The 107571-nt window shown below is 37.4% G+C and overlaps 2 protein-coding genes across 6 annotated transcripts; one reads left to right on the top strand and one right to left on the bottom strand.

Moving 5' to 3' along the window:
* Positions 1 to 4622: 4622 nt before the first annotated feature.
* On the bottom strand, positions 4623 to 8484 carry LOC115215678 (peptidyl-prolyl cis-trans isomerase FKBP62-like). The gene is made up of 2 exons (XM_029784944.2): positions 8060 to 8484; positions 4623 to 6007 (listed from the first exon to the last, which is right to left on the bottom strand). The coding sequence occupies exon 2, from the start codon at positions 5993 to 5995 to the stop codon at positions 5138 to 5140; it is 858 nt and encodes a 285-aa protein (XP_029640804.1). The 5' UTR covers positions 5996 to 6007; positions 8060 to 8484; the 3' UTR covers positions 4623 to 5137.
* Positions 8485 to 8761: 277 nt separating this feature from the next.
* LOC115215737 (golgin subfamily A member 1) lies at positions 8762 to 92966 on the top strand. 5 transcript variants are annotated; one of them, XM_036506058.1, is made up of 23 exons: positions 8762 to 8926; positions 38748 to 38865; positions 42567 to 42691; positions 45349 to 45464; positions 46842 to 46929; positions 53327 to 53386; positions 55832 to 55896; positions 59088 to 59216; positions 60656 to 60804; positions 63164 to 63275; positions 66573 to 66668; positions 67470 to 67598; positions 68704 to 68799; positions 69406 to 69501; positions 73522 to 73617; positions 76879 to 77031; positions 80364 to 80459; positions 81435 to 81524; positions 82743 to 82845; positions 84796 to 84977; positions 87409 to 87519; positions 89791 to 90144; positions 92242 to 92966. In XM_036506058.1, the coding sequence occupies exons 3-23, from the start codon at positions 42571 to 42573 to the stop codon at positions 92398 to 92400; spliced, it is 2601 nt and encodes an 866-aa protein (XP_036361951.1). In that variant the 5' UTR covers positions 8762 to 8926; positions 38748 to 38865; positions 42567 to 42570; the 3' UTR covers positions 92401 to 92966. The 5 variants fall into 5 exon arrangements, with proteins under 5 accessions (XP_036361951.1, XP_036361953.1, XP_036361952.1 ...); XM_029785029.2 differs by having other exon boundaries at positions 8765 to 8926; positions 45349 to 45458; XM_036506060.1 differs by lacking the exon at positions 69406 to 69501.
* Positions 92967 to 107571: the final 14605 nt, after the last annotated feature.

Here is a 107571-nt window from a genome sequence, read left to right as displayed (position 1 = left end):
TTCTTCTAGTTTCTCTAAAGTTAACTGAATATCAACTTGGTCAAAATTACAATTCTTTACTTACCGAGTCTGTATGATTTCTCTAAGGGTTGGAAATATTTTCATATATTAGAAAATTCCTAAATTCTCCGATATGTTGTAATTTTTTTTGCAACATCTATAAATACCTGATGGTTTATTTTGGACTTTGGTTTGATACATAAATAATCTGAAAGAGTGAATATGGGTCAGCTTGAAGGAGATGCTAGGTCAAAATCAAAATTTTTCTGGTTGTCAGAGCCATGTGCTCTCTCTAGAGGTTGCAAAACCAAAATTATATCAAGGTAGAAAAAAATATGTGTTATATATATACTTGAAATGAAGAGCAGAAAGACAACCAACAACTGATGAAGGATCATTCCCTGTGTTTACTTGTCCTGTTTTCAATTTTTTTTTCTCTCATCTGCGTATTTAACTCTTTTACTTGTTTCAGTCATTTGACTGCGGCCATGCTGGAGCACCGCCTTTAGTCGAGCAAATCGACCCCGGGACTTATTCTTTGTAAGCCCAGTACTTATTCTATCGGTCTCTTTTGCCGAACCACTAAGTGACGGGGACGTAAACACACCAGCATCGGTTGTCAAGCAATGCTAGGGGGACAAACACACACACATATATATATACATATATACGACAGGCTTCTTTCAGTTTCCGTCTACCAAATCCACTCACAAGGTATTGGTCGGCCCAGGGCTATAGCAGAAGACACTTGCCCAAGATGCCACGCAGTGGGACTGAACCCAGAACCATGTGGTTGGTTAGCAAGCTACTTACCACATAGCCACTCCTGCGCCTCATTTGTTTTTGTATTTCATGTTGTTCACACAGTTGGTGACATCCTGTACCCATATATGCACACACACATATCAGGTCATTCCAGAAGTTCTGTCTGATTTTGCCTTTTTTAATATTGAATGAAATTTAATATTATTTAATTAAATATTATTTTACAGAATAATAGAATTAAGATTTCTTTGATTAAAACTCTTTCTAACATGTAAGTATCCAAAGAGCATTTGAGGCACATAATGCTTTATGAGTACAAAAAAAGGAAACTCTGCAGCCGAAGTAACTTGAAACATACACTCAGTTTATGGCAAAGAATGCTTGAATGAAAGAACATGCAGAAGATGGTTTGCAAAATTCAGAAGTGGAGATTTCAGCCGTGAAGATGAAGATCACACAGGACATCCAGTTGAGTTTGATAAGCTCCTTGAGGCATTACTTGAAGAAAATCCTGCATTATCAGTTGAAGAATTGGCAATAAAGTTTAGTTCAAACCATACAACTGTTCATCGTCATCTTCAACAACTTGGAAAATGGGTGAAAGCAATCGCAAATCCAAAGTTGACATCTGCTCTTCTCTCCATTGTCATGAACTCATTTCATCCTTTTTGTATAAACTTGTGACGAAAAATGGATCTTCTATTGAAATGTTAAATGTCGTAAACAGTGGCTTGGTAAACGGGAAAAAGCTCAACCACAACTGAGAAGGGAACTTCATGGGAAAAAGGTTCTTCTCTCTATCTGGTGGGATTGCAAAGGAGTAATTCATTTTGAATTGTTACCACCTAATGCAACAACCAATGCTCAAGTCTACTGTCATCAATTAGAGCATTTGAACCAAGCTTTGAAGAAAAAAAGATCCTCTTTAGTGAATCGAAAAGGAATGATGTTTCATCAGGACAATGCTCGACACCACACTGCAAAGATCACATCACAGAAGATCGAAGAGCTTGGTTGGGAAAAAATTCCTCATCCACCTTATTCTCCTGATCTTGCTCCTTCAGACTACCATTTGTTTTGTAGTTTACAGAATCATTTGGGGGACATAACTTTCGCAAGCCAGGTGGAGGTCAAAATTGACATTTCAGAGTTCTTCGCTTTGAAACCAAAAGAGTTCTACATTGATGGCATTAAAAAGCTTGTAAATAGATGGAAGGAAGTCATAGATAATCAGGGAAAGTACATTGATGATTAAATTTCAATTAAATATAACATTTGATCACTTGTTTTCTTTATTCAAAATTCGGACAGAACTTATGGGATATCCTGATACACACACACACACATATAGTTGAAGTTTACAGAAAAAACAAAAGATGAGGACAGGTGTATTAGTTTGACACTTGGGAAAGTGAGAAAGTCTTTTCCATTTCGAGCCTATGCTCTTCAACAGAAAGGAATAAGAGAAAATAAACAGAGAGAGAATAAAAAACTTGTGAATTTAGCAATCAAGCATGGTGAATGGGTGGGAAAAAAAGGTTTGACAGGAGAGGTAGAAAAGAGGGGAGATGATAAAGCATTGATGATCCCACTAAGTTCCATCCCTCCTCTATTTCTGACACTGCTCAGCTGCTGTAATCACTTGAGAACAGAATCAGCACATATTATGCACCCTCCCCAGCACCATGTCTATCCCTCATTCTTATCATCCTTTTTCCTCTTGCATTATTTTCACCAATCAACTCCTTTCTGTGCCTTCAGTTATCTCTTCCTCTCCTCTGCCATACTCCACCTTAACACTTCTTATATCTATTTCTTTACTACCCACAAGGGGCTAAACACAGAGGGGACAAACAAGGACAGACATAGGTATTAAGTCGATTATATCGACCCCAGTGCGTAACTGGTACTTAAGTTATCGACCCCGAAAGGATGAAAGGCAAAGTCGACCTCGGCAGAATTTGAACCCAGAACGTAACGGCAGACGAAATACGGCTACGCATTTCGCCCAGCGTGCTAACGTTTCTGCCAGCTCACCGCCTTATATCTGCCAGATATAACACTTCTTATATCTGCCATCACACCTCCCTCACTATGGTCAACCTTATGCATCTCTACATCTCTCTCCTTATTGCTCCTACAGCTTGCATATTATCACCACTTTCTGCTCTGTCCTCCTTCCTAAGCCATTTCTATCTCTCTTACCCTCTCTCCCTACTGGTGTTTCCCATCAACTATACCTCCACCCCTGTTCATCACTCACTACATTCACTCCTACCACCATATTTCTCCCCTCTCATCCACTGTTTGAATCCTTTCTTATGCTTACCTTCATGTACCATAAAAGTTTGCTCTGGCAACCCATCTTTTATAATGTGAAGTAACTATATCTCTCTAACACTTGTGCTTCTCTCAACATCTGGCATAAAGCCACCTCCCCTCTTTAGTTGAGGGACTTTATTCTGTTCTTTTGCTATCTTGCAAGCTACTTGGCAACCTCACTAGTGCCAATGGTGTGAACAAAGTACCCAGTACACTCTGTAAAGCGGTTAGCATTAGGAAGGGCATCAAGTCATTGAAACCATGCCAATGATGACATTGGAGCTTGATGCAACTCTGTGGCTCATGGGATTGTGTCAAATCGTTCAGTCCAAGCTAGCATTGGAAATGGATATCAAGTGATGATGGTATCTATCAGTCATCATTTTAACATCCACTTTTCCATGCTTGCATGGGTCAGACAGAATACACCGAGGCAGATTTTCTATGGCCAGATGCTCCACCTCTCACTAACCCTCAATGATTTTTAAGCAAAGTAAAATTTCTTCTTTGGTAGACATATTTTCATGGAAGACTGGAAACAAACAAGCTGTCTCTATGATAGTGACACTTGCTAACAATTGTAATGTGATGTTACGACAAGGAGACACATAATTACAATGAGCTTCTTTCAGTTCTGTTCACCACTTGCATTTGCAAAGGTTTGATCAGTCTGTGGTTATAGAAGACAACTTGCCCAAGGTGTTATATAACATTTGTATCAATTGTAAACAATATGGTTTAGAGGAAACTATCTCAAGGGAGTGTCCTATATTTTAAGTATAAGTATGATAGGGTCTCAAATTCACATATGTAATATAGTGAGTTGAAAAATTTTGATCGACTAACCAAATAGAAGCTGAAAACTTTTTGAAGATGTTTTTAAACTGGAAAAATAAAAAAGTAAGGAAGACAATGAAAACCGTATCCTCAGTAACTTGTCATACATGAAGAATCACCGTGGATGTTCATTCTCCTTGCATTTATTGGTATCTGATCGTTAGATATAATTAACGAAATTCATTTAACACGGAGTGTTTTATAGATATCTGCCTGAATTTATTAATCTATTTTACTTATGTATATGATGAATAAAAACACAACACAGCAACACAGATTCTTTCAACAATCTGGATGAATGAAATTATCACAGGAGAGAGTTCTGTATATTCAATAGAAATATGGCAAGATCTCATGCAGGTGATACAGGTGTGTTGAAAGTATCTGAAACTAATGACTCTTTCAGTCACATTGTTATAATGATTTTCTTTTAAGGCAAAATTTCTATTTTTGTCCCTTTTAATTTTCATTTAAATTCTTATTAATCTGCATTGTTTTCCACTTCCTGATGAAAAGTCAAAGCTATACAGAAAAAAAATAGAATGTAGTGATTACATCCAAACAATTCTTATCAAGAACTATTCATTTTTAAGTTTAAAAAGCAACTAATTAACAAACAGTGACTGTGGAAAATTTACATGAGAAAGAGAGATAGGGAGATGTAATGCGTTGAGTTAGGTACTCCAGTAACTCTCAAATTAAGTATTTAGTAATTAATAATTAATTTTATTGAAGAAAATAGGCAGAATTTTTAAGCTTGGTGGGATTTAGTAAAACAAGATGTGGTTTATGAAATTGATTCATTTTGAAACAAAGATAAATTTGAATCAACCTTCATCATAGTTTAACCCTTTTGATACCAACCTGCCTTAACTCTCTGGCTTTTTAAACAAACTTCCTGCTTTAAAGTGATCTAAATTAAAATCTTTCAAATTTAATGCTAATTTGTTCCAAACACAAGCTTAATTACAATTAAGTTATTTTATTAAATTTTTCATTATTTAAAAAATTAATTGGTCCAAAGGTAGTGTAGTTCAGCTTAAATACAGTAACAAAAAGATTAAAACAGTTAATCTTTGGTAAAGTAATCCAGTTTTAATAACTATTTTTAACAATTTAAACTTTTGGCCTTCTGACTGCCATAGTTGGATAACAAAAAAATTTTGATGAGAGAGAAATTTAGTGTTGTTTATTTAAACAAGATCCCAAGGATCTAATTCTGCAAGAACATTTTTGTCATGGCCTTCTTCATTTGGTCAGTATGTACTTTCAGTTTGGAATTAACTATTTTTTGTAATTTAAGAAATACTTGGTTATTTGGTTCAAGTTCCAAACCAGCTTTTATATCAGCCAAAGCTCGATCAAGGTCCCTGGTGTTTAGTTGTGCTTGTGCTCGATGATAAAGGGCTTTCACATTATTTTTATCAACAACCAACGCAGACGTACAGTTTGCAATTACAAAGTCATTGCTTTCATATTTACTCTGACAGAGAGAAATATTAACAAACAGAGTAGATTTCAAGTTCTGGTATTCAGTTCTCACATCTTCAGGCATTTCGTCATCTGAGTCTATAGTTATTACATATTTCAATGCTTTTCTATAACGCTTAAAGGCAAACTCTATATTACCTGCCTTGAAAAGCTCAGACCCTTTCTTCCGATGATGCATAGCAACAGCCAGTTTCTCCTCTATGGTCATTTCCCAACTATTTGTTGGATTTTCAAACTTATGTAATTCTAATTGTAATTTATATTTTTCAAGTTGATCACAAGAGTCTTTTGATGACTCTAAAAGTATATGAAATGTTGCTTCACAGCATTCGTCTAGTTTCATAGATTCTAAACATTCATCAATAAGCTCTCCATAAATGGTATCTCCCTCTCCAATTTGTATTTTAACATTTTCTCCTAAGCCATACCCAAGAGAATCTTTGTTTAAAGCAGCCCCACCAATATGGGATATGGAAACAATGCAAATACTTCCATCAGTAGGCCTTGCTAAACCAGATCCAAATTTTAGAATTTCTTTAGAGATAGAATTGTTAGGGGACGTCCAGCACTTATCATCCATTTGCTCTTCTGTCTGAAATTAGAGTTAAAAATAAGGTTGTCTTAGAATAAATATTGCCTGCTGGGTGTATTAAAACAAAAGCATATGAAAAAAAGTTTATTTCAAGCATAATTAAGCCATTGGACTACATTACAACGAAGAGCAAAATATCATGAACAGTTCTTCATAATATTAAGCTTTCCAAATCCTAGGTTAATCCCTACTTAGTGAGCTTATATTATTCAAATAGTCCCTTAAAACATACAAATTAGTGTTAAAATGATTTGTTTATTTGTCAAATTAACATCGTTATATAATAAAAGCACATTTAAAATTTATATGAAAAAATCTTCAGCTGATCAACATGTAAAAATAAAATAATCGCAGTATAATTTTGGGTGGATACAGCAAAACTTTTCAGAGATACGCTTTTGAGGTTGTAGAGTATGATTTGAAAATGTATCTCTGGAAAATTTCATAAGAAAAGCAAAAAATAATAATGCATTAAAAGTATGATCCTCTAAAAGGTAAAAACATGTTTGTACAGCATACAAAATATATCTCTGGAGAATCTTATTAAGAATTGAGAAAAAGTAGGAATTATCCAAAAGTTCTCAAAAAAGATTTTCTTTTCAATTTTCCCCTGATATCCATCTAAAATATATATATATGGAAAATTTCCATTAAAATATGATTTTTTTAAAGAAAGTTATAAGAAAACAGACCTAGGGTGGGTGGGCAACTTTGATTCTCCTATACTCTCTTGGATTAGGTTGAATGGTATAGCACCACAGTTGTGCGCATGAACAGTGTAGAAGGAGGGCATGGTCAACTAATATCACAAAGAACATTGAGAACCATTCATTATCTTTTGTTTTTTTTTTTGTTCTTTTTTCACTCATTGGCATTTGTCATTAAATCCTTCGTTACCATTGGTTTTGTTCAAATTAACTGCTTTTGTTTCAACTAATTTTGACAATAATGAAAAATTTAGTAAAGTAACTTTGTCATCATTAAGCTGGTGCTTGGAACATAAATTAACTGAAATTTTCATGGACGGTTTAATTTAAATCACTTGGTAAACAAAAAAACTGTACCAGAGAACCCAAGCCGGTCTTAGGTAGGTTGGTGTCAAGAGCTTTCTCAAAAGTATATATGTAGTGATTCAAATACATCGATTGGCACAATTTCTTAAGAGATTTGTGTACAAAGGTTACTTCAAAGTTTTTTGTAAAACAATTAAGGACCATAAAAACGAAGATACCCCAATATTTCATAAGAGGGGCCAGAAAATTAGTTTTCCATTACGGTGCACGATTGAATTATAGAATGGACTTAATAGGTATGATGAAGTTAGGATATTTGCTTGGTGTGCAGCCAAGCGTAGCCCTCACGTAGGACACTCGGTAATATATAAACTCCTGGTTGCAAAATTTTTGATCATGTTTGCTCGGTCAGGACTGATCTGGGACCAAATAAGGACAAAGGCATAAAGACAGCTATATTTCCGAATAACAACAGTATAGAAATTATCTTAAAGTATTAATTAAATTGTTAATTTCGTTATTTCAATCAAAATTGTGCATGGTGTTAAGGCTTATGAAGTTAACAAAAATTTAAATAATTTAAAAGTTTATTATATAAAAAAACTGTTTCTTAAAAAATGATAATGTTACTTCAGTTAATTAAAATATACTTCATCAATTGGCTGTGTAATTAATTAGAAGTCTGTTGGCCGGGGGAAGTTTTAAATATTGTATGAAAAAAGTTTAAGGGACTACTGGGGAAGTTTTATACTCTTGGACTTTTAGATCTGAAAAAATATATTAAACAGAAAAAGAGATACAAGGAAATTATAAAATTATTGGAAGAATTTTCCGGAAATTCAAAACAATTTTTGATCCTCAATATAATGTCTTTTTAAACTTAAATTGACAGCATTTAAATTTTTGTTGGTATGATGTTTAAGAATTAGCGTTGAGAACTGAAATAGTTTAAGAAACGACTGTATATCGTTAAGAAAGGCAAACAAGCAGATTATTTATACATTTACGGGGATGATGTCCCACGTTTGTGGCAACTCACCTGGTGTAATTAAAACCATTGATACATCAAAACAATTAGTGAGTCATTTAAATTATTACGAGTGGAGAGAAAAGCTGCTGGACTGGAAGATGATCGCTGTAAGAGAGAAAGAGCGAGGGAGAGATCTGACTGTTTCTTTGATGGTCAGAACCACTGGAAGGTGGCTCTGTGAGTTTACCTATGGTTATAATCCTGCGAGGGGATCGATAGTAAGTAGGTAGCAGTAGAAGTATTTAATTGAGGATCGATGCTATGGGACTCTATATATACATGTCTGTCTCTCTTGCCTTTTGGTCCCAGTATAAAATAATTAAAAAAATCAGTTACAAAAACAAGGATTATAATTACAATAACAATGATAGGAGAACGAGATCAAAATAAAGAATTCACAGGTTAGAGAGATGGAAAGAGAGCGAAAGGGAGAGATAGAAAGAGAGAGAGAGAGGCAACTAGATAAAGAGAGGGATGAAGTAGGAGGAGGAAGAGGGTCACGGAAGTACATGAGGAAAAGGGAGAGAATAAAAAGAAGGGGAGAGAATATAGATGTAGTCGTGGTAGGAGGGAGATTAAGGAGAGAAACGAGGAGAAGAAGAGAATATAGAAGTAATATGCTAGTAATGGTAGTAGTAAGAGGAAGAAAAATTCAGGCGAATGATGAAGAGAAGGGAGAGAATAACGTAGCAAAAGGTGGCCGTGCTAACCGGAAGTCTACTCCCCCGCCCCGTTGACGCCAGCAGCGTGTGACGTCATTTGTCCAAGATGGCCACTGAGATGTTTTCAGTTCAGATCAGCAGCTGTTGTTATTGAATCATGTAACAACACTTTTACTGGAGAGGATTAATATTGAAACGAACTCCTTCCAATAAGGTATGTCATGCTTAGTATTTCATATGATTTATCTGTCCGTTCTGTTTTATTTTTCATCGTTATTCTGTTTTTTTTTTGTCTATTAAAAAGAAGAAAAAAAATCCCATTTGTTCTGGTTTGGCCCCCGTCTCCGACCCGATCAGTCCCATTACAACATCTATATTACCAAAAATGGGTCCAGTCTTCAGTTTACCGTCATTTTTTTTGTACGTTTCTTTTTTTTTCCCAAGTAGCTTATCAAAAGCTACAATAACTAATACATCTCTTTTCTTTTTTTTTAATTCGGTGAAAGATTTGGCTGTTATTTCTAGCTTCAAATGACCACGTATACCCTCCTTCGTTAGCTTACCTGTCATTACAAATATGTAATATATATATATATATTACACGAAAATTTTACCTTAATATTTAGCAGAAGCAACAGAGTGACCCAAGGGCCGAGAGTTTCGTGTGTTTAGCACTTATCAAACTAGTTTGATAAGTGCTAACGCACGAAACTCTCGGATCTCGAGTCACTCTGTTACTTCCACTAAATATTAATAAAAATATTCATATACTCATATTTTGAGTTCTGTTTTACCTATTTGCCTTAATATAACTGAATACATACATATAAGCCATATCACTCATCTTTGATTCTAGATTATATTAATCCAGTTCCTCTTAATTGCTTCACTGTTCGTTGGAAATAGCCACAGATTTTTAATTGAGTTACGTTGATGTAGAAGAGAAACACTGGCATTCCAGGTACCTTCATTTTAGAATATCCTTTTTATATAAAAAGAGGTCCTTCCTGAAACGTTAGCTTTCTTTTCACAGGCTTCCACCCTCATTTAATTGAGTCTTGCCAATTCAAACCACCATTAATTAAACTCCCTGAATTCTAATGTTACACATACGACCTTCGGTTCTAACAGAAGGGATCACATAGACAGCTCCTGAATGTCTACGAAAATTCTAAAGCATTGTGTTTTTTTATCCTTTATAAAATTACCTATAGAACGGTAATTAAGTCACTTTAATTCGTCTTAATTATCACAGACTAGTGAATTATCATTTACGCTATACGTGTGACTGTTAGTCATTTATGTACAATTGATGATTTATTTTGTAAATGAGATGATTAGCATGTTATCTTGTCGCTTTAGTTTTGCACTGGAGGTCGATATTTACGTACAGACTCAACAACTTCTGTATAAAAATGCGTGAGAGAAAAATGTTAGTGGAATTCAGGGAGCCCGTGCTCGTATGTGCCTAAACTTCCAGATGTACCTGTGTGTATATTGCTTGTCTTGTCTGTCCACCTTTCCTAACTGTACACACCTCTTTGGGCTATATTTATGTACATAACTAGCTCTATTTTTATCTCTCTCTATGATATACCCTACCTGACTGCTTCATGTGTCAAACTCTCCCTTCCTGCCTCTTATCGACTGACTACAATATAATCTCGAAATTCGAGTGATTTAAATATGTTCATTACTGTTTGTCTAGTTTGAATGAATTCTATAATTCTGTAATGGTTTATGTTCAGTACCTATGCACACACAAACATCACCCTCTATTATATTATGTTTTAAAACAATTCTCTGGAAAGATTATAATTCGGGTTTAAAACTCTAAATCCATTGTTATTATTGCTTATCTGGTTCGTACTCGAGACCTATTTTATTTTTGCTACCCCCATCATTGCATATTTAAACTCCGAAATAACTCATGACAACACGGTGTTGTCTAACACCCACGTTAACGCTGATCGAACGAATCTATGGTTAAAGGCATTCCAGATGAAACCATCCTGTTGATTTTGAGGGGACAATGTTTCACTACCGTGACATCCAACGTAACCTTCATCAATTGCGATTTGACTGCAATTTCTAGCATGTCGAGCGACCACGTAGTATCTCCTCGTTGACCTGCTTTCGTTGAATTTTTTTTTTGTTCTCTGTTCAATAACTGAAAGAACCTGTCGTATTTAAATTTTGCAGGGATTATCTTATCTTTCAAATGATCCGTATTCGATAAAAATTACCGATCGTGTTTCCTGAAATTCTTTTTTATTCACCACAAACACGAAAAATTTATCTCCCAACGAAGGGCAACTGTATGTAGTCGCTAAACCTACAAGATGGGGCTATTAAATCTCTTAAAACGGAAGACACATTGGATTGTATAGTTTTAGATACACAAAGGGTGGTTAAACCCAGATGTGTTAAACTTTTCTTTGGTGTAAAGTGGGTAACAGATAAATCATTTCCGGGGTAGAATTTAGCTTTTTCGTCTGAATATTCTCTGAATGCCATCGAAATACTTCAACGAAGTAAAGTCGCTATCGATCACACCTATTGATCCAAGACACTTTATCTATAACCACTATACTTTTTTTTTAAATATATATATTTAGAACTACATTATGTAATTTAGTTCCTCTTTATGGTAGGTGTGATCTGAGGTAAATTTGGCTGCTATTTCTTCTGGGTTACCAACCCACGTAGAGGTTTCCAAGTTCAGCAAGGATTAAGTAGCACACACACCTCGAGGAAATTGCCTGCATCCTCTCCCATCCTTCTACTTGTGACAATCTCAAAAATCAATGTTGCGAAACAGTGCAGTCTCTGGAATACTAACTGGTCGATTTAGATAATTATGGCTATGAGGGTAAAAACGCTTGCTTTGCAACCGCGGGGTTTCGGGTTCAGTCCAAATGTGTGTCACATTGTGCAAGTGTTTCCTATAGCCTTTGGCCGACCAATGCCTTGTCAGTGATTTTGGTAGACAGAAGCTCTGTGAAAGTCCACCATGTAGATGTGTCTGTGTTTGTCTCCATGCAGCTTGACAACCAGTGCTAGTTTGTTTATGTCCCTGTAACTCGGCGGTTCAGCAAAAAGAGACCAGTAAAATAAGTATCCGACTTTAATGATTAAAAAAAAAAAAGTGCTGGGGTTGATTTGCTCAACTAAATAAACCCTTCAAGGCAGTGTTCCATCATGTCTGCAGTCCAATGGGGTCACATTTTACACTATCATTTTGGTGTGTTATATACAGCAGACAAACCACACCCTGAAGCTTTTTATAAATAAAACGAAACCTGGCATATATTGGATAATATAGTCTTTGGCAAATCGTGTGTGAAATTGTGAAATAGGTAAATAAAAACTAGTTGTCACAGTTGGGTCAAGGTGAAACAACTGAATACATTAATAGATTTTATTTTTTACTTGTTTCAGTCATTAGAATGTGGCCATGCTGGTGCACTGCCTTGAAGAATTTTAGTCGAACAACTCAACCCTAGTACTTATTTTTTTTAAAACCTGATACTTATTCTGTTGGTGTCTTTTGCCAAAATAAGTTACTAGTTAAGTAGTGATGGGACACGCACATCATCGTCATCGTTTAACGTCCGCTTTCCGTGCTAGCATGGGTTGGACGATTTTGACTGAGGGCTGGCGAACCAGATGGCTGCACCAGGCTCCAAACTTGATTTGGCAGAGTTTCTACAGCTGGATGCCCTTCCTAACGCCAACCACCCCGAGTGTGCGCATATATTTACAATGGGCTTCTTTCAGTTTCTGTCTACCAAATCCACTCACAAGGCTTTGGTTGGCCCAAAGCTATAGTAGAGGACACTTTCCAAGGTGCCATGCAGTGAGACTGAACCTGGAACCATGTAGTTGGGAAGCAAACTTCTTATCTTACAAGGAAATGGTCGACAGTGATTTTGGAGCTTCAACTTGCTTGTCATACTAATGAAAGCAAATCAGAAGGGTCCAAAGTTACTGTCAGCCCTTTCTTTGCAAAATTTTGTTTTCTATTAAAATGTATTGATTCGGTTTAAACTCAAAAACAAACAACATCCTCATCATACGTCTGCTTTCCATGCTGGAATGGGTTAGACGGTTTGACTGGAACTGGTAAGCTGGAGGTTTCAGTCTGATTTGGCATGGTTTCTATAGCAGGATGCCCTCCCTAATGCCAACCACTCTGAGAGTGTAACAGGTGCTTCTTTATATGTGCCACTGGCATAGGTGCCATTTACAAGACACTGGCAATGGCCATGACTATGATTTCTCAAGCACAGCGTCTCGCTGAAGGTCTCAGTCATTTGTCATCACTGTCAAATTTACATTTTGCATTATTTTCAAATTTTGGACTAATTTTTATGAATTTCTTTTGGCAGCCTTAAGCCATTTACATGTTTCTCTTATTCTCTGTCTCTCCCTCTGCTCCATCTTTCTCATACACAGAGGCTTGGCAATTATTTCACTTTTGATGGCAAGTCAATTTTAGAACTGAAATTAACATTTACAGGCCAACAAAGGAGTCTGACTTGCTAGAAACAGTAGCTGAATCTTCAGGGAAATGGGGGCTAGCCTGAAGCTAAACAGCAGGCTGTGGGTGTCTCTCCATCTGCTAGAAGTAGCAGCCATATCTCATTAAAATCATACCTTACAATAAAAAAAAATCATTGGATAATCCTGGATTTGCTTTCTGTAAAGGTAAAAATGATGTGTTGGTCATGACTGTAATGCTTTTGATCAGAAGTAATACTCAGTCAGGACTGACCTATGGCTAAACAGCTATACCATTTAGTAATGAACATCTATTGATTCTCCTACTTGTATCAGCAGCATGTCTGTGTTCTATTTAGTGAAATACCTTATGTTATTTGTGATGGTCAGCCATTGAGAGAGAGAGAGATCCTATCCTGACTATTGAAGTAGTAACAGAACAACTGCACATCTTTGTTATCTGTTTATTCTGATATGACAAGGTTTATTGGTATGTGTTTTTTTTTCTTCTGTTTTTAATTTGTCTATTGATTATGTGACATATGCATGGATTATAGAAAGATCTAGTTAGATATGTAATGAGAAATGAAACATTACAATGTCATGAAAATCATTAAAAAAAAAATTATCCAAACATATTGTTCATGGAATGAGACAATTAGGCTTGGTTATTTAAATGCTGTTGATTTGGCACAGCCGACTGTACTCTTTGGTGGCAGTGCTGTTTGACACTGGAGGCAAAAGTACATGCATGCATGCCAAAACAGTAGCGCCACAATGGTTGTGCCAAAATCTCTATTTTACTGTTTGACCAATCAAGAGAATCACCATATGATCATCTGACTTGCAAGAATTAGCAGCAAAATCTTCCTCTAATTAAACCCCACAGAAAACATTGAGTAATGTAGTCTTAGATACACTTGGTGGTCACAGCTAGAAAGCATTTCATAGGTTTGTTCAATCCTGGGTGTTTTAGGGCTAAATAACTCCAAGTACTGTTATGTTCATTTTTGATTGTTTTGATTTCAACTCCTCTATACTCAGACATGTAGAACAGTGAGCAATCTCTTTAGTGCTGTGCCACAGTAAATTACTCCCAGTACTCTCCATAAAGTGGTTGATGAATGACCAGTGTTAACATAGACAAAGAAAATTTTTAATCTTGTTAAGGACATGACTTCTAGTAGTTGTGTCACAGTAATATGTACTCAGCACAAAGTGATTGGAGCTAAGAAGATAATCCAGCCATAAAAACTGCACTAAAGATAAAACACTTAAGTGGGACATGGCCCACTAACTCACCTAGGACAAGCAACTCTGAATAAGAATTGTCTCAGACTATGAGGACTCAACTAACTCATTGTCATGGAATGCAAAATGTAAAATGATGAGAATCGTCATCATGGACTTGGACTCCTTGAAAAATCCTCAAAAGAACATCTAATTGAGTCATGCCAATCTTGTTTCTGTCAACATTACAAAAAGCACAATCACTACACAAACTAAGAAACCATTGTAGCCCTCCCAAACATGAACAGCATGTCACTAAAACCCTTAAATTCACTTGTTGCAATGGCTGCATCACCACTGAAGAACGTCATTAGTATTGCAAAGCTTGGTTTTCTTCTCCCGAGACAGAAAATTCTTTCACTCCTAACAACTACTCTTTACATGTTCAGTTAACAAAACAGGGTATTACTCCAACACTTGAGATGGTGCTGCTAGCTACCTGGGCATATTCAAAGAAAGGTTAGATGACTGTGATGCTGTTGTTGATATGAACACACAACATGCTCCAAATTCTGCTTTCCCCTCTTTCTGACTTTCCTATTACAATTTCAGTGGCCTCCTCTCCTCAAATTTCGTTGCTCTTATGATGCCCAGCCAAGAACATTCTTGATTCACCTGTCACTCACTCTCATCACACACATTCTGCCTGCCAACCTCTGCATTAACTGTTATGCCCAGTCTTTCCAACCAGGACATTGGCTCCTTGAAATACCTTCCCTGCATGTTTTTTCTGCAATTGTTTCAACTGTTCAAGATAAACATTAATGGCATTAATCTTTTTCTGTCTCGAAAGGTCATGGCTACAGCTTCTCCCCCACCTCTTTCCATAGCAATTAAATGAGAAAAGAAAAAAAATAATATTGCTAAACAATATAATACACCTAATTATAAAATATCTAAATTTTTAACAGGGTCATGAGGCCCAAAGTTTGGGTTAGGAATTTATTACTGATGTTTTCAAACTGATATCAGCCCTATACCAGCATAGAAAAATAGATGTAAAACAAATGATGAAATAAAAATAATTACATCCATTGATACCTGTGTTGTTAAAAAGTTCACAGCTATGTGAGTTTGATCTTTGGTGATATTTTCTACTACAGCTTCAGGTTGACTTACGTCTTTTAAGAGGAATTTGATAGACAGAAACTGCACAGAACCCCATTTTATGTCTATATTATATATTTGTTTGGTTATTGTTTGTTTTCCCATGCAGGCATGGATAAGACAGTGAATTATTTGAGGCAGGATTTTCAACTGGATGCTCTTCCTGTTGTTAACCCTAACCATATATACACACATGGAGGCAATGATCAAGACCTTTGGCATTATGTTGTGCTTGAGAAGACCCATCAAGCCAAGCAAAATTACAGTCATGGCAGATACCGGTGTCACGTAGATGTCACCTGTGCTGGTGATATGTAAAAGCACCCATTACACTCTCGGAGCGGTTGGCTTTAGGAAGAGCATCCTGCTGCAGAAAACCATGCCAAATCAGACTGGAGCCTGGTGCAGCCTTCCAGTGTGACATCCCAGTCAAACCGTCCAACCCATGCCAGCATGGACAACGGGCATTAAATGGATGATGATAGTAGATAACAAATCATATGGTTTATACTTGGTAGCTTACCAATAAAGCACTTTCACTTCCACAGTGTTTGTTGTGTATTTGAGAGACATGGATGATATGAGAATTTTTATTTATCGCTACAATTGTTTTAACCCATCTAGCATCGATCCCTCACGAGTGGGATACTTAATTCGTATCTTCCATCCCTCTCATTAACCAAATGTGTGTGTATATATATATTGTGTGTGTGTAGTCAAGTGTGTGTTTATTGATCTTTGCATTGACACTACTTGGCAACGATGATGATTGTTAATGTCGCACACGAGAAAAAAATATGTTCCATAGCTTGGCAGTTTGTTGTACAAAGGCAAGTGAAATAGAGTACCTTCAATCCAAATAAAGTTTGGCATTAGAAGGACATGTAGCCTGAGAATACTATGTCAAGAAGTCTCATCTAACACATGCCAGCATAGAAAATCTGGATGTAAAAATGATGGCATGTGTATGCATATATGTATGTGTGTATACATGGCCATTTATTCAACCTAGCATGTATTGGACAAATATATTATTGGAGGCGATATTCTGCCACCAGATGTCCTTACAGTTGCTATCCCTTGTTTATTTTTCAAGTAAGTGATCTCTTATCCCATGTGCTTTATGAAGTCAGAAAACCAGCAGGTGATTTGTGGATGAGGGAGATGATAGCATCAATACTTAGCATAGGAATTTTTGGAGGAGCCAAATGTGTACAAATACACACACACGCACACACACACACACGGTAGGATTATTTTAGTTTCCACCTACCAGGACACTTGCCTAATTGCTACATAGGTGAACTGGATCCCACATCACTTGGTTGGGCAGCAGACTTAATCATACAGCCATGCCTGTACTTGCTGTGTGTATGTACACACACACAAACAATCGACATAATCACATAAGCTTGTGAGGTGTGTATGTATGTATGTGTGTGTGTGTGTTTGCACTAACTCATACACTTTACATTTAATATATATATATGGGATGATGACTGTAATGAGTCAATCTGAATTGTCGAATTGTCATTATGTTTGCTCTTTACCAAACATTTAATTTAGTTTTGAAATCATTAAAGGAGGAGTGTAATTTTGTGGGAAATTAAAAAAAAAAAGACATTCCAAATGAATTTTAAAAAAACATTGACCACACAGTTGTTCTCATTTCAGAATTCTACTATTTTCTCAAGTACAAGATGAAACAGCCCTAAAATCCTTTTCCTGTTTTCACCCATCTATTTCATATTTATTTCATAAAGTCACACATGTTATGGCATTTTCTATGAATCATTTATGCTTTGTGATTGTCTCACTCAGTCTGCCTCTCTCTTCCCTTGATTAGCTCTATGAATTCATTGATCTCTTTCAACTGGATAGCTTTTGTATTTAGAAGTGTATTTATGAATCATTTATGGTCTGACCCATGCTAGCATAGAAAATGCAGATGTAAAACTGATGATAATGATAATATTTGATTATTCTCCCCCCCCTCTCTCTCTGATTAGCACTATTAATTCATTGATTTTTTTTTTTTCTTCTTACACATGGTAGATTTTGTACTGTTATGATGTAAAGTTGGATATAATTTATTGAACTAGCCTTGACATTGCACTGGTATTTGTTTTATTGATCCCAACCTGTGTAGAAATTCGAAATCACCATTTCTATGGTTCAATCAACAACAAAAGGGTAGCATTCATAACAATGGTGGGACCCTTGATATTGGGGGGGAGGGGGGTAATGAGGTGGGGAAAATCCACATCCTGCCTGACATTGTTTCTCTGATGGACTTCTTCCTTGTTTCTGTTTGGTTGACTTGAGTTTATTTATAGCAGAAGGCACTTGTCCAATGTACTGGTATGGTAGGATTGAACCTGGCAGCATGTGATTACAAAACCAACTTCTTAAACATAAAGCCATATCCCAAGGAGTGAAACCGAGTTCAGTGTTCTGTTGGCAATAATTAACAAATTCATATATTTTTTTAATTTGGGTTCAGACTCACTGCATATCACCTTACTCTTTTACTCTCTTTTACTTGTTTCAGTCATTTGACTGGGGTCATGCTGGAGCACCGCCTTTAGTCGAGCAAACTGACCACAGGACTTATTCTTTGTAAGTCTAGTACTTACTCTATTGGTGTCTCTTTTGCCGAACTGCTAAGTTACAGGAACGTAAACTCACCAGCATCGGTTGTCAAGCGATGTGGGAACAAATACAGACACACAAAGATATACACACACACACATACATACATATATATATGTATACACACACATACATATATACGACGGGCTTCTTTCAGTTTTCGTCTACCAAATCCACTCGCAAGGCTTTGGTCGGCCCGAGACTATATTAGAAGACACTTGCCCAAGGTGCCACGCAGTGGGACTGAATCCAGAACTATGTGGTTCGTAAGCAAGCTATTTACCACACAACCACTAGAATCTTTAACTATATTCTTTGGGGTGGGGAACCAAATTCTTGTGAGTAGATTTGGTAGATGGAAACAGTAAGAAGCCCGCTTTGTATACATGTATTTGTGTTTCCTTTAATATCACATGATAGTTTTAAATGAATCTCACCATCACATAAGCAGTGTCATTTGTTCCCAATTTTCTCCAAAAACATACCATCCAGCTCTGGGTAAATATTACTTTGCTTGTTAATATTACTTTGCTCTGGGTAAATATTACTTTGCTTGGTAGTAGTTGGTGACAGGAAGAGCATCTGGCTATACATATAGAAAATCTGCCTTGACAGATTTCATCTGACCCATGCAAGTTTGAAAAAAAAATGGATGTTACAGCAATATTGACAATAAAAAATAGTTTTATCACTAGATATAATTTTATGAAGAAATTGTTTTTGTTTTAAATGAAGACTTTCGCAATTCCTGAACAGTCTACTTCGTTTTCTATTTTTCTGTTTCACTAGCATCTTTCAGAAGTTCTTTTGACATAAATGATGCTCAATCTATATTTCTGAATCAGCATTACTATCATCATAAAAATCAGAAGGGTATTCTGGCCCTTAATTCAGAGGTCAACTTTGCTTTTCATCCTTTCGGGGTCGATAAATAAAGTACCAGTTTCGCACTGGGGTCAATGTAATCAACTTAATCCCTTTGTCTGTCCTTGTTTGTCCCCCTCTATGTTTAGCCCCTTGTGGGTAGTAAAGAATTTTAATTCAAAGGTCTAACATTGTCACAGGTGTCACATTGATTTCCTGTAACAATTCTCATTAAGGTCATGCACACACACGTCTTAGAGATACACAGCCATTTCACACAGTGATTCATAGAATAGGTCATTCAGCTGATCGAAACAAACGGAATATTCTTCGTAAAATCAATAGAAGAGATCCATTCTTGAAAATGAATTTTGTTTAACTGATTTCATATTGATTGCTTCTTCAGTAAACGGCGTCCTCACTGTTTCCTGCCGCATATTTTATCGGTCATTACTGCAGCATTGTTTTCTTATCTCACAGCATTACATGATGAGTGAGTAGTGTATTTCAGACACTTACTTCCATCCCTGCCTCCACACCACCACCACTATTACTACCATGAATGGTGATCTCAATGTGTGTTTAAAAAAAAAGAAAAACCCCCAAAGGATACTTATCTGCAACAAACAGTGTACACATGTTGTTATGTGTGGCAATGAGACATTTGTACTTATTAGGTAAGATTAGGTTTACTGTTGTTGGTTGGGGAAGTTATGACTCAGCTCTGAAAACTATGGCAGATGCAAGGGAAGGAACGGAAATGGCAGAGTATTAATGTGTTGTAGGTGTTGGTATTGTTAAGAAGTTTGCTTCCCAACCATGTGGTTTTGGGTTCAGTCTTACTGAATGGCACCTTGGGCATTACTGTAGCCCTGGGTCAACCAAAGGCTTGTGAGTGGATTTGGTAGACAGAAACTGAAAGAAACTTGCTGTGTGTGTGTGTGTACACACACATGCATACATGAACTATGTATAAATGTGTGTTTGTGTCTCCTTGTCTTGATATTGTGTGACAGTTGTAAACAAGCATCACTGTAACACAAGCAGTGTCATCCATTCCCAATCTTCTGTGAAAACCTACCTGGCCATGAGGAAATATTCCCTTGCTTCGAAACAGGAGGGACGTCCAGCTGGAGAAAATCTGCTTCAACTTTGGCCAACCTGTGCAAGCACAGAAAAGGGAACATTAAAACAATGATGACCATGTTGGTTCTTAACTGTGTACATTTTGAGTTAAAATCTCATCAGGTTCATCTTTGCCTTTTATTACTTCTTAAAAACAGAATTAATATTCATAATATATTGGGAGTTAGAAGTAACTTGATTAAGCCTGAAGAATACATTAGAATATCTTTTATCTTGTTTCAGTCATTAGACTGCAGCCATGCTGGGGAGAATTTTTAGTCAAATGAATTCAACCCAGTACTTGTTTTTTAAACCTGGTTCTTATTCTATCAGTGTTTTTTTTTTTTTTGTTTTTTTTTTGCCGAACTGCTAAGTTCTGTGGATGTAAACACACCAGCATCAGTTGTCAAGCAGTGGTGGCAGACACACACACATTCACACAGATATATACATGATGGGCTTCTTTCAGTTTCATCCCCCTTTTTTTTTTTACCATTTAGCTTAGTATAAACAGCAACCTTGTTCAGTCAGTTCTTATATATCTCCATTACATGAATAAATAATCTACTGACATTATAGAATAATAATGTCTATTTATTGCAGTTTCAACTCACAAGGTTGACCCAGTGTCTTAACTCTTCTCTTATTGCACCAATTCCTCTAAGTGTGAGTGAAGCTCTTACTTATTTTGTGTAATTGTCTTCAGCCAATTAATGTACACCACTTGTGTACTGACAAGAGCAATTTCCTCTGTGCAAGAGATCCAGGATCACATTATCTATTCATGCTTTCTTCTAAAACAGTGGAATACAATATGGGAAGTGTGTGTGTGTGATTTGGCTGCTATTTCTTGCAGGTAAAGTGACTACATAGAGGTTACCCCCTCAGTTGGCTTAGTTACTTGTGGTCAGTGGAATATTAGTTGAGAATATAATACAAAAACTGTTAATAATAATAATAAGAAAAGGATAGGCAGATGTTTATGCAACAGAAATGAAATAATTGATTCCATCAGTTACAAGACCACCTGCGCAACACACACACACACATTCATATACATACATATATACATACATGTATGTTCTAAACAGACTGAGTTCAAATTCCTTGCAGTCATCTAATTTTGTTTCTGGGTGGAATACTTCATTCTTAATATAAGTCAATAAGCAAAAGTCGAAGTCCCAATCAACCTGGTCTTCATAATATTCTTAATTTATGTTTATCTTGGTTCAAGTTCATCTGGGAATGTTGCCTGCAAACAGACTGGCGTCCTTTTTATATTTTATCAAATCATTCGCAAAAGGAAATATTCCAAATTTTGTTTGGCATGCAAATTGCATTACTATTGATTATTCTTCAAGCTTTATTAGTATTAGTATTATTATTTGATTATTATTATTAGATATTTCTCGAATGATTTCTTTTTTGTCTTTAAAATATTTGTTATTCTCCTTCACTTAGATTTGCTGCTTCACCAAGCAAATGTAGTTCTGATGATAGTTGTGAAATAATAATAATAAAAAATAAAAGTAATAAAAATAATAATAATAATGATAATAATAATAATAATAATATTGCTCAATAGTGCACCACCATCACTAGCCACCAAAAAATCAATATATTATTTTAGTTGATGAAAGTTTTCCATTGGTAGAAATTAAATTGCTTGAAGTTATTTCAAAGTTAACTGCAAAGATGATGATTAGATTTTTTTCCTTTTTTGCCCCCCCCCCTCCTTAGAGTTTTTTTTTTTTATTAAGTGTCAGGAATCAAAATGGTTTACTTAAGTCAGCATAACAAACTGAAGAATTTGAATTTTTCTTTTAGTTCTGTAAGTTGTTGTGTAACAACAGGTTTCAGTGTAATAATTTCCCAAAATTTTAAGTAACAAAAGCATAATGTAATATTAAAATGTGAAGAAAATTACATGAGAATAAGTAGAAGAGGTTGGGAAAGAAAATTGAGAAATATTTCTATTTTAATTTTTATTTTATTTTATGGATTTCCTATCACTGTTATCACTGTTCTTAAACAGATATTTACCTAAAACAATTTTGTCTTAATTTCTTATTTCACTTTCTCTGCTATTCAATAAAAGACTGTATATTTAACTATACTCAGTTATATTCCCTCAACACCCACCCTATCGAATTATTTTAGGTCACAGAAAATTAGCATTCACCGAGTTTTTTGTTTTGTTTTTTCCTTTTATAGCCTTTCATTTAGTGTATCATATAGTATGACAGACAGGCAGATGTTTTAATTTAATGCTATTTCATTTATGTTAACTCATCTTATTTTTAAAGTCCTGCAAGCTTTCTGTAATCTCAGTGAATGTATTATTCACTAAGCACAGCATTGATGAACCCCAACTAGGATGAAATGCAGCTGTTCTCTTGAGTTATTGTTGAGGCAGTGTTCACCTTGCTCTGATATACAATCCTGTGTTTTTAACAAAAGCATATTAAAACATTTTCTCTCAGACAAAATCCACAGCATCATGTGTCTTTCAACAGTATATATACTTTTAGTATGATGCACAGATGGCAATTTTATGTAATTTCCATATTTTATATGAATTGGCTCTTTTTAGAATTTTTTTATGTATGGTTGGAAGATGCTGTATTTAATTTTGTTGGAGGCTCTGGACCAGCTGTCACGTGGTACACTTCATCATCCAATGAATGAGAAGGGTGCATAATTTTGACAAGAAGTGTCCTGGAGCCGACTTTTTCACTTGAATGACAGGATTGTGTGGTAGGCTTCAGCAGCCACTGCCTGCTACTGCATATTTATTGATCTGGTTTTGGATCATGGAATGTACCACATGACAGCTGGCTGGCTGTGGCTGCTGGAGCCTACCTGTTAGTATCTAAGAGTGAAAAAAAAAAAACGTCATTTCTTCGCTGCCACTTGTTGACACTTTAGAAAGAAGCAGCTGAAACTGGATTTATTAAGCGATGGTTTAGATTTATAAAATGGGAGATTTTATGTGTAAAAATTCCATCCCAACCCATTTTGGATACATTAAGCGGGAGGATTTATTATCAGTGGATTTATAAAGTGGGATCTACTGTATATATATATATATAATGGGTCCTCTTGTCGTGAATGACAAATGAGAGTTCAGTAAAATAAAGCATTGATCATGTTGTATGGACGTGTCTCTTGAGGTCTGCTGGTACCTTGCAAAGCTTTTGGTAAATGGAACAAGTTGAGGACTCAGTTTGCTTGAGTGCTTGTTGATTATTTACTATGTTTTCTTGAGTGGATGGCTGGGCCTGCTTTGCTTCATGCCACAAAACCACAATGACAGGTAAGGTTTCCATTTAGAGGAGCAAGCATCACATATGAAAAGCATCAAGCTGATTGATGTGCTTGCAGTACCATAAAGCAATGTTGTCAAGACCACCAACTTATATACATTAACTGTCACCTTCAACAATACGTTGTGGCTGTTCCATAGCCTGTGATAAAGCTCACCGAAAGTGGAGCTAGCCTTCCTGATTCTCGACACAATTTCTTTATCCATCTTCATATCATTGGACACAATAGAACCAAGGTTAGTGAAGAAGGAAACAGTTTTTCAAAATATACAGTAGGAGCGACAGTGGGAAGATGGTCACGAATGGGCTGATGGACAAGCTCAGTTTTCTTGATGCTGATGGTCAGACCAAAGCCTTTGATGCATGCGACAAGTTGTTTAGAATCCATTGCATGTCCTCGAGTGTGTGCTACGAGTGCACAATCGTCTGCAAAGAACAAATTTTAAACTGTTTGCATCAAAGTCTTAGCTTTTACTTTGAAGAACTGTTGGTTGAACAAGTCACTACTAGTTCCAAACTCCTTTAACACCCTCAAACGCTGTTTCCAACATGACGGAGAAATACAAAGCAAATAAGAGTGGTGCAAGAACACAGGCCTTGTTTTGTTTCATTTGAGACTGTGAATGAATTGGACACTTCCCCGCTAGGTCTGACAGAATCCATCATCCTTTGATGGAAAGAAATTGTGATATTGGGCATCCCTAGATACGGTGTCGAAAGCTTTAGATAAACGAAAATGACAAAAAGGTCTTGGTTGTGCACACAAGCCGTTTCCTGCAGCAGCCTTTGGCTAAAAATCCTATCCACTAGGACTCTACTAGCCCGAAATCCACACTGAGATTCAGGCAACACTTAGCTGGCAAGGGCATCATTTAGTCTAAGATAACCCTTCCAAGGTTCTTCCCAGCAACACACAAAAGGTAAATACCTTTATGGTTGTCATATTCACATTTGTTACCTTTGAGTTTATAAAGATGGACAATAGAAGCACCTTTGAACTCTTGTGGGACTGATCCTGAGAAGAGTTCACATAAATTGTTCAACAGGAGACTGCTACCACATTCATATATCTTGGTTGGTATGCCATCGTTCCCAAACGAGTTTCCATTTGTGAGCTGTTGTATGGTCATTTTTATCTCAGCATTTGAGGAGCAACTGACAGTTCTTCAAGGACAGACCTTCTTCATCAACAATTGAGCCCAATTCAGAATATTTGAAAAGTGCTCTGCCCAGCACTTCATGATCTCCTTTTTATCTCTCAGATATATATAATTTTTTATTTGTTTCCGTCATTTGACTGCAGCCATGCTGGAGCACCACTTTTAATCGAGCAAATTGACCCTAGAACTTATTCTTTGTCAGCCTAGTACTTTTTCTCTCGGTCTCTTTTGCCAAACTGCTAAGATACAGGGACGTAAACACTCCAACATTCGTTGTCAAATGATGATGAGAGGGACAAACACAGATACACAAACATATATATATATATATATTTATTTATGTGCCGGTGGCACATAAAAAGCATCATTTGAGCATGACCGTTGCCAGTACCAACTGACTGGCCCTTGTGCCGGTGGCATGTAAAAGCACCCACTACACTCTCGGAGTGGTTAGCGTTAGGAAGGGCATCCAGCTGTAGAAACTCTGCCAGATCAGATTGGAGTCTGGTGCAGCCATCTGGTTCGCCAGACCCCAGTCAAATCGTCCAACCCATGCTAGCATGGAAAGCGGACGTTAAACAATGATGATATATATATATATGACAGGTTTCTTTCAGTTTCCATCTACCAAATCCACTCACAAGGCTTTGTTTGGCCTCAGGCTATAGTAGAGGACACTTGCCCAAGGTGCCACACAGCGTAGTGGGACCGAGCCTGGAACCATGTGGTTGGTAAGTAAGCTACTTACCACACAGTTACTCCTGCGTATACTATATATATATATATATATATATATATATATATATAGTACAACATTCCCCTTATAAAAATAAATTATACACCTTCCCTCAAATTATTGCATTGTTCAGCCCCAGGCTAACATTGAGCAATCCTCTGATCAAAAGCATTCTGTGTCCAACTTGTCTTTTAGAGCTGTGTAAGAATACATTATAAAGACATCCCCTTTGTTTAAGACTGAGTAAGATTTTAGGGATATTTGACTGCTATGTCTACCAAGTTGAGTAACTGTGTAGAGGAGGTTTTCTTGTTGGCTCAGTGCTCTATACTTATTTACAGCTGGTTTTATTGACCAATATGAAAATGTCTTGGTCATAGTGGACTGGGCGATGAATGATGTCTAGTAATATTCCTTGGTGGTTGGCTGTTAGGCAGCCTTCTAATTTGACCAGCACTGACCAACACAGATCTGTTAACTATATAATAGCTATAATAAAAGCCACTTGTCTTTTTTTCTTTTTATATAATTAGGTGGCTTATTCTTGTTTGGTTTAATGAGTATTACTGATAAATATTTTAATGACCCCGGGGAAAATAACTGACTAGCAGTGGCAAGTGTATGAGGATTGGAATTTAAAACTCTGCTGAGCAACTACATGACAGATGTCTTCCAATGGCAGCTGTAGCAACACTATCATCTTAGGAAAATGCTAGATCTGAATATTATAATCTATGAGAGTTCCTTGAAGTGTTTAATAAATTCAGTTGCTGTGGAGAGTTTTCTTTCATTTAAAAGAGAGAGATAGTAAGATGAAGCAGTGGTGTTAGTACAAAGCAGTAATACTGGTTTCTTGTTCTCAGAAAAGTATGGATGCATCCAGCTGTAGAAACCATAGTAAAATGGACACTGGAGCCTTGTACAGGGTGTTGCCTTACAAGTTCATGTCAAACCATCCGACCCATGCCAGCATGGAAAATGGATGTTAAATGATGATTTCTGTTGAAATACACTATTTTTTTGTATAAATTTTTTTTTTTAAATAATGAAGAATTTAGTAGAATAACATTCTCATTATTAAATTGACAGGAAAGTTTTAAAATTATTTTAAAGACAAGTTTGTATTGGACAGGTTGATATCAAAAGGGTTAAATCGCTCCTCCCACCCCACCTCATCATTGGATGATCCAGTCTGGGATTTACTGTGATTAAAAAAAACCAAAAAAAATGACTGGATGGTTATGGCTGGGATGCCTTTGAACATTACATAAATCTTTTATCACATTTCTGCAGAAATACATTACCTTTTTTGTTGTCTTGGGAGATTTAATATGCCTATAATGCACTGAACTTGTTTATTGTTATTCAGTTAGTTAAATGTCTAACCAACTGACCGATTGATCGTTTAATGTGTTGGTTAAACAATCAATCAATTAGTTAGTTGTTTAGATATTTAACTGACTAACAATAAACAAGTGGATTTGAATAATTTGTGCATATGTTGTTATTGATGTATGACTTTCTTAAGACAACAAAATTTCTATGCCCTACAGTTCAAATTCCTTTTTTAAATAATGAAGAAATTAGTAAAATAACTTTATCATTATTAAGCAGGTGTTTGGAATTTAAATTAGCACAGAATTTTGACAGAAGCTTTTAACTATAACCCTTTTGTTACCAACCTGGCTGAAACCGGTTCTGGCTCTGAGTACAAATGTCTTGTTTTCATAAGTTTTGAATTAAAATCTTCCACCAAACCTTTGTCACAATTTATGTTCCTAACACTAGCTTAATGATAACTAAATTATTTTGCTAAATTCTTTGTTATATTTAAAGTAATTGAAAGAAATACAGAGCATCTCAAAATAAATACAGTAACGAAAGGGTTATAACAAGATGTTTGCATTGTAGCACTTGGAGTAGTCTTAGATGGACTGGTATCAAAAAGGTTAAACTCTTCTGGAATCTTTACAACAGATTAATTATTACTAATGCTAAATCATCACTGGTTTCATTACTTTCTGTATGGTTAAGATCACTTTGTAACTGTGTGGTTTCAGGTTCAGTCTCACTGTGTGGCACCTTGGGCAAGTGTTTTCTTCCGGAAACTGTGTGGAAGCTCATTGAATGTATATGTGCTTGCCCCCCTCCCTTACCATTTGACAACCAGTATTGATTTATGTCCCCGTAACTTATCAGTTTAACAAAAGAGATTGATAGAATAAGTACTAAACTTTAGAATTTGACTAAAATCCTTCAAGGTGGTGCTCCCGTGTGGCCACAGTTCATTGACTGAAACAAGCAAAAGATAAAAATAAAATAATCACAATGTTTACCTACCACAAAAAAAAAAACATGTTACTCTAGCTACCTTGACACATCAATACCAAATCTATTAGTAGGTATAAACTCCACAATCTGTGACCAATTATTCGATGGTTTATAAATAGAATTCTTAACTATACCAACACACCTATAGTGTCAATTGTCTGACTACAATTCTACAATTTTCCATAGGAAGTACACTGTGATGAAAGCTAGTGTTAATTATCGAATCCTTGATAGTAGCATAAAATTTAAAAAAAAAGAAGTTTCCTCTGTAGTCAGTTGGTTGGTTTTAGCACTCACATTTACTTAAGCACTTAACTGTTTTGTCACGATTAGTCAGTTTTTAATTTCTCCCTATCCATGTATTTGTTTATTTTTATACTTTTAAGCGTTTCCCAATTGACAAAGATACAGATTTATAGTTAGAAGAATCTTAGAATGATATTGCTGTTATTTCTAGCAGATCGTGATCATGCAGCAGCTCCCAGTAAGACTTCAAATATTTTGTTGCTTTAGTAACAGTTGTTATAATATAAGCATCAAATTTAATCAATAGTTGAATTGAAAATTGTGTCCCTGGTGTGAACAAAACTGTATGAAATATAAAACTGTCCAGAAATCTAATAAAAGATGATAAATAGATTAGAGTTCATACAGATAACATAAAATGTGAAAAATCATGAAATTAGTTTAACTATTTCGTTGTAATGCTGGCATCTAAATTTAACTGGGAACAATTGATGTTACTATTCTTCATGATGGCAAGGGTTTGTGTACGACTTGCTTAGCTTCAAAACCACATGCTTCTAAGTTCAATCTCAGTGAATGGCACTTTAGATAAGTATCTTCTGTCATAGACTTAGGGTTGATCAAAGCCTTGTATGTGTGTGTAATATTTGGTAAATAAAATCTCTGTGGCGGCTTATCAGGTGTGTGTGTGTTTGCATGTAACTCATCATCATCATTTAACATCCGTTTTCCATGCTAGCATGGGTTGGACGGTTTGACCGGGGTCTAGGAAGCCAGGAGGCTGCACCAGGCTCCGATCTGGCAGTGTTTCTACAGCTGGATGCCCTTCCTAACATCAACCACTCCGTGAGTGTCGTGGGTGCTTTTTACGTGCCACCGGCACAGGTGCCAGGGGAGGCTGGCAATGACCACGATTGGTTGGTGCTTTTTGCACTAAATATTTGTCTGCTGCACTGATTTTGTTTGTACCTCCACTAGATTATGTCTCTCAAAACTATGCAAGGAACATGTTTATATTGTTATATACTAGCTTAAAAGCCACACTCCATGCAGACTCTTAAGCTAGCTCCTGTGGAGGGCTAATTGGGCCTGTGGGCCAAAACTAAGGACAGCTAAATGGCATAACTCTGATACGTTTATAATGACTATATGTCCTGGTGGTGTTTGATTAGAGGTTAAGAATTGATGAGAATTAATTCTGTAATGCAATCTTTCATTCTATTGTTCTAGTTCCCTAGTTGAATTCCAATTGTTGGCCAAATTGTCCCAAAGTTCTTATCTTGACGTAAAATTAACAAAGCGAATGTCATTTATCTCCCCCTTGATCTCTGATGTCCTCTGATAAACACCAACCAAGATGGCATAAATCAGCCAAGCTTTACCTGCTAGAAATAGCAACCCAAATGCTCTTAAATCAGATCCCAATGCTGGATGTTCAAGAACCAAATGAAGGGCAGAATTTTAATCCTGGGATCATCCTGATTCAAAAAGTCTATGTAGAGCAAATCTAGACTGAGATACAGCAGTTCCAGATGGACAGATAGGATTTTGCTTCATTATCACTATTAGAAGTTTCCTAATATTTCAATTTCACTATTTCTGATTCATACTGTCGTACATGTGTGTGTGTGTGTGTTTTACATGCTCTCTGTGTTTCTGGATTTTTCAAATGCTTCATTATCATGTTCTTCACATAAGAGTATGTTGTTACTTTGAATTTGAAATGGTTCATTAAGTTCTCTTGTGAGAACTAACAAATTTGTAGGATTCTGGTGTGGCTTTGTGTCTACATATGAAAATATACATATCATCTTCATTTCCTGAAGTACTGAAATAAATTTAAATACCAGAAAGCTTTTCTTTCTGACAAACTATATAACAATATAAATGATAATGAACTACATACGAGAAAGTAAAAAAACATTTCTTCTAAGCTTCTTTTCCTCTCTCTCTCTCCCCCTCTCACTCTCTCTACATAAGTATATGTATACATGTATGTTAGGTAAGCCTACCATGCTAGAATGACATTGGTGGAAGATGTGGTCTTCTCGCCCATTGAATTCTGTCAAACCATCCTACCTATGCCAGCATGGAAAGCAGACAAAAAATGATGATATTGTATATATGCTTAGTTGCGCCCAGACAAAATTTGTGCAGTGAACAAATACTTTGTGATGTCTAGTTATGTTTCTTTATACCAAAGTTATCCATCATTCTTGAGAGATCAATAAAATACATTTGACTAAACACCCTGCAAAGGTTACTCTCATATGGCTACATTCCAGTGACTGAAACACTGAAAAGTCTTCTTAAAAGATGCTAAAGTTGTTGATATAGTTTTGATGAAATATTGGAGTCATTTTATTTATGCATAATTGCACCTGTCTATTACAACTCCACTTTGTATTGTCTATTATTTGGTGACCTCACTAGTGCTGGTACCTTGGAATAAGACCTAGTATGCTCTGTAAATTGGTTGGAATTAGGGAGGGGATCCAGTCATATAAACCACACCAGAGCAAGCAGTGGAGCTTGTTGGATTCTGTCAAACAATCCAACCTATGCCAGCATGGAAAATGGATCTCAAATGCTGAACTGCCATGCATCTGTTGTGAAGTCAGTGTCCTGAGGTACATAATAGGAACATCCTGGGGACATTTTAAGTGCAAGATCTCTGAGGATTAGAGTGTCAGTGATTCGGCTCTCTTGGCAGTGGTTTCAATGTTATCTTGATGCTAATTAGTATGATGACTGAAACTATCGAAGCTACAATAACAGGGAAACATAATGGCAGTGATAGGGTTAAGTTTGATGGATATGCAGTGTCCATCTCCTCATCACCAGTTCGCCTGGCTGACAAAGCCCTGAACCAGTAGGCTTCTGATGAAAGACATTACAGCTTTAATCATTTTGACTGGTTTCAGACACACTAAATCTATGAGTACATTATCTAATGTGTTTTTGTTTTTTTTGAGCTGATAGGGTAGGGTGTAATTTCAGTGAGATTTGGCTACTATTTCTAGCAAATCAAAAAACTATATAGAAGCACTCTTGGTTCATTGATGTAGTTTAATCTCATGTTTTTCATTTCTTACTCTGGCATAGTCCACCCTGGACCACATTATGTGATGTTATTTTCTATCCTAAGATGGTCGAATGTATTTCTTGCCAACTGAGTGATTATGTTGATGCTTTCATTATGGTTGAATGATTAGCAGAAAGCTATATAGTTACACAAATGATTTCTACAGAAATAAACACATCAACGCTAGTATAGAACAAATGGATGGAAAACAGTGTGTGTGCACACATGTCTGCATTTTGTACTTGGGTGTGTGTGGTAAACCTGTTCTACATGGAAAACCTCATTTGTGACTATTACCATTGTCTTCTTTGTCTGACAGAGAACAGCTGCACTGGAATTATGCAAATGCACAAATCTGCACAATTCACTCACTTCTTTCATCCATTTGTTCATATGCTAAACTGGACATAGAACAGTTGCAAAACAAAATTAATATCTGAAGAGAATTGTATAGATTAGGATGATTTAATGAAATCTTATGATTTTGAAGATTGAGAATATTAAAAATGTAATTTTGCAAGTTTGGCATCCAAATGTCTCGACAATATTCGTCTGTCAAAAGCTGGTGGTGACTAATGTTTGAGAAGATAAATTAACATTAAAGCATAAACTTTAAAATCAAATGATTTCTTATATTGGCACAAGGTGGGGGAATCACATTTGTGTCAGAGAGGAGGAGAGAGAAGTGGTGGAGGTGGGGGTTGTGGTTTATTGAATCGGTACCACTGTCTGCCTGATTAATTCATCAAATTCATTAAGATGAATGAATGGCAAAGTCCATCAGAATTTGAACTCTGAACATATGCATTCATCTCTATCCATCTGCCACTCTCCTTTCACACTCTTGCAAACTTAACCCATCCACTCACCCTGTCTGATCCGCTTTTCCACTTAGATTCATCTACCTCTACCTCGAGAGAATGCCATGACACCTTGTCACCACCACCACCTTTCTTTTTTCAGTAGGGGTAGTCGTGTATCTTTTCCATGGCAAGCCGGCTGTTCTTGTCCCTTTGTTAAATTTTAACCTTTCATCATTTGGTACAAAGCCACCTCCCTTAATACTACACCCCCTCAGTTGAGGAGTCATGTCTTGAGAGTTACTTGGTGACCTCCCTAGTACATAAAAAGTTCACAGTATGCCCTTTAAAGCAGTTGGCATTAGGAAATCCATCCAGCTACAGAAACCAGACTAAAACAGCATTGGAGTTAGCTCGTTGGTTATATTGAACCATCTGACCTCTGCCAGCATGGAAAATAGACTTTAATTAGATGATTCAGCTATTGAGCTGTGTTTATGTTGCTCTGCCATATTTGAAGATAGAGTTGATTGTTGTCCCCAGTAGTTATTTTCACCAACTTGTTCTGTTTTATAGACCCTTGAATGTGGAAGTGTCAATGGAACTAGACAGGGTTTGAACTCAGAATGTAAAGTGACTTAAATAACACAAGGCATTTTGTCATATTTACTACTACTACTATGTAGTATTTGGCCTAGCCTGCTACAGCTCGCCACTCCACTCCTGATTTATATACTAATATGCCATCGTTGGAATATCATCATATTTGTTGTAACATCTATTTTCCCATTCTGTCATGGATCAGATGGAATCTATTGATGCAGATTTTCTATGTCCAGACACCCTTCTTGTCAACATCCCTCATCTGTTTCCAAGCAAAGTAATAACCCCTTACTTAGTCTGACAAACACCAAACATCCTAGGCATAGCTACAAGTCTTTTTCCTTCTTTTTACAAAAATCTCACACACCATGTCAAGACATCTCACAAAGCTTGGATGGCCTTTTGCAGTTGATTGTAAGCATACAGCACTGCTTGTGTTTGATAGTAAGTGTGTTTTGATTATAGTCAAGACACATTTAAGAAAATATGAAATCATTCACACAAGCAGATACATGCATACACACACTCACACACCACACATATGCATACAACAGGTTTCTTTCAGTTTCTTATTTTTTTATTGCCCACAAGGGGCTAAACATAGAAGGGACAAACAAGGACAGACAAACGGATTAAGTCGATTACATCGACCCCAGTGCGTAACTGGTACTTCAACCCTGAAAGGATGACAGGCAAAGTCAACCTTGGTGGAATTTGAACTCAGAACATTAATACTGCTAAGCATTTAGCCCGGCGTGCTAACATTTCTGCCAGCTCGCCACCGCCTTTCAGTTTCTATCTACCAATTTCACACACAATGCATCGACCCAAACATGGCTATTGTATTGAATGCTATCCAATACTGTTCACACAGTGGGATTGAGCCCCTAGCCGCATGCTTCTAATGCAAACCACACTGAAAGATCTTATTTTTATTAGCTGTAATTGACACCCTGGTTACATCTCAATTTCAGAGATGTTAGAGATAACAATATAAATAAGATATACAGTTGTGATAACAGATACTTTCCAGTCAATATGCTAGTTTACAACTCTGACTTTAGTACCCGTCACCACTAAGATTTATTGTACAGGGTTATTATGTAACCCGATTCTTTCTATAACAATACTGTCTGAAGAAATTCATTTTCTGAAGTGCTTTGTCAGTAATATAATATAAACAATCCCCTGGTTTGCAGTATTTAAAATGTCTTTAACATAATAGAAATATTTTGTTGATCACATGTATATTATAGTCTGCGATTTTGTCATGGACAGGAACCAAAAGCCAATGTGAAATTTTGCATTGAACTTGGGAAGTCTGCTACAGAGGCATTGAGCATGCTTTGGCAAACTTATGGTGATGAGGCAATGGGTCATACACAATGTTTCAAGTGGCACATGTGCTTCAAATGCAGAATAATATCCCTGGAAGACCTGCCACAAGTGTTCCACCCATTGTGGAGAAAATTCATCAGCTTGTGCCTGAGGATCATCAGAGGACAATCAATCAATGATGTCTTGAAGCATTTGAAGGAGGACATTTGGTGAAAGCAATCTGGATCTGTGGAGCACAAAGTATTGGATTCTTCATGACAACAATGCACCTTGTTACTGAACTCTCCTCACTCGTGGGCTTCTCACCAAAAACAACACAGTATCACTTCTGCACCTACCCTATTCACCAGATTTAGCGCCTGTGGACTTCTGTCTCTTCCCCAGCTCAAAGTTTTGCCGTTGAGATCCAGAGCAAATTGCAGAAGGTCCTTGACTCGCTTTACAGAAAACGACTTCCAGGCTGGAGTCCAAATGTGACAGGAATGCTGGGACCAGTGTGTTGTTGTGTAAGGTGACTATTTCGAGGGAGAATGTTATTAAAACTTTGGTAAATAAGTTATTATTAGGCATATCTAGTCTGGGCAACCTCTTGCTACCACCTTGTATGTCTAAAAGAAAACATTGATCAAAGAACACCTTTGATCTTAGGACTGCTCAGCCAGAGTCAACCTAAAGCTAAATGACAACACTGCTAAGTTTATCTCTTTTTTATCCCTCTATGATGATTGTTTCTGTTAAAAATTGAATTTTAAACTCACTGCAATTTTTTTTTTCTTTAATATATTTCTATTGAACCAAGTGTAGGCTCATGTGTGCTGGAATCAAAACCGTTAATACTTTGTACCTAATAATGGCTCTTCATATTTCACTATAAAAAAATTATTTAAATGTTTTACAGCAGACCTTTGATGCTCCCTCCCTCCCCCTCTCTTACACATACACACAAACACACACATATTGCCCGTAAACATAAATCTGATAAAAGAAGCACACTAAGTTATAGACCAGTATATATCAAAGTTAGATAAGGCCGGTTTATGGGATTACCTTAGGTTTTACATCCATAAAGGGTTTAGCTTTATGGTGTATCATCAGATCCCAAAACCTGTTGACTAAAGGCCTCTCTAGAATATTCTGGATGTCTGAGTTTAATAAAACAAACAAGCCTGGAGATATGACCTTCAGGTATTTTTTTCCTACTTTGTTGTTCTGGTACTTTCTTGTTCTTTTATAGATTTCAGTCATCGGACTGTGTCCCTGGGGTACTGACTTTTAAGGTCTAGTCAATTATGCTGGTCCTAATATTTCTCATCACCTCCAATAGGATGAAAGGCATTGTTGACCAAAGCTGAGGTTTGAACCTAGAACATAAAGGGAGTTAACGAAATACCAAAAAAGCATTTGTCTACTCTACCAATTCTGCCACTGGTTTCATTCATTGAACTGTGGCCATGCTAGAACTGCATTGATCTGTGGCCTTTAATAGTTTTTAGTCTTATTGATTGACTTTGCCTTTCAGGGTCAATAAAATGAATACCAGTCACACACTAGGGGTTGATGTAATCACCCTCCCCTTCCTCTCATTGTTAGAATCATTGTTATTATTACTGAGATTGTTTTTACTATCTCACCTGTTACTATGGAAGTTGTTTCAATTATTATTTCCTTTTTGTTTCCGTCATTTTCTTATCATCCTCCATCTAAAACCTCTCTTGTTTTCATAATATATTCTGGTAATGTTCCCCTCAACAGTTGACCCTGTTGTCCCTGTTGCACTAAGATAAATCATTAATGTCCTTGTTATTCTGTGTCTAAAAATGTCTTTTCACCAGCTTAAACGGTTATTCTGTGTCTAAAAATATGTCTTTTCACTGTCTTAAAGTCCGTGTGTAGATGAATATTAATCCATAGAGAATGTAGTATTTGTAGTTTGTGCTATTTGTGCCACAAAATCAATCTTGCAAACAGTTGCTCTTCTGTTTGCTCTTCTAAGAAAAAACAAAACATTTCCTTGAAACAGACCTCAGTGTAAAGGTCTGCACGGACAATATAAAGCCTGATATATCTTTCTTTTCTTTTTCTTCTAACTATTGTTTGTGTCTGTCTGTCTGTATGTATCCTTTGTTTCCTTCTACCAAATCCACTCACAAGGCTTTGGTTGGCCTGAGGCTATAGTAGTAGTCGCTTGCCCAAGGTGCCATGGACTGTGACTGAACCTGGAACCATGTGGTTGGGAAGCAAACTTCTTACCACACAGCCACACATTTTATTCTCTTCCTTGCCTTTTTACCATTTTGTCTTCTCTCTTCCTCCCCCCCCCACCTTTTCTTTCCCTTTCCTTCCTGTTTTTTTTCTATTTTTTTCCTAATTTCTTCATATCCTTCATTCTTTTCTTTCCCTATTTCCTTCTTTCTGTTCTTTATTTTTCTTCATTTTCTTTCTCCCTTTCCTTTCATTCCCTCCCATATTTTCTTCATCAATATTATAAAAGTTACTGCTTTTACTGAAGAATGTCCTCGTCGTAATCCAGAACCCTAACAACTTCCATAATCCAAATACATTCTGATAAACTTTTATTCATTTCAATCTTTGGATGGTGGCCATGGTGGGGCACCACACGAAGGGGTTTTAGTTGGTTACATCAACTCTGGCACCTATTTAATTGACCAGGGAGAGAGAGTGGAATAAGGGAACAAGGTTGACCCAATGGGATTTGAACACATGACAATGAGAAAACCAAATGCCACAAAATATTTTGCCTGACACTACTATTTCTGCTGGTCATACACAGTGTATTGTTGGGGGCGTTTGTACTTTCCATAAAGCATCAAACATCAGTGTTACTTGCACCACATCTGATGCTGTTACAGTTGTTCACAGCTGAACAGTAAACTCATTAACAGTAGAGTAGTGAAGTTGTGGTGGGATGGCTGGTTTCTATGTTTGGCTGGCTGACTTTTCCTAGTGTTTCTAAGAGTGCTCATAGCCTTGAAGCAACAGGAGACAGAGGCAGGGGAGGAAAAACTTACTGGGTTTTCAGAGTGTAAGAATTCCAGCAGACTGGGGTGGCTGGGGATAATTGGGGTAATGGGAGTTGTACTTGTCATGATAAGGGAGTAGTGATGCTGCTGGGAGTGAGGAAGGCAGGGTGATGGTGGGGGGGAGGAAGCTTTCTTCATGAGACTGTTGATATGTTTGTTAATAGAAAGCAGATGTAATTTTCAGAAATTGAGAGAAGCTTGTGATTTTAGTAATAATAGTAATGGTTTCAAATAGAGCCAACAATTTTAGGGACGGTGGGGCAAGTTGATTATATTGACCTCAATAGTCTTATCTTTTTTCTTGTTTCATTCATTAGACTGCGGCCATACTGGGGCACAACCTTGAATTCTTAGTCAAATGAATCAGCCCCCGAACTTTTCCCTTTTTAAAGCTTGGTACTTATTCTATTGGCCTTTTGCTCTGTTAACCCCAGTGTTTGACTGGTACTTTATTTTATCACCCCTGGTAGGATGAAAGTTAAGGTTGGTCTAGGTGGGATTTGAACTTAAAGCGTAGCAAGCCAGAAGAAATACTTCAGCATTTTTTTCTGGTGTTTTTTATGATTCTGTCAACTCTACTTTGACCCAAGGTATCAAATTTGAAGAGATTGGGTTACTTGATAATATCAATCCCAGTATTTGACTGGTTCTCTATTTTAACTCCAGAGGAATGAAAGGTAATATTGGGGCATTTACATGTTTTGTTTGCATCTGGACCAGGGGTCAGCAAAGTTCTTATAATTGTTGTCCCCATTTCATGGGGTCATCGATAACTTACCAATGCTCATCTTATAAATTTCTAAAATAAATTTTAAAAATATAATTAATAAAAAAATTTGTTGATTTACAAACAACTCTTTTGTGTATGTGCATGTGTCATTACTGCTGTTTAATTAATATTTAAAGAAATTTAAATGAAAATATGTAACACAATTAGCAAACAACAATAATAGTTTAGTGATATTGATATAGTCAGAATATTTAATGTGTAGTAAGTGTTTGGTGAAAACTAGTTGTTGCATTGCTATTTGGCTGGAAATGGGTGACTTTCACTCTTAAATTACTCTGCTCTTTCAGATTCAGTCACTAATAATTCAGCACCCTCAATGTTCAAAATTGTTTCAGGTGTTTATAAATCCCCATGAGTGAATATTGACCACTTTGCTGACACCTGTTCTGGACAGTTATACTTCTTCCACCAACATACCTAATGTATTTAACAAAACTGGCAAATTGACCATTACAGCGTCACTGATTTGATCAAGCTTTTATAAGCAGAGTATCCTTCCCACTAATTTCATCCCCCACCCCCTCCTCCTATTTCCTTCTTCACCTTTGGTGCTGTAAATAAGTTACTGTTCAGAATATGGTTTCTATTTAAAAAGGTATTATGAAAACTCACAAATAAACACTACTCAGTTTTGACATCACCACTACAGTATTAGATACACTATGAAGAAATCTCTGGCTGTGCATTCAAGAAGTTTGCTTCACAGACCCATGGTCCTAGGTTCAAACACCACGCAACAACATGAGTAGCCGGCTTCTATAGCCTCAGGCTGTCCTTGTGAGCAAATATTTGTGGACCAACATTATCTGTTGTATGCACAGGTTAATTAACCAAACCCTCTGTTGCATAATGTTTAGCATGTTGTCTATTGTATACTATTATCCATAACCTGAATCGTGTAATAGTCAGAGAGGTCTTTATTTTGTAATGTTTGGTAGGATCTCTATTGTATAATACTCATCATTCGACTATGTCCTGCTTCAAATCCCATCATCTGTCACTGATTAAATAATCTTGTAAATATTTTTTATCTTCCAGATGTTTTAGCTGCTTTGGTTTTGATAACTTGGAGTTATTTTCCGCTTCGCCATCCGAAGAAGAGAACTGGTCTAAACAGTAATACAATGTTATATAAGGTGATGTACTAGTTATAAAGGTGAGTGAAGCTTTCATTTTAGTGTTTTGTGTTTTTCTTTTTCTTATATTCTGGTTGATTACTGGTTTTAGACTGCAGCCATGTTGGGACACCACCTTTAAGAGCTTTATCTGATTAATATCAATCTCAATATTTTATCTGGTAATTATTTTTGAGATTTCCTAAAGGAAGAAAAGCAGAGTTGATCTGAGTATAAGGAGACATAACTGGGTTGGACAGAATACCTCAGTACTGAAAGTGAGGAGTAATGGAGGGGAGAGAGACCAATGGATGTCAGTAGTAAATGATAGGGAAGGGAGTAGTGGGAGGGGGGAGTGATGGCTTGAAATAAAATGGTGAGGGCAAGAGGGGAATCGAATAGCTGAATAGCCGTAGATCAGATTGTAATATCATCCCTCTTTATGCAGGCAGTGTGATGGAAGGGAAACAGTAGTAATAGGGAGGTACATTGATAAGAAAGGGAGTGGGTGATAGATTGGAGAGAGAGGAGTATATGGAATTATCAAGTGAGCATAAATTATATTTGTATTGCATGTAGACATTGCAGAGTACTTGAACATGTTGGTTGGGAAATACCTCAGCATGTGTCTTGTACATCCCTGTCTCCATCACTTTCATGATCTTAGGGAGCCCACTTAGCTTAATGGTACAGAGCACTCAGCTGATATCTGAGAGGTCTGGGGGTTTGATTCTCTGTAGCTGCCTGTTGGCAACTTTTTACTGACCTTACCTCAGCTGACCAAAGCTTTGGGCTGAAATGTCTAATAGAATAACACCATCATCATTCTTCATCCATTTGCTAAATTCAATGAGTCCACTCAGTGACAGAGCTTCATCACTGGTCATGTTTATCTCCTCCTCTGTTAGGTTCAACGTTTTGAGATCAATCTTCCTCACTTCGTCCCATCTCTTCCTTACTCTCTTTCTTCCTCAAGGGCCATCCGCTTGGAATGTTTGGCATTTTTTTTAAACAACTGGTACCCTTCATACACATCTCTTACCTGTATTAGCATAATCTATTTTGTACACTTCATCTGATTCCTCTTATTTCCAATTTTTTTTCTCTAAACACATTTCTGCTTTGTTGGTCATGCAGAGGACTATGTTGAGCTCCAACATCTTTCTATTGCTGGTTGTCTTTCCTAACACCATCCATTTTACCGAGTTGTGGGTGCTTTTTTCATGGCACTGGCATTAATGAAGTTGCCAAGTAACTCACAAGACAAGACCCCTCACTCCAGATTGAAAAATGATCAGAATATTACACATTCAACAGCATGTGCCCACTTCATTTTTTCTCCCTACCCTCTTCAAATCTCCAACTTTCAAGGCTCATACCTCACTACCATGCAACCGTGTACTTAGTAAACAAGCCTTGTATAATATACTCTTGACTCAGAGAGAGAAATCTTTTGTTTGCTAGCAGGAATAAATAATTCTTTGAAAGTTTTCATTCCTGTTTTAACTCTGGCAATTATGCTTTCAGAACACTCAAAGGCCATCAACAACTTCTAGGAAGTCTTTAAAACATCTGAAGAAATTTATTTCTTCTACACCCTTCTTGTTAACTACTCCAATGTGAAGTTTATGTTTCCTGTTAACTTGCCTTTGAGCCTTCTTTATCTCTGCTGCACCCATACTTCATGCTAAATTCTGCTCTTAGCTCATTAACTTTCACCTTGCTGGTAACATCTATTTACATGGTTTGCAAGGCTCTCACAGGCCATTCATCTATCCCTAGTTTTCCAGGCTACAGAGTATAGTTCCCTGACAATAGCTAGGTGGAATGGCTTTGTACTTTTCTTGTAAGTTGTCTCACTAATGGCATCATTGGCATTAACCTGAACCACATCTCAACTAGGCTAATTCTCTTCTTAATCAATTGTGTTCTAGCGCTTTCAGTAACCTCCATAAACTGGTCCATCTAATGGCTCTGTTGTTGGCTTATTTCTTGAACATCCTCCTTTATCCCTTATAGTTGATGAAACTATTATGCTTAAATCATCTACGCTTGTCATTAAGTGGGACAACTTCCTGGTTGACAATACACTTGACTAACATATGATCTGTTTTGTTCGATGTTTTGAGTGGGTTGACAATTATCCCTGTTAGTCCAGCAGTTTTTTTTTAATTTCTCAAAATTTCTTTCTCGTCACCCACTCACAAGTTAGCCAAAATAAGAACCGTTATTGTTTAACTATTGCATTCCATGCTTGTGAGGGTTTAGATGACTAAACAAGATTTGACATACCAGAAGACTGTGTTGAGCTCCAACATCTGCTTTGGTGTGGTTTCTATAGCTGGTTGTCTTTCCTAACACCAACCATTTTTTTTACCAAGTTGTGGGTGCTTTTTTCATGGCACTAGCATTAATGAAGTTGCCAAGTAACTCACATGACAAGACCCCCTCACTCCAGGATGAAAAAGGATCAGGAAGTTATTCTACTGGTAACGAGGGAATTCTCACTTTGAGTGAGGAGTAGATTATATGTTGCTTGTGTATGAAGTGAAAGGCTGCATGGTAGTGAAATGTATGGTAGCGGACACTGAATGCTGAGAATGTGCCATGCTTGGAAAGAGTTGAGGCAAACATGTTCTGTTGGCTGTGTAATGTGTGTATGGATGATGTGTATATGGACAAATGAACTGAGAGTTAAACTGAGTACAAAAGGAATTGTTTGTACTGTGTAAGGGTGAAGACAGTGTTGGTATAGACATGTATGTGTATGCATGATAACAGAAGGGGTAAAGAAAAGCTAGGATACCCAAGTGGGAGGGAGATCAAGGAAGACCTCAGGAGTGGTGAAAGCTGATTTCAAGATGTTGAACTGAAAAAAAGGATATGACAAAAGAATACGAATGGTGAGATGCTGTGTTGGAAAGGATCTGTCCAGCATCTGCAAACATAGAAAAGTGGGTGTAAAAATGATGATATATGTACGACAGGCACCCTTGCCAACCCCCTTTGCTTGTGAAGACATGTTGGGGCAAGCGAAATCGAAATCGAATTGAACCAGCCAGGATCCCTGGTCTGGTGGTACGTAAAAAGCACTATCCAACTCGTGGCCGATGCCAGCACCGCCCGTCTGGCTTCCGTGCCGGTGGCACATAAAATACACCAATCTGACCATGGCCGTTGCCAGCCCCGCCTGGCACCTGTGCAGGTGGCACGTAAAAAACACCCACTACACTCACGGAGTGGTTGGCGTTAGGAAGGGCATCCAGCTGTAGAAACATTGCCAAATTAGACTGGAGCCTGGTGCAGCCTTCTGGCTTCCCAGAACCCCGGTCGAACCGTCCAACCCATGCTAGCATGGAGAACGGACGTTAAACGACGATGATGATGATGATGATGATTACAGTTGCCATCTGTTATTAAATTTCCACTCACAAAGCATTGTTTAACCTGAAAGTGTAGTAAGAATTTGCCCAAGGTGCTGCACTATAGAATTGAACCTCAAAGACACATCGGTGTAAAGCAAACTTCATCACACAATGGCAGGAAAAGATGTCCAATCATGAGGAAATATCACCTTAGTTGGTAAACAGGTGAAGTTTTGTGTCTGGAAGGGCATCTGGTTGTATGAAATCAGCCTGAAACTCTTGCAAGCATAGAGAAGTGGTGGGGTTATGATGATGATAATTTTGTACTAGTTGGTTTAGAGTAACTGTACTATAGCAATTTTATGCTCTCTTTTCAGAAAGATGTTTGCTCGATTAAAAAAGAGAATCCAAGAAGAAGGAGGCAATGTGAATGATGTGGACAAGACTTTTATTACAACTGGTGGGGGACCAGGGTTGGCAAGTCCTGTCAACAAATTTCAAGGTTTTTATAAATATATTATTTTCTTTGATTATTTGTCTCTTTGAATGTAATGCTAGTTTGTTGAATGTCACTTGGATATTGTGAACAGTGAACTTATTAACATATGCTAATATATTTTATGTCACGTCTCCTCCTCATGACTCAATCAGCAAGTGTAGAACTATAGTATACTGCAAAGTATTTCACTAATGAGGTCAAAATAACATGGAAACATATGTAAAGGTGTTTTTCTTTCATGAGGAAAAAAAATTAAAATAAATATTAGTCATTGCCTTATATTGTTTTTACCTCTGTTGCATAATTATATCTAATTAGTTTTTTAATGTTCCTTAACTGTAATTGCTCTTGCTTAGCTTCTAAGCGACCCCAGATTGAATTGACCAAAAGGCATTCCAGTTGTGGCCATTCAGTCTCCTTCTCTCTTTCCATTGTGTTAAAATAGCATGGGAGTTTATGGAGATTTGACTGTTGTTTCTAGCAGTTTGTGCAGTCATGTGCAAACTCAAATGTTGGCTATAATATAGATGTTTGCTGACCATGCAGCTTCAGGAGCTATCTACATCTCCAACACTGGATTGTGCTTTGAACTAGAACCACATTCTGCTACTCAACTGTACCATACTACATCACAAAGAGTTGTGTAAAGTGCAGTGTGTCGGTCATCAGTTAGTATATATATCCCTTGTCTACCTGTCCACTTCTATTCACATATCACCAACAGTCCTGGTAGTTGCAATGAAATATGACAGTCCCGTTTCATTTGGAAATATCAGAGGAAGCCAAATGAGACAGCATATCTGTGTAATTGTAAGCACATGTCTATATGTATCTTAAAAATCTTATAAACCTTTTGTACACACCTACACAAATACCTTCTTGTTATATTTTGCTTTGTTTGCCTTTTTTTTTCTTTCATTTTTACATTTACGTTATCATGTGTCATTTGAGCAGTTGTTAATTAGATCCAGGTTAGTCTTGATCAAGCAGACCTATACTTACATTCCATGACCATCCCATATATTTTTCTTGTGACTGGTGCCACACACAAAAGAAAAAGAATGAAAAGAAAAGCACTCAACACTCTGTAAAGTGGCTGGCATTAGGAACAGCATCAGGCTGTAGAAAAAACTGTCAAAGCAGACAGTGGAGCTTAACACAGTTCCTGAACTCGTCAGATCTTGTTGAAACATCCTACGCCTTCCTGCATGAAAGGCAGGCATTAATTATAGCAAGTCAAACAATAATTTAGATTCCATTTAAGTCTGCATTTTCTGTGATGGAGCTATGGCTAGTTGAATCAATAAGATACCAAAATACCAGTCTAGGGGATCAGTGGTTCATATCCTGTTACTGACATTATATCATGTCCATAACCATGACAGATAATGACGGATTTAGCTGCTGAGATTTATACTTTAACAGCTGTTTCAGAATGGAATAATAATTCCCTTATGTAGACAGTGGATGCACTGTAAAATTGACTATTGTTCAGTTGTCTTGTATTGCAATTAACTGACACTCTGTCCCGTGGGAAACTTGTCTGTCAGCCACTTAGCATCTCAGAAATTGGAGATAACCACTAACTGTAATGATCTATGTGGTGTTCACCATCATTGTTTTAACACCCACTTTTCCATGCTTACATGGGTTGGACAAAATTCATTGATTCTGTGGTCGAATGTCCTTCCTATTGCCAAACAAGGAAAATATTTCCCCATAGACTGAAATGGTCCCTTGAAAGAAGGTTGGAAATGAAGGGCATGATGTTGGCAGATTAAAAGACCAGGTCACATATACATAAATACATATTCTCACACACATATAGACATACACAGACATATATATATATATATATACACATATATATATACACATATATGTATATATACACATATATATATGTTGCTTCTTTCACTGTCTGCCTACCAAATCCACTCATAAAGCTTTGTAAGCCTATGGTTGTAGAAGATGCTTGCTCCATAGTGTTACACAATGGAATCAAACTCAAAACCATATAGTCAAGAAACAAGCTACTTAACCCTTTAGCATTCAGATTACTCTGTCAAATGCAAAGTCTATTTAATTACATTGTTTAAAATTAATTGTACAGCATCTTGTAACTCTGAGATTTTGATGATGTCCCTGTTTATTTTTAAAATGACTTTGTAGGGTAGGTGTGAGAAGTCAGAGCTGGCTGGTTTCAGCATAAAACAGGAAAACAATTTTGGCCTGATATGGCCGGTTTAAACACTAAAGGGTTAATCCCACAGCCATGCCTGCCTCTTCTTGACCTATATATGTTTCTTTAATTCTAATTTGTGTGTATACGAGTTTAAATTTAATTTTCCACAGTTGTGTCAGTTCTGTCCTTGGTTTCTGTGATATGTGTAAAAAAAGAAATAAATATGGTATACCATATTATCTGATTTCTTTCTTTCTCTCACTGAATTCACCCTCGCTGACACAAAACTCATCAATCTTCAAGAATTCTAATGCCTGTATGTGCATACACGAGCACATGCTTGTATTTTGTTTTTTTGCCTGCATTAAATTCATTCTATGTTATTGCTGTGGTGTGTGTGTGTGTGTGTGCGCGATGCTTTTCCTTGTAGCCTCTGCTGCCAATTCAATCACGACTGTATCTGTATTCTTTTTAGGATCCCCATTTACATCTCAGAGCAGCCAACATGGGAAAGAGTGGCCAGATACTGATTCAGGTTTAAGCAGTGCTGCATCACCAAACAGTCAATCCAGTGAAGACATCACAGTAAGGGTATTGGCCTTGTTATATTTTCTCTGCTTCTTTACGGACTGTTGTTTCTAACTAACCAGTTTCTGAATTATTTCTGAAAGTAGGTGCAAGTTTGGCTGTGTGGTCAAGTTTGTTTGCTTACTAACCACATAGTTTTGGGTTCAGTCCCACTGTTTGGCATCTTGGGCAAGTGTCTTCTGCTATAGTGTATATAAGTAAACTAAGGAACAGTTCTTTTCCTTCTGACTAACCTTATTATTGCTAATTATATATCATCATCATCATTTAACGTCCATTGTGGCATAGGTTGGACAGTTTGACTGGGCTGGCACACTGGAAGGCTGCACCAGGTTCCAGTCTGATTTGGCATGGTTTTCTACAGCTGGTTGCCCTTCCTAATGCCAACCACTCTGAGAGTGTAATGGGTGTGTTTACATGCTATTGGCATGATACCAGTATCTACCACGACTGTGATTTTGCTCAGCTTGATGGGTCTTCTCAAGCACGACATAATGCCAAAGGTCTAGGTCATTGCCTCCGTGAGGCCCAACACTCGAAAGGAAGTCAGCCACTTTGCCTCCGTGAGGCCTAATGTTCAAAGTATTTTATTGAAGCTAAGCTATAAAGACTTCACAAACTGTTATTCTGACCCGGAATTTTGGGGGAGGGGAGGTCAGTCAATTAGATTGACCCTGAAGGGATGAAAGGCAAAGTCGACCTCGGCGGAATTTGAACTCAGAACATATAGACAGACGAAATATCACAAAGCATTTCGTCCGGCATGCTGACGCTTTTGCCAGCTCGCTGCCTTAAAATTCTTTTGTACTCTAGGCACAAGGCCTGAAATTTTTGGGGAAGGGATTCAGTCGATTAGATCGACCCCAGTACTTAATTTATCGACCCTGAAGGGCTGAAAGGCAGAGCCAACCTCGGAGGAATTTGAACTCAGAACGTAAAGACAGACAAAATACCGCTAAGCATTTCGCCCTGCGTGCTAACGTTTCTGCCAGCTCGCCGCCTTAAACCATAATATTGCTTTACATACTCATGCCTGTCTGATGAAACTCAAAGTAACAATTTGTGATGTATTTTCAGCTTCAATAAAATATTATGTGACTCTACCCTTGATATTTGACTGCTATTTTCTCCACCTTGTTTTGTACCTGCATGCACGCGTGTTGAACTACAAACTTGTGAAAGTTAAGCTTTATACTAAAGGGACATAACTCTATGCCATAAAGTCTGGCGTTTTTACCGTTTCTGCCAGTTAACACTGCTCTTAACATTTAATTATAATAATATTTCTTTAAATCTTTAGGATCAGTTGTGCATTGTTAAGGTTTTAGATATTTTCTGATGTTTTTCATTTTCTTTTGATTGATTTTTTTTCTCTTCTAGTCAAGAGAGAATTGTTCGAGAGAAGAAGTAGTGTCTTTACTGCATCAGAAAACGGACCAATGTAAGAAGCTAGAATTAAAAATAAATAGTAAGTTTATAACCACAATATTTCTTTTCTATTTGGGTTTTGATTATTGTTTACAATATACATTGCATTTCGTTCATTATAACAAATATATGTTTATAGAAATGTCACACAAAGAACCAGTGAATGAAATACATTTGAATATAACCAGATTTAACATGTTACAGTGAATTTGAATGTGTGAAGACCTGTTGCTGTGGGAATAATCTTGGGAGAAAATTCCCTTCTTAAACATGTATGAAAACAGGAGACTCGGCCATGAATGATGTCACCTGCATTTTTGTTTCATCATCTGCAAATGCCAAATCTGTCATTCACAGCCTTATAAGAATGAAATTATTCTTATTAAAACAGTATATAATGTTTGCTGATGTGCATAAAGCTTGGTTAAGCTAGAGATAATATTGCATGAAGCAGTGGCAAATACAATGTTTGTGTAGTCATTAACATTGCATGCATCATACCAGATTAAAACTTAATATTCGTTACTCTCTGTTATAATTCACATGGATTTTGTGTGGATGATTATTACCTACAGACAGTTTGAAGAAGTACAATACTTGTTAATTTAAAATGTTTTAAGTTACTCCTGTTGGACTGATGTGGATGTAGGTCATAGATAGGCAAGAAATAATGATTATGCAGTTTTGTTAACATTTTCTATTTGAAATGATTTTAAATTAAAAAACTAATTTGTTTTTAATGTATATTAGTTACTTTTTAAAATTTTATCTTCTTTATTTTGATTATTGATGTTAAATTTGATTTCTGATATACAGGGTGTTTAACACACACATGTATGTATGTGTGTGTTTACCTTCACAATTTAAAATATTTAGGAAGTGTATATAATAACTTTTGAAACACTGTGTATATGTATGTATATATATATTATCCTGAATGTATTTGCTTTTAATATCTGCTTAGTGCTTTGATACTAACAATATAACAATTTCACATCTTTTGAAATAAAAATGTTTTGTGATAGAGTGAACGAGGGAGAATAGGTGACATCTATCTTGTGGAATATAAAATGATGATTGATTATTAACCAAACAAAATGGAATCTGTTGATGTTGGTATTTTTAGAGTTACACTTTTTTTTTTGTAAAGATGGTAGGGTAAAATTTGAGGGCAATTTGGCTGTTATTTCTAGTAGTCTAGCAGTTTTGGGTATTAGGATTTTGTTGAAATCTACCCTGTGAAATTAAATTGTGGTTTACTTCAATTTTTTTTTTATTTAGTTAGAAGAAGGTGCTGGAATGGCTGAATAAAACAAAAGAATGTCTTATAGCATATCATTAATTTAAATCAGGCTGTCTTTGTTTTTCATTTTCTTGGGTCAATAAATTAAGGTCTCGATCCAGTACTGTGGTGAATGTAATCTAGTAACCTCTTCTTTTCCTTGGAGGTGAAAGAGTGATGCTGATGACTTTTACTGGCCCCTCTCAGACTGGTGAAGTTAACATCTTGATGTTCAGCTTGATCCTTTAGGTTGATGCATATAGAGGAATCGAGAGCTAGGTAGAGTTCTGGAAGAATTCTATGGAGAAAAGATAATGGTTGGTGGGTTGACATCCATTGGGAATGATAAAGGAAGCTATTGATATGCAACATGCTTAGAAGAGACAAAGGAAACAGCAAATCTGAGAACAAGTTGTTATAATGTGTTGGTAGGTGAATATTTGCCTCTAAGCTCTGCATGTGTACAGGCATATGTTCTTCAGCCAGCATGCATACTGTATTTGTGTTTGCATAAATGATTAGTTGCCTAAAATAAAATACAGTATAAATATATATATATATTCGTTATATTCTATTCAGTGTACATGGAATAAAAAAAAATATTTCACAATGGGACAGGGTCAGAGAAATTGTCTTTTTGGGGAATTGGATCCTCTGTTATTTCCATAGGTTTGAACATCTGTTGAGAGAGATGTTGAGTCAGTTGAAGCTAGAGACCAACTCGGGAACACGATGTTTGAGGGTATTGGCAAGGACACTGTCAAGAATAATGCTCATATTGAATTGAAGTGCCTGGAGAAATTTTTATGCTTGTTGAATGTGATAGCTTAGGTTAGTAAGAGTTGCACCTATGACTGTTTTTTGGCAGGTCCTCCAAAATCATCATCATCATCATCATCGTTTAACATCCGTTTTCCATGCCAACATGGGTTGGACGGTTCGACCGGGGTCTGGGAAGCCAGGAGGCTGCACCAGGCTCCAGTCTGATCTGGCAGTGTTTCTACAGCTGGATGCCCTTCCTAATGCCAACCACTCCATGAGTGTAGTGGGTGCTTTTTATGTGCCACTGGCATGGGAGCCAGTCAGGTGGGCCTGGTATTGATCGCGTTCAGATAGTGCTTTTTACATGTCACCAGCACAGGTATCACAACTACACTTCCATTTGATTTTTATTTTGATGTTGATGTACTTGACTCAATAGGTCTCCTCAAGCACAGCAGGTTGCGTGGATAAAGGAATAAAAAAGCCATGACTTTTGGGTTATTCTTAAAACAGCCAGATGCTTACAACGAAGTGGACTGTGTTGAAGACCTGTAAGGAAGAGTCAGAGGTTTCAGTTAATCCTTCAGCATCCAAATTATTCTGTCAAATGCAATATTTATTCATTTGCATTATTTTGAATTAATCCTGCATTATCTTGAATCTTCAAGATTATGATGTTGTGATTGTTTACTTTTAGAATAACATAGTAAGGTAGGAACGAGAGGCCAGATCGGGCCAGTTTGAACATAAAACAAGTTGAATATTTGGGCCAGATATGACTGGTTTAATTGCTTTAACCCTTTCGTTACCGTATTTATTCTGAGATGCTCTGTGTTTCTTTCAATTGATTTTAAATATAACAAAGAATTTAGTAAAATAACTTAGTTATCATTAAGTTAGGAACATAAATTGTGACTAAAGTCTGGTGGAACTTTCGAAAACAAGACATTTCTACTACAGAGCTAGAGGCAGTTTCAGCCAGGTTGATATCAAAAAGGTTAATTGAGCCAGAGATTAACTTTTACCCCTCCAAATGAAGTACAATCCTTCTGATGGGCTTCTGTTCAGTTTCTGTCTGTTTAATGTCCCTAATAAAAGTTAGGTTGTCTCGAAATTATGATAGAAGACAAATCCCTAAAATATCCTACTTTTTGGTGTAACTAAAAATTACCTGATTGTAAAAAAACAAACTTTTGAACCACATGACCTTGCCTACGAAGGAACTGCTTTGCAAAATATAAAGTTGTTTGTCATAGAACTTTTTAAGAAAATGCGGAGAGAACAAGCTTCAGATGTGGTAGTTTAATAGTTGAAACAAACGTGGTGTGTGTAGATGAGATTTGATGGATGCAGTTTTGGGAATTAAGTATTGGGCATAGGGTGTGAAGGACTTGGCAGGGATCTGGAAAGTGCAGCAGCGAGTTTGGGCCTATATGATTGACAAAGGACCAAAGTATTTGTAGTTTTACATTTGTCAGTGTAAAACGTCAATTTTGTCAATAAATGATAGAAGGGGTTGTCCCCCCTTAACACTGAATTCAAATCCTTCTCTGGTTGACTGCTTTTAACCAGTGATGAAATAAATAAGTTAAAGCAGTAAAGTTGATATAATTAACTGCCCGACTAAATGGCTTTAATAGTGAACAATTAATAACACAGTATTATAAGGCGGCAAACTGGCAGAATCATTAGCATGCCAGGCAAAATGCTTAGCAGCATTTCATCCTTTTTTTTTTTTGTTTTCTTTTAATTGTTTTAGTCATTTGACTATGGCCATGCTGGAGCAATGTCTTCAAGGGTTTCAGTTGAACTAATTGACCCCAAGACTAATTTTTTCTAAGTCTAGTACTTTATTGGTCCCCCTTGCTAAACTGCTAAGTTACAGGGACTTAAACAAACCAACACTGGTTGTCAGGTGATGATGAGGGAGACAAACACTGACACATGTATATATACACATATGACAGGCTTCTTTCAATTTCCGTCCACCAAATTCACTCACAAAGTTTTGGTTGACTTAAGGTGCCATGCAGTGGGGCTGAACCCAAAGCCATGTGGTTGGGAAGCGACCTTCTTACCACACATCCACACCTTTTTTTTCTCCTGTCATGCTGTATCCATCTGTATATAATATCTTCTTTTGTTGACTTTAACACCCTTGGCCAGGTAAACTCACATATCCCCTGCTGTTGTTAACTTACGGTCTAATTACATTTTCCATTATGACTTCATGATTCATCTCCAACCAGATAATATTACTTTTTTTTTTTTATTCTTATTTCAAATTGCTTAAGGTGGCGAGCTGGTAGAGGCATTTTGTCCTGCTTGGTAGCAGGACAAAATGTTTAGTGGTTTTTCATTTGTCTTTACGTTCTGAGTTCAAATTCCACTGAGGTCAACTTTGCCTTTCATCCTCTTGGGATTGATAAAATAAGTACCAGTTGACTGTAATTGACTAACCCCATCTCCCAAAATTTCAGGCCTTGTGCCTAAAATAGAAAGAATTATTATTTCAAATTGCCTGTGTGTGTTTATACATATGCATAGGGTACCAGCAAAAAAAAACAAAAAAAAATGCAAGTTTTATTACCACCTCCAATAATACCATGATCTACTTCTTTATATCCATATCCTTGTTTATATATTTTATTCTAACTTGCCACAACTCAATCACTATTGCTTTTGACAGATTTAATTTATAATTTGGTATTATTTTCAGCTTTTGATGAGTATCCTGTGCGCGCATGTATGTGTGCGTGCATGTATGCATGTGTGTGTATGCAGTGTTGTCACTATCATCATCATCATCATCATCCATTGCTTTAGGTCTGCCTTTCCATATTAACATGGGTCAGATGGGTTTGTGGGTAGTTGTTTTAAAGCCAGATTCCTTTCATGATGCCAATCTTTCAGTTGGATCTTAGAATGAAGAAGGACATGATGTATGCAACCTAAAAAACAAGATATAGCATGGTGAAAGGATTTGTAATTCATCTCAGGCAACATTGTTGTAACTTCTTTAAGTCTGTATGTGTATATATATATATATGTGTATATCATACTAAATGTATACACACCATTAGAAGGCATGATATGGAATTGTCTGAGATAAAAATTTCTTCATAGACTTAGGTTAGAAACATGATATATATATATATATCAGAGCAATGACCAATAAGTATGGCAGGCACATTTCATCTTTATTGAGGCTTATCAATGCCAAGCATCCAATTGTCACTTGCTTAAATGACATCCATGCTTCATACAGGAATCAATGAGTAAAACATTCACCGTCATTGAGGAAGCTTGCTGGGCTGGAAAAGAACTCAGTGTGCACAAATGAAAGAGCATTAAATTAAAATGACCATCTGTGTCTAAATGTATAATGACTGTGTCCTCATTAGCTCCAGGCTCTCATAAAGCTGCTATATAGATGCAGATATAAGGTGTCTGATAATTACAGTTGTCTTTACTTGAAAAGTATAGAATTATCAAGATAGCAAAGTAATAAAATGCTATTCTGTTGAGAATAAAATTTTAAAATGGTAAAGCACCATGTTTGTGTTTGCTATGAAATGCTTGATATTAGCATCAGTGATAGATGCTCTTGTTAGATTAGGCACATCTGCAGGAACATTTCCCAAATACTTTTGATTGGCACTAATATCCTTGGTCACTTTGTTGAGTGGTGCCACTTTGTCATAGATCTTCTTGGAATATGATTATGCTTGGTCTTTTTAGGCTGCTTTGTTTTTCTCCAAATACTGTTTCTTGGAATTGGCATATGTTGATTATTTGGCAGGAATGTACCAGCAGTGGCCCCTGCTGTATATAGTCAGCCACTGGGTTCTACTTTAAAATTCAATAGAATATGGAATAAAATATAACATCTGACCAATGGTTTTGATGACTTTGCAGACAACTATCATCTTGTGACCACTTCAATGTTGGTGATTTATAGTCTTGTAAACTTGACCATTTAAATATTTAAGCCATAGAAGCAAAAGTACTCATAATTTGAAATTTGGGCATCTAACGAAAAATAACATTGTTAGCATTAATTTAGAAAGCAACTTCTAACTACTAATAAATTATTTACAACATTTTTTATAACATTTATCCTTCCCTGTACCACAAATTCCTTGCTTTCTTTTTGGTGGTGGTGATGGTGGTGGTAGGGGTCACCCCCCTCCTTCAAATGCCAAAATATTAATTAATAAAACTTCCTTTAACCAAACTTACTACATCCCAGGCTTAATGCAATTCCTGAAAATGGTACTGACAGCCTTCTATTAAATAACATATCTTCAGTTTTGAATATGTGAAAAGAAAAATGTTTGCAAGCTTTGAGAAAGAAAAAAAAAACAACCACCACCTTGCTCCATTTTTTCAGATATTAAAGGTAAAAAAGCTGTTGAAAAACGTGAAGCTTCAGAGACAAAGAAAGAAAATGGTTGGTAAAAACATCAAAAATAAAAAATAATCCTAATTTCAGCCACTATTTCACAAAGTCTCTATCTACTCTGTCTCTTCACCTTTCCTCATTGTAAACTAGTTCATATTTTTCTCACTCTTTCTCTGCCTCTCTTTCTACGTGTATCTCTGTACATATCTTTTCTGCAAATCTTCATCTGCAAGTATATCTACATCTCTTCTGCAAATCTTCATCTGCAAGCATATCTACATCTTTTCTGCAAATCTTCATCTGCAAGCATATCTACATCTTTTCTGCATATCTTCATCTCTTAGCATGGCATAAAGATTTCACTTACTTCTTTGTGTTTCAGTATTGTGCATTGACCCTTCAAAATCTCAATGTAAACTAAGCTATATATATTATACACATTGCTATAAATATATACACAGTTTTTTTAAACCATTTTTATAATGGCCCAACAATTTAGTTTGTGCACAACCTCATCTTTCTTATTATTTTGTGTGGTGTGTGTGTTGTGTGTTTGATGCTAGCATGTTCTTGCACCAGCTTATCAATAATTATCTGTTTCTCTAAGGACAACATAGAAAGTCAAAACCAAGAGCCAAACCAACATACTTTGCATTTTTTAATCTCATTCCACCCTGTCTCCATTGTGTTCAAATGTTCAACAAATTTGCCTTTCATCCATTGGGTGGGAGAGAAGTGGTGATAGTGAAGCTTGGGTTTGGTGGGTGGGGTGTCATAGAAATAAGTCCATCCATCCATAGCTATCACTCATGAATGTGTATGAGTTGGTTGAATGTATATTGCTTTCATTTGTTTTAGGTTCCTGTGTTGTCATAAGCAGACATAGACACCCTCTTAGCTCCTCCCACCCCTGATCCAGTGGAATATTGAGGATGTGGAACCTGAAAGGAGAGAGGGCTACACCAACATCCAGCATGTCACATTTCATGCTGCCCCAGTCTACCCCGCTGGCAGCATGATGTCTTTGTTCAAGGACACAGGATAGTTTCCAATTCAGGGATTGAACCCATGAGTTGGTGGCTGTGGGCCCAAAAACTTTGATCAGCAGACCATATGTGAAATAAGTATCATGACTTTCTCAAGAAAATAGTCACCAGAAAAAGACAACCAAAAGAAACTTCAAACCCTCACTGACCTGTGACACAACGAAACTCCTATAGGACACATTCATATGAAATAACATCAAGCAGACCATATTTGACCCATGGTCACTAATTTCAGCTTTATCATAGTGGTCTTTTTCTTTCCAGCATGTTGGACAAAATGTTTACTGACATTCTAGCTCTATGTTCCAAGTTCAAATCATACCATGGTTTTAACTTTATTTCTCATCCTTTTGAGGTTATTTAAATAAAGTACCTGGGATCAGTGGTATCGACTAACTTCCACAAACTAAAATTGCTGGCCTTGTGCCAAAATTTGAAACACTTATGAGGTTCATGAAGTTGATTGTTGAAATATGTTGACCTTAATTTGTATATTTTTTTTTTTTGATAACCTATTATTTATTTGTTGCAAGTGTTACGATCAACTGTTTTTTCTGCTTGGGAATTAGAGGTATTCATTCATCAGGGGAAGATTAATCTCCCCTTCCAGTAGAAGGGAGGACATATTAATGACTTCTTATCCTTTGAAGTAATACCTTTTTATTGAGGGTGGGTATTAACAAAAAAAAAAAAAACAAGAACAACAAAAAATTCATTTCCATTCTACAGCATTCATCACCTCCTTGTTTCATTTCCACTCTTCATATTAATCTGATTTCAAATTAGGAGTGGACTGTTACAGTCGTTGTGACAAAAGACAAATATATTACTCTCATCATCAATGCCTACATCATTCTCTGTCTGCTTTTCCCTTGGACAGGTTTCTCGAGGCAGTGTTTTATGGCCAGATACCCTTCTGATCGCAAACCTTTTTAGCTGCGTCTTTTGACATGCTGGGGATTTATTGAAAGTGACTTCAAGAGCAACACATTATTTTGGAATATTTTTTTCCATAATAGAATTATAGTTGGGCCAATATTGTCTAGACACTTCCATTTTTACCTGGTGTTTATGAATGCTAATAGAAATATTGTGTAAATGCCCATTATTTAAATTCAGCTATGTATTTATAGAGTAATAAGAGATGAATTAACATATTTTGTGTTCAATATCATTCTCCTTCTAATAAACATTTTACTATTACTACATTGTGAATTAATTAAATAACCAGGTTGAGATTTTGAGAAGTTCGTTACTCTGAACTTTATTTAGCCATTGGTTTTTTTTCTATTACTAGTTCATTTAGGAAATTACTGGGTTTAAGCACATCTGTTCTATTTAGGGTTATTTTGTGAAAATAGATAGATAAATAAATAAAGGAAATAATGGTAAAACATTTAGTTTTTCAAAAATTGTTTAAACATTTCTTTAAAATCATTTATTGCAGGTTTAAAGCAAGATCTTCAGAGATTAGAAGAAGAAAACAAGAAAACAATATCTGAAAGTATTCAGGTAACAGAATATGAAGAATCTTGTTTGTACCATTTGGTTTAAATGCAAAACCTTATTGTTTTGCATCTGGGTTTTATATGGTAAAAATGTCCATCACAACAATCAACCTTGTCTATATTGTTTATTGTAATAGATTACAATTTTGCTGTAGACCCCACCCCCACTCCAAATCCTAGAAAACAATAGGCGATTTCAATCATCCTGAGATCGATTGGGAGACCTTCCATTGGCCACAGAGTGCAAACGATTTTGTTGAGCTTGTGCTGGACTCAAACTGGTCACAAGTAGTCACCTCTCCAACAAGAGGCGACAACACCTGGACCTGCTCTTCAACCACAACTCCTGAAGCAGTTATCAATTGCACAACGGAGGAACCTCTAGGTGACTCTGATCATGCTATGATCATCGCCAATCTGCCTCTTGCGGGCAACAAAAACCTGATGAACCATCTCCAATCTGCTTCCTTCGATTGGAAGAGAGCAGATTGGAACCTGTACCACACTGAACTACAGCACCCAAACTGGCGTGAATTCTACAACTCTGGAGATGTGAATACTATACTCCAGAGTACCCTGGACTCAATATGGGCAGCATGTGCAGCATCAGTGCCACGTAAACAAAAAAAGAAGAACCGCCCCAAAAGGGCAATTTGGGAAACTTCAGCGGTCCGACTTGCCAGGAGGGAACGTCGGACTGCTGAACGGGAATACAGGTTGCATAAATCAGACACCAACAGGAAGAAGCGGAATAAATCCTCCAACCATCTCAAGCAAGTGACAAAAAAAGCAGTGCTTGAATTTGAACAGTGCATAGCAGCCAATCCTGACAGCAAGGTTTCTGGAAATATGTGCACTCAAAGCAGAGACCTCACTCTCCAGGGGCCCTCTTCGCAACCCTCACACAAACCAGATCACTGACGACCCCAAGGAATGCGCAGAACTCATTGCCGAGTGCTATGCAAACATATTCACTGTTGAAAGTCAAAATGTACCATCTTCACCATCACTAACAGCAAACTCCATAACAACTATGGAATTTACACCTGCAATGCTGCGACGTCACCTTCAAAATAAGCGCAACTATGCCTCCCCTGGTCTCGATGGAGTTACATACCTGCTTCTCAAACGTGGCAGGCACTTCCTTTTACACCAGCTTTCTATTTTCCAGTACTGTCTCAACAATGGTGCTACTACCGGAGCAGTGGAAAACTGCCAGTGTCATTCCTCTGTTCAAAAAGGGCGACCGCACATCACCTGTCAACTATCGCCCAGTCAGTCTCACTAGCTGTATTGCAAAACTGATGGAATCGTGTGTCAGAGAAACACTCTGGAACTTCTGGAGCTCTCACAGTCTCATCCGACCCTCACAATATGGATTTGTCCCTAACTCCAGCTGCAGTGACCAGCTTGTCGAGTTCCTTGAGGACATTACTCAGATTACTGACAGTGGCTCATGGGTGGATGTTGTCTACCTTGACTTTGCTAAGGCTTTCAACTCTGTGCCACACAAAAGGCTTATGGTGAAACTCTCTGCAATGGGTGTGGGGGATGACCTTTTTAACTGGTTGAAATCCTTCATCCTCAGCCGAAAGGAGGTAGTTACAGTTCTAGGACAGCACTCTACACCATATGAGATGTCATCGGGTGTACCACAGGGATCTGTCCTTGGTCCCCTCTTGTTTGTGGCATACATTAACGACATAGATGCCCATTTAAGGAATGCCACAGTATTGAAATATGCAGATGACATCAAGCTGTACCTTGAAATCAAGAGGACAGATCCTGATGTCTACAACTCTTTCCTGCAATCAGACCTAGACACAATGCAGCAATGGATCACAGACTGGCAACTGAAACTGGCTGTGGACAAGTGTACCACCATGCATTTGGGAGAAAAAACCTGCGTTCACATACTCCCTCCACAACACTGATATCAAGAAATCCTCTTGCGAGCGTGACCTAGGCATCACTGTCAGCAGTGATTTGCGCTGGTCAAAGCATATCTCTAAGATTGTCAGGAAGGCCGAGGGTGTCTTGGCATCACTCAGCAGGTCTTTTGTTAGCCGCTCTCCAGCCATCTATTTAAAACTGTATACAGCTATGGTACGACCACACTTGGAATTCGCATCATCAGTTTGGAACCCCCTATCTTGCACAGAACATGACCTCCTGGAATCTGTCCAGAGACGTGCAACCAAACGCATACCCTCCATCAGACACCTACCATATTCTGAGCGCCTTGTTTCCCTGGGCATGGATTCACTGAAGCTCCGACGTTTGGCGACGGACTTGGTAAACACCCACAAAGTTATCACCCACAACAACACCAACAACACTGAACACCTTTTTGATCTCCATGTGTCTAACACACGTGGACATGCCTACAAAGTCAGAAAACAATACAGCTCCCATGACTTTCGGAAACATTTTTTCACGCTCAGGGTTGCTGAAGCGTGGAATAAACTGCCTGCATCAGTTGTTGACTGCCATGACACTGCATCCTTTAAGGCCCTCATGCTTTCCGAAATCCGTCGAAACTACACCTGATTATATATACACTTTAGATGAGTTGTAGTGCACCTGAGCACTGTACACAATTATAATTATTATTATTATTATTATAAGTCACAAAGGTCCTTTGTAAGTCAGTTTCATGGTCATGGAGCAGAAGAGAGGTAAATTTTTTTTTGGATAGGACACAAATCTCTTAAAAAGCTCCACATCTTATCTGGTAATTATTCCAGACAACATTGTAATCAGAGGCAGTTTAGAATAGTGTTTTTGAATCTAGGTTACTTCTGTTATGCAAAACAGTTTACTTAGAAATCTGCCCTGAATTAAATTATTATCTGCATTGCTAATAAAAGCTCCATGTCCACATTACTGAGTCTATATTGTGCTAATCTACTCTTTATTGTTGTTGAGGAGTGGTTTAAAGCTGAGATCAAACAGTCTTAAGGCTTGGAAGAAACTGTTTTGCCACAGACGGTCAATCTCTAGGCCCGGCTGTCGAGACATGTCAGGCTAGTCTGGTATGATTCCTTACATTTATTGTTGTTGTTTAGCCTCAGGCCAATCCTAAATAAGCAAATCAAAGTCATTCCAACTGTGACCATCCCATCATTTTTTCTCTTGACACTCATGTCAAGTTTGTGTTCAAAACTGAAAATATTTTTTGTTCTCCTTGAACAGGAAAAAACTGAATTACGAAGTCAGTTGGAAGAAGTTGAGAAACTGAAAGAAAAATTTTATAAACAAGAAGAAGAAAATGATGAATTCCAGGGTTTAGCAACACAAGAATTGGCTAAAATAAAACATTTGGTAAGGTTGTTATACTCTACCTTTATTCTCTATATCCAACCATCAAAAAGTTAGATTCCAATTTCATGTTTTCATGATTTGCTTTCGTTCTTGATTTCCCACCCCACATACACTTTTACCTCAGAAACCACTGAATCTGTCACTTTTCCATTCTTCCCTCCCTTTTTTCAGTAACCCCTGACACTAATGCCTTCCCTTTCTCCACTACCACCCTATCACAATTATAAATCTATTACTCTGCCTTGAATAATTGCACCCACTCTCTTCTATTCCCCTTCAGTTATAGGGGCCACTTTACATCCTTTTAGTCTTGCAATGTGATCTCACTAGGAATGGTACCATGAAAAAAAGCATCTAGTACACTCTGTGATGTGATTGGCATTAAGAAAAGCATCAAGCCATAGAAACCATGCCAAGCAAATCATTGGTGCATAACACAGTTCCTATGACTTATCAGGTCCTGTTGAACTGTCCAACACATGCTAACATGGAAGACAAATGTTAAATGATAATTACTAAGTAAATGAAAATGTTATTTTGATTTTGAAATTTTCTAGTTGAAGCAAGTTAGATATAAGGGACCTAGCTCTGATCAAAAGGTCATATGTTTGGTAAGCTGTGGGTTATAAAAATAAGCGATCATTTACTTAAAATATAAATATTCAGATACATAGTTACCATGGTGACACAGCATCATAGTACTGGCTGTGGTTGAAACCCTCCACTCCATCCTCCTCCATCTCAGGTTGGCCCTTATCAGAGACCTATGATCAAAGGTGTTTCAGCTGTGACCAGCTTTCTCTTTAGGGACATCTTGGGTTACGATATCTAATGTATCACTCTCCTGCATTTCCACCCCAACTTTCAAACAGTAGAATGTGATTCGAGGGAGATTTGACTGTTATCTCTAGTAGGCTGACCTATTACATTGAAGCTTCCATGTTGGTGCATAGCAATACATTTCTCTCAGGTATTTTTGGCTGAAACAGTCAACAGAGGGAAGTATAAAATAAAGGTGCAAGCATGGCTGTATGGTTTAAGAAATTTGCTTCCTAAGTATGGGGTTTAGGGTTCAGTCCCACTCTGTGACACCTTGGAGAAATTTTTCTTTTTCTTATACATCCCCGTCACTTGGCGGTTCGGCAAAAGAGACCGATAGAATAAGTACTGGGCTTACAAAGAATAAGTCCCGGGGTCGAGTTGCTCGATTAAAGGTGGTGCTCCAGCATGGCCGCAGTCAAATGACTGAAACAAGTAAAAGAGTAAAGAGTATACTTGCCCAGATTACTGTGTAGTGGGACTGAACCTGAACCCGTGCAGCTGTAGAGCTAACTGTTTAACCACACAGCCATGCCTGTCCCTAAAGTTACTTAATGAAATTTGCTCCAAGGTGTTGCAGTTTTTAATCAGCTCAATTTATTCTCCTTTTTCTTTCTTAGCTTCTGATTGCTGAAAATGAATTATCAAAAACTCAAGCTTATTTGGAAGAGAAATCCCAAAAGCTAGATGAATCTGAGAAACGAACTAATGAACTGGAAAGCCAAATTGCCTATTTACTTGAGCAAGTTGAAAGTCTAACAGTTGAAAGGTTTGTAATGTTATTATTATCAATTCTCTGGCTTGTGATTGATTTTTATTAAAAACAGAAACCAAAAAATATTAATTGGAGGAGCAGGGATACTATTTAAGTACAGCTGTAGCCATGATAAGATGTTTGTTTCACAACCACCTGGTTCTGGGTTCATCGACTACATGGTACTTAAGGAATAGGTTTCTTACTGTAGCCTTTTGTGTGGAATTTGACAGATTGTAACTGTATGGAAGTTATCATCCTCATCCATAGTACTCTCTTGACAAATTTGTGGCCTTGCTGGAGCCCATGTCAGACAAAATGTTTTGTGACATTTCTTCCAACTCCTTGCATTCTAATTTTAAACCCTACTAAAGTTGACTTCACCTTTGACCCTTTTGGGAATAATGAAATAAGTACCCGTTGAGCACCAGGGTTGATGTAATTGACCAACACCCACCCCTAAAATTGCTGGCCTTCTGCAAAACTTAAAACCAAAGGTAGTGACCTGGAAGAAATGTTGACACATTGGACAAAATGCTTTGTAACATTTCTTGTGGTTCTTTATGTTGTGTTCAAATTCTGCTTACGTTGACTTTGCTTCTCTTCCTTTCTGGGTTGACTAAATAACTACCAGTTGATTGACTGAATTTCACCTGCCTTAAAATTTCTGGACTTATCAAATTTGAAACTGTCATCCTTATTATTTAAGGTGGTGGGCTGGCAAAATTGTTAGAGCATAAAAACAAAAATGCCTTGCTGTATTTGTTTCTGTTCTTTACATTCTGAGTTCAAATCCCATCAAGGTCAACTTATGGCCAATAAAATAAAGTACCATTGAAGTACATAATTATTTCATGTCCACTTTCTATGCTGGTATGGATTGTCATGACCCTAGCCAATTCTTATTGAAAAGCACTACCTTATGCTCTCCACCACCCCAGATGATTTGGAGGAACATATTTTGCCTGAATGTTTCATATTTGAGTTTGTTTGTGGTTAGGTGCTCGTCCCAGCATCACTCACTTTATACAGTATAGACATGGCTGTGTGGTTAAGAAGCTTGCTTCCTAACCATGTGGTTTCAGGTTCAATCCCACTATGTCACACTTTGGCCAAGTGTCTTCTACTATAGCCCTGGGCCAGCCAAAGTCTTGTAAGTGGATTTGGTAGGCAAAAACTTAAAATAGCCAGTTGTATATGTTATATGTATGCATGAGTGTGTGGTGTGTTTGTGTGTAAACTCTTGGCTTGTGTGTAAACTCATATGATGATTGTAAATGGGCATGGGCGTCATTGTACAAGCAATGTTGTTTGTTTCTTGTCTTCTGTGAAAAGTCTGCCTGGCCACCTTGCTTGGCAACAGGTGAGGATTGGGTAAGAGGAGGAACATCACTTCATAGAAAATCTACATCAATCAATTACAGCTGACCCATGTACGCATGGGAAGAGCATCCGACTACAGAAACAAACCCTAATATGAGGCAGGTCCCCACAGCTGCCTGACTACTTTACTGGTACCTTGGCAAAGTATAGTATTAATAAACCTGTTTCAGTTATACTAATGTACAGGTATCTGTATTTCATTCAATCATTTAAGTAAATTTAATATTTAATTTAGAGTGTGCAAGCCTAGGTGACCACTCTTGGTTCAGAAAAATCAGTAATCTGCAATGGCTTTGGAATCAAATGTGCCAAAAAATCAATGTTGTACCTCTCTGTGTGTGTTTGTTTTTGATATGCCAAATTGCATTTAGAATGGTTGTATACTGTCAATTTAACGTGACAGTAGGGGATTACACCACCGCTGTTTAGCTCTAGGAAGTATCAACGCTTCCTGATAGCTTTGACACATTTTTTCCTGTGTCCTTATATATTTACGTAAATATATAAGGAATCAGGAAAAAATGTGTCGAAGCCACCAGGAAGCGTCGATGCTTCCTAGGGCTAAACAGCGGTGGTGTAATCCCCTACTGTCACGTTAAATTGACAGTATACAACCATTCTATCGCCCCACCACCATACATATCTCTATGAGATATTTAAAAATTTAATATTTCTGAAATTGCATTTAGTTTGTCAAAAACATAACTTAGTATTCCTTTTACTTCTTGCGATTTATTTGACTTATTTTTTTTTATGTCTAGAATCATCTTCATCTCTACTTATCTTTCATATCTTCTCATACATTTTGGCAACATATATTTATGTGTGTGTGTGTGTGTGCATGTGCATGCATACATTTATTCATTTATTTGTTACGTGTAGAACCAAAATGTGTGTGTGTGTGTGTGTATAAATGTATGAGTGTATAAAAATATTTAGTGTTCATCCATGAAAATGTCTTGAAACAATCTGTTCTTTCTTCACTAATTAGCAATTTATTAAAAGAAGAATGTAAAGCAAGAGCACAAGCTGTTGAGACCCTCACTATTGACAAGTCAGCCTTTGAAAAACGAGTCATTGAATTGACATATGCAGTGAAACAGGTACGTGCCATTTGCAAATCATTTTCATCCCTCGCAGTCTCCATGGCTTCCAATATTCATCAGCTTTTCATCTTAATTATTTAACATCCATGTTCCACACTAGCATTGCCCACTGGGGAGGGGTCTGAGCACTCTGTTATGGTCCAGTGTTTGCTTTGGCATGGTTTCTACAACTGCTGCCCATCCCTTTACGGATTGCACTGAATGCTCTTTTCTTTTTGTAGCACCAGCGCTAATAGAATTGCTACATAGCTCACAAAACTGAGATTCCCTTTGACTGAGTGGGAGTGCAATAGAGAGGGAAGTGGTTTTTTTATGCTGGGAGGTGTGTGGTTAAAGTATGAAAGGAGGAGGCACATGGCACATGTAGAACAGCCACATGGTTACTTGCATTATACTACAATGGGTGGAAGTAATCAGGGTGGAACTGGAAAGAGAGATAAAAATGGTGGTGATGTGATCTAAAGGTGGACGCTCAAGATACAGGATGAATGGGAGTGGGAACAGAAGCAGCATAAGAAGGGTGGGTAGACAGAGGTTGCAATAATTTATTCATTTATTTTTAGTGCCAGCACTGGACTGTTGATTTATTTAGCTTCACAAAGACTCCTGTTCAAAACTATTCAACCATCATTTTTTCTGTTTATTTAGAAGTATCTTAGCCTAATGTGTCCTTTTTTTATTTTATATTTTTGTTAAAGATAATAGGATGTAAGTTGAGGGAGGGATTTTGCTGGTCATTTTTACAGGTTCAGCTGCATAGACCTCCTACTTGGTTCGAACATTGGGTGGTTCTATATTGTGCTGTGTTGCATATATTATATGCTGGAATCTTTTCATGATTTTCTTAGCATTGGTTTTTGAGATGAAGTAGGTGAATGGTGTTGGAAGTGACCTTTGCAGTGTCCTCCCTCTCAAACTAGTGGGACTGATGTGATCGATGTCCCTGTTTGAATGTCTGAAGGGAAAAATGTGGGTTGAGAGAAATTTCCAGTGCATTTTTTTGTTGGGAAGGGAAGAATAAGTAAAATGTTTAGGCCGAAGGATACAAATCTCAGAAGATGCTCAGATGAGAAGTGTTGTCTTTTCAGCCTCATTCATCTACTCTTCTATTTCTGCACAGATCATAAACCCCTTATTAGTTCTTTTCATTATTCTGTCTATTTCATTATCATGTAAACATGTAAATATAGTTTCAATAGTTTCGTCTTCCTCACTGTTGCCTTAAGATAACCTTAGTTCACGCATATCCTTAACCACCACATATTCATTCATTTATTCAAGTTTATCACACAGTCACTTATTTTTCTATAATTTTGTCATAGATTGTCTGACCGAAAACTCTAAGATTTTTCAATTCTCTTTTATTATTATTGACATATAAACTAGCACATGCACTCAGATTCCCCAACTCAATTTTTAATAGCTCCACCGAATACAAATCCAGATGCTCTTGTCTAAATTTGCTGGTTCGTGGTACGCCCGCCCTCCCACCTGCTCCACCTTTACCGGAAGTTCCTATCCTCTGTCATCCTTTGGTTGTCTCCCATGAATACTTCTAATGGCTTTACGCCATCCCCACCCCTACTTAGGGTTTATCTCCTATGTAAGGTAGTGATCATACAGTGCATAAATATGATGGTGTAGTGTATGCAGGTTGAATTGAAGGCTATTGTTTGTTTATGAATTCTGCCAAATAGGAGCTTTCTTTAGAGAAAAGAAATGGGCTTGGAAGGACTGGAAGAATGGTGGTAGCAGGGAATTGTATCAGACTGCCAGAAGGGAAGCTAGGAGACAGTTTATTTAAACAGAGGGGAAGCAGATAAAAAAAAATTTGCCAATGTTCTGTGCCGTGAGGACCAAAGACTTGAGGTATTTCGTGTTGCAAGACAGTGTGTGAGAGAAAATTGTGATGTCGTAGGAGAGAAATGTGTCCGCATGGATGATGGTTCACTTGCACTAAACGAGACTGCAAAGAGAGAGGTTTGGAGACGCTACTATGAAAGGTTGCTCAATAAAGAAAATGAATGGGAGAAAGAGAGTCTGCTGAATGTCGACCCAACAGAGGGACCAGCTATCCGAGTTGACAGTACCTTGGTAGATAAAGCAATTAAGAGCATGAAGACAGGTAAAGCCCCTGGCCCATCAGCAATTACTGCAGAGATGCTCAAAATATCTGGTAGTGTCAGCTATAGCCTAGTCACCCGAATAGTTAACCAGGTGATACACGAAGGAGTCATACCCAATGACTGGTGTAGCAGCATAATAATCAACTGCTACAAAGGTAAAGGTGATGCTTTAGATACAAATAATTACAGAGGTATCAAGTTGTTGGATCAAGTAATGAAGGTCATGGAGAGGGTCATAGCTTAACTAATTAGGGAGAGAGTCAGTTTAGAGGAGATGCAGTTTGGGTTCGTGCCAGGGAAAAGCACCACTAATGTTATATTTCTAGTAAGACAGCTGCAGGAGAAATACCTAGCCAAAGGTAAACCTCTGTACCTGGCTTTCATTGACATGGAGAAAGCTTTTGACAGGGTCCCCTGATCCTTTATGTGGTGGTCAATGAGGAAACTAGGGATAGATGAATGGTTAGTGAGAACTGTGCAAACCATGTACAGGGACGCTGTCAGTAAGGTGAGGGTTGGCAACGAATACAGTGAAGAATTTTGGATAGAGGTAGGGGTTCACCAAGGCTCAGTCCTTAGCCCCCTTCTATTTATCATAGTCCTCCAGGCAATAACAGAGGAATTCAAGATAGGATGCCTCTGGGAACTCCGCTATGCTCATGACCTTGCTCTAATTGCTGAGTCACTATCAGAACTAGAGAAGTTTCAAGTGTGGAAACAAGGATTAGAATCAAAGGGCATTAGAGTGAATCTAGCTAAAACCAAAGTCCAAATAAGTAGGAAGGCTGACAAACCACAAATCCCTTCAGGTAGATGGCCCTGCTCGATCTGTAGAAAAGGCATAGGCAGAAACTCTATAAGATGTACCCAGTGTAAGCTATGGACACATAAGAGGTGCAGCAATATCAAAGGAAGGCTAACCGGGAAGATAGTTTTTGTATGAGAGGTGGTGTACTATCGGCTAGTTCAGAGGGATGTAATAATTGTAGTTACAATGAAGAGAGAGAGGATGCAGGTTAGGTGAACAAATGGTTGAATAACCCAGGTTTGGTTTATCAGAGCCATACATGCACACACACACATGCATAATGCATACATACACCCCTAACAATTGTATTGTTCTCAAATGTATGCAATAAAAGATTTTTTTTAAATCTCCTTATTTCAGAAATCTCAACATGTATCAAGCTTAGAATCTTCAACTGCCGAACTAGAAAACAATCATGTGACTTTACAAAGAAATTATGATTTATGTAAGACAAAAGTAAGTTTACTGTTGAAACATTGAAACAAGTTTTATAAATTCTGATATTTTAATATAGTTTGATGAACTTCTTTTTTTTAGATGTCATTTTATATTGCTAATCACTCAATTGTGAAGTAGGGGTGGAACCTGTTGTCAGCCATACGAATGGACGTTTTATCCATGAAACAATGACTGCACTGACATTTAAATTTGTAATTTTAACCATGTGCTCAGTAATCCATCTTCTTAGACTTTCTTTGGACCAGGGCTAGATTACAATACACTTGCCCCAGGTGCTACACAGTGGGCCTGAACTGGTAACCATGTGGTTGGGAAGCAAACTTCTTTACATAGCCATGCCTGTGACTATATAAAGGAAAATGTAGTCCTAGATAATATATGCATCTTTTCCCTAAATAAAAATGGAATGGTCTTGGTTGAAGAGTCCTTGATTATAAGTTTGCTCTTTCAGAGTTGAGCTGGGTGTGGGGAACTAAACAATGTCATTGTTATTTAACCTCAGGTTAAACAACAGATTTGAACAGACCTGTGATCAAAAGCACTCCAATCATAACCAACCAGTCCTTCAGTTAGGAATAATGTCTTGAAATACATCAGCCAGTGTGTCCGCAACTTTTCTTCCATGATAATAGGATGTAATTTAAGGGATCCTTGACTACTGATTCTAGCATTGCTTTACAACACCATAAAGACAGCCTTGGTAGCTCCCAGGTGATTTAGTAGTTATGGTTCCCTTTTTATGGATTTTTCTTTGTAAATGTTGAAGAATGACAGAACCATTCAATATGTTCATTTCAGATGACCAAAACTATTGAAGAAAAGAATGACCTAATTGTCCATTTAGAAGAACGGGTTAGCACACTTGAACAACGTTTGAATGATCATGGTCTATCAGAAAATGATCAAATTAAGGCTTTACAATCAGAGGTAAGTTTAATTTTATATTTTGGCAAGAAACTATTGATCAATGATCCATCTAAGCCGTGCTGCAGGTTTGCATACACATCTCATGGGACTCATGCTTAGAAGAAAGGAATAGGCATACTAAAAAACAAAACAAAAACAGTGGCTAAGTTGGTTATAGGACTTTGTTACTAATCATCATCATCATCATTTAACGTCCACTTTCCATGCTAGTATGGGTTGAACGATTTGACTGAGGTCTTGCGAACCAGATGGCTGCACCAGGCTCCAATCTGATCTGGCAGAGTTTCTACAGCTGGATGCCCTTCCTTATGCCAACCACTCCAAGAGTGTAGTGGGTGCTTTTTATGTGCCACCAGCATGAGGGCCAGTCAGGCATTACTGGCAACGGCTACACTCAAATGGTGTTTTTTACATGCCGCCTGCACAGGAGCCAGTCTAGTCGCACTGGCAATGACCTCGCTTGAATGTTTTTCCATGTGCCACCAAGTTCGGGGAAGAGAGTAAGTCAATTACATTGCCCCCCACCCCCATGTTCAACTGGTACTTATTTTATTGACACTGAAAGGGTGAAAGGCAAAGTCAACAGGATTTAATCTTTTTTTGTTACCATATTTCTGTTGTAATACACAATTTTTGCTTTTAATTAATTTTTAAATAATGAAGGATTTAGTAAAACAACTATCATTAAGATGGTGTTTAGGAACATAAATTGATGTGAGATTTTGATGGAATCACTTAAAAATAGTTTGTATCATAGAACCACTAGGGAGTCTTGGGTAGACTGGTATCAGAAAGGTTATACTCAGAACAAAAAGGGTTGGAAGAAATGATGCAAAGCACTTCCCTCGTTATTCTTGTGATTCTGCCAATCCACTACTGTTTAATTAGGCAACACAAGGCCGAGTGGGGTGTGATTTAATTGAATTGACTCCAGTCTTGGCTGGCACTTTATAAAGCCCGAGAATGATGAAAGGTGAAGTTGTTCTTAGCAGGGTTTGAACTTAAAAATGAAACTATAAACACCTCAAAATGTTTTGTCTGATGCTTTAATCGTTCTGCTAATTGACCTGTCTAATGATGAATTGTTTTTATTTTCATTTTCCAGAGGGATAGCCTTGAGAAAAAGTTGTCTGAGTCACGGCAACAGTTGCAGGAAGTAAAGTTTACTTGGAGTGACAAGATAACCCACCTTGAAGGGCAGGTAAGGCTGAAATATATGGTGTCGTTTAATGATGTTGTTTAGCCCAAGTCAGACCTGAACTGAGCAGATCAAAAATGATCCAGATCTTTGGATTACATCTGTGTTGGAAAAAAAAATATCTGAGTCAGAAAACTTATTTATCTTCAAGCAGACCTGACTGAGCAGAACTGTGATCAATAGCATTTCTCATCCCATCTTTTCTCAGATGTTACATATCTATAATTACATTATCTAATGTCTTTCTTCACATTTTCTTATGGTAGGGTGTAATGTGAGAGAGATTTGACTGCTGTTTCTAGTTGTCTCAGCAGCTATGTTGAGCAGTATTCGATAAGTCTTGACTCTGATTGTAACCCCTTCAAAAGTGATCCTGATCCCCAAATTGTATTATAGGCTGCTAAGTTATTCCTTTTGCTGAATGAAAAACTACCTCCTGTTGAGCCTTGTTTGTTGGTTCAAGAAAGGGAGCGGGTGGGAGATTGATAGATGGCTACTGGTGGAATATTTAACACACAATTAATAGAAATTTAGTTTTGTTGTGGGTTTTCTTTTTTAAAAAAAGAAAATTTTGGTTCATTCGAAATTGTTTTTTTCCTCAATTCTCAGATCTCCCATCTGAATGCGAAGATTATAGAAGACAGTGAAGAATTAAGTGGAAGTCAACAGGCAGCTAATTTAGAAAAGATAAATCTGCACAAACAGGTATATCATCACCATCATCATTATCTTCATCATCATCATTGGTTTTTGTGATATACATTTTTTTTTTGGCTTATTCATGCTGGGTTAGATTTGGTGTATAAAATCTTTATGGCTGTCTTGTTAATGCTGCTTTAAGTTGCATGTGGCTTTTGGTTGAGTTTTTATGATTTAGATGTGTATCTCCATTCTAAAATGGAAATACAGCATCCCTGCATGTCCTAAGAGGTAACTAAAAGGGTTGGCAACAGGAAGAGCATCCAGCTGTAAAACCTGTCCAATCCATGCCAGCATGGAGAAAAAAAAAAGCAGATGTAAAATGATGATGACAATGATGGTGATGATTATACCTTCTTGTTGCTAACCATTTTGATGGAGCAACCTGAGTAACACTACAATATTATTAAATGAGAGAGAGAGAGCCCAAGAAGATAGCAGTGCTGGTTGTTGTTTAACTTAGATCAGCCCTGACTGAACAGGCCTTGAATCAAAGGCTTGCCAGTAATTGTTTCTGGTGTAATATATTATCTAAAAATTTCATTTTTTAAAGAGATAAGGTATGATTTGATGAAAATTTGACTGCTGTTCTTAGCAGATTGAATGACCATGTAGACGTGTTATTATTGACCCAAAGAGATTGTTGGTTTGTATCATGTCACTAATGTGTCTGAGTTAAGGGTCTTGCTCTGAAATGGCTCAGCTTACCTAGCTTTAAACAGGTATCACAAGGTTGAAACAACTTCATGCTGGAAACAGCAGCTGTGATACTGTACAACTGATGAGATTTACAAGTATTTTTCTTGGCTTGTAGTGGGTCTAGAAATGATTCTGTCCCTCTACTTAAATATCTTTGTTCGCTTTGCTATTGGAATCAGACTTAGGTTCTCATGAATTGCTTGTGCTGGCGACTGCATACCAATTCATCGTACATAGGGATCCACACTACTGGGTAGGTATCTCATTTCTCTCCAATAGATTACACCATTGTTGTAGTTCTTCAAGACTTTGTCTTCACTATTTTCCGATTTCAACTAATATATACTTTTATGCTTTTTACTTAGCCGTTTCATCATACGTTGGTGAGCACAGTGAAAGCTGTTTCATTGATGAGAGGTCATAAGGGTACAGTTGTCTCCCATGTTGAAAAGAAAGAAAATATTAATCACTACTGTTTTTTTTTTCCTTGTCAAATTAACCTTAGTTAATCCCTTGACAACCGTTGACGCAAATATGCGATCACAGTTTTGCTTGCCCACCTTTGGTTAACGTAAATATACGATGTAGAGCTGCCCTACATCTATCATGGACTTTTTAGCAGCCATTTACATTCGCTATTGTGTATTTTATCTCTTGAGGTGCGCATGCTCGCTGTCCTGTGCATTATCTTAGCTATTTTAGGTTACTTTCAAGTTATGAGACTAGCAGTAGACCAATGACATGCGAATACTTTGCATGCACAATACCGTGTTTTGAGTTGTACCACACACAAGCTATTTTCTGAACTTGAGCAGAATTACTCGTGCATATCATATTATGATAAATAGCTTCACATAGTTTGCTTTCATAAACCGGTAGACGTAAATGTACGACACTATGTTATTGTAATGGTGAACGTAAATAGACACAAGTTCGTTTGCACTTGTGTGGCCTCATTATATAAAAAAAAAAACCCAGAGCAGTGTCTTGCATGCTTCAAGTAATACCGGCATCAAGGGATTAACATTTTATATTCCCTGCATTGTGTTAACACTACTTCAACTTTTATTTTTTAAATATTTCTTTTAGCTGATTTGACCAAGTGACCTCCTCATTTTTACAAACAACATTAAGCTAGAAATACTTTTCTAATTAAATTATTAATGTCGAGACATGTATCTAAGGTATTTCACTCATTAGAAAGTCTAAAGTTTTGCTGAAACCAATAGAAATTATCTCATCCTGCCTTGATTTTTCTTTCACTTGGTTACTTGTTGACCATAATAGAAAAATCAAGGCTCTTTGATCTTGGATGTTCACTCTCTTCAGATTAATCAAATGAAGTATGTAAGAATTGGTTTAACTTGTATTGGTATCTTCTGATTTGACACATGTATTGTCAAAGGTATTTTATTTGTGACCATCCCATTTTGCTTTTACGAGGCAATGACCAAGACCTTTGGCATTATGTCGTGGTTGAGAAAAAGACCCATTGAACTGAGCAAAATCACATTCATAACCGGTGTCATGCAAATGGCACCCGTGCTGGTGGCACACTTGGAGTGGTTGGTGTTAGGAAGGGCATCCAGCCATAGAAAACCATGCCAAATCAGACCAGAGTCTGGTGCACCCTTCAAGCATGCTAGCATGAGCAACGGACATTCAATGATGATGAGTCTATCATCTCCTGCATTATTTAACTTGTTCTTCATTTTTTAAGTCATTAGGATATGATTGTAGGGAGTTGTTTTGAGATGCAGGATTAATTTGGAGCATGAATTGTTAAAAGATTGTGAGGCAGTAGAGTTGTTAATGTTGAACAGAATGTTCCATGGTATTTGTTCCAACTCTCCACACTCTGAGTTCAAATCCCACCAGGATCAACTTTGCATTTCATCCTTTCAGAGTCAATAAAAAAGATAAATAACCAATCTAAAGTGGTAGATTGGAACTTTAAGACCATCAGATCAGAATGCCTTCAGATATGTATGTGTATGCATGCATGTATATATGTTTGTGTATATATGTATGTATATATATAATTTTGTTGACAGCCCAGGCAGTTAATCTTGCATTCACTATACTTAATTCATCACCTGATTTAAACCCCGACCCCTATTTAGGTACCTTTAGCAGAGACCTCTGTTTCAAACATTCACACTAGATTTCAGACCTGAGGTAAGCTCCAGTATTTAATCTGTTACTTCCTGCTGCAGTGACCAATAAATTTATACTTTACTCTTCTCTTATCAGTTTTTAATGTCATGACTTCTGACCTTCCCTCTTTGATAAAGCGAAAGAAATAAAATAAAAAAAATTCAGTTCAATATGGTTACCTTTACTGAAAGATAAATGTAAATAACTTAGAACTGTAATAGTCATCATAAATGCATCTGTGGCCTTGCTAGTAAGAGTGTCGTTATTCTTAGTTTGGAAACAAAGATTCCTATAAACTGATTCTTGTATAAAACTTATGAGAATGATTGGGGACCTAATCAATCAAATGTAATAGAGATGCAAATATTAAAATAATCTTGAAAAATGAGGTCAATAATCTTATTAACCTTTTTGATACCAACCTACCTGAGACAGTCTTAGGTCAGTGTGAGAAATCTACTGATTTAAAATTAAAAGTTCATGTTATGTTCTAAACAGTTACTTAATAATGAGTTATTTTACCTAATTTTTCATTGTTTTCAAATTTAATTGAAACAAATGCAGTGTATTTTAAGAGATGTGATAAAGCAGGCCTCTGTTCAAAGGGATGCCAGCCATGACCGTCCACTCATTTTTTATTTATGTATTTAAACATAGTAAAGCCCCAGATTACATTATACAATGGTGGTAAAGTATGATTTAACCTTTTTGAAACGAACCTGCCTGAGCCTGCCCCTGATTTCAAGATAATTTATGTTCCAAGCATCAGCTTAATAATGACAGTTATTTTTTCTCAATTTTTCATTTTAATTGAAATATAGTAAAGTGGTTGGCATTAGGAAGGGCAATTAGCTGTAAAAACTATACCAAAACAGAGAGTGATGTGTAGTGTAGTCCTCTGGCTGGCCACCACCTGTCAAATTGTCCAACTCATGCTAGCATGGAAGACGGATGTCAAATGATGATGATAGTATATTTCAACAGGAATATAGTAAAAAAGAGAAAAGTGGGGCTGTTAATAATGACAAACTTATTTTACTAAATTCTTCATTATTCTAAAAATCAATTGAAATAAAGATAGTGTATTTCATCTGAAGTATAATAAACAAAAGGGTTTGTTTTGTAATTTTATTTATGTATGTATAGATTTATTGTTTTGTTTTCTCGTAGATTGAAGATCTGCAAATGAAACTAGATGATGCAGAAAAGAGAGTATCAGAGAACTGGGACCTTGCCACTCAGAAAGATGTTTTACATGAGAAGGAGGTATGTTTATATCACTCTGCTGTTGTTTAACCCCAGGTCATTCTTGTTATTAAGGATATGATCAAGGATATTCCAGTTGTGACCATCTTGTCTTCTAGTATAGACTACAAGGTCCTTTGTATCTTTTACTTTTTATGCTTGTACCATAAAAAAGGCTCCCAGTACATGCTGTAAAATGATTGTTGTCAGAAAGGGCATCCAGCCATAGAAACCATGCCTAAGTAGACATTAGAATACAATGTAGTCTTTGGACCCATTGGATCCTGTAAAACTATTCAACCCATGCCAGTATTGGAACATGTATGTTAAATGGTGAGTGATTTGACAAAGATTTGGCTTGTTATGCAAGCCTGCCATTTCTAAAGTGAATGATTAGAAAATAAATTATTGGAATATTAATTTTGATAAACAGTCAATGGTATTGTGTTGCAAAACAATGCCTCGCAAGTATATTCATCTAACTCATGCTATCATGGAAATACAGACGTAAAGACAAAAAAATTAACACATTTATTTACAAACAATACCACAATTACGAAGAGTACCCGAAAGTAACTAGAAACTTTCTCTGTGGGTCAAGCATCCATGCCTCAACAATGCATTGGGGACCTAACCCATGTGAGCATAGAAAAATTGATGTAAAAAATTAAGAAAAATCTAAAACTCTACTAGAAAACAGACTAATTCATTTGTACAAGGTGTAGTGAAATAGATATAAGTGTTGACCTGTGCACATGGCACGTAAAAAGCACCAACTGATCGTGGAAGTTGCCAGCCTCCCCTGACTCCTGTGCTAGTGGCACATAAAAAGCACCCACCACACTCTTGGAGTGGTTGGCGTTAGGAAGGGCATCCAGCTGTAGAAACACTGCCAGATCAGATTGGAGCCTGGTGTAGCCTCCTGGCTTCCCAGACCCCAGGCAAACCGTCCAACCCATGCTAGCATGGAAAGCGGACGTTAAACGATGATGATGATGATGATAATAGTCTCTCACCATCCTTAGGACGTTTCTTCCAACCTCCCTGGGCTTTCCATCAATGTTGTGTAATTTTTAAGTACCTTTTTCTTCTCTCACTTTTCCCCAGTGTTCTCTATTGTTATTCATTTTTCTCTTCTCTCCCTGAACTGACATCTTTTTTATCATTCAGCTTCTTTTGCCCATTCCTTATTCCCATGGTATAATGTCTCACACACTTCTATCCCTTTACACATTCCACTTACATTCCCTTTTGCTTCACACTCAATTCCCACTACTTCACAAACATCTAACAATTACACATGTGTACACACACACACACACACACTAATCTACACCACTACACTTCCACATACATACACTCACCCATCCCTACATGCTCCTCTCTGAATACAGATACACTCCTATACTTGTACATACACACTCATTTCTCCTCTGCCTAACTCCCACACCTACCCAGAACCACATTCCCACCTGACTCCCAACTCCTCAGCTTTTTTTTTCTTTCTCACCGACTTTTTTCTCCCCGCTCCCCATTATTTCTCTGTCTTCTGATGAAAGACTAACATCCTAACATAATAGTCTTTCTTTTAACCCTTTAGCATTCAAACCGGCCATATCCGGCCAAAATATTTAACCTGTTTTATATTGAAACTGACCAGATCTTGCCTCTCACCTCAGCCCTACCATGTCATTCTAAAACTAAAAAATCACATCACTGAAATCTCTAAACTACAAGATAATGCATGATTAATTCAAACCATTTTAAATAAACAAACATCACATTTGACAGAATAATCTGAACATTAAAGGGTTAAACATTAAGCTAATATAGTATTTGTTAAACTTGTCCCTCCTGCATATATTTTATTCTTTCTTTTATCCTTTGTTGTAATTACACAATAATTCATTTGTGTCTATCAAATATGATATTATGCACTTTCTTTTGATATTTACTAAATGCCAAAAATTGCTTATAAAAGATTATTCTGTGAATAAATTATTTGGTTTATTAACTTCATCTTTAGAAATAGTTTTGTCACTGAAGATAAAGTTAATAGTCCAGAAAATTATAGCATTAAACGAAATATCCTGTTTTAGATTTTCGTGTTGAGGAGGACATTAACCCTTAAGAGACCAAATCTCCTGAGACCATTCCAGTTGTAAAGAAATTGAATTTAAAATTCCCATTGAGATGTTTAGCAGCATTTTGTCAGTCTTTGTTTTGAGTTCAAATCCCACTGAGGTTGACTTTGTCTTTCTTCATTCTGGGATCAGTAAAGTAAATGGTGGTGGTGGTGATGGGGTTAAGTCAATTACATCAACCCCAGAGCTCAACTGTTATTCAATTTATCAACCTCAAAAGAATGAAAGGCAAAGTCAACCTCGGCGGAATTTGAACTCAGAACGTAAGGACAGATGAAAGGCTGCTAAGCACTTTGCCCAGTGTGCTACCAATTCTGCCAACTCGCTGCCTTAAAAGCACCTGCTTAATGATGACAGTTTTTTTACAAAATTCTTCATTATATTCAAGATATTGGTACAAAAGCAATGTATTTCAACAGAAATATGATGACAAAAGGATTAAGCAGATGTTCAAAGGCATTCCAGCCATGACCATCCACTCGTTTTTGTATTTAAACATAGTAAATCCCAGCCTACATCATCCGATGATGGTAGGGTGTGATTTAACCTTTGTGATACTAATTCACCTGGGGCCACCCCTAGCCCTATGTTACAAAGTGATTTACAAGGTGCTGTTTTAAAGTGATTAAATTAAAACCTTCCATCAAAATTTCATCAAGTTTCAAACACCAGATTAACAAGGATAGTTTTTTTTTACTAAATACTTCATTTTTCCCCCTCAAAACTGATTGGAACAAAGCAGTGCATTTCAATAGAAATATGGTAACAAAAAGGTTAAGAAATGAGTCTGAGAGAATGACATAATCAGTTTAACCCTTTAGTGTTCACATTATTCTACCAAAATTAATGCTTTTTTATCCAAATTGTTTTGAACTAATCATGCATTATCTTGTAGCTATGAGATTTTGACGAGGTAGCTGTTAATTTTTAAAACGATATTGTAGGGTTGGTGAGAGAGACCAGATCTGGCCAGTTTGAACATAAAACAGGCAGAATACTTTTGGCCAGATATGGTCGGTTTAAATGCTAAAGGGTTAATTAAAAAGATTTTAAAAAAACAATCAAAAACCGAAAATTATTGAATTGGGGTTATTTTTTAAAATCAATTCATTTTTTTCCCCCATTGTCTTGATTTTAGAGAGAACAACATGAACTATTGCTGGAAGAAATCAAAATGAAGCATTCAGAAACAGAAGAACTTTTACTAAATAAAATTGACAGTCTTGAATCTCAAGTAAAAACTGGTTTAATGACTCTTGAAGAAGTTAAGTTTTCTGCTGACCAGACAATTGTAAGTTGCTTTCTTTTTTTTTATTTGATAATCTTTTATTTTTGCTTTTTTCTTTTGCATTTTAAATTTATAGTCATTGGTGCAGGCATGGCTGTATTGTTAAGTTGGGGTTCAGGAGAAGGAGAGAGAGTGGGAGACAGCAGGATAGAGATAGTGGCAGAGTGCTGGGCATACTCACAAGGGACAGGGATCAGAATATCAATGGGATGGTCAAGTAAAAGAAGGGAGAGATAGATAGGTGGCAAGTGTAAAAAGCACTGTCCACTCTGTGGGATTGTTGGTGTTAGGAAGGGCATCCAGCTGTAAAAACCCTGCCAAGACAGACAGAAGTCAAGTGTAGGCTTCTACCTGGCCAGCTTCTGTCAAACCATCCCACCCATGCCAACATGGGAGGTGGAGGTTAAACAATGATGATGATTATATATATGTCTTCTTCACTCCTGTTCACCCATATATAATGCGGGATAGTCATGAATCTCTTCTACAGCAACAAGCCTATTCCTCTGCCTTTTATCATATTTTAACCTCCTCAACACATTGTATAAACCCACCTTTCTCCCTCTCAGTTGAGTACAACTGTTGAATACCGTTTCATGCCATCAAACTATGAACCCCCACTTTGCAATCACAAGGTCTCAGGTTAATTCCTGCCGTGTGGCATCTTGAGTAAATGTCATGTGCTGCAAGTTGACACTTATTTTGTGAGCGAACTTAAGTAGATAGAAAGTGTATAGAAGCTAACTGGGTGGATTGTACTTCAAATTCAAAAGGCTCATACAGCTCTATCATGCATGGTGTCACATTGATTCTGCTTGATATGACATAACCATGCACGTGCCTGAGGAATGCTCAGTCGCTCGTGTCTTAATTCAAGAACAGGTTGTTTCATTGGTTAAACAATCCTCATTGTTGAACAAAGGAGATCCGTTGCCATATACACATGCATGCCCATGAAGGTGTTTATACAAACTTAAATAGATATGACATCACCTCCACTTTTCACACTTTTACAAGTATAGTAGTTTATTGGAGCAATAATTTTAGCAGTTGGATCCCCTTCATTCACTTAATATCACTCACATGTAACTTGCTATAGACTGACGATATTGAGTTCTTAACCCTCTCAAACCTGGAGCCCGTGTCTAACTTCACCCTCCACCTAGGCTCCTGTTGCATATACAGCTCAAGAGTATCACTTGTAGGCAAACTAATGCACAGAATCATCATCATCATCGTTTAACGTCCGTTTTCCATGCTAGCATGGGTTGGACGGTTCAACCAGGGTCTGGGAAGCCAGGAGGCTGCACCAGGCTCCAGTCTGATCTGGCAGTGTTTCTACGGCTGGATGCCCTTCCTAACGCCAACCACTCCATGAGTGTAGTGGGTGCTTTTTACGTGCGACTGGCAGTGGCCACGTTTGGTTGGTGCTTTTAACGTGCCACCGGCACAGGTAACACAACTACAATTTCCATTTGATATTTATTTTGATGTTGATGTACTTGACTCAATAAGTCTCCTCAAGCGCAGCAGGTCATTCTGCAATCCAAGGTACTTTGAATGGGCTGTCTTTCTCCCTTTCTGTGATACTCTGCTCAGTCAATAAATCCTTTTCATTTTGGTGCATACTAGCATTTTCTGTTCCTCCACATTCATTACCAAAAGTTTACCTCCACAGGAGCTGCGGGCTTGAGAGGGTTAAGAACTCAATATCGTCAGTCTATAGCATGTTACATGTGAGTGATATTAAGTGAATGAAAGGGATCCAACCGCTGAAATAAATTCAGGTGAATAACAATAATAAGCCTATCACTCAGCTACCATATTTGTTCACCCAAATTGCTACTTTCCTCATCACTTTCACCAGTTTAGTTGTCCAGATCATCCTCATTGCTGATGTAAGTGTAAACACATCATCCAAAAGATAAATATCATCAGTGATTTCCTCAACTGCAAAGAGTCAAGGCCTTGCTCGCTTACAAGATGAAGTGCTGTGTTCATCGCAGAATCGTTTTCCTTTTGTTTTTTTAAATTAAAAACAAAAGTAAACAGCTACGGGGGTCACCATTAACAATGAATCATAAACACAGTTGACCTTACAGCTGCAATTCCTTGTATTTCTCCCTTTCTGTGATACTCTGTCCAGTCAACAAATCCTTTTCCCTTTGGTTCTTTCTAGCATTTTCTGTTCCTCCACATTCATTACCAAACTTTTACCTCCAGAAATCAGAGAACTTTTCATACATCTAATACATATACCTTGCCTTACAGTTTGAGCAACACACCTCTTTATATTGCTACTCAGTTCCTGACTCTTCTACCATGTGCATGTCACTCCAGCTACTGTCCCCCACTCCAATCCACCTTCTCCATATAGTGTGATGTCTAAGTAACAAAATATTTTCTCATCTTCCATCTTAACACCATTTCCAAGCTATAGCTCAGCATTCCCTCCACCTCTCTCTGGATGTCATCTTCATCATCACTTAACCTTCGCTATTTCATCCTTGCATGGCTCACACGGAACCTGTTCAGATAGGGATGCCCTTCCTGTTAACAACACTGTATGATGGTGATGCTCATCATTATCATCATTTAACATGCATTATTCCACGCTGGCATGGGTTAAAAAGCACCATCCGATCGTGGACGTTTGCCGGCCTCGGCTGATACCTGTGCCAGTGGTACGTAAAAAGCACCCACTACACTCTCGAAGTGGTTGGCGTTAGTAAGGGCATCCAACCATAGAAACATTGCCAGATCAGACTGGGCCTGGTGCAGCCTTCTGGCTTCCCAGACCCCAGTCGAACCATCCAACCCATGCTAGCATGGAAAACGGACGCTAAACAATGATGTATTATGCTTGTGTATCTGTTTGAATGGTTTCTACTGCTGGCTGCCCTTCCTAATGCCAACTACTTTACAGCGTGTACTGGGTGCTTTTATTTTTCTTGTCAATGCAGCTTGCTAGACTAGATCATGGGTCAGGAGAACTTTATGGTGGAATAAAGAGTAGAGAGGGGTAAAGCTATGTAAGAAAGGGCTGGAGTAGAACAAGTTATTTGCTGTAGAGGACCAACATAGCTACTCACATTTTAGAATAGAGGTGTCAGTGTAGTTGGAAAGTGATATAAATGGGTGAGTCATGACTGGAATGCATATTGATCAAAGCTCTGCTTAATCATGGCCAATCTGGAATCTTTAACAATCATTATTTAATGATCTGAACTGATGTTTATGTGGGTATTAAATTTGTTGATTATAAAATGTTCAGCATCAACAAACGTGTTTTAAAGTTGGATTATTTTGTTTCTATAAATTCTTCTTTATTTAAGGCTCAAATGGAAGAAAATGAAGAGGAATTGAGTGCAAAACAACTGCTTTTAGAAAGGAAAATTCAATCTTTAGAAGAAGAAAGAAACGAAATACAGGTAAAATATAATTTAGTGTTATTACTGTGCAGCACCTTCTGAAAGTGTTGTCTATTGTAGTCTTAGGCTAACCAGTGCCTTGTTAGTGAATTTGTTGGAAGCCCATGTGCATATCTGTGTTTTTGTCTCCCATTGCTTGAGAGCTAGTTTTAGTTTGTTTGCATCTCTCTAACTTGATGGTTCAGCAAAATGAGATCAATGAAATAAATACCAGATTAAAAAGAAAAAAATATCAGGATTGATTTGTTCAACTAAATTCTTCAAACCAGTGCTCCAGCATGACCACAATTTAATAACTGAAACAAATAAAAGAATGATTGCATTCACTGTGCACATACTTTTGTCACATGGAAAAAAAAACTGTGCAGCATAAAAATTTTGTACACATTGATTAGTAGAGAGTGAAAAGATTGTTATCTCAGAAAAGGAATGTGTGGTGATATTTATTATAATTGCACTGTAAATAAAAACTTCTTGTATACTAACTAAAATAAAAAAACCTTTTGAATCATTAATACACACTCCAGCCTCTGGCTCACAAGTGTACTGTCCCCTTTTTGTCTTTTCCATCACTACTATAATGGCCCCTGTCCCTCAGAGTTGACTGGTCTCATACCTCCACCACTCTCAACAGGCACTCTGATCCATCTGCCTTTCCACATTTCATCCCCATTGTTGTATTCAGTTCCCCCACTTGTCCTGCACCAACTGCTTTCTCCCAGTCCTTGCTCCCCAAATCATTGTCCCTTTGGAATCTTCTCCCTGTTTATGGCTTTCTTACAAGTGTTGACCTGCAATACGTTAATCGTATCAACCTTACTAGTCTTGGATGGCCTGCAAGGATCATGGCCACTTTCTCTTTCACCAAACGCTGCAAGTAAAAATGAAAAGCAGTTTAAATATTACAAAATTGTTCACCTTCTTTCCTTTCCATTATGTTGCAATAAATATCTATTTTCTTCCTGTCTCTTCCAGAATAAACTAATTTCTCAAGAGAACGAATATTCTGCTGTATTAAGTGAACTTCAGGAGAAGACAAGTAAACTAGAGAATGTGGAAACGAAGGTAGGTTATGGCTTCGTTAATTATGCTAAATGAGTTTCTACCTGATAGTCTCTTTGTGTGATTAATATTCAAATAAATCCCAATACATCATTGATTAAATCATGCTAAGCTCTGCACTCATTAACTTTACCTAAGTCTTTATTACCAGTAGAGGAAGTCTCTGCACGAGCCAGCAAGGTAACCTCTCTTTCTAGAAATAGAAGCCAAATACACTCTTGTTATTTTATCTTTGAAAAGGGAAAGGCACACTGGCTGAGAAATAATAAAGACCAGACCTCTTCTTATCTGAGGAAAACACAAGAGTTGTGGTTCCTCCCCAACCTTTCTCTGCTCCAGTCTCAGAAACATGACTTTGTATAAATGTCATGGGCAGTGTCCTTTCATTTCTAAAATTAAAAAAAAAAATTGTACTTGAAATTTCTGCCTTATGATTTCTTATGGTGATATTATAACACCTTCAGTCATTTTTGTGAGTGTAGTTGGCAAGTAGCCTGATTGTGTGGTGTTTCATGGTATAGCAACTTGGACAAGTGTTGTTTTCTGTAGCCCTGAGCCAACCAAAGCCTTGTGAAGGATTTGGTAGATGGTGCTGGTGAGCGACAAGTAGAGAGCACCCACTCTGTAAAATGGTTGGCATTAGGAAGGGCATCCAGTCATAAAAAGACCATGTCAGAACTGACAATTGGAGTCTGGTGCAGCGTTCTGGCTTCTCACCTCCCGTTAACCTGTCCAACCCATGCCAGCATGGAAAATGGACATTAAATGATGATTATGAAACAATGAAGCTTATTGTGTGTGTGTTTGTGTGCACCCCTCCTTTGACTCTTGACATCACATGGTGGCTGTAAACCAGCAATGTTTGTTTCTATTCTTCCACAAAAAAAAAAATCTGACCACAAGGAAATATTCTCTTGTTTAGGAACAGGAGAGAGTTGGCAACAGGAAAGAGACCCAGCAATAGAAAATTTGCCTCAATGAATTCTGTCTAGTCCATGCCAGTATGAAAAAGTGTATGTTACATTAATGATGATGTACTTGACAGACAGTGTGTGAACATTTTCATTGTGGTGTTTCCATTCAATAAAAATGACTATTGTCACGTAGTCCCAAGTAAGGCTTACCTCAGACTAACCAACGATTCCTTACCCTTCTTAAATATGACTATTTTAATTTGTTATTGATTCTGTATTTTATTTTCTTTGTGTCTGGCATTTTCAGCTAGAAGCTGTGGAAAAACAACTCGATGCAGCTTTAGAGGAATTGCAGGCTGTGAATATAGAAGCATCAAAAACTAAGGCAGATCTCCAGTTTTGTACAGAAGGTAAGTATTAAGGAACTACATTTTTTGTAAAATGCCACCCTTTGGGCTGTAAAGATGGACAAAATGTTGCTAAGTTTTTGTCTAGTATGCTGGTAGTTCTGCCAGCTCACTTACCTTATAATAGCTATATCATCATCGTTTAGCATCCGTTTTCCATGCTAGCATGGGTTGGAAATGAAACGATAATAATACAAGCAACAATAATAATGATAATAATCGACTCTTTACTGAGGTCATTAGAGGGGTGGGGCTGCACTGAGGAAATGCTAATTCCTTAAATGGAGATGGCTGAGGATATATATTTAATTTTCAATTTCAAAAACCAACAGCAGAGTCCTTACATGGCATCATAGCCTTTCTTTTAAGGAAGAAGGAGTAATGATGCCATAGAGAAGTAAAGAACAATATGCCTTGAATATATATTCTCACAAGGAATGTGGGTGAAATGTTGACTGGTTCTCTACTATAACCAATTTCTTTATGATAGATGTTTTCTTTTTATGGGACTGTGACTGTGATGTCTTTTAGATACTGACAAGTCATGTGTACTTAGATTTACATATCCAGGAAGAATTATTGTATTTTGTCCAGTTGACACCTACAGAAACTGGAACTTATCTTCTGGCTCTTGTATTGATGGACCCTTGGTATTTGCATCAACAAAATGGTTAATCCCTGGATTGACAAATATTCTCATCAAAAGTTGCTGTTGATTGTTTTCCGTTTTTTACAATTCCTAAATGTTTGGAGAACATGAATATCTTAGATATGGTTGCCAGACCAAAAATAATTGGTTAGTAATATCACACAGGCAGGGGCACAGAAATTTTACAAGGTAGAATGAGGTTGCTTTGAGGTCACCTCTCTGGGTAGGTGTAGTCTTTTCTTCCCTACTCTCATCAGCATTTCATGGGGCCCTTTCTTGGATCTTTGCCCTCTGGATTAATGCACTAGCTGAACCCTTCTTTTCTCATAGTTAAACTTCTGATCAAACATTCTAGCCATGAACATCCTGTTTTTTGGCTTTTAGTCAGTGTCTTATACCATCATACTTTATCTGATTTAATCTAGAACTTTGTTTCTCTCTCTCTCTCCTTTTTTCATCTTCTTTTTATCTGGCTGTTTGAGGGATATTTAACTGCCATTTCTAACAATTCGAACACTACATTATAGCTATTTTGTTGGCTGCTTCTTGTGGTTGTTGATATTGTTTATCATCATTATAACATCATATTTCTATGCATGTACGAGGTCAGACGGAATTCACTGTGGTAGATTTTTTTTACAGCCAGATGTCCCTCCTGTCACCATTACATGTTATTCAGGTCATTTCCTCTTGAGAAAATTCATTGTATACAGAGCCAGATGATGAAATGTTTTAAAAACAACCACTAAACTATGGATCCCATTAAAATAGTTGACTGCAGTTCTCAGAGCTTATTAGTGAATTAAAATCAAATTTTTTTGTTTTTAATTTCAGCACAAGTATTCTCTCTTTGTCCTTGTAAATGAGTGTCACTGTTTTCAAGCAGTATCATCATCATCGTTTAACATCCATTTTCCGTGCTAGCGTGGGTTGGACAGTTCAACCGGGGTCTGGGAAGCCAGGAGGCTGCACCAGGCTCCAGTCTGATCTGACTGTGTTTCTACAGCTGGATGCCCTTCCTAACGCCAACCACTCTGAGAGTGTAGTGGGTGCTTTTACGTGCCAGGCGAGATTTTGTGAAATCATGTTTGGCTTTGGGGGAAGTATTACTTCGCTTGGATCCAGGTGAGGGTTAGTGAATAGGAAGGGCATCTGATTGTAGAAAATCTTCCTCAGTAAACTCTGTCTGACCCATGCAAGTAAGGAAGAGGACATTAAAACAATGATGATGAAATTTGTTGTTTGTAATGTTCTTCTTATCATCGGCAAATATCAATTAATTAATTATTTTTTTTATTTTGTAGAGAAAGATAGATTACTTTTACGTAATGCAGAACTATTTCAACAACTGCAGTCATTACAACAGAGTCAGCAAGTTGAGAAAATGGAGTATGAGCAAGTGTTGAAAGAGAAATCTGAAATTTATACTGCACTAAAGAAAGAGGTGGAAGACAATGAGGTGACACTGGACCAGTACAGAAAACAGGTAGGGACCAGTATAATGCCCTGTTTTGTTTTATATTGCTGCAAGGTTACACATTGCTACTGCTGCTGGTGTTTAGCTTCAGGTCAGCCTTTACTAAACAAGCAGTCTTTTAGGATCAAAAGACTTCTTTACCTTTAGGTCATTCTGTATATAAGCAACAAGTGGGCTTCTATGCAAGGTTGATTTGCTAGAAGTAGCAGCAAAACTCCCTCAGATCCCACATACATGGAGGCATACATGTACACTGATGTAGACATGCACATTACCACGTCAAAGGACATATTGGATGATATATAGTCTGATGTACTTTGTTTCAGAAAAATACAAAATAAATTAAGATGGTCATGGATAGAACAACTTGATATTCTGTCTCCCTCCCCTCCCCCGCCTGACTTAAGGTGAAAAAATAACAACAGTGAACATAAGCACATGGCTGAATGGTCAGGTTCATTATGCAACTGTAAGGGCCCCACGTACAATCTCCTTGCATGGCATCTTGAGCAAGACATTCTCCATAGTTGTAGGTTGATCACCTAAACATGTGAATGAAATTGGGCGACAGGAGCTGTATAGGAGCTCACTGGGTGGCTTGTACATGTATTTCAAAAAGTACAGCTTCGTCATATGCTGTATCACATTGGTTTTGTCTGAGAATTACATTACGAGTACATGTCTGTGGAATACTCAGCCACTTTCAGGTTAATTCAGTACATCAAACAACTAAACCCTCTTCATCAAACGACTACCACCACCATCTAATATACAGTTTCTTTTTCTGGTTTATTAGACTGATGCCATGTAGGGATTACTGTCTTCAAGGAGATATTCAGTTGTATTTGCTCCCAATGCTTTTGCCCTTTCATCCTTTTGGGAAATGATAGAATAAGTGCCAAAATCGACCCTTGAATCCAGTACTCCAGAATGGCCACAGTCCAATGATTGAAATCAATAAATGATTAAAAGAATATGTTCCTTAACCTTATAAAATGAATGCCAATGATCCTGGATGATCTGGAGTTAAGTAAATTACAACAATGTACCTGTTTCTGAGTCTGTAGCATTGCAGCATCTGCCCATTTGTTACTGGTTCTCTACTCCTAGGGGATGGCACCTTTGCACCACTTGGACACAACCTTCCAACCTATGGGTTTGTTTGGGTAGTCATTACTGGTGAGAGTTTTACGAGGTTTGAATGCAAATCCTACCTCACCCTCTTTTTGAAACACTGGTTCCCACACAGCACTAGAGCAACATGAAATGAAGTGTTTTGCTCAAGAAATACAACATGCTGCCTGGTCCAAAAATAGAAATTATGGTTGGCAATCCTGAGTACAGCACCCTAACCACTAGGCCATGTTGCCTTCACCCTAATCATGAGGCCAGGTACCTTCACAGCAATGATTGACTGAAATTCTGTTAATTATCTTTAAGTGGAGAAACTATTAGGGTTGGCCAAAAGTCATGAAAATGAAGTTGGTGCAACACCTTGAAGCCACTTGATTTAGCTGCTAAGGGTTGTGACATTTAGTCCACCTTGTGCAACGATTGTACTCCTAATTTTTTTATGATTTAAATCATGGAACTATTTATTTTACTCATCTCTTTTTTTTTTCTTTTAAATAAATTAAAGATTTTATGCTAAAAATCTAAAGATTGCCATGTCATTATTTCAATGTTCACTTTTCCATGCTTACATGCTTTGGACTAGTTAGAATGAGGCAGAATTTCTTTGACTGAATGCCCTTTTAATCACCAACCCTCACTTGTTTCCAAACAAGATGATATTTCCCCATGGCCTGACTGATTTTCACAATACTGGAAACAAATGACTGCCTCAATGCAAGTAACACTCATTTACATCTATCAGATGATGTTAAGTCAAGGACTTAAAAGCATGCACACACACATTGTATTTACTCCTAAGTTCCACCCCAGTTTTTTCATTTAAAATCAAATACAAACTAGTGTGACTTACACATGCACATGTATTTACTTGTGTGCGTTGTTGATATCATAAAAATTTACAAACTTTTGAGAGAACCTGGAATATCTTTTTTGCAATTAGTTCTTCAAGCGCACATAAAGCTATAAATAATAGCATGGAAATATTGAGTTGAAGAACCCTTTTGGATAGAACAAGTTGAAGGGTGTTTGTTGGACTTGAGTCCACATCCCCTGTATGTACTTTGAGAACCAATTCCAGAAAAGAAATACACACACACACAGAGAACTTCTTTTAGATTGTCTATAAATCCACTCTCAAAGCTTTGATTGGCTTGGGGCTATATATAGAAGATGCCATGCAGAGAGACTGAACCTGAAACCATGTGCTTGGGAAGTGGACTACAGCCACACTTACACTAAAACTACTACAATACCAAATTATGAGGAATTCTAACTTCACCTAATTTTGCATTTTATTCTTACCCAGATTGCTAAACTGGAAGCACAGATACAAGATGGTGCTGAGCTTTCAAGTGAACTCATCTTAACAAGAAATAATTTACGCCAATTAGAAGAAACACTTAATGATAAAAATAAGGTGAGTTTGTGTTTTTCCTTTCCTTTCAGTAAATTTCGTCGCTTCTGTTGTCATTGACCTCATCAAACCAGTTCTTTGTTTGTTTCCAGTTGTGTACCTCAGTCTATATTATGCAATTTTTTTTGTGTTATTCTAAAATAGGAGTGTGATTTGAGGGAGATTTGGTTGCTTGTTATAGCAAGTCTAACAACTGGCAAGGTGGCTTGTTCTTATTATTAGTAATCCAGTATAATTACAAGATCATTTAATGTCCCTGTTTCATACTGACATAGGAGTTGAATGGTTTGATAGGGGTCTTTTTAGCTTGGTTTCTATAACTGGATGCCCTTCCTAATTCTAACCACTTTAAAGAGTGCTGTTTACATGGCAGCAGCACCAATGAGGTCACCTTGAATCTTGCAAGACTATAAACTTCAAGAAAAGCAACTTCATGCTATGAGAGAAGGAGTTAAAGTATGAGGGGCCAGAGCAGAGCAGATTTTCTGTAGAGGGATCATGTAGTTACTTACATTTTCAAAGAAGGAGTGGGGAGGGGTTTGATTGATTAAGGTGGAGCCATAGAAATAATGGTGACTTTGACTGTGTTTTTCAGAACCAATGTAAAGTGAAATATCTTTTTAAGGGCACAAAAATAGCCATGCAGTTTTAAAAGTTTGCTCAACTGGTGGATGGCAAAATCTGTAGCTTGTGGTATTTGGTTATGTTCTGAGTTCAAATCCCATCAAACTCCACTTTTTTTGAGGCCAGTGACATAAGTGTTGGGGGTTGAGGCAGTTGATTATAAAGAGAGGAATAACTAAATCTATGTAAATATTTTGTTAATTAGCTCCAAAAAATTGCTATAGTTGTGAGAATGGTGTGTTGGGAAGGAATGAAAGCTGTTGTTGTTATGAAACAGTTGGCTCGACAACAGATTTCCTGGTTTTACATCGACTAATCAATAAGGAAATTGATTTTAACAAAATTTAGCAGGCATTTGATTAGAGCCCCAATTCTTTCTTGCTTTTTTCCCCAATCCCTGTTTATTTCCTGTAGATGTTTAGGCCGGGTATCAAACTGCATTAATCTCTCCTTCCACTACTGAATAACTTTTATAATGTATGGCTGTATTTTAACAATCAGGAACACATTGGTAAGACCTAAGTGAACCAAATGTCTAATGTTAGCTAGAAGAATTCAAATTCAGAATGAGGTCAAGTTTGCTTTTGATCTTCTCATTTGTTCCTATTTTACAGTGATATAATTAATCTGACACATGTTTCAGCTTTACCACCTGGTCTTTGGGTATCATTAGCAGAGCCTGCTTTATTGCAAGCATTCAAGCCAGATCTGATGATAACTTCCTTGCTCTTGGTTTCAGAGGGTCATGGATGCTCCTCTGACCTGCCCCCATTCACCTAACCAGGTGTCTTAAATGTGTCATTTGCTATGATTCTCCAGTTCCCTCTGTATTGTGCTGCATGCATACAATCAGCCAAATTCTTGTTTCCAGTCTATTCTTTGATGTTGTTAATCCACAAATGTCTTCGAGAGCCTCTTGCTCTCCACACTTCCTGCCACGGTGATTTTTGGCAATGACTCATGACACATTCTCCCACTAAGTAAATGATGACTCTGGCTACAGCATCCATGCTTCCCAATGTGCTTGCTCTCCCATTGGGGAATTTGTCAAATTTTGAAGCTGGATTTTTGGGCTACTGGCTGAAACATTAATGTTGGATGCTGTCAGCATTTGTGAGAGACATGGTGAACTCATTGGTTGGAGCCAGCTCAACCCAGCCTGGATGAATGCCACCACAACTACAAGTAGTAAATTTACTATGGAATGCATTCCAGCCATGACTACCTTTTCCTTTTTCTGATTACTTTGTGCAAATGTTGTGAGATTTAGCAGATCAGTTGACCATATAATGGCTCTGTCATTGGCTTATGTGGTGTAGGGAATTTTTTTTATTTTTTAGAAACTATTATATGTATAAATGGCTCTTAGGAAGCTACAAGCACTGAGCTCTGAATGTAGAATGTATTGCTTATAGCAGAAACATCTGTAAGCTAATGATTCTTGTTCTTTTTTCATTCATTCAAATATATATATATATCTATATATAATTTATATTTAAAATGAGGGTGAGAAATTAGATATTTAATTTAATTAACATCGATTTTACACCAGTGGTCTAGCATAGTGGAACATAGTGGTTTCCCTCTAATATATATATATATACATACACACACACAAATTCTATGTTTTTAATGGTTATTTTTCTGCAGACACTGAAGAGCCAACAGCAAAAATTAATAGATCTACGGAAAACTCTACAGAAAGAATTGAAAGTCCAAGCGCTTCCAAATGACAATCTACCTCCAGACAATCGGGACTCCTCTAACACGCCTCCTCTCAAAAGAAAAAACAATCTCGAACAGTCTGTAAATATATCCTCTAGCCTTAATAAGCTGCCTCACGAGGCTTATGCCAAAAGCCTTGAGTTAAACCACATGCGCACTCATTCCGATCTTCCAGTTCATGCAACTGATTCATTCCGAGTTAAAGCCGACGAGAAAGATGTCAACTTCCTTTACCTGAAACATGTTGTTCTGAAGTTTATGCTGAGCCGAGAGAATGAAGTAAGTTTCACTTTTGTCCTTTTCTTTTTTTTCCTATCATCATCATCATCATTTAACATCCATTTTCCATGCTAGCTTGGGCTGGACGGTTCGACCAGGGTCTGGGAAGCCAGGAGGCTGCACCAGGCTCCAGTGTGATCTGGCAGTGTTTCTACAGCTGGATGCCCTTCCTAATGCCAACCACTTCGTGAGTGTAGTGGGTGCTTTTTATGTGCCACGGAGGCCAGACAAGGCAGCGCTGGCAACGGCCACATTCGGATGGATCTTTTTACGTGCCACCAGCACTGGTATCACAACTACAATTTCCATTCATTTTTTTATCGATTTCGCTTGCTTCAACAGGTCTTTGCAAGCAGAGTTTTGTGTCCCAAGGAGAAAAGGTATGCATAAGTGGACTGGCTACATCCCAGGTAAAAGCCGCATGTTATGGCCTCACTTGTCCTGCCGGGTCTTCTCAATGCTCAATTTTCCATGCTTACCTGGACAGAATGTATTGAGTCAGATTTTCCATGCTCAGATGCCCTTCTTGTTGTCAACAGTTACCTGTTTCCAAATAAGGTAATGCTTGCTCAAGTTCAGACATGTTTTTCATGGAACAGAAAACGAAAGACACTGCTTGTATGAGGGTGACATTCATTTACAACTATCAATCAATGTCAAAACAAGAAGACAGAAATAACCCACCAACCCCATATACGAGGGGCATTCAATAAGTAATGCCCCTGACCCACTTGCAGTTGTTTGATCTAGCTGAAATTTTGCATGTGCACTTATTTATACCTCTATAGATTAAGTGGCGAATTACAGCTCTGAACTACAGGTCTTTGAACTGAGTCAAGTGTGAAATGGAGCCTGTTGAGTGTCGAGCAGTGTTCTGGTTTTTGTATTTGAAAGGACGCACACCACAGGAGACTTTTGATGAAATGAAAGTAACTTATGGTGATGATGCCCCATCATATGACCTTGTAAAAGGCTGGCATTGTGAATTCAAACATAGTCGGAACTCTGTGGAAACAGCTCCCAGATCTGGTCGCCCCCTTCTGCCGTTGATGAGACGTCTGTCCGTCAAGTTGAGGCTGCCATTTTGGAAGGTCAACGCATAACTATTCGCCAAATAGCCCATAAGGTCAAGATTAGTACCGGGTCTGTGGAAACTATCATTCATGACCATTTGCATATGCAAAAGGTGTCTGCCAGATGGATTTCCAGGTTGCTCATACCTTTCCAGAAGCAAGAACGCGTTGAGTGCTCGAGGATGAATTTGGAGATGTGCCAAGAAGATGAGTCAAAATTTTTCAAAAGACTGATCACACAGGATAAAACCTGGGTCCATCACTATGATCCATAGACCAAAGCACCGTGACTCACCTCCTCCAAAGAAGGCAAGAGTGCAGCCCTCCGCTGACAAGGTTATGCTCAAAGTCTTCTGGGACCAGGACGGAGTAGTGATGACTGATTTCCCGGCAAAGGGTAGCACAATTACAGGAGCCTATTATGCTTCACTTTTGAGGAAATTAAGAGAAGCGGGGCAAGATCAGCAAAGGTATCCTCCTCCTGCAGGACAACGCTCCGGTCCACAACTCACGTGTCGCCAGATCAGAAGCACAGGCATGCGGTTATGAACTCCTCCCCTTGCACCCTCTGATTTTCACCTCTTCCCAGCCATGAAGTTGATTTTGAAAGGAAAGTGTTTCCCAGATGATGCAGCCTTGATTTCTGAAGTCACGTCGTGGTTGGAGGACCAAGCTGGGGTCTTCTACAAAAACGGTCTCCAGAGCTGTATCAAACGATGGGAGAAATGCATAACTCTGGGTAGTTCCTATGTAGGAAAAGACTAATAACTATGCCAAGTGTCGTTGCTCTACTGCTATGGGAAGTGGGTCAGGGGCATTACTTATTGAACGCCCCTCGTATATCATCTAACATCCATCTTCCATGCATATATGTAATGAGCCACTTCCAATTTCTGGCTACCAAATCCACTCATACAGCCACACCAGCACATTTTCAATTATTTCAAGGAAGTTAAATATTCTCAGTATTTTTGTACATTTTTTTTTTATGCCATTGTAACATTTTATTTTGTTTTTGTTGCAGGCCCTGCAACTAATCCGAGCAGTGTCTGTTCTCCTGAAATTCACACAAGACGAGCAGCAGATGATTCGAGATACTCTTGAGTACAAAATGTCCTGGTTTGGGTCACGCCCTTCACTTGGCCGCGGTCAAACTGCCAAAATTATACCACCCTCATTTTAGCAACCGTGTTTTAATTATCAAGACGATTGCCATGGGATATATAAGCATCACCACTTCCACCTTCATTATTATATATCTCTCTCTTCTTTGTTCTTTTCTCCTTTCCTCTCTCTCTCTCTTATCATCATCATACTCAGTGCTATTTGCTGCTTCACCTATGTAAATGACCACCTTGTATAAAGAAAGGACACTATTTTCTTATATCTCTTGTATAAACAAAATAATTTAAAAAGAAATAACTGCGGTAACAAAAAAAAAAGTAAAATAAAAATGGAAAGAAAAAGACAAGGAACTGACAAGAAATATACCATCAAAACAAAACTTCCAATCTAGTAGTACAACTAAATATATATATATAAATGTGTGTGTGTTTGTGTATATATATCTATACACAATATAAATTAATATTTATATGCGGTAAGTCTGATGCATGATTGCAGGTGCAAATGCAGTTAGGTAGTGGTACTTGGTAATTCGGTACTTGATTAACTCTTGGTATGGCTGTGTATTTATTTTGGTTGCCACTGAAAATAAAAATCTTTTTGTTAAACCCTGTCATCATTTTGGAACCCATGGTCTTTTTTATATATATATATATATATATATTTGTTCTGTTTTTACCTATTAGACTGGAGGAGAGAAGGTTACATTTTTTAGGGTACTTCAATACTTACAATAAAATAAGGGTTAATTTTTACATTCTAATGCTTTTCTCTTTTATTTTGCAGATTACTTCATATCATTTTCTTTTATTTGTTTCAGTCATTTGACTGCGGCCATGCTGGAGCACCGCCTTTAGTCGAGCAAATCGACCCCGGGACTTATTCTTTTGTAAGCCCAGTACTTATTCTATCGGCCTCTTTTTTTTGCCGAACCGCTAAGTGACGGGGACGTAAACACACCAGCATCGGTTGTCAAGCAATGCTAGAGGGACAAACACAAACACATACACACATATATACGACAGGCTTCTTTCAGTTTCCGTCTACCAAATCCACTCACAAGGCATTGGTCGGCCCGGGGCTATAGCAGAAGACACTTGCCCAAGATGCCACGCAGTGGGACTGAACCCGGAACCATGTGGTTGGTAAGCAAGCTACTTACCACACAGCCACTCCTGTGCCTACGTTGGTTAAATTTATAACAATTTTTACCCTTTTAAAATGAGTTTATATCAGATCCGTATCAGATAGTGCATGCTATATGCATTGAAAAGGGAGCTCTTCAGTAATGAAATGGCAAGAAATATTTATTCTGTTTGTGGAGATGAAGATTTATATGTCTGCACCTGTGCACAATGGTTTGGCTAATTTCACTTGAGAAATTTTTCTCTCATATTTCTTTTGATCTGAATGACTAAGCTCAGTCAATATTGAGCATCTGTAAACCATATTTGAGGAAGATACAAAGCAAACTGCATAAGAATTTGCAAATTACACTTCAATCATAAAACACTGTCATGATCTCGGAAATGTATTTGAACTCAATCAGTGGGTCTTTCTAAGCTTAATCAAGAAATTACCCTCTGCATGTCTTAGGAGAGTAGACTTGCTACTGAAACTTTCTTGGGTAAAATCAACACAAGTGATGAAAAATGGGTTCTCTATAATTATATCCAATGACGTTGGTTAGTAGTTAATAGAAAAGGAGGGCCCATCGCTAAATCAGTGCTACATCTCAAAAAAAGTTATGCTTTGTGTATGAAGGGTTTCATCTGCCATGAAATGTTAAACCAAAAGGAAGCAGTTAATGCAGAGAAGTATCATTCTGCAAATAAAAATTTGCAGAAAATGCACACCTCATTGGTCAATTGTAAATATTGCTCTTATATAATGCAAGATTACATATTGCCCAAGTTACTTAGAAAAAAATTGTAGCACTAAAAATATGGAAGTTTTGCTTCATCTTTTCCTGACCTTGATCCCTTAGACTATTGTCTTTCCACGATTAATAAATTATTTTTACTCTGTATAATGTTGCGATGATCTAAAAAATATTAAATATGATATTGTTTCTTTGCTTCAAAACCTGCAGAATTTTATACCTAAGAAATAAACAATCTACTAAATAGATCGCATTATCATTATTGAGGAGAAATATTATCTTGATTAAATATATCAAGACCAAAGAAGTATTTGTTTCTTTCCCCATCTTGAAATGCAGAAGAATTTTCTTTCCAGCCTAATATTGTTTTCCTAATGCCATTGTTTTATTACTTTATTACAAACTCTTGCTAGCAAGGAAAATATACAGGTGTGAAGCCAATGATAACAAGAAGGTTTACTTACATTTTATAATTCCATACTGACTCGGTTTCAAATTTAACAGGATCATGTTTCATCCACTTTCCATATGGGAGTTTATTTTTAAGAATAGATTCCCATATATTGGTCTATCATCATCATTTAACATCCACTCTCCATGCTGGCATTGGTTAGACAACCCACTGATCAAGTTAAGGTACTTTTCCATGATCACAACAGTGTTTTATGATCAAAGTGTAACATAAATGAACTGTTTTGCAAATTCTGATGCAGTTTGCTTTGTATCTTCCTCAACTATGGTTTTCTATACAAATCATATACGCCACACAATCTCCTAACACTTAGCAATATCTAAGTATATTTTATGCCTAATTATAGAATACTTAGGAAGAAAACCAAAGTAAGTGATCCCCACAAGCTGTAAATCCATAAACATTTTCAACTTTACAAGAAAACAACCCAGAATGAGACTAAGATATAAGAAACTTTCTATTCTACTCTAGGCACAAGGCCTGAAATTTTGGGGGAAGGAGCTGGTCGATTAGATTGACTCCCAGTACGTAACTGGTACTTAATTTATCAGCCATGCAGATCAAAAGAAATATGTGAGAGAAAGATATGAGAAATTGACAATTGAGCCTTGCCATATATTATTCTACATTGTTATAAGTGGTTGGTGTTTGTAAGGGCATCCAGCTGTAAAAGCCATGCCAAAACACACTCAGAAGCCTGGAGTAGTCTCCTGTCAAACCATCCGACCCATGCCAGCATGGAAAGTAGACATTAACCAATGATGATGATGTATTATGACATATATTTATATATCTCAAATTATGATATGTACTAAAGACCTGTTGAGGCAAGTGAAATCAAAATCAAAGTCAATTCGATGACTGGCATCCGTGCTAGCAGGGTGCAAAGAGCACTATACGAGTGTGATCGTTGACAGAGTGGCTATTCGAGTATGATCATTACTAGCGTTGCCTTACCGGCACTTATGCCTGTGCTAGTAGGGTGCCAAGAGCACCATCCGAGCGTGATCGTTGCCAGAGCAGCCAACTGGCTTCTGTACCCGTGGCACGTAAAAGGGCACCATTCGAGTGTGATCGTTACCAACGTCGCTTCACTGGCACGTGTAAAAAGATTTGAGCGAGGTCATCGCCAGTACCACCTGACTGGCCCCTGTGCTGGTGGCACGTAAAAAGCACCCACTACACTCTCGGAGAGCGTTAGGAAGGGCATCCAGCTGTAAGATCAAGATTGGAGCCTGGTGCAGCCATCTGGTTCACCAGCCCTCAGTCAAAATCGTCCAACCCATGCTAGCATGGAAAGTGGACGTTAAACGATGATGATGATGACTAGTAGGGATGCCATAATTTGTTTAGTAACCTTAAAATAATACCAAGTAAATTCTTTTCTACTCTAGGTACAAAGCCCAAAATTAGATCAACCCCAGTATGCAACTGGTATTTAATTTATCAACCCCAAAAGGATGAAAGGCAAAGTCAACCTCGGCAGAATTTGAGCTCAGAACGTAGCGGCAGACGAAATACCACAAAGCATTTCGCCTGGCATGCTAATGTTTCTGCCAGCTCGCCGCCTTAAATAATACCAAGTATACTAAAGGTTTACAAGTGAATACTGTGCCCTTCCTTTTTGTGTCAGCAATGCCATTGGATCACTTTTAAGTTATCTCTACACATATTCCATAGAGTTTAGAGCTGTGGTCTCATCAGTAATGACATTTGTAAACCACTATGTAGAACATCTAGTGCAGAGTTAAATATAAATATTCAATAAGATCCTTTGTAGTTCTTGGCAAGATTGAAACCTGCACCTACGTATTAGGCCTTCACTTAAACACCCATCAACCCAGAAGTTATATCCTGTGAGTAACAAGATATTTCATCATTAGTAATTGATCTAATTCTCTGATAGATTTTAATATCCCATTGTACTCTTTTTGTTTTTATTATTATTATTATCTTTATATATAAAAGTGAAGTTGTGTGTCTGTCTCCTACGATTTAGATTCCTAACTACTCCCACATTTTGCGGTGCAGTTTAACCAAAACCAGGTATCTTATAGTCGTGATTCATATTGAGCCCTTCATTTTTTTCCATTTTAATGCATTTTTTCGCTATTATATAAGGGAAGTAACTCTCTAAAAATGTCTACGATGAGTCAATGATTTAAAAAAAAATTTACCATCATTTTTTTTTTCCATTTTTAATGCATTTTTTTGCTATTTTTTGGCTATAACTCTAAAAATGCTTATATAGTTATTTCCCTTACAAACCCGAGCAACGCCGGGCGATACTGCTAGTTACATATAAAAATTGTGAGCTGGCAGAATTGTTAGCATGCTGGGGAAAATGCTTAGCAGCACTTCGTCCGTCTGTACATTTCAAATAGGTATCAGTTGAACATTGATGTCAATATAATTGACTAAGCCCCTTCCTTCATTTCAAGCCTTATGCCTATAGTACAAAGGATTATTATTGTTCTACAGAAAAGCGTTGAGCTGGGAGAATCGTTACTGTGCTGGATAAAATGCCACTAAGCATTTTGTCCGGCTTCATGTTCTGAGTTCAAATTCTGCCAAGATAGACTTTGCCTTTCATCCTTTCAGGGTTGATAAAATAAGTACCATTGAACACTGGGGGTTGATGTAATCAACTTCATCCTGCCCCTAAAATTGCTGGCCTTGTACCAAAATTTGAAACCATTATTATTATTATTGTTGTTGTTGTTATATAGCTATTTTTGTTGCAGTGCCATGTGAGGAAAGACATAATTAACCAGCTTTAATATTGCCCAGGACATGCAGTGTTCTTACTAATAGTATTCACTTTTATAATTATTATTCTTTTTTTTTTTTATATCTCAAGTGATAATAAAAGTTAAGAAATGGAAAAATATTTAAGATGCTGTTTAGTTCCTGCCATTATTTGAAACCTCCACCTATAAATCAAAATGCTACCTACAAACATGTCTTTATTTGCCAGGCCACTGATGCATGAACAATGGGGGAATGAAAAATGAGATATTTAAGTCTAAGTTTCATCATTATTGATGATTGAGCTGAAGCTATGATAAATTTAAATATCTTGTGATTTACTGGGGGATGGAGGTTGTCCTGTTAGTAAAATTGTAGATTAGACAGCATAGGACATCATGGCCAGGATTCAGTACTGTCCTGGGAACTAACTAGAAATTTTTCTTTTTCCACATTTAATAAAAATCCCATGTAATTCCTGGCAAAGACTGAACCCCCTACCATGTATTAAAGTACTACTTAACAACACCTTTACCTACCAGGCCACCAAAGCAGTTCCAAGAAATGAGTTAAAAATGAGATATTTAAATCTGTTTTTATTGATTATTGATCTGATGCTGTGATAGACTTAAGTGTCTTTTTTTGTTTGTTTTTTTTTTACAGCATTTATTGGGAGAAGAACCTGGTAATCTTATGAGTAAAGGTGTGTACATAAGACATACCTTGCCATGGTTCAACACTCCCTGGGGTGTAACAAAGAATTTTTTTTTCATCTCTAGAGAAATGTTAAAAAAAAACCTTCGTAGAATTCCCCACTAGTAATTCCTAGCAGCAAGTGAAATCTCTACCTTTACATTATGTTACTACTTACAAGCATCTTTAACCATAAGCCCATCAAGGCAGCAACACTAACCAAGTTAAAAAGGAGATATTTAACACATTTACCAGCATCACCTTACTGGCACCTGTGCCAGTGACATGTGTAAAAGATTCGAGCGAGGTCGTTGCCAGTACCGCCTGACTGGCCCCATGCCAGTGGCACCTAAAAGCACCCACTACACTCTTGGAGTGGTTGGCATTAGGAAGGGCAGCCAGCTGTAGAAACTGTGCCAGATCAAGAGTGAAGCCTGGTGCAGCCATCTGGTTCACCAGTCCTCAGTCAAATCATCCAATCCATGCTAGCATGGAAAGCGGATGTTAAACAATGATGATGATTTTTGTTATTGGTGTTTGAAAGCAAACCCCTTGTTTGCACACACCCACATACATAGTTACTTTATCTCCTTGTTCGCTTCAAATCAGTCTTAGTCTACCAGACCTATTATCATTAATCACTCCAGCTGTGACCCATTTCTCGTTACCAGTCCAATACACGTAAAAACCTCACATGCAAATTACTTGCTGCAATCTTTATGAAGGTTTTATTTACTTTGACTATTCACTTCCCACCATCTTTAGTTAAAAAGAACATTTAAAATTAAGTGGAAATTGGAACCCAACCTAAATTTAAGTCAATTACATACGAACGTCATTACCAACGACCAGGCCATCAAGACAACAATGGAAAGAGGGAGAGGGAAGGAAATAAGATATTTCAGTATTCGATTCATAAAGTTGAAAACCTACACTAGAGGAGGATGAACCCAGAACTTAGCTGTGTGTTTCTAGATTTCTATCCAATGTGAGGTTCTAGTGTTTCATATTCTTTCATGGCGGCTTCTACATTCACAACATTGTTCATTTAACAGTCTGAGTGTGTGTGTGTGTGTATATATATATTATATATATATATATATATATATATACACACATACACAAAGGAAAAGTCAGTCACAGCAGCATTTGAACTCAGAATGTTATGACAGACAACATACTGCTAAGCATTTTTGTCTGACAGACTAACAGCTGTCAGTGCACTACCCTTATAATAATCCTCTCTACTATAGGCACAAGGCCTGAAATTTGGGGGAGGGGACTAATCAATTACCTCAACCCCAGTGTTTTGCTGGTACTTATTTTATTGACCCTGAAAGGATGAAAGACAAAGTCAACCTCAGCAGAATTTGAACTCAGAACATAGATGAAATACCTATTTCTTTACTACCCACAAGGGGCTAAACACAGAGAGGACAGACAAACGGATATTAAGTCAATTATATCGACCCCAGTGCATAACTGGTACTTATTTAATCAACCCCGAAAGGATGAAAGACAAAGTCGACATCGGCGGAATTTGAACTCAGAACATAGCGGCAGACGAAATACCGCTAAGCATTTCGCCCGGTGCGCTAACGTTTCTGCCAGCTCATCACCTGCCTAGTAATAATAATGATCCATTTCATAATGAAAATATATTTTACTTGTTTCAGAATTTGGATGGTGGCCATGCTGGGGCACCAGCTCGAAGAGTTTAGTGGAATAAATTAACTCTAGTACTTATTTTTAAGCTTGATCCTTATTCTATCAGTCTCATTTTGCCTAACTGCTAGTCGACAAGGATGTAAAACCCAAAACCAGTTAAGTGGTGGTGGTGGACAAACACAAAGGTACACACACACAAAGCTTCTTTCAATTTCCAATAACTAAATTTACTCATATGACTTTGGATAGCCCAGGGCTATAGTGTAAGACACTTGTCTAAAGTAATTCTATATATTATTATATACATCATAATGTTAACATTATTTACATTCGACGGATATTTGTACTCATTTTGTTTGTTGTTAACAGAATGTTTTGGCTGATATGCCCTCCAGCTTTCTTCAGGTGTCTTGGGGGAAATTTTGAACCTGGGTTCTCATTCCTAAGGTATTTTTCAATGTTAACATTGAAATTTCCCCAAGACACCTGAAGAAGGTTGGAGGGTATATCAGCCGAAACGTTGTGTTAACAAACAAGATGAAGACAAATATCCGTCGAATATAAATAATGTACATAAAATTCTTCATCTCTTAAATATAGAACTGTCATAATATTAAGTCATACATTATAATAGAGACTTGGAAACAGTTTGCTTGTGCATTCAGTTGAAAATTCCACATACTGGATGCCAGAAAGGAGACATCAGGAAGGATATGCACCATTTTGAGTCCTTTGGCTCTTGTAATATAACATAGTATAATGGTTTCGAATATTGGCACAGGGCCAGCAGTTTTTGTGGGGAGGGGATAAGTTGATTACATTGACCCCAGTACTTGACTGGTACTTATTTTATTGCTCCTGAAAGGATGAAAAGCAAAGTCAATCACAACGGAATTTGAGCTCGGGACATGAAGCTGAATGAAATGTCAATAAGCATTTCATCCAGTAAAGCTAATGATTCTGTAATCTCACCACCTTATGATATAAGTATTATATTCTAACTAGCTGGCCATCAAAAATGACAGCTAATTGTAGCATTTTATATATATAAATAAGGTACATAATCTCGCATACAAACATTTACATACTTCCCTTCCACAGAGTTGAAAACACTTGTTTTTTTCTTTTCAGCATTGAATGCCCACCATCCTGCTTCTATTGCACACACTCATTCACATGACTCCCTTTTATACACACACACACACACACACATACATATATACTCACACAAAGTTGAAACGCTGTTTGATTTCTTTTTTCATCATAAAACTTCCATCATCCCACTACCAAGTTTGCCATCACCCCTTCCTTCCTTATTTATCTTACCACCCCTTCCTTTCTCACTCATATGTTGTGACGGAGAAATATACAAGAGTATTATTATAGTAGACAATATGGATGGTAAATCAAATTAATACACTTGTCAATGTTCACATACTCCCCTTATACACTCACACAGATCTGAAATGCTGTTTGATTTTTCTTTTCAACGTTGAATGTTCACCATCCCATTTCCATTGTGTGCATGCACACACACACACACACACTCACATACCTCTTTTTACGTAAACACACATACACTCACACAGAGTTGAAATGTTGAGTTTTTTCACCCCTTTCTTTCTCATTCATATGCTGTGATGGAGAAAAACAGAAGATACATGACCTCATTGCTATTACTTTCTCTCACTCCCTTACAATGAGGACTATTGCTCTCACTACTTCTTCACTGAATTACTATTTTCTCTCCTCTCCCTTCACTTATACTACACTTTCTTCTACTTCCTGCATGATTTTGGACAAACAAATTTTTGAAACAACTATTTTTCTTGAGGATGCCTTCTAATGTACAGTTGATTTTAGCTCTTATGATGGAACAACTTGCTGCCTCCGCAGGCAGGATTATGGAATTTTCTGGCTCACCATCCTCTGCAGATAACCTTGTCGCTTCTTCATCTCCCTCTACTTCTTCTGCTCCGGTTGACAAGCAATCCTCTGAAATCTTGTGGGCTATCGCAGAACTGACCCGTCAGATTTCACGCACGTGTATAAACCGTTCATTTTGAAGGTATCATTCCAAAGGAAGGACCAGGTGCCGCTCCTTCTCATGCACACGTACACTTCCTGCTCCCTCAGTCAGATGGTACTACAGGAAGTTCAAGGACCAAGCCAAGAAATGTACACAGCCCTGCTCCTACTCTTCTCAGGGAAACTTGGCAGGAAGACACGTCAGTCATTTCCCCCATCGATTCACCTTATCGTGTATTCTTTATCAGAGATGCCAGTTTTTCAAAGTCCTTCATGGTGGATACGGGGTGCCTCTTTAAGTATCTGGCCTCGATGGTTTACCTCCACCAATCCTGCTCCTTTGGATATCTCTCTTTACGTGGTGAATCACTCGGCCATCAAGATCTATGGTCAAATATTCCTCACCCTGGATTTGTCACCATGGAGAAAAAGCTCTCTTATGGTAAAAAGGTGTAAAAACACCCAGTTCATTCAGTGTCGTCATCTCTTGGGAATCTCAAACATCGATGTTTCGAGTTTATTGACTCTTGTCGATGAGATGTATCTAAGAGAGGCAACTCTGAATGAACTATATATCTCTCTATTCCTTTACTCAACCATCCCATTTACATTCTGATCCCCATCCCTTCGAAGTTTTCCTGGCACTTTGCCACCATCTATATCCTGCTGTCTTCCACTCTCTCTCTCCCCTTCTATGTACTTCCCTCAGGTTGGGTAGCCATGCATTTCCTTTGAGACAATGCACCTGTTTCTGCCTTCATTCCTGATCTGTCTCTCTCCTCCCTGGCCTGGTAACCTTATACCTCCTCTACAGCAAGACACCTGTTTCTGTCTCTCTGTCTCACTATAATCTTTTATCTTCTGACACAAGATCACCTCCTCCAATGCCCCCTCCCCTTTCAAAAGAGAATTATTTGTCTTGCAAGTACTTGGTGACCCTGTCAGTGCAGGTGCCACTTAAAAGCACCCAGTCCACACTGTAAAATGGTTGGCATTTGGAAGAGCAATCAAGCTGTAAAAACCTTGCCACAACTGACCTCATTTGTGCTTGTCACATGAAATGCACTAAGTCCACTTTGTTGAATGGTTGGTGTTAGGAAGGGCATCCAGCTGTAAAAAGCCTGCCAAAACAGTTGCAGAATTCTAACGCAGGCTTCTACCTGGCCTGCTCCTGTCAAACCATTCCACTTATGCTAGCATGGAAGGCAGACATTAAGCAATGTTGATGATATATACAGAGTATGATAGGTAAATTGTCGCCATTTATATTTTTAATTTTGCTCATCCACATTGTTTATTTTTTATTTTGTTGACTACACAGTATAGTAGGGTCATCTGGGCACTGTCTGTGAGAAAAACAGCACCATGACACAATTCACTCTGCCAGAAATTTGGAAATGACATGCTGTACTGCTTGGCATTCATGCCGGAGGCTCCAATATGAACATTTCAGAGCGTTTGGGTGTCAATCTGAGGACATGTACCGAGAGTAATAAAAATCAAACAGCCAGTCACTATAATGGTGTTTGGAGTGATCACTAGTGATGGTGACGTTGTGCTGCCATTCATCTTCCCACACTGCCTCAAACTCAACATGGAGGCATACATCAAGTGCCTGGAGGAGGTAGTGCAGCCCTGGGTCAAGAGGGTGGTTGCAGGAAGACCCTATATCTACGAACAAGACTCTGCACCATGTCACACAAGCAGGAGAACCCAGTCATGGCTGTCAGACAATTTCTGTGACAACATCACCCTTAACATTTGGCCACCTAACCCCCAGACTGCAACCCCCTTGATTATTATGTGTGGAACGCAGTAGAGCAAGAGATCATCAAAATTCCTTGTAATACCAAAGATGAACTGAAGGCAAGGATTATGGCAGCATTCATCAATTTAAACAAGGAGACTGCTCAGATGAGTTGCTGGAGATACCAAAGTTGTCTCAAGGCCGTGGTTGAAGTTAATGGCGATTTTATTGAATAAATTTACTCTTGAGTATTTCAAGATATTTTTATGTAATTTTGGTATATATATCTGTTAAAATGAGATGTCAGCATTATTTTCATTTTTGTGTAATTTAGACAACAGTTTATTTACTGTACCATGTTATTGATATATATGTATGTGTATATATATATAATGTACATATATACACAAACACACACACATATATGTGTATATATATATATATGCACACATATATACATATATATATGTACACATATATACACATATGTATGCATACATGCATATTTGTATGTATGTATGTATGTATGTAAGCATAAACACATCTATATATCTCTCCTCAAACTGTTAGAATTATTGACCTACCTCCATCCTTGGACATATATTTACAGTGAAGCAGGCATCAATCATTTTGCAAGTCTGAAATTCCCAGAGTGAAGCTATTTCTACAGTATCTTTTGCATATTCTCTATCTTGCATGCAGGGCAAAGCTGGATTCATGACTTCTCATGGATTATTGATATATTGAATGTTGGTTGTTTCAAAGAGTTCTGGATCATCATCATTACCAAGCAACTCTACCAGATCAATGCATGAAAGTGAAGAAATCCTCTTTTCTGCTTGCCATTTAATAAAAAGCTCAAAGGAGATTCATATATACTAATAGTCAAAAATTATCCACACTTTTGCCAAAACTTTCTTGAGGTTAGCTGCAATGCCTTCAACTTTTGTGTGCTAAAAGGTGGTACTCTTGAAGTTACATAATCAAGGTTTGACCTCGATTGCTCCGGTCTTCTCTCTTGTGTTACCGAGTAAACATGGCCACCCCACTGGCAATGTGTACCAAGGAAGAAGAAAATTAGTGATCTGATTTCTCTGGTGTGAAGTGTGTCAGGGGCTGAAGTTCTCTACAGGCTTTCTGTACAATATAGGGACTGCTTAACTAAGAAGAAGTGGGTATGAGTGGATTGGACAAGCATAAAGCAAGAAAAGGGAGCTGGATGCATATCAACCTTCATTAAGTTCAGGAAATGATTCTGGTGAACCAACAAGTGACCATTGTTGAGATGGTAAGTTCTTTGCAAATTAGTCATAGTTCTGCATACAAAATCATTCACAACAAACTTCACTTCTGTAAAATCTGTATAAGACTGGTGCCAGAAGAGCTTACTGAAAACAGCAATTTGCATCAAACACTGAGGTTTATTATCAAATCAACTGTTTTTGGTGCACAATAATGCACGCTCATAGATGGCCTCCCACAGTGTTGAAACCATTGGAAAATTGGGTTTTGAGTTGCTGGAACAGCCTGAATTCAGTTCAGATCTCGCCTCTTCTGACTATTACCTCTTTGGATCGCTCAAGCATATTTTATAAGGTTGTAGATTTGCTACAGATGAAGTGTAGAAAATAGTGCATAAATGGCTGCGCAGCCAGCTGAAAATCTTCGTTGGAATAAGCAATACAAAATCAAAATAGCTAACTGCTCATGCCTTGCTTCAATGTGCCCTCGAAATAACTTATCATTTTGGTATGTTTCAATATTTCATAATATACAACCTGAAACACTCGCAATTGACACAAAAAAAAACCCCAACTTATTTTCAAAAATTCAGGTTTTTCAAATTTCTTAATCCCTCCACCTCCTTTGTACCTCACTACCACCAACACCACCACCTTTTTTTGGCCTTTTTCTTCTTCTTTGACTTTACCATTCTGAAAATTCTTATCTTTTTCTTTTCTTTACAATATAATCATCAGTGAAGACTGACAGTATTTTTTTTTTTTCAAAATGACCCTGACTGAAACATTGGAGAGAACATAACCGGTTAAAAGAGAATTGAAGTAAAAGAAGTAGTAAATATGTGTGTAACAGAGAGAGAGAGAGAGTTATGAAAGGTAACACCGTATGAGAGTTCAATATGTAATATATATATAGGTACAGGACATCACCAACAGTAAACAACATGAAATACGAAAACAAATGAGTTAAATAAGCAAACAACGAGAGAAAAATGGAAAACAGGGCAAGTAACATAATGAACGACCCTTCATCAGTTGTCAGCTATTTGTCTACTCCTCATTTCGAGCACTGAACGACAATATGAGTCTTCTCTTTGAAGACAGTTGCTCCCATAAATACCAAAATAAAATTTTAGATTTATGGAGGATTAAAGTTGGGAACAAAAACAGGATAGTGGAGACTTACAAGGAAACCAAACAAAAATAAACATGGAGGGTTGTTAGACCAAAACGAGAGTAAAATAGTGAATGCTGGAGAAATATTTTCTTTGAAAAGAGAAACGATAGAAGACATCCAATCCTTAGGACGTCCTGGAGGAAAAGAAAGATGGTCACGTGTTTGTTTTGTTGGGAATAAAAACAGGACTGTGGAGACATACAAGGAAATCGAACTAAAACAAATTTAAATTGGTATCTTCCAGTCATTCAAATAAAAGATGCATTAACAAATTTTTACATACAATTTTAATGCAATCCTATTTTAGACATATATATCTTCATGAGAAATTTTTTAATATTAAATTTCATGCTATATATATATATATATATATATATATATATATATCATCATCATCATCAAAACGGACGCTAAATGATGATGATGATGATGATGTATATAGGGAGAATTCACGAAAAAACACAAGACGAAGACAGGTGGTGTAAAAAACAAACAGATGTATTAGTACAACACTCGGGACTATATATATATATATATATTATTTCTATTATTATTTAACTGAACGCCATGCATCCATTTTCAAGTATGTGTGTGTGTGTATATGTGTGTGTATATATATATATATATATATACACACATCTATATACATGAGAGAGAAACATCAAAGTAACACTGAAGGAGACATGGAAAAGAGCACAACTGGTTAAGAGAGAGTCATGAGAGGTAACATTCTCTGCAATTCTCTCAGTTACCACTCCCCACACTACAGCCCTCAATAAGAGAAAGAGGTAGTAAGGATGACGAATAGTAGGAGAGTCACTGAATAGTGGAAGAGGGGTAATTCGTTTTTGTCGGATTTGACCAGACTCGAACCAGACAGATTAATTTTTGTGAATCCCATATAGATGATGACACACTCCCGGTACCCACTGTTTCTCATGCCAAGTTTGGTTGAAATCTGTCCAGTGGTTGCGGAGGAGTTTGTTGACAAAATTTTGACACAGACACATACAGACGTAAACAGCGCAATTGCAGTGTGTGTGTGTATATATATATATATATATAGGGAAAGAGAGAGAGAGAGAGATTGCAACTGCAAAGAAGACAGAAAGATTCAGTAAGGTCATATGGCAAAAGTTTCATGATTTTTAAACTTGAAAGTACTTGACTGGATGGTGATTCCTTTTGTTCATTGCAGACACTGCTGAGATTGGTGAATATTATCAGAAAGAAATATTAAGACTAGAATATAATGAAAAGAGGAAAGAGAATTTTAGTGGCGACAACTTTCAAAAGTTCTGGCAAAATATTGGTTTCGAATTTTGGTACAAGGCCAGCAATTTCAGGGGAGTGGGTAAGACGATTACATCGATTCCAGGGCTCAACTGGTATTTAATTTATTGGCCCCAAAAAGATGAAAGGTGGAGTTGACCTTGACGTAAAGGCGGACGAAATATCACTAAGCACTTTGCCTCTTGTGCTAATGATTCTGTCAGTTCACCACCTTAAATCAGGCAAAGTATTAAGAAAAATATCTACCTGATACACACATACGGAGAGTGATATTAAATTT

Source organism: Octopus sinensis, linkage group LG9 (genome assembly GCF_006345805.1).
Source record: "Octopus sinensis linkage group LG9, ASM634580v1, whole genome shotgun sequence".
Lineage (NCBI taxonomy): Eukaryota > Metazoa > Mollusca > Cephalopoda > Octopoda > Octopodidae > Octopus > Octopus sinensis.
Note: the sequence above shows the minus strand (reverse complement) of the source record. Positions and strands in the feature narration are given on the sequence as shown.

Excerpts from the sequence above, each read along its gene's own strand:
- LOC115215678 (XM_029784944.2), bottom strand. The coding sequence starts at position 5,995 with ATGGATGATAAGTGCTGGACGTCCCCTAACAATTCTATCTCTAAAGAA.
- LOC115215737 (XM_036506058.1), top strand. The coding sequence starts at position 42,571 with ATGTTTGCTCGATTAAAAAAGAGAATCCAAGAAGAAGGAGGCAATGTG. Across the intron at positions 73,618-76,878 it reads ATGTTTTACATGAGAAGGAG|AGAGAACAACATGAACTATT; the intron begins GTATGTTTATAT and ends TCTTGATTTTAG. Across the intron at positions 77,032-80,363 it reads TTTCTGCTGACCAGACAATT|GCTCAAATGGAAGAAAATGA; the intron begins GTAAGTTGCTTT and ends TCTTTATTTAAG.